The 118,887-nt window shown below is 37.3% G+C and overlaps 9 protein-coding genes and 1 long non-coding RNA gene across 24 annotated transcripts; 7 read left to right on the top strand and 3 right to left on the bottom strand.

Annotated features, from left to right (window-relative positions):
- The first annotated feature begins 2,740 nt into the window (after positions 1-2,740).
- inavab (innate immunity activator b) lies at positions 2,741-18,304 on the top strand. Of its 6 annotated transcripts, none has more exons than XM_067505339.1 (11): positions 2,741-2,858; positions 9,500-9,593; positions 10,272-10,367; positions 11,549-11,682; positions 12,883-13,005; positions 13,107-13,332; positions 13,715-13,768; positions 14,053-14,359; positions 15,163-15,318; positions 15,496-16,201; positions 16,784-18,304. In XM_067505339.1, the coding sequence occupies exons 1-11, from the start codon at positions 2,823-2,825 to the stop codon at positions 16,874-16,876; spliced, it is 2,025 nt and encodes a 674-aa protein (XP_067361440.1). In that variant the 5' UTR covers positions 2,741-2,822; the 3' UTR covers positions 16,877-18,304. The 6 variants fall into 6 exon arrangements, with proteins under 6 accessions (XP_067361440.1, XP_067361443.1, XP_067361442.1 ...); XM_067505341.1 differs by lacking the exon at positions 2,741-2,858 and adding an exon at positions 2,866-3,029; XM_067505340.1 differs by lacking the exon at positions 2,741-2,858 and adding an exon at positions 7,709-8,016.
- A 1,147-nt stretch (positions 18,305-19,451) lies between these two features.
- adipor1a (adiponectin receptor 1a) lies at positions 19,452-26,812 on the top strand. The gene is made up of 8 exons (XM_067504994.1): positions 19,452-19,547; positions 21,529-21,744; positions 21,826-21,942; positions 22,772-22,943; positions 23,132-23,318; positions 24,014-24,201; positions 24,357-24,550; positions 24,962-26,812. The coding sequence occupies exons 1-8, from the start codon at positions 19,533-19,535 to the stop codon at positions 25,088-25,090; spliced, it is 1,218 nt and encodes a 405-aa protein (XP_067361095.1). The 5' UTR covers positions 19,452-19,532; the 3' UTR covers positions 25,091-26,812.
- Positions 26,813-27,549: 737 nt separating this feature from the next.
- Positions 27,550-31,216, top strand: rabif (RAB interacting factor). Its single transcript, XM_067504738.1, has 3 exons — positions 27,550-27,682; positions 28,135-28,286; positions 28,918-31,216. Exons 1-3 carry the CDS (start codon positions 27,562-27,564, stop codon positions 29,164-29,166), a joined length of 522 nt encoding a protein of 173 aa, XP_067360839.1. The 5' UTR covers positions 27,550-27,561; the 3' UTR covers positions 29,167-31,216.
- kdm5ba (lysine demethylase 5Ba) lies at positions 28,916-51,134 on the top strand. 4 transcript variants are annotated; one of them, XM_067504730.1, is made up of 27 exons: positions 28,916-29,000; positions 35,942-36,019; positions 36,296-36,418; positions 36,546-36,716; positions 37,207-37,332; positions 37,660-37,747; positions 37,844-37,950; positions 38,080-38,238; positions 38,357-38,476; positions 40,985-41,143; positions 41,439-41,620; positions 41,882-42,044; positions 42,405-42,524; positions 42,854-43,048; positions 43,315-43,496; positions 44,910-45,034; positions 45,178-45,328; positions 45,610-45,730; positions 45,957-46,312; positions 47,275-47,413; positions 47,529-47,708; positions 47,794-47,952; positions 48,190-48,609; positions 48,758-48,848; positions 48,937-49,124; positions 49,237-49,497; positions 50,031-51,134. In XM_067504730.1, the coding sequence occupies exons 4-27, from the start codon at positions 36,615-36,617 to the stop codon at positions 50,193-50,195; spliced, it is 4,059 nt and encodes a 1,352-aa protein (XP_067360831.1). In that variant the 5' UTR covers positions 28,916-29,000; positions 35,942-36,019; positions 36,296-36,418; positions 36,546-36,614; the 3' UTR covers positions 50,196-51,134. The 4 variants fall into 4 exon arrangements, with proteins under 4 accessions (XP_067360831.1, XP_067360832.1, XP_067360829.1 ...); XM_067504728.1 differs by lacking the exon at positions 28,916-29,000 and adding an exon at positions 32,403-32,708; XM_067504729.1 differs by lacking the exons at positions 28,916-29,000; positions 37,660-37,747; positions 37,844-37,950 and adding an exon at positions 32,403-32,708.
- A 750-nt stretch (positions 51,135-51,884) lies between these two features.
- On the top strand, positions 51,885-59,609 carry nelfcd (negative elongation factor complex member C/D). Its single transcript, XM_067504736.1, has 15 exons — positions 51,885-52,128; positions 52,778-52,890; positions 53,019-53,128; positions 53,283-53,392; positions 54,606-54,713; positions 55,215-55,367; positions 55,713-55,843; positions 56,109-56,274; positions 56,367-56,501; positions 56,770-56,909; positions 57,651-57,765; positions 57,852-57,947; positions 58,071-58,211; positions 58,773-58,902; positions 59,285-59,609. The coding sequence occupies exons 1-15, from the start codon at positions 52,069-52,071 to the stop codon at positions 59,317-59,319; spliced, it is 1,743 nt and encodes a 580-aa protein (XP_067360837.1). The 5' UTR covers positions 51,885-52,068; the 3' UTR covers positions 59,320-59,609.
- Positions 59,610-59,848: 239 nt separating this feature from the next.
- On the bottom strand, positions 59,849-63,917 carry ctsz (cathepsin Z). The gene is made up of 6 exons (XM_067504737.1): positions 63,689-63,917; positions 62,373-62,536; positions 62,068-62,247; positions 61,815-61,965; positions 61,134-61,296; positions 59,849-60,534 (listed from the first exon to the last, which is right to left on the bottom strand). The coding sequence occupies exons 1-6, from the start codon at positions 63,811-63,813 to the stop codon at positions 60,409-60,411; spliced, it is 909 nt and encodes a 302-aa protein (XP_067360838.1). The 5' UTR covers positions 63,814-63,917; the 3' UTR covers positions 59,849-60,408.
- Positions 63,918-64,775: 858 nt separating this feature from the next.
- LOC137127580 (probable aminopeptidase NPEPL1) lies at positions 64,776-88,965 on the bottom strand. Of its 3 annotated transcripts, XM_067504732.1 has the most exons (28): positions 88,801-88,964; positions 88,085-88,168; positions 87,632-87,710; positions 87,393-87,463; positions 87,084-87,284; positions 86,270-86,357; positions 85,891-86,033; positions 85,393-85,605; positions 85,134-85,212; positions 84,874-84,988; positions 84,563-84,645; positions 84,349-84,454; positions 83,994-84,062; positions 83,765-83,905; positions 83,582-83,638; positions 82,037-82,148; positions 81,876-81,947; positions 81,578-81,779; positions 81,374-81,461; positions 80,921-81,038; positions 80,598-80,817; positions 80,372-80,459; positions 80,197-80,280; positions 79,554-79,699; positions 79,248-79,330; positions 78,944-79,026; positions 77,204-77,295; positions 74,790-77,124 (listed from the first exon to the last, which is right to left on the bottom strand). In XM_067504732.1, exons 1-28 carry the CDS (start codon positions 88,825-88,827, stop codon positions 76,934-76,936), a joined length of 3,135 nt encoding a protein of 1,044 aa, XP_067360833.1. In that variant the 5' UTR covers positions 88,828-88,964; the 3' UTR covers positions 74,790-76,933. The 3 variants fall into 3 exon arrangements, with proteins under 3 accessions (XP_067360836.1, XP_067360834.1, XP_067360833.1); XM_067504733.1 differs by lacking the exons at positions 74,790-77,124; positions 77,204-77,295 and adding an exon at positions 73,108-73,274 and having other exon boundaries at positions 88,801-88,965; XM_067504735.1 differs by lacking the exons at positions 74,790-77,124; positions 77,204-77,295; positions 79,554-79,699; ... (21 more) ...; positions 88,085-88,168; positions 88,801-88,964 and adding exons at positions 64,776-65,796; positions 67,702-67,812; positions 67,940-68,116; ... (7 more) ...; positions 72,115-72,300; positions 73,045-73,274.
- A 425-nt stretch (positions 88,966-89,390) lies between these two features.
- Positions 89,391-106,650, top strand: LOC137128101 (natural resistance-associated macrophage protein 2-like). Of its 3 annotated transcripts, none has more exons than XM_067505803.1 (17): positions 89,391-89,555; positions 93,225-93,309; positions 94,345-94,481; positions 94,724-94,843; positions 96,677-96,796; positions 97,046-97,152; positions 97,235-97,305; positions 97,411-97,478; positions 97,583-97,738; positions 97,885-98,043; positions 98,175-98,261; positions 98,744-98,863; positions 98,953-99,102; positions 99,245-99,318; positions 99,857-100,010; positions 100,225-100,278; positions 104,409-106,650. In XM_067505803.1, exons 2-17 carry the CDS (start codon positions 93,276-93,278, stop codon positions 104,484-104,486), a joined length of 1,689 nt encoding a protein of 562 aa, XP_067361904.1. In that variant the 5' UTR covers positions 89,391-89,555; positions 93,225-93,275; the 3' UTR covers positions 104,487-106,650. The 3 variants fall into 3 exon arrangements, with proteins under 3 accessions (XP_067361904.1, XP_067361905.1, XP_067361906.1); XM_067505804.1 differs by lacking the exon at positions 89,391-89,555 and adding an exon at positions 90,502-93,107; XM_067505805.1 differs by lacking the exons at positions 89,391-89,555; positions 93,225-93,309 and adding an exon at positions 93,346-93,651.
- A 933-nt stretch (positions 106,651-107,583) lies between these two features.
- cnpy2 (canopy FGF signaling regulator 2) lies at positions 107,584-111,914 on the top strand. Of its 3 annotated transcripts, none has more exons than XM_067505812.1 (6): positions 107,584-107,707; positions 107,879-108,013; positions 108,102-108,217; positions 109,379-109,576; positions 109,740-109,836; positions 109,939-111,914. In XM_067505812.1, the coding sequence occupies exons 2-6, from the start codon at positions 107,887-107,889 to the stop codon at positions 109,980-109,982; spliced, it is 582 nt and encodes a 193-aa protein (XP_067361913.1). In that variant the 5' UTR covers positions 107,584-107,707; positions 107,879-107,886; the 3' UTR covers positions 109,983-111,914. The 3 variants fall into 3 exon arrangements, with proteins under 3 accessions (XP_067361913.1, XP_067361915.1, XP_067361914.1); XM_067505814.1 differs by having other exon boundaries at positions 107,628-107,707; positions 107,907-108,013; XM_067505813.1 differs by lacking the exon at positions 107,584-107,707 and adding an exon at positions 107,714-107,825 and having other exon boundaries at positions 107,907-108,013.
- A 4,997-nt stretch (positions 111,915-116,911) lies between these two features.
- LOC137128105 (uncharacterized) lies at positions 116,912-117,671 on the bottom strand. Its single transcript, XR_010914512.1, has 3 exons — positions 117,558-117,671; positions 117,252-117,355; positions 116,912-117,025 (listed from the first exon to the last, which is right to left on the bottom strand). It is a non-coding gene; the product is annotated as an uncharacterized lncRNA (long non-coding RNA).
- Between the last annotated feature and the right edge of the window lie 1,216 nt (positions 117,672-118,887).

Raw genomic sequence — 118,887 nt, 5'->3', positions numbered from 1 at the left:
TTAGAAGTTCTTTTTAGAGTCGAATTACTTGGCCGTTTTAGTGCCAGTCAGTCACATTCAGAATGAAAGGTCAGACCTTGTGCTCAGCTGTATCAGACTTTTCCTACATGATTTGTCAGACAGTTTCTGTACTGTGTTGAGACAAAAGGCATGTGATGTTCTCACAGCACTTGTGTGGTTGCCAGCCTCTCATTACAAAACTCAGATTTTGGGAACTAAATTATTCACGCTCCTCCAAATGTGAACTTGCCATGAACTTGTAAAATGTATTACTATTATGCTACTATGTATTACTATACTACTATTATTACTACTATTACTATGTAACTATTTTGGCTGCAAATCTAACACATTGACTTAAGCATTCCGATAGGGGTGGAAAATATCCCACATTTTTGTTATATTGATAAACAGACATAGAATTTGTAGGTCTATATTTATAAATGATTATTATTATGATAATTATTTTATTTGTGTTAGAAAGACATGTTGCAACCTGATTGGTCTTTTTTTCTCATTAATCTACACTCTGTACCATGTTAAAAGTAAAAGAGAATTTAAGAAATGTCTGTAAGTTATTAAAAAATCTAAATATCATATCTACACAAGTATTCAGACCCTTTCTCAGTACTTTCTTCAAGCACCTATGGCAGTCATTACAGCCTTGAGTCGTTTTAGGTATGATATGAAAAGCTTTGTAAACCTGTTTCGGGGGTTTTCTGCCATTCTTCTTTGGAAATCCTCTAAAGCTCAATCTGGTTGGATGGACACTGTTCGTGGACAGGTCTCAGGTTTCAGGTCTCGCTGGAGATTTTCAATATAGTTCAAATAATAGCTCTGACTGGGCCATTATAGGACATTTAAAGTTATCCCTAAACAACTCCTGTCTTTTTGGCTGTGGGCTTAGGATTGTTGTCATGTTGGAAGGTGAACCTTCAGCCCAGTCTGTGATCCTGCAGACTGTGGAACATGTCTTCATTGAGGATGCTTCTGTACTTTACTCCATTCTGCTTTTCCTCAACCCTGACTTGTTTCCCAATCCTTGCTGAAAAACACCCCCCCCCCCCGCAGGATGCTGCCAGTTGGGGCAGGTGACCAGCTCCTGGTGTCCTGGTTGTGCCACACTTCATCCATTTGATAATTATGGGAATCTGCAATACAGCAGCATGTTTGTGTAGCCTACCCCAGGTCTGCCTTGCAATAATCTAATCTCTGCAGGCAGATCCTTTGACTTCATGGCTTTGACAATAAATAAATAAATTCTTCTTCTTCTTCTTCTATAGAGAGTTGTGTGCATTTCCAAATCATGTTAAAATTAATTTAATTTACCACAGGTGGACTCCAGTCAAGGTTTACTCAAACATGTCAGTAAAGATCAATACAAATAGGAGGCACCTGAGTTAAATTTCAAGTGTTGTTGTAAACCATTGGGAGATACCATGTGTTTAACTGGTTTAAAACACAATGTAACCCTCTGCTGACCTCTATTGACCGCAACGAAAATGTTACTAAAGTTATGTTGGGGCTAATGCAACTGCAAGGAAGCGGAGGAAGTTTGAAAAGAGTATGAGACAGGTTGATGAGTCTGAAGCTGGAAATTCAAGGCATGATGTTTAATGTTGTTAGATGTTATGCCCCACAAGTAGGATGTGAGTTAGAAGAGAAAGAGCAATTCTGGAGCGAGCTAGATGAAGTGATGCAGACCATCCCCAGAGGTGAGAGAGGGGATTGGTGCATTTTTCTATGGGCATTTAGGTGAAGGGAACAGAAGTGATGAGAATGTGATGGGCAGGTTTGGTCTTCACGACAGGAACGCAGAAGGACAGATGGTGGTAGACTTAGCAAAAAAGATGGAAATGGCTGCAGTGAACACTTTCTTCCAGATGAGCAAGGAACATAGGGTGACATATAAGAGCAGACATAGAAGCACTCAGGTGGACTACATCTACATAATCGTTCATGTTGTAATCTGAAAGAGATTAGTAGGGGAGCCTGTAGCCAGCCAACACAGGATGGTGGTGTGTAAAAGGCTAAGGTGAGAACTGGATGTAGTGAGAGAGGACGTGAAGTTAGTTGGTGTGAGAGAAGAGGATGCAGAGGACAGGGTTAGATGGAGGCAGATGATTCGCTGTCGCGATCCCTGAAAGGGAACAGCCGAAAGGAAAAGAAGAGTAAGAAGAAGAAAATTATGACTGGGCTACTTGTTGTTCAGTCATAAAAATACTTTGGCAATGGCAAATAAATATTTCTGTGGTTTGACGTCAAATACCTCTTAACAATCAGTAAACTTGATCGAACTCGATGGACCTGACTCATCTCTGCCCGTAAACCGCACGCCCAGAGGTGGATGGACGATGCTGCATTCACAAGTCCATTTTAAGATCGTAATTTCCCCAATTATAAATATAAAGAAAAGCGCTTGTCAATCCCATTGGAGCCCACCAATTGCAAATTAACTCCGTGGACGGTTTATTAAATATTGTTAATTGCTATTATTTAAGAAATCTTACGGGACATTGTCACTCTATCCGGCAGCAGGAGTACACGGAGGATAAATTAACAATTAAAATAAAAACCTTAACGAAGTGATTGAATAACTGTATAAAGCAGTTTCACTATGACGTTGTTGAATGTGATTACTTAATAAGAATAGTTTCCGCAGTTTTAAGTTATTTGTCGGAAACGTGGTTACCATGGTGAATACTTGATGCTGTTATCTCGCCCATATATTCGACAGTACGTGAAGGTAACGCAGCATTGCTTTATTGAGCTCAGGTAGCTTCTGGAAAAAGTTTCGCTTGGGTTGTAAAACTCGATATTTAATGGTTATTCTTCGGTATAATTACTCATGCAGACACGTAAGTAATCGACAGTGTCATAACGCAGGGGTTTAGTGTTGCCATTTTCAGCTCTTTTGTCGTTGTAAGAAAACTTCCAGCTGTAATCTGGGACACTGTGAACCAGTGGAGCTTATTGTATGGGTAGAGAAGAGGCACGATGCTAGCTAACTTAGCTAACTGGCTATCAAGGTAAGAGTAAAACCAACGGGCACTATGAGATACATTTATCTCAGGTGATATTCTGACTTCACTTTATAAGTTTTTAACTTACTTATCCCTCTGAACATACGTAAATTCAACTTCAGAGTGAATAGTTTGGGTGCAAGCAGACCACCAAAGCGAGACTTAAACTTTGCTAAACTTTTCGTAGCTGAGGCCCAGCAGTGTTCTGTTGATTAAAGGGATGAATGATAAACCACTACACTGTGTGAAGTTGCTCCAGATTCTGGTCAAGCCTGTTGTGCCATTTGTCTTTCTTGTGTGAATTGTGTTGCATTAGCATGGCTGCAGTACTCCCACTAACATTGTCATTTCCATTAAATGCGTCAGCTGTTTGTAAATCCGAACCAACTTTTAATGGCGTATAATGCCATTGGAGAAGTAATGAGCATCTAACATCCTCTTTCAACAGAAAAGTACAACTCGCTAAAGAACACACATCTAAGAGGAACCAATATGTTAAAATGTAATTTCTTGATTTTTACATTCACTTTTGTTATATGATGGATAATTGTGATAGTTGAGTAGTGTTACCTGCTTTATACACATACGTACACACATTATTCTTAAGATGTTTAATTGCAAAAATGTTAGCCACTTAATTAAGTTATTTTGTGTTAGACTCTTTACCTTCCTTAAGCACAATAGACCCATTAGGTAGTATGTAATCCTTTGCATTGAAAATATCCTGCTGCTTCCACATTCCTGAGCTTTGACCTGGGGCAGGAGGACAGAGTTGGTGCAACCCATGAAACCTCACTGACCTAGCAGTGAGCAAACTCATGCTGTGCAGTAAAGCATTGTTTAAACCTGCAGAAGTTCATTTAAATCTTTCATGGTGTTTCTTACATTTTTAGAGAAGCCAGAACTATAAAGCTGAGTTTTAGATCATTTTGTATAAAATGATGTACAAGACATCTAGAATATTTCCATTTAGTGGACTGATGCAGACTTTTTAGTGGATTGCTAAAACTAATGCAGCCTTATATAAATAATCCTGCATTTTTAAGGTGACAATCTTTTGTTCTTCTAATTTGCATAACTTTTGATTTTTACTACATTATACTGATAGATGTTTATGTGATTTTTGTCTAAGCCATTTATATCGGCGAGCCTCAGTTCAATATCAGTAAGTCTTCTCTGTTTAATACTGTGAATTTCAACTCTAGTACTCCCTAGTGGCACTCGCTAGTACACGATGGACATGTCACAAGTCTGTTGCAGGGACAACCATCCACACTAAATCAACTACATCTCCCAAAAGGATCATACATTTAAACACCCCTTTTAAAAAGTTTAAACTAAACCTGAATACTGTCAGCTTTATAAAGCGAGGATTTACTGCAGGACTTGTTTTAGTTGTATCTAGAAGTACCTCATAAACTGCCAACTGAGTGTATATACAGTATAGAATTGTTATAGTGTTGGACAACTAGATTTTAAAGCTACTTGAAGGAGACATAAATGTCCTCCCTGTGACATGATGTTGATGTATTTAAGCTTGTTCACTCAGCCACAGTTTTGGGCTTGGTCACAGTTTAGAATAGGCTTTCATTTACTTGGTGGAGCACAAACATATAGTTCAGTAATCCACATCAAACACAAATTTCTCCACACTTGCTTATTTGAGATGCATACAGTATTATTTCACATCTTTATTATAATCATTTAGAGCCTTTAGGGAACAAAAAGCCTAAAGTTGGCTGCAGGCAGAGAGAGGTGGGAGGGAGCTCAGCACCTCCAAGCATTGCTTTTGTTTGCCTTTTAAAGCCTCTGGCTTTGCAGTACATTAGTTCAACTTTATAGCACTTTTTATTGACACCACCTTGATGTAAGCATCATAACAGCAAATGAATCTATTAGCCCCCGGTGGAAGAAGCAAGCAGGGAATATACTCAGGGAAAATGTGCGATCCAGTGGCAGCTGATGGCTCCACATGCTTGCAGAGTAGTCTAGCTGTACACTAATAAAAGGACTTAAGAATTTGTTATGCCAGCTGCTGTGTTGCCAGGACAGAGCCCACCCTCTGTCTCTCAGGGACTTCTGGATTGTACACACTAGGGATGACATACTGTAACACTGGTTGCCTGTGTTGTTCAGGAGTGTAAGTGGGAAGTTGACAAACTACTCTTCACTTCAGTCACGATGGACTTTGCTGTACAGTCACTGATGTTACATATTTGTTAACGACTAAATGTGTTCTAACTGGTTTCCTATCCACTCAGAGGGATCACACTATAAACTCTAATGTCTAATGATTTTTTAACTTCTTATTCTCTTTTTTCTAAGCACAGTTAAGCACAAACATTAAATTACTGTTCGCATAAGAAACAATCCTGTAGTGTCTCACTATTTCCCACAGCCAGAGAAAGACTGTTATTCATTTGCATGACTGCGTTTCCCTTATATCTGGTTTAAGGTAATGAGATTGTTTGTCACAAAACATGTTTCCAAAGGGCTCTTCTGTTGCTTTTTTATTCTGTTACCATGCAGGCGCTGGTCAGTGGTAGGCATTATCCCTCTCTTCAGAGTTCACTTAGTTGCCACTTTACAGACTAATATCAGTAATAAATCCTCACGTCATGAAGGTTGTGATCTTTTAGTTTTTGTTCTCCTTGTTCGGCAGTGGCAGTAGTTTGTGTCGCAGTGTGTTTTTGTTGTTAACTTTAACCCTGTTGATTGAAATGGGATAGACATCAACAGTACCCAAAACTACATCCTCCAAATGATACTACAACTAATGGGCCTGTTGTGTTAACTCCTTTTTGTAGCTCTGTGTACATAATACATTGTATTATGTATTTTTTATTAACTGATTCTGTTCATTTTAGTGAAGGTGGTGTTAGAGTAGACAGTTAAAGGCAACCCATGTGGCTCATTTTGTGGTCTTGATCCAAATAATACACTTTCTGTAGGTTTAACATGCAGATGCGCATGTGTGTTCAAACCTTCAGTTTTTGTTAGTGTTCACAAAGACAGAGCAGTTAATTTTGGGATCAATCAAATGGCAGCTGATATTCAGGAAGAGACTGAAGGAACATGCAGCCTCCCACTGGTTGAAGCACCCTGCAGTGCACCTGCAGCGTATAATCTATGATTTTGGAAACCTAGTGAAACATTTTATTTATAAATATGCAGGTGCTGTGATAAATTGTATGCTCATTGATCTGTTGAAAAGCCAATATTGATGAGTAATATGAGTCAGCTATTATTTCTATGTGGTTTTAGTTGTGGCTTCAGCTCATTGTCAAACTAATAAACAGCTTAAACAACATGCTAAAAATGAGAGATGATTTTTAACATGCAATGTTTAACTTAAAAACATGAATCTAAGACTGCAAATAATGAAGAGTTTTCATTTTATGGTCTAAAAAAGAAAATAGTGCTTGTCTCCATAGTTTAAGGTGACATCCTAAAATGTCTATTGTGTAGGGGATATTCTGTTTACTACCAGTGAAAACTAACAGAACAAATTGTTCATATTTTATGAGTTAAAACCTTTTCATTTTCTGCAATTTTTGCTTGAAAACCGCCACCAGGCCCCCAATCAAAATTGTTGAATCATAATGTTTATATTTGCTGCTGCAGCGTTTCAGCAGCCTACATTGCTGTTATCTCTAAAATGTTTCCTGTAGCTTTCCCACTGTGAAGCCTAAGTGTTGAAGTTACTGAACTAGATACATTATCTGCTGCTTTCTAATGTAGCTGCTGGTTTCTTGGTGCCATGTCATCTGAGATGTGATTCTTGAGCGTCTGGGAATTGCTGGACCTTTTGTCCGTGTGTTTGAGCACCAACATTCCTGGAAAGCCAAAATGAATATTGAGATTCAGAATGAATGTGAGCCATGCAGTTACAGAGCAGGTGCTGCCTCTGGGTGTCTGTAAATCTTGCGGACTGACCTGTCACCATGTTTCACTCTTTTTAGTGGAAACAAAAATGGCCTCTGCACTGGTAGTCTGTGAACAGATGGAGAGGTGGGGGAACGTCTGATACTGAGAAAATCATACAATGGTAAATTAGTGATTCATTTTATGAAGCTTTTCAGCAACCAGGAGATGGCAGCAGACATCATGCAGTCAACAGATATCAGCCCCTTGAAACTATAACAGTACGGCACCACTGATTTATTATGACCATTGTGAGAAAACACGTCATTGATAGTGAGATGCACCAGCAGTTATCAAGACATATCGATTCATCTGTAACCAATCACCTGTTCTTTGAACCTGCTCCCTAATTGATTAATTGCTAAAGCATTACACACATTAATCAGTTTAATCATGTGGTCAAAAAATTGTGTCAGAATAGCGTTAGAAAATGTCAACTACAGCTATTCAGATTGAAATGGATTGTCTTTAGATTGCTTGTTTGGTACAAAAGAAAGTGCTCACAGACCAAAGATGATAAGTTTCCCATCTTATTAGATTAAACAAAATCAGGGTTTATTTATATGTTGGTGATTAAAAAAAAAAAAAAAACTTGCACAATTAATCTGTCACCAAAACTTATTGCTTTTGACAATGAACTACTAAGATTCATAGAATAAAACTGAACTTATATATGCATGCTGTTGGTCATGCTTCTCCAGGGTTCTCTCATTTTGTTTTATTTATGTTCTAGTGTTTTTGTATTGGGGCTGATGCTTTTGCAAGGCTGTCACCACCCATGTGTGGTAAACTGATATGAGCCTAAAGTGAAGCGGTAATTTCTGACTGTATTGGCCATTGTTGTTGACACAGTTTCACACTCAGACGGGAGCACCGAGTTACATGATCTTGACTCAAAACGTTCAGCACTCGATGTATAAGGCCACTCCTCTTCAGCAGGCAGCGCTTTCTTAGTGGGCGAGTCGTAATTCCTGTTCAGACTCCACACAGTTCTGTGTTTGTCCATTTCACTTTAAGTTGGGATAGTTTCAGTCTTTGGATTTCCACAGTTTTTCCAATTTCTCATTAAGTAAGTAAATTGTTCACGTCTTCTTCATATGATAGTTTTATGTGCTGTACCCTTTTTTTTAAATTCATCCAGTGTCCTCAGTAGATTAATTTGGATTACTGTGATATAACTTTGGTATATTTTGTTAAAAGTATTTTTTAAATTAAAATTTTAAAGTGGCATTCTTTGGCATGAACTTTGTCTGTTTTGAGATTGTTGTGTCTGTCGCGCTAACAGCTGACTTAAAATAATGAGAGAATAGTTTTTTTTTAGTTTTTCTTAGCACTTTCAATATTGGAACAACTTTTAGCTTTTTGTTTGGTAGTGTTATATATATATATATATATGTGTGTGTGTGTGTGTATATATTAGGGTTTAATAAAAACAAGTATGATAGTGAAACTAACACATACTGTAGGAAGTGTTTTTACACAGATAAAATATCAAGTGAATCATCAAAAATTAATAGCCGGCTTAGTGTTTCAATGTTTCATAGTGTTTGTTTTTAAGGCAACGTAATGCACATCTATAGTACATGATATGACTTTTTTTAGTTTCTTCCCTTTAAAATGGGACATTTTTAAACTTGCTGATTTTGACATTTCAGTTTTTTGCTGTATAATCTTGTTTCTGTTTTCTGTACATAAATTGTTTTATCTTAACCAGCTGCTGTTTTTGCAAGTTTATCCGTGATCTGGAGGAGTGAAGAGTTGAGTCACAGTCATAAGAGCCTTGTGGACAGTGTGTCATGTTCACATCATGTTGGCAGCAATAATGGCATTTTACGGATCCCTGTATGTTGCTAAATTTCAGCCAGACATTATGGTGGAAACATAATGTGTATGTTAGGGCTCATGACTTGCGTTGTTCCTCAATACAATGCTAGAGAAGCATCTTGCCACTGACTGAGTCTAAACTTGCTGTGTGTTGGAATGCAGCCTCCACTACAGTCCAGTATTCCCTTGGTTAATAATCTAACCAACACACCTCGAAGTTGTTATTTGACACTGCATGTGGATATGGCTCATATGTCGTGAGCTGCTTATCAAAAAGAATGAGATGACAGCGATTTCATGATCTCACAGGAAACACTTCAGACTTGGTAGCATGTACATGTACTCATGCTGTGACTAGACCTGACAGATATAGGAAGGCAAGTTACACCTGAATCCTTAAAGCAATTGGTCACAATATTGTGTAATGGGGTGTCCTAATTCAGTTTTGCTTGAGGCTTGGCTTCAGTCTGTGGATTTAGACTATTATAATAGTCTAATTCTAATCATATATTTTTTATATATATATATATATATATATATATATATATATATATATATATATATATATATATATATATATATATATATATATATATATATATATATATATATATATATATATATATATATACACACACACACACACACACACACACACACACACACACACACACACACACACATTTGATATAGTGATTTGCGTCTAAAACTGCAATCATACTTCACAGAATTCTCCATTGAAGAACAGCAGTGGGAAGTCAATCTACATGGAAGGCAACGGAGAGATCAGTGACTCTGACAGTGGCATCATCCTTCACTCTGGTAAAATATTTTTAATGTCGAAGTTACAGGCATGAATATGTCATCACACAAATGTCTACATCTCTGACTTGTTTGTGTGAAACAACTAAACTCAGTATACTTTTGCTGGAGGTTTTTAAATCTTACAATTAGCCACACACTTTAGCCCATTCCAGCCCATAGTAGTCTTACCAGCACCAGCTGTCAAACTACTGCAAACAGAGCACAAATAAGAAATCTTCCTAACATAGATTTATTAGCATTTGTATAATAAAGAGCCAATCGGCCTGTGTGCAAATAAAATGTAGTACTTTATTTGCCCAGTCAACCAGAATTTGTGTATTTATACTGTTGTTTCTGTCCCAAAAACTAACCATGACTTCCGTCCCATTTGTGGATTTGCCAGTACTATGCACCCATCAATTTTGATCTTTCTGACATGGTTTGCTCATTAGTTGAGGCATGCGATGTCTGCTCTTTACAATGAAAAGTGTTGATCTGCAGAGAATGGGGGCATTGTCACTGTAGGAAGAGGAATTTTTTCCCCCATTGTAGTGTTGTCACACTTTTTTCCTGTTGCACCTCAGATGTTTGTTAGTACCTGCAGGGATTCTGTTAATAATCTCTGAAGGTATGTGGCACTGTTTGCATTTTACCAGAAGCCACTCCCAGCTCTAACACTAATCTTAATGTCATTAGTCACAGAGGCCGACAAACACTCACACGTTGTTTATAGTAACAAGGATTCTGACACAGTTTCAGTGTCACTAAGGAAAACGACAATAAAAGTAAAAGGTACGTCTTCTGTCATATTATTCATTGTGTTTGTCTGTAATCTGATTATAATGAAAGTGTACTTTCTATTAGAAATAATTTGATTTAGAAGAGATCAAATGGCAAAGCAAGCATTGCCAGCATTAGGAACACGTCTTAAGAGTATTTTTAAGCAGTTTAATCAACAATGCAGCTTATTCTCTGTACCATGATAGTAATTAGTCAGGTCAATTAGTGTTTGAATTTGAATTATACATTAGGATGTTTTTTTAATCATGCCCTGTTTATTTTGTATATTTAATTGTATTGCTGAGTCATGAAATTGGGTTCATATATGATAAATGGTTAAATGCTGTTGTTATATTCTTTAAAAACACATTAATTTAGGGAAATTTCAGCCAGCAGTTCCCCTGAAGCATTTGAGGATTAAGGGCTTTGCTCAAGGGCACCTCAGGGTGGGAATAATGGGAAAACTAAGGGCTGAGTTTTTTCTCTCACTTTCCCAATTGTATCTGTTTTGCGATTGAACCCAAGACCTTTTGACCTAAAATTATGTATATGACACAAAACGATTTATAGCAAACTTAAACATGTTGGTAAATTTTTTGTTTGTTTTGTGTGTTTGTTTTTTTAAACTTCATGTATATTGTTCACGTTGCACATGTGCACCCAGCTTCAAGTTAAGACTAAAATAACTATCCATGTGGCGTAAAAGCTCTTTGTAAGTGTCACAGAACACAATAAGCTTTGCTGGCATTTATTGACTGTAGTAAGGGATTGCACAGTTTTACATGTGTGTATTGTGAATGTTTATATTTTTTTTATTGTCAAAACATCTTATGGATCGTCTGTTATTTTTATCACTGTAAATCAATTACTGCTTTGCCTTTCTGAGTGCTTATAAGGCTAAGGAGGCTATTTTTCTTTTGACTGTAATTAATTCATCTAATCTTATAAATTCAACATTTATAGGTTAACTAAAATACAATAATGGATGTCAAAAGGCATAAGTTAAACCTTAACTTACTTTTTGATTTCATTTATTTTCTTTTAATATATGTACTGCTGAGTCTTTTTATTTTATGTGTTTTGTTTAGTTTCTCTCTTCTCTCTTGACGTATTAATTTTTTTTACTATAAATTCCAATGTCACACTTCAGTCACATATTCCCAGATGAGTTTAATTGTTTTTCTTCTATACAGGTTCCGACAGCCCAACAACACGTATGAAGGATGTAACCACACACACACGGGCCATGAAGCTCAAACACCAGGCTCTTCAAGATCGCCTGGAGCTCTGCATACTAGAGCTAAAGAAGCTCTGCATCCGAGAAGCTGTAAGTAATAGTGATCGACAAAACAACAGGCCAACAGTCAAAAGAATAACGAGACTGCACAAAAAGACATTAAATACTTGTCATTGAGCAAATTCTGGCAAACAATCATAATAATCCAAGTTCATTAAAACGTTAATAAAGTACACAGACAAAACAAAAATTACAACATTTGTAACGTCTTTAGGCACACTGTTACACAGTATACTCTCCATATTGCAGATGACTAAGCACCTTTTCATAAATCATGAAATAGGTGGGGTACTTTTGTACAAGATATTTGATGACTCGTATAAGTTGGACATTTCAGATATATGTTCAGCCATGTTGAAGATGTAGAGGGAAAAAAAAGGAAAGGGAGGGAAATTCAAAATACATAAATTCATTAATAACCACTAAGCAGGAAACAGACATCATCCCTTTTCATTTTAAATATACTGTGTAGATAAAATTTAATTTAAATGTTCCCATAGAACCCTGAGTTTAAATCCAGTCTGAGAGTTGACTCTGACACAATTTTTCTTACTGTCAAATAGAGGTTCATTGCGAAACTGGACACAAACTTGCAGTTTCTCAGCTGTGCATAGTTGCTCCAAGGTAAAATCCCAGGTTTGATCATTCTTTCCTGTTGACACTTGGGCTGGGCACTCTTGTTGGGACATGCTCAGGTGAACTAATGAGAGGCATGATGCCTCTCCCTTCTCTCAATGACAAAAGAACAAATAAGTTTACTGACTGAGCTTACCTTTCTGTCTGTCTATTGGAGGTGACTGGCAGAAAGTGACTAAATGTAACAGTCTTTTATCACCATTGTTGAATTAAATCCATTAGTGTTGCCATGCTCTAAAGTGGGTTTGTGCCCAGATAGAGTGAGAAAGTGAAGCCTAAAGAATGTGCAGTGGAAGGAAATCTCTGCAAACACAGAATTATGCAACAGGTTTCCTGAACGCATATGCCTTAACATGTAAGAAGAGCAGATTACTTGCAGATTATAAGTTACTTGTACGTAATTTTAAAACTACTGAATATACCATTGAATAAACTCTCTGAAAGGTTTTGCAAGTCTTTATTTGAACAACTAACCTGAAAGGTTTTTTTTGTGTTTTACTTGTAAGATGTCTTTATTTTAATTTCATCAATCCTGTATCTGTTTTGATATTTTTTGTGGCCAATTGGGTTTAAATTATTGTCTGTGTTGTTTAGGAGTTGACGGGATGCCTTTCAGATGATTACCCTCTGCTGCCTGGAGAGAAGCCTCCACACATTCGCAGACGCATTGGAGCGGCTTTTAAACTGGATGCACAAACCATTCCTCAAGGAAAAGAGGTAGAATCACCAAGATTGAATAATGCCATTTTAAAATAATGTCAACTTTAGTGAGATTCTGAATGGTGTCACATGAATCATAAAAAATATCTTTTTCACAGTCTTACACTTTAGTGGATGCTGAGTTGGCACTTCAAATGAAAATATATGAGGCGGCTCGGAAGCTCTGTGAGGAGGATCACCTGAGTAAGGCTGTTAAAAAGAGTCGTCAGCAGCAGTGCAAGAGAGAGGAGAAGAAACTCAAACTGCTTCAAGAGAGGGCCTTTCAGCTGCGCCTGGAGCATGGCCGATCATCACCACTCCCTGCTTTTAATATTACACAACAAGGTGAGATATGCCAAGTAAGGCAACTACAACAATGTACAACAATCATGTAATATTTAATAAGTACCCTTTAGTACTAGAATATACTGACGCTATAGGTATTTTTCTTATTCTCATCTTGTTACCCAATTTGCTTATTGTTATAAAGTAACAACAAATAGGTACTGTGCAGGTACACCGTTGTTACTAATAAGTACACAATAAGTTCACTGTACTTACCCTGTAAGTCGCTGGCTGTAATCTATGCATTACCAATTTCTTTCCTAATTTATTTTTCTCCCCTAATGACCTGATACTTCTTGACAATTACTTGGCTCTTCATATGTTTGTAGAAATGTGTCATTTGATACTTTACATAAAAATCAAGTCTGTTTCTGTTTACCAGATCTTGGCACATCTGATGACAGTTCTCTCTCGGATTCTGCAGTTCAAGACGAAGGTAGGATTTACCTCAGACAGTGAAAGCGACCGTTCATTTGAGGTCAAATGTTAATGGACCAAATGTATGTCGTTTAAAAGCTGGATAGTGTTTCTTGAAGGACTAATTAACCATAAAACACAGAGCAGTATAACCAGAGTCCAGCAAGTACTCTTTAAATCAAGTACTCACTGTTTCTTTTAATAAAACAATACATTCGAAAAGCATTTTCATAAACGCCCCGTGGAGGAGATGTGTGGGAAATCTACCTTAATAGTTATCAGTGTTATTTCTGTTATTTATAGAAGTTACAAGCCAGTCATCACAGCCGTCCTCAGGACACTCCTATCCTGTAGAGACTGATCCTCCTCAGCCTCCGCCTGTGTCCTTACCGTGCTCTGAAGACGGCTCCTATATGTCTTCATCTGTGGTGCCACAGCCCCTGCCACTGACCCCATGTCAGTCTCCTCATCCAGAACTCGAAACTTCACTGTGTTTAAGGTCAAGCCCCATGTACGAGTCTCCTCCCATCCAGCACTCCCCATGGACCGAGTCTAGTCTTGACCAACCATATGAGAAGAGCAAGAAGACGCGCTCATCCAGCAAGACGAGGTGACACGCCATCCATCATAACTCCATTCCTGTTCAACAAGTTTGAAGTTTTAGAAAAGCAAAGTATAGTTTGTAGAAATGCGGATATAATAAGGTGCAGATTTTAACAAGTTTGTGAATAAAGGCGGCTGGCAAAACTTTGTAGGGAAAGCTTAATAAAAAAACAAGATAATGCAAATGAAAAAGTAATGCTCTACTAATGCCCTAGCAAAAAATTGATTCAACTGAATGGACATGACTTGTACATATTTGTATCCTTGTTCATGTTTCCAATGCTTCTAGAATTTGTGAATAATGAACATGTAGTAAACTCAAGAAAGTATTTTTTTTTTTTCCTTTCTTTTTATTGCTGCTGGACAAAATAGTCATAGTCACAATGCAGATGTCAGTGTGCAACACTGCCATCTGCTGTGGGGTTGAGCCAACACTGAACAACTTAATCATTCATGACACATTGATACAGGTTTATGATTCAGGTTTATTGTTCAGTAGCGAATTGCCACAATAAAAAATTAAAACGGTGATCATCCATAATTTGACTTTGAAAATGTAATAGTTCAATAAACTTTAATAGTATGTGGTTATTACTAAAGAGATCAGGCAATATAACAATCATTTTTTTCAATATATTAAATTCCTTCATATTATACTACATTTTTTGACTAGCCTTCACATTTATTTATTTTTCCACTGTTGATGTCTGCCATAAAGAGCACAATTTGTTTTCAGATTTTATGATCTGTGAAAGCATGAACTGAAAAAAGAAAATTAACAGATTTCTGTGCTGCCTGTTTCTTATTCAGCACTCCAGCCAAGACTGAACTGTTGCCACCTCTGGATGCTTGCTTAGCACAATCTCCTCTTCCACTGCAATTTTCTCATCTGAAGCTGAACTGCGCTCAGTCAAACAGCACGCCGTCCACACCAGAGATGCGTGTGCATAGACAGCTCTCTCTCAGGTAGCTGCACCTCACACTCATCCATACTACTGTCTATCTGAATGTAATTAGTGCAAATCACTGTGTTGTACTTTTTATTTTTTTTTATCAGACTGAAAGATGTAAATATTTAACAAGTTCTTTGCTCAGTAGCCTCAATAATATACTTGCTATATTAAATTATTGTGATTTGTACAGGTTGTCCAACCCTGATTCCTCATTTGAAAAGGACCGTGGGCGCACCAGAGGACCGCGGAGGAGACTGACCGAATATGGTATAACTTTACCAGAGACTCCATCCCCTACAGTCAGTTATGGAAGCCATGCAAGCTCTGAGGATAGCAACTCTGAACACTCATTTACATCTTACAACAGCTCCCCGTGTCAGGAGCTGCCCTGTGATTTTCCGAAAAAGTATCAGTCTGCATTGCCGCACTGTAGCCCAGTTGGCAGCTATGGACCTCAAGCCTACTCACGTACTGGCTTTTACCATAGTCCTAGGCACCAGTACAACCCTACTACTCACAGATCCTATTACAATGAAGAAATGATCTACTCATCTGATATGGACATGGCACAGAACTATTATGCCCAGCAGGCTCCCTGTCCTTCTGCCAGATATGACTATTGGTATAAAGAAGGTGCTCTGTCCCAGCAGAGAGGACAGAGGCCTTTGGTTCCTGATATCAGACTCTCTCCCAACCTCGCTCAATGGGAGCCTCCACACTACAACTCCAGCGGTCTCCAACGACAAGTGGTAAATGAACAGCTCATGTCATGGCACAGACGCAATCAGCTGAAATCCCCCAGGTCCCGTTCTCTTGACAGACAAGGAGCAGTCAGAATGAAAAACATGTCTTTTCGGGAGTCTCCAAGCTTCCAAAGTCCAAAGTACACTGAAACGGTAAGCAGACTGAGGTATCTTTATTAACAGTTGGTCAGACAAAAATACGAAATGCAACAAATAGGCTGAATAATTGTCTTATTTGATTACAAAACAGGATTTAAATTTTAATTTTTTACTGACTACTTGACAAATTATCATCAAATCTTACAACCATAGTGTCCAAAGGGACATTTTTAAGAAATGTAATAGTATGTGGAAATAAAGATTAGGATATGCCCACTCTGAAAGACTAAATTAAAAACTTAAAGCAATTAAGAAGAACATATTAGAAATGAGTAGTGTTTTATAAATTTGCCTATTTGACCAGAAAGAAGTTAGTTTATTAATTTACAAGCATATTTCCAGATGCTTTAGACAAAAGCATCTGCCAAATACAGCAGAAATTTTAGTTTTTACAACAATGAAAAATCAATGAATGAGATATAATCTATCAACGGTTCTTTATGTGAATACAAATAAAAGCTACAGATACATTTGCATATTAAGTGAACTCTTCTTAACTGTTTTGTAACTAATGTTTGCTTATTGATGTAATTATGATTCTAAAAAGTTTTATTTTTTTCTGTTGCTGATTTTTAGGTTCTCCAAAGAATGGGTCTTCAAAGACCTGCAGATGACACTCAAGGACACTGGGTTGGAGATGATGGGTCTCACTTTGCTAGTCAAGTTTAAAGTGATGAAAGTCTGACACCAAACTGAACATGTTTGCTCAAAGGCTGTAGGTGGATTTATTCACTGTAAACCAAAGCTAACTTATTTCAGTTATTGATTACATTTTTTCAAACACGGTAAAAGTGAAACTTTCAGGAAACTGGTTTAGGTATTTGATCATATCACATGGTGCTGTATTAGATTTAGGAATTGGCTAGTAGTACACGCGAACACACTGCCAAATAATTCAGATTTGTTGGAGGTATGTCCAAGACAGACATGTTGACTTTTAAAAAGGCCATTTTCAACTAGCTATATGAAGGAAATAAATAAATTGTTATATAATGTAAATGAGCAACACATCCCTTTTTTTTCATACAGATTTTGTTTGTAATATTACCTGCTTTGAGTCACCATGTTTAAGAACTTGAGCTGCTTCAAAATGTCAAAAGTTTTTTATCTTTATTATGTACATTTTGGAATCAAATGTGTCTTGTATTAACACACATCTATGGCTATGCCAGTTTTTTAGTAATTTGAAATACTGACTTTATCAACTAGTTGAAACTAGATAATAACCTACTCACATGAGATAAAAAGTAGATAATTATGCTCAATCTTAATGTTTGCCAGCTATTATTGTTGTTATTATTATTATTATTATTATTATTATTATTATTATTATTATTATTATTATTATTATTATTACAAAATCAAATGTAAAGAACTTTGCCAGCATCTTTATTCGTGTCTGATTAGGTTTGAGACCACTAGACACTAACTTCTTGTTAGCACCGACACAAATTTAACTCTTAGGTGAACAGTATTAAATTGTATTGAGAAAACACTGCCACTCAATGATCTACAAGAAGATCCTGAAACAGATTTTAAAGTAAATCATGTAAGATTATTAAATGGATTACCACAAATCCAACTCCAGGTACACGCTGACTGGTTTCTCAAGGTAAACTATTTATGTGTTAATTTATTGTGATTTGCACCATTGTGTCCATGTAAAGTCAGACTTGAAATAAAAGAAGACATGGACCTGAGGTTGCAAAATCAAGCAGCAGTAAATACTGTCTTGTCCAATGTCCTATAGGGGGAAAAACAGACCACAATCATGTTACCTTGTGTGCCTCTTTTTTAAACAGTTTTCTATTCATCAGTTACAGTAGTTTAAGTTGCCCTAATGATGTGTTTTCAATCTGTGAAAATGTTTTCCCTGTGGAAGTCAATAAACGGTAATGTTTCACTTGCATCATGAGCCATTTTGACAGCCTTAAACCACTTTTTCTGCCGCAAACACATTGCAAAAATCCTCCTAAATGAATGGCAGGCAGCTAATAAGACAGATTTTAATCAGCTGATGACTTCAGAAAGGTGGTGATAGAGGTCCTTGTGTCCGAATTTCTGGTTTTGAGTTGCATAAAAGAATAAATATTTTTTTAATAAATTTTGACAAAGAGCACTAGGCCATTCACCATTTCACGTTTGACAATATATTGTTGTTTTATTACAAACTAATTTGACACAATGATCAATAAATGTGCCGGTCCATTTCGGGAAGCGTCAGGTGATCATTTTAAATGGAACAGAAACCACGCACATCCAGCACAGACAGGTGTGGTGCCAAAAGTTATTTTCTATGCCAATGTCACCCTATCTACTAACCATCACCACTTCTGGGTTTTGTAGTGAACCTAGTTTGAAGTGTCACAGCATGAAAAGCACAGGTAAAACAATACACTTATTTCTGGCTGAATTCTGTTTAGCTTCTGATATTTTTCATGCTGACTTGCTGTTACTGGGACACTTACAGAGCCATCATTGGTGTTATTAGTAACACCGGTGCAGGTCATGACAAATCAAAAACTGTGGATGACTGAGAAATGTGTCCTTAATGAATTGGGGTTTTATGTAAATAATTTGTTTTTGGAAAGCCTGTTGGGTGACTTTGTCAGGCAAGAACTTGTTTGATGTTTTGGCACTGTAATTTTCTAATCTATTCAGTAAGATGAGGTTAAGGCTTTTTAAAAAAAGCAATATGGAGAAGCAATATAAAATAAAATAAGCAAGCCTCTGTGATTTTACCCACTGAACAGTAGGACTAAGTGATCAGACCTTACTTCAGAAAATCATCAGTGTCTGAAAAGATGTTTTTTTATTAATTTTATCAGAGTAGGGGGCCACCTGCCATGACCTGTCACAAATACAGACCTTAGTGTTGTTTATAATATTTTATATATTTAGATTTTGCATTTAAAAAAAAAAAATTATATATATAAAAAAAATTATATATATAATTTTTTTTTTTTTTTAAATATGATATTAGGTTAATAGGTGACCCTAGGTGTAATTGTGAGCGTGAACCGTTAATTCACGCATGTCCCTGTGCATGTCTCTTCGTTAGCCCTAACATAGACTGGCGACCTGTCCAGCGTGCACCTCTCGCCGTTTGACAGCTGACATAGACTCCAGCCCCCTGCATCCCTAAAAACAATAAGCGGTTACAGATTAGATGAATGATTACCAGAGTAAGGCGGACAAATGAGTAAGTTTATTGCTGCTTTTATTTTGAAAATTAGAAAGGATTAGGTTTACGGAAGAGATCTCAACTTCCGGAAAGGATCTCGTTTCGCATAACGATAAAAAAAAAACTACCTTCCTGCTTTGAATGCTACCTTGTCAGGTAACATATGTACATTTTATTAAAAGTAGCAAAGCATATGTCAGTAGAGTAGGCTATCTTGCGAACGTTTTCGGGTTGTGTCGTCGTATAGACTTTTGTGTTTCTGCCAGCAAGTTAATTCACAGCAGTGTCGTCGCCTGGGCTGCTCAACGACAGCTCAGCGCTAGCTAAAAGGTAACGTTAGCAAACTGATATATGAGCCAATCGTGACAAGTTAGCTTTTAAACGTGACGGTAGTTGTTAAATTAATGCGGCTCTGGTTTGTGTAAAATCTACCTAACTATATGAGACGGTGAATTTATGTAAAGTTGTCGGTATATGTGCATGTTTACATTTTGTACTGCGTGTTCCGTCTACGCTGCGCTATTAGTGTTCAACATCCGTCCAGCAGGTTTTTGTTTTTCTTAACAGTAACTTGCTAAACGTTTTGTTTGTGCCGTCAGCTCTTTGCCATATTTCAATATTTTGTCTTATATCAGGACTATTGTCCGACTGTAACCGCTGACCGATATTGTGTGTGACATAGGCCTAAATAAGTCAAGCCTTTTTGTTCTTTTGTAGTTAGTAAATGGGATTTCATATGGGGACCAGTTAAATCACCAGCCATCGTACATCAGGAGTTGGATAAACAAGGAGGCTATCACTTTCTGACACCATCCATAATAAGGGGTTGGAAGCTGTTATTAAATATTACTACTGTTAGACTAATGATTTAATAATAAGAAGCTATTATTACAACCTTTAGGCTGCCAAGTTGTGGAAAATCCTCCTACAGTACTTAGTAAACTTAAGAGACATAATAGCTGGCCTGTTTTACACCTAACCTTAAGGCCATAGCATATCTGGACTAAAATTGACATAAAGCTTATATATACTTAGCTTTATAAATATTAACATTCATTGGTGACAAAAAATTAAATTTTGATGAGGGCCTTTTTAATGAGAAACTTACCACCCTTTTTAATTACTTTTTAATGTTTGTAATGGCAGACTTCTATGACTCCGGGTAATAATTTTAAGTCTTGTGCAGTAGGAGAATTATCCACAACCTGGGAATGATTACTCTTATACGAGCTGCTTAAGTGTTGTAAATGCCTCTAAAACTATACTGGTACACATCAAACAAATTATTGAGTAAAAGTTAATTGTTCAACTGTGAACACAACTCTTTCCAGTAATTTGCTGATAAAGGAAGGTTTTTAGTTTGGCTTTAGTTAGTACTCACACACTGATCTATATTCTTATTTTTATGTAAGGACAAATAAGAGTACAATTGAGGGAGGTATGGGAATCCCCACTAAGCACCTAACATTATCAATATTTAAGATATCTTGTTTAAGTTAACGAAAAACAGATTTGATAATAATTTCTTAGGAAGGGAGTCAAAGTGGACTAGCAAAACATCAGTAATTGAATTGTATCATGGTGCATTAAGGGCAGCTAGAAGGTCCCCATTTTGAATCTACCTGCCAGCTGCAGCCTTTCTGTGTGGAGTTTGTAAATTATCCCCGTCCTCTCATGGGTTTCCTCCAGGTACTCTGGTTTCCTCCCGCACTCCAAAGACATGCATGTTAGGTTAATTTGCGACTCTAAATTGCCTGTAGGTATAAATGTGAGTATGTGTGTCTCTCTGTGTTGACCCTGCAATACACTACCAGACTGTCCACAATGTACCCTGCTTTTCACCCTATGACAGGTGGGATAGGCTTCAGCCCCCTGCAACCCTGAACAGGATAAGCGGTTAAAGAAGATGGATGAATTGTTCATTTATATACGTTGCTTATTAAGCTATTTATATAGGATTTATTCCAGCTGTTCTTGCATTGTCCTGCGCTATAGTATACAATCAGTATACAAAAGTCAGACCTGTATGTTGATACTGTTTCCCACCTTATGTCACTATTTTGTGAGTATGTTTGTTTGTTTTTCTCTATTGTAACATACTTGGCCAGTCACGCTGACTGTAATTGTGGTTTCTCAGGAGGAAATTGAAGTATACCATCTAAAGCAGAATCCAAAGATTGTGTGTAGGTCATCAGGCAGTCTCCCTATGTCAGGCCGAAACGGGTCTGCAAGTGATGCAGACTGCCGGATCTCTGAGGACTGCAATGTCCCAGATGTTGAGCTGATGGAGCTTGGGCCACTACTGGAGGAGGATGGGGGGCAACAGGCAGCCTCTAAAAATGTCCATTCAGAGGTAGGACTGTTTAAGGAAATGTCCAGAGAAATGTTGTTTCTGCTCAGTATCGTAAATAAATCTTTTGTGATCTATTTAAAGGGAGCTGCAATGCTTGGGGGTGATGAAGAAGAGGAGGAGGATGAGGTGGGAGAGGTCCTGACCTTACCACTTCAAGCTCACCATGCCATGGAGAAGATGGAGGAATTTGTACACAAGGTAAATTGTGTACAATTTTCAGTATTATTATTTTAAGTATTAAACTTTAAGTAATAATAATTAGTATTACAACGCCAATCCAGCATTTGCTGCAGTTTTACAAGTTTATACTTTCACACTGATACAGTGACTTGGGAATAACCCACATTGTGAACTGGTCAGCACATGGTATCCAATTTGGCTTCCCTGTTCCCAACATGGGCTTTTAAACAAATCAGTGCTCAGCTTTACTACTTTCTGAAGAACGATACATAGATGGATGGATGAAAAGACAATTCGGCTTGTTAAAAACTAGACATTAGGAGATTATTTGTTCTCAATCTCAGAAACATGGTTATGAGAATTCCTAATGAGAAAAAATTAGGGAAAACAGCAGGGATCCTATGACATTACACAACTGTGCTCTCATTCCTGTGCTGAACCAACATAAATATTGCAGCAGACACGTCAAATGAAGTGAAACTCGACACTTTGTTCAGCATATAGGTTACAACGGGTTTTGTACGTATCCGTGGTTAAGTGGTGAGGTTAATAGACATTGAGTTGCCAGCCTGGATGTACAACAGAAACTAGGGAGCAACCTGTGGCTGCTTTATCAGTTGACTCATATGTGGGTAAGCATGTTTTTATAATTCCATGTCAGACAAAGGATTTATGTAGATCCTCACGAGCCACCATGGAAGCCAATTGGCAGCTTATACTTAGCTGACAAAAAGTTTTAGCTGATTACTATCATGAATTGTTTCCCAGAAAAAAAGATACTTAAACAAGTGTAAATCTAGTTAACATGTACAAATTTGAAAGAAAACTAAAAGGTTTGAATTTTCAGGTCTGGGAGGGGCGCTGGAGGGTAATACCTTTTCATGTCCTGCCTGAGTGGTTAAAGGACAATGATTACCTCCTCCATGGACACAGACCCCCTATGCCCTCTTTCCGGGCCTGTTTTGGAAGCATCTTCAGAATTCACACTGAGACAGGAAACATCTGGACTCACCTTTTAGGTAAGAATGAAAAAGCCCTACAAAACATTCTTAAAATGTTAAGTGTTGAGTTATAGCAGTAGATTGTTTAAAAATCTTTGTTTAGGACAAAGCATGTTAGATGATGCATTTTTAAATAAATAGCTACATATAGTTTTTATCTCTTCACTTGTTGGCTCTTAGTAAAAACTACACCTCTTCTTCTTTAGGGCTAATCTTATTCCTGTGTCTGGGCACTTTAACCATGCTTCGACCCAACATGTATTTTATGGCCCCGCTTCAAGAGAAAGTGGTGTTTGGGATGTTTTTTCTGGGGGCTGTGCTCTGCCTGAGCTTCTCCTGGCTTTTTCATACGGTCTACTGCCACTCTGAAAAAGTGTCTCGCACCTTCTCCAAGTAAGTCCTTGTATTGTCAAAAAGCATTTCTCATGTAGTTTTTTTATGTATTAAAGGAATAATTAGCCAAATAACACAATGCTGCAGTAATCTCTCTTAGCTAATACAATTTATTTTAATACATACATAAATGCTTGATCTGTTAAGGTGACCTTGTTCCTGAAGTATAGTGTGAGACATTTACTTTTAAAATGAGACAATTTCTTAAAAAAAAGTTTTTGCTCCAAATTGTAATTGCAAAAAGACAAATGACCATAGGGGAGAACAGTGTCTTGATTAATCACATGACTGTATGTCTAATGTCTTTGAGCTAGAAACTGAACCCTGAACTTATCCTGCTGAGCCTGCCGGCAATGCCAGCATTTGCATTACTGCCATTGTAGTGCAGGTGTGAGTGAAGGGCGGCAATGCAAAGTACTGTATTCTGATATGGTGGTTAAAGCTGCAGGATAAAGTAATTTATTATGTCAGACTATAATGGCATCCAGCTAATTTTTTAAAATAAAACCCCCAAACTACAGCCTCACAAATACTTGGTTACTCTGTGTGATTGTGTCTATGTACAGTATATCCCACATGAACAGGGAGTTTAAATTAAGATAAGTTACGTTTACTTGATTATTTAGGCTTTTTGCCCTCTGCAGATATTTCATTCAGGCCCCAAAGCGCTTTTGTCTCTTTCACCTTCTCTTCAGACTTGACTATTCAGGCATTGCCCTCCTCATCATGGGCTCCTTCGTGCCGTGGCTGTACTACTCGTTCTATTGCTCCCCTCAGCCTCGACTTATCTACCTCACCATTGTATGTGTCCTCGGCATTGCCGCCATCATAGTGGCCCAGTGGGACAGATTCTCTACACCTCGTCACAGACCTACAAGAGCAGGTATTCACCAGTTGTCAACATAAAACGTTAGATATGTTTTTCCCTTTAATTTTATCCAGCTACATCTGAAATGAAAATATTATTTTGTCTTGTAATACAAAGAAATGTTAATGAAGATGTATGTGCCAAGTAACTCAAGTTCATGCCTTTCTTAGGTGTGTTCATGGGTCTTGGACTAAGTGGCATTGTCCCCACCATGCACTTCACTATTGAGGAGGGCTTTGTTAAGGCCACCACAGTCGGCCAGATGGGTTGGTTCTACTTGATGGGTGCCATGTATATCACTGGTGCTGGTCTATATGCAGCTAGGATCCCTGAACGCTATTTCCCTGGAAAGTGTGACATCTGGGTAAGTATATAGCATAGACTTGCAAGAGACAGAATAAAAAGAAAAAGTTGAAATTGACATTCACAAACATTGATCCTACGCTTACCATAATCTAACTCACGTGATTTGCTGACTGTGTGAGAGGAAAACACTGGAGGTTGCACACAGTAACCACAGTGTTTCAAATGCATCAATTAAAAAAAAAACAAAAACAGTACCTTGACTTCATTCACCATAGTGAAGTTGGAAAATCTGTCACATTTTTCTTAATGGTTGAGAGAACACCTGGCTATTTGGCATTAAATATAAATAAAATAAGGACTAAAATTAAAAAAATAATAATATTTCTATATTATAATTAAATTATTTGATGTAGCAGGCATGTGTTGATTAACATTACTAATGCACATAACTTTCTTTCAATCTTTCCAGTTCCATTCTCATCAGATTTTTCACGTTCTGGTTGTGGCAGCAGCTTTCATCCATTTCTACGGTGTTTCCAATCTGCAGGAGTTCCGCTATGGCCTCGAGGGAGGGTGCACAGATGACACTCTACTCTGAGAGCCCTAACTGTGACTTAGTCATACTTGCATTTATAGGCCCACATACACACAGACACCACATGCACACAGTAACTCACACACTCTTAAAATGCTGCTGGAATTCAATATAGTCACTTACTTTTTGTTATTAGCTAACATCCTGTTTGGGTTTTATGGTCTTTCTGCTTTGGCTTTTTCTTGCTCCAATAAAGTAGCATTAACTAGCCAATCAACAATGGAGAGTTTTCAAAGGCACTACTTTTATAATTTTAAAGCTTGAAGTCTGTGTTTTCAAGTTACAGTATATCCTGTTTTGACCTAAATCATATATTCCTGATTCTGATGGTCACTAGTGGTTCATGGTTTGTCTGCTTTACTTCCTACACACTCATTTGTTTTAAGGGGGATGAAAATATACTTGGTATGTGTGAAAGTCATCAGATATATATATATATATATATATATTATTTTTTTTTTACTATTTTTACTCTGACACTGAATATAGAGCTGTCTGGTAAATCTCAGAGGACCAACACAAACTTTCTTATCCTCTCACTGCAAGAAAAATATCAACTGTACCCTGAAAGCCCATTGAAGCAAAATAAAATGCTCTATTGAAGTTAGACAAAAATTACGAACAACAGATTTGTCTGAATAATAGAACAGTAAATCAGATTTTTTTTTAATCGGCATCAGTTAGGAGTTGGATAATTCTCAGTTTCTTAAAAATTTATGCTGAAATGTATACTTTTTTTTTTTTTTGCCTTTTATGCATTACTTTAATTGACCAAAGTCCCAAGCAAATGATATTGAACAAGTTCATGGCATAGAAAAGCTGTAAAAATTTGTAGCTGCTGTGGAAACCTCATTATTGTGTTTAGCTTAGACTAAGATGCATAAAATGTTGAAGTGAAAAGAGCTTCCCTGTCGTAATTCTGGAGTCAGACAAAACATAATTTATTAATTTTAAGTTCCTGGGTTACGCACAATGTACAGCTTTGGATCAGTCAAATTGTGTTTGTCAGCTAGAGATCTATCTTTTGTGCTAGATTTTACATGCAATGAGAGGTGTAAATATCAAATACACCTTAGAATATAGTATAAAAGAAAAAACTTTAACACCGTATGGAGTTTAAAATGTGTTATGTATGATACAAACTTATAGTATTCCTGTGCCTTAGGCCATTGGAAATGTTTTTAAATAAAATGGCCTATCTTCAAAGTCAAGGGAGCTTCAAGGATTTCCAGATGTTGATTTATCTTGTTTCCTTGCCATATATACAATCAAATCATTATTGAACTTACAACTCCACTGGTTGTATCAACTGCTGTTTAAGACTCCTTTTTCTAGATCAACTTATTCAAGCTTTATTACAAAGACTAAAACAATGTGTATTCTTAAGTTTGTGTTTTGTCCTGTGTAGAAAGTGATAAATCATACATTTCACTGAAATGTAAATAAATATTTATTAATGGTAATCTTAGAAAATTATTGTAATAAATTTTTTTTTCCACATGTATAAACATGGTCTCTTGTTGTCTCCAGTCTAGGCAATACAAGCAGGATTAAGGACGACTGGAAATGTTATATTAGCAGTTATCACCTGTGAAGATAATAGTGTTGCCTACTGTTCATCCTTGTCCATAATACAAAATGCAAAACAGTGTTATAAATAAATATTCTGTTTTCATGAATTCTATAAATCAATGTTTTGAATATATAAACCTTGTCTAAAAAGCATCTCATCATGTCTCTATTATGGCTATTTCAGATGTTGGTTGGAGCTTAGTGGGAGTGAGAGCAAAAATAGTGGCAGAAATATATCTGAGATATGTTCACAGCAGTTACAACTACAATATATACCATAATTTAATTATGGGTTTCCTTCGGATACCCCAGTTTCCTTCAACAGTCCAAAGACATGCATGTTAGGTTACTTGATGACTCTCAATTGCACTGACTGTAGGTGTAAATGTGAGTGTGAATGATTGTTTGTCTGTGCATGCCTCTCTGTATTGACTCTGAGATAGACTGGTGACCTATCCAGGGTGTAACCTGAATCTCACCCTATAACAATGACAGGATAAATGGTTAAGATAAGGGATCACAAGCTTCCTTCAATACTTCACAATAACAATTGTATGTTTTACATTTATTTAAATCTGCATCTAACTTAAGATCCGCATTAAAATGCACATAATAAACAATGAATGTGTCATACCCAATTTTTCAAATTATTTGTTTTTCTTTTTTTATCATAGCATATACTGAACAAATCCCCAAAATTGTTCATTTTGGTTCACTACCTCACTAACTCACTAACTATCCAAAACAATATTCATCCTTATTTAAATACGTTATCTAATACCGTGACACACAACTCCTTTCACACTTATTGGACGATAAGAAAGATACTGACGAAAAGGTCTCTCTTAATACAGTATTACTCAGGGAGCCTGTTTAATGAGGAACAAAATTCTCAAGGCCATATGTTTCTGTACGAGACCATTTTGGTAGCTGGTACTTCAAGAGACCAGCTAGTATCTTTAGCATCACATCTTTCTTACGATTATACTGCCATATCCAACGTTGTTTTGAATCCAACATTTGGTACGCCTTATTTGACTTTTTCAAATGTTTGCAACTATTTTTATGGATATGTAATGTATTAGTGTGTTGTATTACAGTCAGTTGGATGGAGAGTTACCATAAGGTTAGCATACATGTTAGCATAAATGTAAGAGGCGGGGCTTACATTTAGGGCGACTTTGTCAGTATATTAAAATTATCTTATTGTTGTTTGTTTTAGAGTAAATATCTCCGTGTTAATCGTTAAGATTGGCATAATGTGTATTCTGGGTATAGTTAAAAATGCCATCATTAGTACATTTATTCGTCGCTGACTTCCGCACCACAAAGAGCGTGATTGACCCATTTCTTAATTCTCCTTAAGATATCGCTAAATTCAAAGAAATTAGTAATAAGTTGCAAGTAATTAGGTTAAAGTAGCTTGTCCGAAGCCTTTTAAGTATCACCATCATAGTAAATGTGTCGTTGGTCAGGGTTTCAGATGGACAACATTCAACAGAACAAAGACAGTACGAACCGGTCCGACCTGGTTTCTGAGGAGGGCAAGAACAGAAAATCTGTTTTGTGTCAACGGTGCGGATCTAAGGTGCTCTGTCCAGGAATGGCAGCGTTTGCGGAGAAAGAGGTATGAAGTGTGTCAAAAGGCAATAACCTGGGCTGGCTGACACACCTGCCGTCTGATACACCGCTATTTTGGTATTTTATATATCATAATCAATACATAATCAGTGATCCACATATCTAGGTGTATCTAGGTAGGTGTATCTTTGATGTTTTTTCTACAAAAACATCAAAGCAAAGTCCTATCAAAAAAGTGTTTACGTTTCATGAGATGCAAGTGCAAGAAAGAGGAAGCCAAGCCGAATGGATTTTGTTTTTCGTTTAACTAAATTTAAGTGTATCGGTAGACGCTGAAGAGTTCTGTTTTCATCAGTTTTTGAATATTGGATGTGAGTTTGCTGAGCGTGCAGAGTTTGGTAGCTCGTTCCTCCATCGTGGGATCTCTGAGCTGAAGAGTTTTGCTTGGTGTCTTCTGTACGGTGCTGCAGTCTGCTGATTTCATTGGTTTCTGTTCTGTTTTTGTTGCTTTGTAATACTCCAGCTTTAGGTTCTACAAGATAAACATCTGTAATAGATATGACTAATGTTTTATGTACTGTACATGTCAGGTCAAAAAACCCTGTTGCACTTTTGAGTTTTTATTTTTGAGATTTGAGGTTTTCTTTGTCATCTAACATTTTGTTTTCTCTGACCAGCTGTTCCTGCCATCCATGCGGAAAAAGAGTAGCCTCAGCACCACAGAGGGCACAGTGGATGGGGACACTCTGACTTCCCACTGGTTAGTGGACGACATGTACACTTTTGAGAACGTGGGCTTCACTAACGATGTGGGGAGAATCAAGTATCTTATTTGCGCAGATTGTGAGATTGGACCAATTGGCTGGCATTGTTTGGATGATAAGAAAAGTTTCTATGTCGCATTGGAAAGGGTGAATCATGCATAGTGTAAGTGCATGTAAGACCACCAGAACTTTTAAAAAATGTGTTGCAAGGCTGTTCATCTTTTTATGGCTTTATTCTCAGAGTTTAGGTTCAACCAAGATGACCTATCAGACACACACATAGATTTACACACATTTCTGGTTGATATGTATACAGAATTAGTCCCTATAACAGTACTATGTCCATTCTCCCCAGTCAAACTGAGAACACAGTGACCATTATGTTGTAATAAAAAATGTGTTTGAGAAGCTGTTGAATGTTATTAAGCAGCTGTTTCCTGAGTAGTAATTTATGAGGACTGAGAGGTTTAATAGATCAACAATAATCTTGTCAGCAATTCATCATTTAAAATTAGTAATATGCAAAAATATTAAACTTTTATTGGCTTCTAAAACAAACCGGGTTTGCCTGTTTACATTATTGTGAACTTATGCCCTTTTTCTGACTCTAGGTCTAACAAAACCTATTGCCTATTTAGTAGAGTGGATGTAATTTAAAGCGACAGGCTGACAAGGTATTTATTCAGTAACTAAACTAGTTTGTTCAACATTTTCAGTTGTGATTGCTATTAAAGCATTTGCATGGTCTCAAAACTCTCAAGTGCCCAGTGAGGCATCTGTAAATCTTCCTACAAAATGCTCTGTGTACGAGAGCTAAGGTGGTCTGTTTGTCATATGCTGAGGAAAATGAATTCAAGTTCATTGACATGTTGGGGCTCTTTAACCATTTTTAACCATGTTTAAGTAAAATGTATGCACTTTGCGTAGTGCATACATACTAGGTAATCGAGACATGACGTAAACTGGATAAATTCAGACTTCACTGTTTCCTGCACATAAATATTACTGAAGAAAGTTTGATGTGGATTGGTGTTGGTTGTGGTATTTGGTTGAACCAATTGAACCAAAAACCTCCACATAAATTTTAAGATGTAGATCTACTGTTCACCACTAGAGGTCCTGATATCTTTATTTAACATACTAGCTCTGTTGGTGAATTTGCTGGGGGTCCTTTTGTAATTTTGGGTGTGATGTATGACTGTCAGTAATACCTCCCTGCCTCAACCCAGTGAATTCGGCCACCTAAAGTGGGGGCAGTAATGCTAATCATTGAATGCTCTTTCAGGTATGGTAGTGGTGCAGCAGTTTGCTCACTATTTAAAGTATATTTTAAGAATAGGTATGCACAGATCTGGCCATTTGTGATCGTAATAAACATAGGTACAGGACATATGTGAAGAGTGTCTAGAATGCTATCCAGATTTATAGAAACAGGGGCTCTATACACAATCACCACCGGACACTTACAGTTAATCAATGGTTTTTTGTTTGTTCAACTTTAAACATTGCCAGTAATTCTCTCTCTTTTCTTCTAAAAGTGAAAGACACCTGGTATGTGTGGTCTGCTGTCTAAAATCCACTGACAGGAAGTTCAAATGAAACACAGAACAGGGATATTCAAATCACTGTTGTTTACCAAGTGAAATACATGCAGCGGTTAACATGTTCTCAGTGAGGCTGTGCCCAAAATGTCTACACTCTGTAAACTAATTTAAGTTAATGTGTAGTTTTCAGCTTATATGGGCTAAATTGTTTTTATATGCGATCCCATTTTATTGATTGATACAACTGTGCTCATAAAAACATATTCGACAATGCTAAAGTTTTATTTAACAGGACAATAGCATTAAACACAGCATATTTCACTGGATTTGATAGATAACAAAGACAATAACAGACATCACCAATTTAATTTCCAAAAATCTTAACAATTACTTCCTGTGATTGTGGGTTATCTGGAGATGTTGTTAACCTTACTTATAAGTTCAGTTAGCATCAGCTGTGACTGCCTGCAAACTATAGTAGCTAGGAAGCACATTGTCTCATATAGTACAGGCGTGTGGAAAAACACTTGAATGACATTGTTTTTTATTGGTTTTAAATTGAGACTAATAAGCGTATGAAATTGGTTTTTAAATTAAGTGAAACCTGGCTGCCTTTCAACTTGGATGCATAAATAGTGCACAATTAAAATATTTTGATTGCAAATGGCTACATATCAATGTTTATTGATGAAAATTCACAGCCATGGGGGTTTGGTTATCTGTACATTAGGACAATTTGGAGTTAATTTTAGTGCATCAACGTCTACATAATAATGTATAAATGTATAAATCTCTTTAAATTAACACATTATTAAGCAAGTTACCCTTAGTGCATTGGCAGAAGTGAGAAAACATTTGCAGCAATATTTGCTATATTTTACTAGCTTTAATTAAAAAAATAGAATACATTTCTTGTTTAATAAAAATTCTTATTACTAAAACGAACAATCACTATATTGGTGGTGTAAGACCAAAATTAGTTTTCCATTCATGTGAAATGGGGAGAGATCTGACACAGTTCCTCTGTCTCTCTCCACTTTGGCTAAACACTGAATCTTGAGATTCCCCGATGTTCAGGCCGTTTGAGAGAAAGTATCGTGACCTATTTTAGAAATAGTGTTTGTTTAACGTTATATTTGTAGTTTAGAAGCTTAGCTTGCAACCCGATGCTAGCTCCCACTGGTTTTATTTACAACAGTACCAAGCCTATTTCGTGCCCCCACGCCGTTTTTAGCCACACCGCGGAGAACCACGTCGCCTGGTGGAGCCAACTGTGAATGTCGTCTCCGCCAATCAACCTGCTCCTCTAGACCATTTAAAAACGAAGTGCCGGTCATCGCGCAATGATCTGCTGGGTGTGTTCGATTAGAGTTTGTAATGTAGCGTCGGACACGAGTCTATTATTTCACACAGCCGGGCGGGGTGAGTAAGGGCCATTCCTTTGTTTGTAACCCGATTTCGTCCGTCCCAAACGGGTACATGAATCAAACTCATGTTTGATTACCGAACAAATAAACTAACAATCCTTAGCTAAAGTATGTTACCCACATTGTTACGGGGTAAGTTCAAATGTTTTATATATATATATATATATATATATATGAATTTATTTTGTACGGAATTGGATTGCAATGATGTTAAAGGCGTATATCCCAACAGCCCTGCAGGCATTTAACTTTAGAAAAATGCTTCTCTTGAAGCCTGTTTGTTTCATAAAATAATTATATACATGTTCGGTTTTGGAACATGAAATACTTACTAAAGCGTATGTTTACTTGGAATTGAGTTTAACAATTACCGTACCTAAATCATTTCTGGGTGTCTACTTTTCAAAGCGGATGAGTACTATCTCTGGCTGTCACCCTGTAGTCTCACTAGATAATTCGTCTTTGAGTTCAATGAGTGGAGAGTGGACATGAACTGAAACATCCAAATTCACAGTGAGTATTATCAGTCTGAGGACCCCCGCTCCTGCAAAGTATTTACAGTCATAACGAAGATGCAACGATGACTCAATCGCAGCTGAATGAGTTCATTCCTCCTCCCGAGTGCCCTGTTTTTGAGCCCAGCTGGGAGGAATTTGCCGACCCTTTTGCGTACATCAACAAAATACGACCCATCGCAGAGAAAACTGGCATCTGCAAGATCCGACCTCCGCCAGTGAGTAATTCTTTATTTTCACAGTTAATCGGGGTTTTGGGGTTCGGTTGTACTGGCCGCTGCTGCATTTGAAAATGTAGCAGGCAAAGTTGTGTTTTTAGAGAGCTTTCAACATGGCGGATTGCGGCTGCGAGTTGAATTGTCAGCTAGCCTGAGCTCGGACTGTGTGCGTTTGCAACAACGACACAGTAAATCTCTCAAAGACGTGCCATTCAGGAGAAATTATAAGTCCCTCTTTAAGTTTTTTTATCCATCAAACAGTCGGCCATGTATTTATTGTAACAGTCAGCTTCAGAGGTATGATTTCTAAAAATAATTCAAACGTTAAAGTTTGCCTGCATGCAAATATAATGGAAATTGTTTACGTTGGCGCAGACTGAAATGGTTCCTGGACTCGACGTACGGAAAGTGCCCAAGATTTAACGTTAAACTAATAAAGTGAGCACTGCTTTTTATCACTCGTTCAAATGTAAACTTAGAACTTCCCACCGACGTTTGTCGTGTTTAGTTTGTTATCTGAGGCTTGTTTAAAGCTGCAGTTGTGTGACACGAACGTTGGCTAACGTTGCTACGTGCTCGGTGACCAACTGTTTATGGAGAGATGGGGTCGTTCCAACACGGGGGTTCATGGACAATTTCTCCGTCCGTTTTCATCATATTTACCGAGAACATACGTGAATAAGATTATTCTGGATTTCGGTTAGTTCCAAAAGTATTTCAGACGTTAAGTTGTATTATTCGAATTATGAAAACATCTCTTGAATGATTGGCTATCTTTATAACACTCATTAACTAGTTGGCGGATCAGCTATGCTAAAACTACACACCTCGCTAACATGAAAGGAGAAGAATAATACTTCCTTTAAGCCACAATAACAAGTTAAGACATTTACATCTAAAAGAACCAAAATGTAAATTAATCTTACATTGACTTTATCTTTGATACATATGCGTTAGGAGAGGGCAGATACCCTATTCAGGGTGTGTCCATGCATCCATGCAAATTAGATTAAAGGCAACAATTAGCTGAAATTAATATTACCATAACTCATAACGTAATACTTTGGCAGTAACAAAAGTAACAGTTTTCTTTGATATATGTGACATCAGATCATTGGAGATTCATCTTTATTAGAAATTAGGAAGCAGTAAAGGGTCATTTTGCATGTTTAAGTGTATGGGTTTGGGTACAAGAGACCGAAGAAAAAGAGAGGGTGGGTGGGGCACTGCCTTTAGTGTTTGGTCTTGGGGTTGAAAATGCACTCCTGGTGTAAACAAAAGAAGTGGAAAAAGGTTTGAGCGAATATTGACTGCTCACAGTCTGGCCTACTACACCTGAACCGCTTTAAAATTTCTTCAAGATGTTAGTCACAAAGATGCCTATATATATTTATATATACATATATTGGTATCTTTATGGTCAGCATAACTGTTTTTAAAAATTCAGAGTATGTATTTTAATTGCATACCAAATGGTGAGAAGCAGCAGGTCAACAAAGTACCATTGCCATGCATCTTCACTAAGGATGGCAGCACTGGGCATCCTGGAGGCTTGTATAGTGAAGTGACATCCGGTGATTTTAAGATAGGATCTGGCCTGAGATCTTCGTTTAGTTTGTTTTCTGTTGCTACCTTGTCTCTAAATTAATGGTTCAAAAAGAGAAGAAGTGATTTCTGGGTTTGTGGTCAGCATTTCCTCCATGGTTTTACACAGGTCACATGTTGACTGCAGATCTTAGTAGCATATATGCAAATTATTATGGCACGATGTTTGTGGTTACCTTTTTACCTTGTGCTTGTCATTTTGTAGGGGGGGGAGGACAGTTATATTTAGACCAGAATTGCACTTGTAATCTGAATGGTTTGATTAGATGTGTAAGGTATGGTTAGAATGCCCAGTGCACTTCCATATGTTTCAAAGAATTATTTTCCTTTTGTAGCCGGACATCTGTTGGTTTAGTCCACCTTTGTCTGCAGATGGTATGGTTGCATTAATGTAGCTATTGTTGTCCCAATAATGTATGTTCATCCTAGGAAAGGAGGGGGGGGGGGTCAAAATTCGCATGTAAAAAGTCTCGTGTAGTGCTAATCCCATAGTACCATTACACATAGCAGGTGCTAAAAACAAAGCGAATTCAGTCTGATTTAACAAATTACCTATACTTTCTGTGCTGTTAAAGAATAAAGTTTGAATTGGATCCAGAGCTGTAGCTATAGTAGATTCCAGGCCCAGCTCAGTTGAGTTAATTTGTTTTACATTGATATTTATAACTCCCCCAAAGAAATGGAAAAAAAAAAAGAAAATTAAATCTAAATACAATTTGCATTGTGAGACATTACATGTTAAGATTAACAATTGATAAATTACCTGGTGCTGTGTGTGGGTAGGTGTGGGGTTTACACACATTCAGTCCATGAATTTGTTTTAGAGCCTTTAGATTGTCTTTTAAGAGCAATATCAGTGTATAAACTGTCTCTGTCTGAGAATGGCAATAGCTCAACCTTATTAAAAGACAAACATGAAATCTGAAATTATTCTCAGAGAAAAGTGATTGTTGCACAGTTAGAAATGAGGAGGCTTTTTAGAAAACACCTTCATTATTTCAACTCTGCAAGTAAAAGCTTTGTTCATACTGATAACAGTTACAATATAGTAATCACCATTCTTGGTATAAGTTTATAGTTGTCGACTTCAAGGTGGCCAGGATAACACAATTACTGTCACTCAAGGACACAGTTTCATACATCTTTTCTCATTTTTAAATAGCCTAGCTAGTGACAGATGTTTGGTATCACATCTTGATGTACAAAACTTATCTTGCAGGAAGTTGTGTTGTCTACCTTTATGCAGGTTTGTTTTAACAATGTATATTGGCAACTTCTTTTAAGTACACCTGTTCAATCTAATGGAAAAGATTTTTGCTCCCTGTTGACTCAAACCTTGCTAGTATGAAGCATTAGATGTGAGGTTTTTTTTTGTTGTTTTTTTAGAACAAAATTGTGTGTGTTTTTTTTTTTTTTTTATTCTTTTGATTTTGCAGTTTAGGCTTATTTACCTAGCAGGTTTGTTTTTTATATGGGGCCTTTAGTACACCATGAACCGCTGTCTAAATACTGACAAATCGTGGAACAATATTAGGTTTCAGAGGCTTTTGTTTCACTGTGACAAAGGTTCGGTGTTATTTTGCCTTACAAGATGTGTTTTTTTTTTCTTTCCCTTTTTATTCTCACAGGAATGGCAGCCACCATTTGCCTGTGATGTTGACAGACTGAAGTTCACACCACGTATACAAAGGCTAAATGAATTGGAGGTACCCTCATTTATTATTTTTATTGTTTGTCTTTGTAATAATTGGGTAAATGGAATAGTTTCATCAGATTTGTTGGGAGATCCTTCCTTTCCTTACTGAAAATATTATAGGTTTCCCTTTGATTATAACATTGTGAGCAGACTTGTCTAATTGCTATGGTCAGTTAACTTGGCTTCATTTCCAAAAAATATTATCTCATTTGTCAGGAGAAAGGATTTTTGGAAGAATAGTCCTGTCAAAGAATAAAATGCTTAACCCTGTTTTGCCCTGTTTTAGGCTCAGACCAGAGTTAAGCTCAACTTCCTGGATCAAATAGCAAAATTCTGGGAGCTCCAAGGATGTACTCTGAAAATTCCTCATGTGGAGAGAAAGATTTTGGATCTTTACCAGCTAAATAAGGTATGTGCAAATTCTAGTGTAAACATAAAACTCTATGAATTCGGCAATCAGTCTGCTTTCTACACATACATGGAAACACAACTTATGCAATACTGAATACATGGTTTCTCTCTCTCCCACTCTGAAGCTGGTAAATGAAGAGGGAGGTTTTGATGCTGTCTGCAGAGAGCGACGATGGACTAGGATATCTGTCAAAATGGGCTTTGCTCCAGGGAAAGCCATTGGCTCTCATCTGCGAGCACACTATGAGAGGATCCTCTACCCATTTAACCTGTTTCAGACTGGGGCCAATTTGCCTGTACGTTGTATCACTCATGCCTTTTATTTATTTAATTTTTTTTTTCCCACCCAGTAGAGCTGCAGTAGATGTACTCATTCACAGTTCATGGTTATTCTAAATGTGTGAACACTGACTGGAAGATTTTTCTAGTAGTTTCATGAACATAGATATTGTATTATAATTCTAATAAAGACATGTGGACCTAGTCCTATAGTAATTCTGAGAATGTGATTCAAAAGAACAGTGTAATGTGCTAGGTATTGAACAGTTTAATTTCAGTTTAGTACTTTCACATTCACATTTATTTGAAATGATGTAAAACAAAGGGTTTACAGAGACAACAACTAGGTCATTTGTACAACCTGTGTGAAATTTGTGAAATCTCACAAGCATAAAATCACACTACCATATGCCTTTTTTTTTATAATGGAATTTCTTTTTTTTGCCTTTTTTTTTTTTTTAAGCAGACTAGTTTATTATGTAATGACAGAAGGTTTTCTTTATGCAGAGGGCCACCTTGACCAATGACACTAAAGATAAAGAGTACACCCCTCATGACCTGCCGCAGCGCCAGTCTGTCCAGCCCCAGGAGACCTGCAGCATCGCTCGCCGAGCTAAACGAATGAGATCTGAAGTGAGTTTGATTTGTCTCTTTCTCACTGTTCTGTGATAGTGTCATATTTAATGGACATTCATGTCAGTGCACTGTTTACAAACATTGAGCACGTGATTACTGTAGAGCAATCAAAGTAAGGGAGAAATGTCTTGTGAACCCGTCTTATTTTGTGTTTCCATTATGACAGAAAGGCAGCTGAGCTTAACTCAAACACTGACTGTTGGCAGTCTGAATTTCAAGGGTCATGCCACATTTCCCACACCATTTCTCTAATATCTCCTCAAGAGCAAGTAAAATGTAAAAGTCTTGTCTCTTTCTTTCTCTCTGACTCACTGTAACTGACAGAGAATTAAAACTGAACCTGGGGAAGTGTGTGAGAATCGTCCCAATCTTAGGAGGAGAATGGGAACATATGTTACTAAACCTGAGCCTGGTAAGAACAAAGAGTGCCGATTAAGACAATGGGAATGTGTTGGTTACAATTATTAGAGAATTGTCCTTCACTGAGCCTCCATTTTTGTCTTTTTAGTAAGAATGGTAGTTGCCGAAGTGAAAAAGGAGCCCATTGAACATGAGAATCCAATAAAATATGAAGAAACTGTATTAAATGAGATATATAAACCTCCCATGAACAAAGTAAGTTTGTGTGGTTTCTATTAACATTTGGTTTATTTTACTGTGATTCAAAAATTGTACAATAAAAAGAACAAAAACACTTATCTATTCTTTATTATGTTCACACTCTCACAATTGTTGTCTATTCAGGTGGACCAGTACATGTGTCTTGTGTGTGGCAGAGGAAATGCTGAGGACCGCTTGCTGTTGTGCGATGGCTGTGACGACAGTTACCACATTTTCTGTCTGATCCCGCCTCTTCACGATGTTCCCAAGGGTGACTGGAGGTGTCCCAAGTGCCTGGCTCAGGTGAGCTGCAGACCCCCAGCCTGCAGAGAGCTAAATGAAGACAGAAAAGCTCTTGATGGGGATGTGTTTTAAATTAACTTTAAATATCGTCTTTTTTGTTTCTTTTCTTTTCTCCCAGGAGTGTGGAAAACCACCTGTCGCATTTGGCTTTGAGCAAGCCAGCAGGAGCTACACCCTCCAGGCTTTTGGAGACATGGCTGACTCCTTTAAGTCGGACTATTTCAACATGCCAGTTCATGTGAGTTCTCAATTGTTACTATGTTTTTTTGTTTGTTTGTTTTGTTTCATTTTACTTTCTCTTTCTTTCTTATAATTTATGTTGCTCACTGATGCACTGATTGTGTTTATTAATCTACTGATGTTAAAAGATTCCGCATTGGAAATGAATAAACTTAAATAGCTCATCTTGTTATTGGACAATGTAATTTCTCTGAATTAAAAAAAATACTAATATTAACCCTCCTGTTATGTTCATTTCTGAGGAACAGCCACACTTAATTATACAAAAGTGTCAGAAACCAAAAAGTCCCAAAAAAGATTGTTTATATGTCATCATTACCTCCATTAATAACCATTTCAATCAATAATTAGTTCAGTGATGTTCTTTACTGTTCACAGATCATGGCTCAATAAGGATAAGTCTGTCGTTTATTACAAAAAATCATGTTAAAACTTTTGTAATGTACACTGAAAAGACCTACATATAAATTACAATAATTTTATATGCAATTTTATTTTTAAAAATTTTATTTTATGTTTTGAATTTTTTTTTGTTTATGGAGTGCACTGGTGGGCTTGATTGATAAAGTCTGGATATTGTCGTTACTGTCTCATTTGGATGTTTGTGTTCACGTGTGTGTGTGAGACGGGTGTATTACGTCTCATAGTTGCAAAGAAACAATTAGTATTTGATCTTTCTGACTCTCTTTAGCTTCCATTTTGTCTGCCGGATCAAATTGACCCGAACAGTACCCTTTGTAATTAAAAACATGTAGGGGGGGTTACAAATATGTAAACTGAACCATTTTTATTTTAAATGTTGAATACCCTAAATAAGCCAAGTAGGAGAAGTTTCAAAGTGAAACTTTTTTTTTTTAGATTGTTAACTTTAAAATTGGTCAATTTGACCCTGAACATAACAGGAGGGTTAACACATGGTTTACAACAGACTGTCATATATATATATACAAACTGTCTATAAACACATTAAGTGATTAATGTCTGCAGCTAAATGGGTGGATGAAAAAGATTCAGTGAAAGAAGATAACATTAAATTTAATCGCAACCTCCGTGTCAGTGAGGGGTTTCTTCTAAATACATAGATGAGAGTCAGATTACTTGCAGTAAGAAGACCTTCAAGAGCCCCCAGGAATTGACTCTGTGTGTGTGGGGGGGGTTGTTTTTTTTTTGTTTTTTTTTGTTAGCTTTTAGTATAGTGTTTTTTTTTTTTCAGTTGAGAACAGAAAATCAGGGAAAAAGCAGCTGGCTCTATATAGACACGCTCACTAACATTACCTGGACTTTGTGCTACGTGGCTTGCAGTATAAAGCCCAGGCACTGTCTAGGCCATCTGACTTAGACATTTGCATTCTCACATGCAGCTCCTCCTGAGAAGTTCAGGTTTTTAGCACGTGTAAAAGGGGAAAAAAAACAAAGACAAGGGTTCAGGGAAGAAGCATTTAGGGTTAAAGGGGTAGAGGTGAGAGGATTTGGTTTAGGTTTATCCTGACTTTTTTATGAAGGGCTGTATTTGTGAACACAAATGTCCAAGTGAGACACTAACGACAATATCCAGACTTTATCAATCAAGCCCACCAGTGCAATGTCCGTATTATGTGCGTGACCTCGTTCGTGTAGCATGTTTCACTGTCTTTAGTCATTGGGAGGTTTAAAAGTGAGTGAGTAGGCATGTTGATGACATTTCTATCACTCCACTGCTGTTGTAGACGAGTGATGGATGGCTTAGATGTGCTGTAAATAAAACACTGTTTCCCACAACATAAGTTTTATGGCATGTTCTGCCTCCTGTATGCGCTGATCGTGCACAGAACGCAGGCAGATTTTCTCACACGTAGATACTTCTCCTAACATTGTCTGGAGTTCATATGTTAAACAGGCTTTAGTTGTCCTAAAAAAATTATTTTTCTCCAATGTATAACAAAAAACATGGCGTGTCAAACACAGTAGTAATAACTTTTGTTGTGGAAATAAACATCTTACTGAGTAGTCATTACTGTTGTTTTCACCAACTCCTAGTAAAATTGGCATGCAAAAAATATTCTAAGGCATAACTGTTCTATTTTCATCACAAAAATGTTTTGGGATCCTTGGAGCACATTTTTAAAAAGAAACAGTCTTGTATTCTATTTCTTAGTTTTATGACTTTGTCTCCAACAAAGGAATGCTTTGATAAACAGGACTCTCTCTGGAATTGTGTTATCAGATGATATTTGACCCTGGTGCATGTACTCAGTCTGGGGGGTACACTTAATGCACAAAGTGGGAGGTGAAGCGGTCAGGGGTTTGGCATGGAGGCATAGCGGAGAATGCAGTTCTTGTGTACCAGGTTTGAGAAAGAAAATGCTGTGCTGTGGTGGATTTTTTTTATCTTTGTTTTGTTTTTGTTTTCTTTTTTTTAAGCAGTCCCAAAAAGTTTAAAAGAAAGGGACGTATGCAAAAGGTGTTTATTAGGCTAAGGTGTGTTTTCTAGATTTGTGGAAGACTCAAGTTTTTTTGTATATTTTAGATGGTTCCTACTGAGCTGGTGGAAAAGGAGTTTTGGCGCCTAGTCAGCACCATTGAGGAGGATGTCACTGTAGAGTATGGAGCAGACATTGCCTCCAAGGAGTTTGGGAGTGGTTTTCCTGTGAGAAACGGGCATTTTGAAGTCTCTCCAGAGGATGAGGTACAGGCTGTCATTTGGTATAGTGATGCTCTATTGCACTTGTCTTTAAGTTAATTCATTAAATGAAAACATTTTAACTTCCATTTCTTTTAAAACCCTTTTGAAAAATCCAATTGATCATACATTAATTAAAGCAAAAATATCACATAACATATACAGATGATATTGTAAGAAATGTCCTTTAAGTAATGAACAATAATGATATTATGTTTTTGTGTTGAGATGTGGTCAGTTTTCACCCACCTTGTTAGACTAAGGGTTAAGTAGAGCGTTGAGACCTGTCTCTGACCTGCAGCATTACCTGAGCAGCGGGTGGAACCTGAACAACATGCCAGTGCTGGATGCCTCTGTGCTGACCCATGTTACAGCTGACATCTGTGGGATGAAGTTACCCTGGCTTTATGTGGGCATGTGCTTTTCTTCCTTCTGCTGGCATATTGAGGACCACTGGAGCTATTCCATAAACTATCTCCACTGGTAATGTTCAGTATCCAAACTCTGTTTTGCATCTTTAATAGGGTTTTTAATGTAGGTTTTCAGCTTCCTTACACATCCAGATATTTTCACGGTTTCTCAGAAGGTAATAAGATTTTAAAAATATTATTCCTTTCTGAAGACTATTACAATAGTTTTAGCATTTCATCATGTATCATTCATTAAACATGTACAATATATTATTTCAGTAATATACATATGTATATGGACAGACTGTGAGGTTTTGTTTGATCATACCACCAGGGGGGAGCCAAAAACATGGTACGGGGCTCCTGGTTATGCTGCAGAGCACCTTGAGTCAGTTATGAAAAAACTGGCCCCTGAACTGTTTGAGTCCCAGCCAGACCTCCTTCACCAGTTGGTCACCATTATGAATCCTAATACGCTGATGAACAACGGTGTCCCGGTAACAAGCTCCGCCTTCTACAATCATTTATTAATCATTGTATTTTTGTTTGTCTGCTATTGCAAAAATATTAAAATATATTAAAATCTTGTTTCTTTGTTATTGACAGCAACAGTAAAATGTGTGATACATACAAAATTGCCTCTAGTAACAAAGCAGTTTAAAATGTTACTAATTTTAAATGATACCACTTTCTGATAAGATCATACGATTCATTTAAAATACACAATAAGAACCTACTCTTAGTTTTTTAACAAACCAAATATAAATTAAGTTGCTGTACGCAACTTAAACGAAAGACTGTCAAAATATGTACAACATGTAATTTTCCTGTCGTTTCTTACCCTTAAATTATTCTAGATCTACCGCACCAACCAGTGCGCAGGCGAGTTTGTCATCACTTTTCCAAGAGCTTACCACAGTGGCTTCAATCAGGGTTTCAACTTTGCTGAAGCTGTCAACTTCTGTACAATGGACTGGGTAAGAAATTGGTTCATACATGTTTTTATACAAAACAAAATTTTAATTATTTTAATTGGCCCAAATGAGGTGCTTTACATTATCCTCCAGAAAATGTTTTCTGTATTCGGAGAGCAGAGAAAAACTTGGTTAGAATTATTATTAACGACTGCAATAATGAAAAAGTGGCAAAGCCTTTTGATATAGCACGTGTGGTACACAACAGTAGAACTGAAATAAAATAATAGATTTATTAGGGGAATTTTTATTTTTATTTTTTGCAGGAACAGATATTTGTCTATTTTCTTTGTTAATTTAGCACTAGTGACTTATTTCTATGTTTCTGGTAGTTGCCCGTTGGCCGTAACTGTGTGCAACACTACCGTGAGCTGAGCAGGTACTGTGTCTTCTCTCATGATGAGATGATTTATAACATGGCCTGTAAAGCGAACACAATGGATGTCGAGCTGGCATCAGCATTGCAGAATGACTTGACCATCATGATCCACGAAGAAGAAGAACTAAGGCAAAGGATTAAGAAAATGGTGAGCAGCTCTTAAGGATCCCTCTATTTTTTTTTTTTCTTAGTATATCTGATTAGCGTTAAAATGACAACAGCATATAGTCTGTTTTTAGTGCACATGTCTAATTTACTGTAAGTGCATGTAAGTTCCTGATCTTGTTAATTATCCATAGCAGAGCTAGTATATGAGAACATTTAAATAAGGAGACTTTCTTTAGATGCACAGCTGAAACAATTGGCTCCTATGTCTCCTCTACAGTGCTAACAACTGTTAATTTGTATCCCCAGGGTGTGGAGCAGTCACAACAAGTTGATTATGAGGTGCTCCCAGACGAGGATCGGCAGTGCTGCAAGTGTCGGACCACCTGCTACTTGTCTGGGATCACTTGTGCCTGCAGCCCTGACAAGGTGGTTTGTCTGTACCACACCCAGGACCTCTGTTCCTGTCCTCATAGCAACCTCATACTCAAGTGAGTCTTCAAAACCAAAACAACTCAACAATTGCACTGAATTTAGTTTTTAACTATGATAATGAAACAGCTGTTTTATTTAAGCTGCATACTAACAGCTGCTTGCACCAGTTTTTTTTTTTTTTTTTTTTTTTAAAAGAAGTTATTTCTCAAAATTTAACAATTATTTTAGGAAAAAGTAAATGGACAGAAAATCATATACTTCATGTATTAAAACTGCTTTATGTTGTGTATGTTGGTCATAATATAATAGTTAAGAAATCCTCCAACACATTTGAGAATCAAACACGCAATAATGTGCGCTATACTGTGAAATAAGCAAATAATATTCAAATATTCATAGTAGTATAGTTTGATCACTCAGGAAACTGATTGCTCCAATCCAATGTGACTGTCTGTCTTAAAAATCGCACACTTACTTTTTTGGCCAAATCATATTTTTAGGCCAATAATGTTGTTTTCCTGTTTTAGGTTTGGATTGACCACTTTTTTTTGTTTTAAAACTGAGTTTTCCCATTCCCTGATTACTGGAGAACAGTCAGATTCCTGAACTGCTGACCTAGCACTTTACTATACTCTGTTTCATTGTGTCTTTAATCCATTGGGTGTCACTTATCTGTCTTTCTTTCTTTTCTTTTTTATTAATTTATTTAAGGAAGGGAGAAATGCAATTTAAATCTGTCTGCACTACTGATGTATGCATGACAAAATTACAGTAAAGTTGATTGGTTAATGTTGAAATCAACAACTGTTCACACTCACATTCACACCAACAGGCAATTTAGACACCCCAATTAATCTTTATATCTTAGGACTTTAGAGGGAAACCCAGACAAGCACAGATGAATGCTAGCTCCAAACACAAATGGCCCTGTCAGCTGTTGGATTCTAACCTTGTGTTGACTTTTACAGCTACAGTGTATTTGCCTGTAGCTGGCCTCTGGTGAGGCTGCAGGTTTGGGGGTGTGGTGTGCTGAGCATGTTATTTACCAACAAGTTATTGTCGCATGCACTTCATTCACCAGGAAATCGCAAAATTTAACATTTACCTCTGTGTAGTTTATAGTTTATCCACTTCTGCTAGTAAATGGACTTTCTGCTGCTGGTTTCCTATAACTTTGAAAGGACAGCTGCAGCTGGCCAAGACTTGTGTTGCATTTGTGAATGCTCCTTAATCCATGACCTTCTAGCAGTCAGGATTGAGTGCTTACCACAAAAAATCCTAATGATGGGAGGTCATGAATTCAACTGATATATGAACATTTAACAAACATTTATTACTTGTAGATTAATCCTTAATCCCATAACAAGCAGTTTTAATTTGTAAGAATACAATTAGCCACAAATGCTTGAAAAATTATGTCATTGTCATCATAGTGTATCCGTGGTATGGTTTTTGTCTTGTATCTGCAGTTACAAGTTGACACTGGATGAGCTGTACCCCTTGATGGCCTCAGTGAAGCTGCGTGCAGAGTCTTATAAAGAGTGGTTGTCTAATGTTCAGGAAATCATTGAGAACAAGGGAAACAAGAAAAGAGGTTAGAAATGTTAATTCTTTTATTAAAATTTTTTTATATGTATTTTATAAAACAACCTTTTATGACAATTGTGTCCTAATTCTCTGCGTTGTTTAATGATGTAACGATGTTACATTGTAATAACTTGTACCATTTCTGTCCAGGTTTAGAAGAGCTTCACAACCTTTTGGAACAAGCAGAAACAAAGGCCTTTCCGAAAACAAGACTCCTGGATCAGCTACAAACAGTTACCTCGGAGGCTGATAAAGTTGCTGTGGTGGCACAACAGCTTCTTAATGGGAAGAGGCAGACAAGGTAGTACAAAAAATGGGTGTCCAGTTGATTTCTAGCGTGATTTGTGGATCTAGTTGTTTAACAGTAAATCAAAATCGGACGATTGCCCATAAGACCAACCTTGTGATGCTGATCCACAACAGACATTGTGTCATGTTTTTGCCTGTTGTGTTTTCTAGAAAATAAATTGTATCTATATGTTGAGGTGTGAGGTGACTCGTGTTATTTGTTAGTCTCCCCGTTGAATATCAGATATTCATTCTTTATTGGTCTGGTAAATGGTTTTCATTTGTATTTTATAGGTATCGTTCTGGAGGAGGAAAGTCTCAAAACCAGAATGAACTGACTGCAGAGGAGCTCAGATGTTTTGTCCGACAGTTAGACAGCCTGCCGTGTAACATCCGACAGGCTCCTTTACTGAAGGTTGGTATGCTTGGATTAGACTTGTTTATGTGTATTTATAACCAAATTTTTAATATCAGAAAGTAAATAGATTCATTTAGATGATTTCTATTCATCACCTTTTAAACACATTTGGCATTGAAGTAGCTGTTTTTTTTTTTGTTTTTTTTGTTTTGTTTTTTTTAAACAAACTGGATTATGTTTAGTTGAATGTTAGACCCTAATGTAAGTTTTATACCACCTTCAGGATCTGTTAACCCGGGTTGACAACTTCCAGCAGTGCAGTGAACGTCTACTCTCTGATGAGTCACCCAGTGCTTTGGAGCTGCAGGACCTCTTAGATGTGAGTCTAGGCCTGGATGTGGAGCTGCCACAGCTACCTTTGCTGAGGGAGAGGCTGGAGCAGGCTCGCTGGCTGGAGGCTGTTCAGCAAGCCAGCAGCCGACCGGACAGCCTGTGTCTGGACACGATGAGGAGGTTGATAGACCAGGGTGTGGGATTGGCACCACACAGCTCTGTAGAAAGAGCAATGGCTCGTCTGCAGGAGCTGCTGACAGTGTCAGAGCAGTGGGAGGAGAAAGTGCTCAGCCTTATGGAGGCTAGGTGAGGCTGTGCTGAACCTTATGTTTTATTTGCATCATCCCAACCAGACCCAACACCAGACTGCTTCTACTGTGGATTACATTTTAATGCAGATAGTAATTTTCAATTGAGTATTTTTTTTTTTTTTGTGCTTTGTGTCTATATGACATTACTAATAGGCCATACAAACAAATTATTAATGTTATTAGCAGGGCTTGACATGAACTGTCTTGCTCTCCAGCCACTGTGGCTGATGGTTTTACAAAGTTACCACCACCTCAGCATTTTCACTCAACATGCAGTCTAATAAGACAAAGAGTAGCTTCTTATTACACACAGTAAAAATTGGTGAAGAGGTGTAGACGATAATTAAAAAAATGTAAACTTAAGAAAATATCAGGCGAAACAGTGTTTAAATATTTATTACAAACAGCAATATATACTGTTAAACAGTATAGAAGGAAATTTCTGCACTGACTTTTTTTTTTGTCTAATTGGTTTAAAATAGACCAAATTTCCAACTTTACTTTATATGTTCTGTGTGTATGTATGAAATTTGAATGTAAGATTAAAGGAAAGAAGTAGATTATTGCCAAGCTGCTTTCTGAACTTCTCTTCCTCCTTCTCAATTCCTTCTGCTTTTTTAAAATGTATTTTTAACATTTCTTTAGTCTTAGCTGTGTTTGTGTCGCTGCAGTGACAGTGTAGATGGAGAGCGGAAAAGAGGGAGTGATATACAATTGATGGCACAGCTGTCTGAAATTAAAATGAAATGCAGCAAAATTGACAGGGACTTCTTTGTTTACGTCGTGTGGCATCAGTCACTAGTGCAGTAGTACTTTGCAAACTGACCAGTGAGCAAACACTGTACGGGTAGAGCCCATGGCTCCATCCTCTGTGGGTATTTACCTGCTTCATTTGAAATCTTATTTGATATTATTTTATGAAGAATTTAACATTTAATAAAACTCATTACTTCACAGGCCCTGTCACAGCTTAGAAACACTTGACGCTGCTCTGCAAGAGGTTGAAAACATCCCTGCTTATCTGCCCAATTGTCTGCAGCTGAAGGACATCGTCACAAAGGCCAAAAAATGGCTACACGAAGCCGAAGCACTCCAGGTAAAATATACTCCTGCTGAGGCCATTTTGACTGTGTTCAGTAACTGACACTTGGTGAAGTATGGACTGTAAAGTGTGTGTGTGTGTGTGTGTGTGTGTGTGTGTGTGTGTGTAGCTTGGTGGACGTATTCCTGTCCTGGACAGCCTCTCTGAGCTGGTTCTCAGAGCAGAGGGAATCCCAGTGAGGCTGAACCCCCTGAGCCGACTGGAGGCCCTTGTCAGTGATGTTCAGGCCTGGAAGGAGAGCGCGGCAAAGACCTTCCTACTGAAAAACTCCTCCTTCTCTCTTCTTGAGGTAAATGAAGAGGTTATACTTGTTTTTAATCACAAATGTGCTTTTATGGGCTGATAAAGTGTGCGTTTTGCTGTTATATTTTTAGGTCCTTTGCCCGAGATGTGACATTGGGGCAGGGTATCAGAAGTCCCGATTTAAAAAGGCAAAAGAGACTCCACAGATAAGTAGAAAAGCTTCCACAAAACTGGAGTCTCTATGCGATGTGGAGAGAACGCTTTCTGAGAGCAAGGACTCTGCCTCTGCTGTGAGTATCACAGTTCTCAAAATGGTACCTTCACTTTCACTTTGGGTCAACTACTACCTTTGACTATTATTTAAGGGTTCAAGTTAAATTGTGTACTATGGTACACAATCGAAGTGAACTGGAAAAGATGATTCATCTGTTACTAATCAGCATGTAACTGCTTTAAAACACTGATGTTACATCAAGACTTTTAAATTAGTTTCCAGATTTGTTTATTACATTTTTCTCATCTCACAGATGACCACTCTTGCTGAAGTTTGCCAGAGGGAGATGGAGATCTTGTTGGCTTTGCGTACTTCAAATGAGTCTAAGTTTCTTCCTGCTGAAAACTGTTGTCCCCTTAGTGTTTGTGTTTGCCAAAAGGCTCCTTCAGGAACCATGGTACAGTGTGAGCTGTGTCGTGAAGTTTTCCACTGTGGCTGTGTGGAAATGACCACAGAACTTGAGTACGGGCAAGCCTGGCTGTGCCCTCTTTGTCAACGGTCGAGAAAACCACCCCTGGACAAGGTCCTGCCCCTGCTGGCTTCCCTGCAGAGGATTCGGGTTCGACTGCCAGAAGGAGATGCTCTGCGCTTCCTCATCGAGCGAACAGTGCGGTGGCAGCACAGAGTTCAGCAGGCCTGCACAGAAGGAGTTCTGGAGACCGTGTCAAAGATGGTCAGTATATAGATCTGTCACAGCTATGTTTGAATTTAGTTCAAAAAGGCTTCTTGGCTTTTGTTTTGTTATAATTTACCCTTGGGGGGGGTCTGACACACTGGTCATTGTAAAGCAAACAGATGTTTATTGTTGGATGTTGTTACAGGTAAAAGCTGGACCCAGAATATCGTCACATCTGACTCAGGAAATTAATGGATCATCATTTTATACAGAGCACCACTCTATTCCACTCCAGGGTTGGTGGAAACTCCTCAGACACTTTGTGCAATGTATGTTACATTTTATTCCTCCTCTTATTTCTGTTTCCATTCATATTTCTTACAGGACTTGGGTCTGAGCTGGAAGAGCTGATGGTGGAAGGATTTTTGCTGCAGGTCACTTTGCCTGAGACTGAGCAGCTGTACAGATATCTACTGTATAAACTGGCCCCCCTGCCCTCACTTAGTCCTCCTTCTGGGAACAACACAGAACAGGACCAACAGTCTCCAACAGGGAGCCCCCACCATAACAAGGTAGTGTCACAGCAGTGTTTAAGTAAATGGTCAACAAGCAATAATCTTATTTAATATGTATTCAGTACCAGATAATATTTTATTGTGATATTTATTGTATGTCTTTATAAAGAATGGCGTTTCCAGTCTTAAAAAGGATGCAGCAAACATTCAGAGCAAAAGGACCAAGCGACGCAAGGATAGCTCAGACTCTCAGCATAGTGACAAGGCCAAGAAGTGTCGCAAGAAGTCTAAGAAAAACAAAGAAAGGAGTGAAGAATCCAAGAGGACTTGTTCTCCTTCACACATAATGTCTGATCCTGCTCCATCAGATTCAGAAGAGGACTACTCTCTGTGTGCCGCACCATGGTGCAGAGAACCAGAGGGTGATGAGGTTTGTTTTTATATAACTTTACTATACACCAATCAGCCACAATAGTAACACTGGCGGTCTTAATGTCACGGACAACAAAGGTCAGTATGGCCACTCTGAACGATCTGCGGCTACACAGCTCCATGCACAGCAAAATGCATTACCCCGTGGTGGTAAAAGTACACAAACACAATTCTCATCATTACCAGTTAAAATCTTTTACACAGTTAACAGTAGTAAGAGAGTATCAACATTTTACTCAAAATACAAAATACTAATTATGGTAATAAAGGAAAAACTTGTAGAGTAATTAAAAAAGGAGGTTTAATCAAAAATAAGGGAGGAGGTGATTTTATCATTGTCAACTTGTTGACACATAATGATACATTGTCATTCATTAGCTCATAATATTTTTAGAAAAACTCAGTTATAAGTGTATATTAAAACTATTGTGGGAATGTTGTTGCTGATCGAAGTGTATATACTTGGTGGTAACTGAGTTATTTTCCTGTTCAACATTGTGGTTATTTATTTTTGTATTTCTCACTACTCAGGTAAACTGGGTCCAGTGTGATGGTAGCTGTAACCAGTGGTTCCATCAGATCTGTGTAGGACTGTCTGCTGAACGAGCAGAGAAGGAGGACTATATTTGCATAAGCTGTACACAGCCAGACTATGACGACTATGAGAGGAGAATGAAGACCAAAAAGTCACTTTGAAGGATCAGCAATTCTGTTGTAAGCTGCAGCACTCAAGTGCACACCTGAACTCTGTGTGCCCTGTGGCTCCCCCCTTTACCTTCTGGCTTGCCCTTAGTGAAGATGGTGCTATTTACCTTTTTTTTTCCCCCCAGAGTTACAGAAGACTTCTGTCACAGTTTTCATTATGTGGCTGGTTTTTCAGCTGATCAACTAATCCTTTCTGAAACGTTCCAAGACTTGATGCAGATGTACAAAATGGCTAAATATTTCAAGAACCAACAGGGCAGGGAATTTTTTCAACCAAAAAAAGTCTATTTGACAATACATTTTAGAACATTTTTTACATGCATTGGAACAATGTGAAACTTTCTCTTGCAGAGTACATATTGTTTATCTAAGCAATAACTGAACTGATTAATTGAAGTTCAGTTTCACCAGAGCTATATTTGTGCTTAGAAATTATTTGATAAAATGCCTTCTTGAAGCAAAAATCCTGAGAAACTCACTTCTGCAACATTACACTGTTAAGTTTTGGGGGAGGAGGGAGTGATGTCTGAGCTTGTTGATCCAAAATGGGCAAAAACTTGCACCTAAATATTTAGGTACCCATATCCCTTAAAAACATCACTGACTTTATTATGAAGTCGGTCTTTTTTATTTTATTTTTTTGCGCTGTCTCCAGATGGGGAGGAAAGCAAACGAGCCCTGGATCTGTTGTTCTTCGCATAGGATGAGACTTTATTTATGTTCACAACATAAAAATGAACTGTCCGACATCAATGGAATGTAGATTTTGTTTTTAGGGTGGTTTTTCCCTATATGGTTTAGAATGAACATAATGGTGTTTGGACTTAGATTTCTTTGCCACGGGTATATGACCTTTTTCTGCTCCTTTGGGTAAATAATATAATTCAAATGTTGGACTTTGCATTATAAAATAAAATGTTTGTTCCCACATGCCTCGACTTGTCAATCTTCTTAGTCCTAAATTCATCACTTGCATTATGAAATAAATAGTTGTTTCTTTGTTTTGAACAGTTACACACTTTTGGCTGTATATGCCACTATAATGGATTATGACTTTTTTTCATTGGACCCCCTAAAGTTGGGGTCTGTAAATAAAATTGTTCTACATCCAAGATTTATTTGAGTTCTATAAAGAGAATATGTCATAGGTATCAGAAACCATTCAAAATAGACTGCTAACTTGGATTGTATGTCCACCTTCTCATGAAAGCTAATATATAGGATATAATTACTTTTTTAAAAATTGCAAAATTGGAAGATTCCTTATTGTGTCACGCAAACATACAGTGTCAAAGAAATACTTAAAATAGTGATAAAAGTTGAACGATGAATATTAGTCATTCCCAACATTTTAGGCCATACACATCACTAATAGCGGTTATATTGCTGAATATTTGAAGCAAGCTGCAGTGGTTTGTCTCTAAAGTAAAATGTTCCACCTCACATCAAATGTGAAGTATTTTGGCATTAACAATGTTAAATGTATGTAATACATTTAAACATTGTTTAAGGGCCGTTCAGTAATCCATAAGACTATGTTCTTGTTCATGTGTTCGTCTGTGAGCGTAGCAGACTAAATGCGGAGTTGGTGTACCCTACAGTCCATGCGCAGGGATCAGCCATTACTCAAATATACCTGGCAGTCCAAACAAAGGGACAAATCCCTTCGTGCTTGCAGTGGGCGTGGTCTGTCGTTCAGCGTCTCGCCATTTTTAAGACATATGAAACGATTTTCATTCTGTTGTTGTTAGCTTGCAAGCTAAATTGGCTGTTTTCTTCGGGCGTCTTCACTGGTAAAATCAGTAAGGATTAGAAAACAGTCGAGTTGCTGTAGCGAGTTTAACGTAACTTCTTTCCCGTCATTATGGATGAGGAATACTACAGTGGTGGAGGAGACTGGGAAGGCGGGGAGGGGAACGCTAACGTGAGTACACGACTTGTTGCTTTTTGGATGTTCTGACAGTTGTTTAGCTAGCGGCTCTAGCTTAGATGCAACCGCACCAGCTGCTGATTTGTAGTGACAACTAACTTATATTTTAATGTTCAGCTACTGTGCAGTCAATGTGTAGAGGCAGATGTGTCTACACAGCTGTACCTTTTAGATGTCCTGCAAGGTTTAAACTAGGGGGCTCAATTAGCCAGCTACAGGCTAACTAATCTGGTACTTAGGAATTACCAATATACCTTCAGTTATATTTCTGTCATAGCATCTGTACTTTTAGTGCTGAACACAAAATTTTACTAAGTTACTGGTAAACACTGCAACATAAGCCAGGTGATTTCATAAAATTCCCGAGAGTCTAACGGACTTGCACTAATGCAGTTTATTGTTACTTATTTTATTCAAATTTTATTCAATATGTATATTTGGTCTAACCTGTTTCTATTATTATAAGATGCATCAAATCGGATCATGATATCAAAGTATTGTTTCTGCTTCAGCACTTCAATCACAGTAGCCCTCTGCCGTTTCTGTGTTGTTGCCACTTCCATAACTTGTTGGCGAGAGACAAGGAGAATATTAAGTTACTTCGGTCAAAAAAAAACAAATCAAAGAAGCATGTATCTTTCAGGAGGATGGTTATGTTGAAGGAGAAAATGATGGGAAAATTCAGGAGGATTGTCTGCAGAAATTCTCCAGCAGGGACTACATCATGGAGCCTGCAATCTTCAGCACGCTCAAAATGTAAGCATACAAACAGATCCTTCCTAGTGCTGGCACCAGAAGTATCACTGGTGGTTTTTAAACTACTGAAGAAGAGGGCACTTTAGATCTACTTGGAACTGTATGATTAAAAAACACTCTTCTTTCAGGTATTTCCAAGCGGGTGGCTCCCCAGAGCATGTGATTCAGCTTCTCTCTGAAAATTACTCTGCTGTGGCTCAGACTGTTAACCTGCTGGCAGAGTGGCTCATCCAGATGGGTAGGTTACAAACTGCAAGGATTTGGCATTTTCTAGGTTTGGATTCTTTATTGTTGTGACATAAAACACCTTACTTTCCTCCATTGACCAAATTTTGCATTGTGCCTTATTGATGATCTTTCATTAATCTGTAATTTCTTCATTTTTGTTGCAGGTGTAGAACCTGCTCAGGTCCAAGAGCGAGTAGAAAATCATCTCAAGAGTCTACTGATAAAGCACTTTGACCCCCAGAAAGCAGATTCTATTTTCACTGTTGAAGGAGAGGTACGATTTCTGAGCAGTCACTTTACAAATATCCAGTTGTCTCAAATTGTGAACATGTAGTGCTAGTGACATTGTAATCAATGTCAGTGGTGGAAAGTAATGAAGTATAAGTACTATGTTACTATACTTTTGTATATTTTTCATGTATCTGTACTTTAAGTAGATTTAGTTATAGCTACGTTGACTTTTACTCCACTAAATCTTGGCGCAAATATTTCTACTTTTTACTACATTTCTAATATTGTTGCGTTACATGTTGCAATCACTTTATTTTACACATTTCATAATTAACCACTTTTTCGTTTTGTTATGAAAACGAGTCACAAACAACAAGCTTGTTAAACTATGTGCAGGCAGGATGTTAGTCCCTCCATCTGTATCTTTAATTGAAAGACTTATTTGAGATATTAGCAGTACTTAAAGTGAGTTGTTATTCAGTAATTCTACTCTTTGGCCTGTCTACCGAGGTCTGGATTCACTATGCAGTGGCACACACAACTAAAGTAAAAACCCCTGGACTAATAGTCTGTTTTTACACGTAAAGCTGCTGAGTTCATTGTAAAATCTGCCTTCAAATGGGATCTTTGGATCCTGTGTCAGAGTGGATCAAACAATATAATGACCAGGGAGCCAAACGTTTTCTTACCCTAACATGCCCAAGTATTCCTCTCCATCTATGTGCTGAGAACTGGCACAGAGCTGGTCCCTACCCAATTACACATTAATATGATTGATGTACTGAGGACATGGTTTATTCTCCTTTCCTTCTGAAGGAAGCACCCACCTGCACTGGTGCTCAGTGGGGTTAGACCATCCTCTGTGTTTACTTGGATTAAATCAGGTGCAAAGAACAAACAAAAGCTCCAAGAGAAGATCAGACCTGCAAAAAAAAAAAAAAAAAAAAATTCCCTCCTTGTAAATGATTTTCTGTGGCTCTTTAATTCTGTACGTCCTCACCTTATTTCCAGGTGTCTGAACATTTTATCAGTGGATATACAGAGCTGTTAGTTAAACTTTTGCAGTCAGTATGCAATGTTACGGACATGTCTTTCTTTAGTAGTTTAGAAAGAAAACAACAAAAAAAGGATCAGATCATAGCTTCAACTCATCATTCGTGAATATTACCATTAATTAGTTTAAGGAAAAAACAATCAAGCACTTTTACTTCTAAAAGTTTAAGTTATGCTATCTTTTTTTTATGTTATGTTTTTAGACTCCTGCTTGGCTCGAGCAGATGATTGCACACACCACGTGGAGGGATCTCTTCTATAAGCTGGCAGAGGCTCACCCAGACTGCCTGATGCTCAACTTCACTGTAAAGGTACAATAACACAAATTGAAAATGTAGTATAGAATGTTGTTTTTATATTGTTTTTTTTAAGTTATGCTCAAATTGAATGTTTTGTGTTTCTAGCACCTACGATGGACTTTTGTCATTTCATTGTCACGCTATGAACTAAAAACAAATTCTAAATATATAAAGTGACCATATTAACAAAAACAATCAACATTGTACCTCATAGACAGACGATAAATACACATACTATGAAGATCAGGGTGTGTCTTACACTACATTTTAGTCCAGATGTCAGTGACTGCGTACACAAGGCAAGTTTTTAGTCTGACTTTTCTTTAGAAACGAGGTGGCATTGCTCCTTTTTAATGATCTCAACATAAAGACACTAAAAGTCATCGACATTTTTGTTTTCACTGTGTTGAACAGTTGTTTGCTTTACAGAAGTTCACATACTCACGTGTGTGTGTGTGTGTGTGTGTGTGTGTGTGTGTGTGTGTGTGTGTGTGTGTGTTTGTGTGTGTTAAGCTCATTTCAGATGCAGGTTACCAGGGTGAGATCACCAGTGTGTCTACAGCGTGTCAACAGCTGGAAGTTTTCTCTCGAGTACTCAGGACTTCTCTGGCCACACTGCTAGATGGAGGAGAAGAAAACCTTGAGAAAAACCTACCAGAATTTGCTGTGAGGCTTACATACTCTTTTTGTAATTCAGGATCATATGAAACAAACTCTGTTGTCTGTATTTACCAAATGCTGCCATCACTTTACACTGAGGATTTAGTTAATTTGTTTTGTAAAATCTAATGTCAGCTTGTTTATCTTAGTGCCTTACAGTTTTTCTAATTTATGATTGACTTTTTTTTTAACTGCCGCTCTGTAATTAAGGTTCCTGTCAAAAAAATTTCAAGAATATTGATGTGATTTTTAAGTCAAAAACTGGCATTCTGGATCGGCTTCACCTCTTCATATGATTGAAAATCAATTAATTGAATTGATTGAAAATTAATTTGTTTCTCTCTCCTGTAGAAGATGGTGTGTCACGGAGAGCACACCTACCTCTTTGCCCAGTCAATGATGTCAATCCTTGCTCAGGAGGAACAAGGCGGTTCAGCTGTGCGCCGGATCGGCCAGGAGGTGCAGAAGTCTGCACACGAGCGGTATAACTGTTTTCCTATCAGCTGACCTCTACCACAGTTTGACGTGGTCTGTTTGCTGAAGTGTGATTGCATTAAACTCTTCAAGAGAAAATAAATAAATTAAACTAGATATACATTTAAACATCTATAAAAATATCTTCTTTATTGCTTTACTGCAGAATTGTCAATATATGGAAGTGTGATGAGCAGCCACACAGGATGGTTATTAATTGTGAATTGAATTGTTATGTTAAAAGAAATCATTTACTTGTGGTTTATATCACAGAGGACATGATGCCAGTCAGATAACTCTTGCGCTTGGTACGGCAGCAGCATACCCCCGAGCCTGTCAGGCACTGGGTGCCATGTTGTCTAAAGGAGCCCTGAATCCTGCAGATATCACAGTGCTGTTCAAGATGTTCAGCAGTATGGATCCTCCTCCTGTGGAGCTGGTGAGAACATAGCATTTTTGACCCCTTTTATGCCACTGCATGCTTTTTGGGCTTTTTGGGGTCTATTAACACTTACAATTTTAACTCCTCAGATTAGAGTTCCCGCCTTTCTGGACTTGTTTATGCAATCACTGTTTAAGCCCGGATCCAGGATCAACCAAGACCATAAACACAAATACATTCACATCCTGGCCTATGCTGCCAGCGTGGTTGAAACGTGGAAGAAGGTACAGACCACTTTAACTACTTATAGCTAACTAAAAAGTTAGCAGCTGAAAAGCTGGTTTGGAGTTGTTTGTAAGTTCAGCTAAACTAAGGATCATGGTATTTTTTTCACTTACCATTTGATTTTAAATGCATTTAGTTAATTGTAATAATATATGTTTCATCATTGAATTCTTAGCCTATGACGTTTAAATTTTTCCCCCATCATCCACCAGAGCAGCTACTTCCTTAACATGTTCCCCCTCAAACTTATGTTCTATTCAATCTCAGAACAAGCGAGTTAACATCAATAAAGATGAGCTGAAATCTACTTCCAAGGCCATAGAGACCGTGCACAACCTGTGCTGCAATGAGAACAAAGGAGCTACAGAGTTGGTGGCTGAACTTGGCACTTTGTACCAGTGCATCAGGTAAATGGACAAACAAAATGTCATACTTCTAAATATTACAAGTGTAATTAAAGGAATGAGGTCAGCTGTGCAGTGCCGGTCCCAAGCCCAGTAGAAATTTGGGGAGGGTTGCATCAGGAAGGGCATCCAGCGTAAAAACTGTGCCAGATCAGCATGCGGACAAATGATCCACTGTGGCGACCCTGAACTCACGGGATAAGGTGAAAGGAAAAAAAATCATTTTAATTTAGAGAATGAACTATTCAACTTGTAAGAAATTGAGTTTTGTTTATTTCATTGCGGTCACTATAAAATGCTAAAAAAACGGATGCAATTACATTTCAATTAAGATTAAACATGTTGATGGGATGTATGTATTCTGTCTATTTTGTTTTAACTCACACCAAAGCCTGAGGAAAAATTGAATAAAATGTTCTAGCTTATAATGAACCCATAAATTTACATCATCCATTGTAACAGGTCCTCAAAAAGTCTGAAAATGTCTTTAGTAAACTTTTAATTAGAAAGCCTTATAAAATATTATGTTTGCCTGAATTCTGATTATTTGGGTCATAAATGTTTTGTAGTCATGTTGCTGCTGAATTATTATTTTTTGTGTACATCACATTATTAAACTAAGGCACTGCATGTATGCCTGCTACTGTACCTTGTTATTTTCTGGAAATGGGAAAAGACAGGCAGTTTAAGATGCAGCAGTTTTTTTATCTTAACTGACCCTTCTGACTTGACATTTGTATTCAGGTTTCCAGTTGTTGCTATGGGGGTTTTAAAGTGGGTGGACTGGACTGTTTCTGAGCCACGGTACTTCCAGCTCCAGACCGACCACACACCAGTTCATTTAGCTCTGCTGGATGAGGTACAAAGTTAGAACAAGGTTAAAGTTTGAATTTCATTCTTGAAGACAGAAGTTCAGTTTAAACATGAAGCCTTTTCTCCACTCAGATCTGCACGTGTCACCAACTGCTGCATCCACAGGTCCTGCAGCTGCTCATCAAACTTTTTGAGACTGAACACTCTCAGCTGGACGTCATGGAGCAGGTCTGTTTTATTATTATTATTTTTTTTTTTAATCAATCATTTTTATTTAACACTAGTGTGTTCATTGTGACTCTGCAACGTTCAGCTTTAAGTGTGCTGTTTTTTTTTAAATTTCCTCCTCAGCTGGAGCTGAAGAAGACTCTGCTTGACCGAATGGTTCATCTGCTCAGTCGTGGCTATGTACTACCTGTAGTCGGTTACATACGAAAGTGTCTGGAGAAACTCAACACAGACATCTCCCTCATTAGATATTTTGTCACTGAGGTAACAGCTGCTTATAATCTTGATTAGTGGTAGAGATACAGTATGGGAAGGGAATTATCTCAGCTTTTCGTAAATATATCTTAGTTTCTTAGTCGCAGGGTGTCTGCAGATAAGACAAGTCTTAAACTGTAATGTGTATATTGAAAGCTGAAAATGGTCCTAAATATACTTATACATCTGAAATTCCTTTTGTTTAAAAATAAAATGCGGCTCTTTTTTTTTTTTTTTTTATGAAGCACCTCAAAAGGGTTCCCAATAGATTATAATATTAAACATTAAATATTGTAAATAATATCCCAAGATTGCAAATGTACAATCTGTAAAATCCTGTGGTCTGGTATATTTAATAAGAAATTTCCTTGACTGTCAAATAAAAGTGAAAATTTTGTGGATAGTACATAATGCCCAGCCCGACTTCCCTTTGGATTGCATACATTGAAGATAGATTAACCTACATATGTTTTAGCTTTGCTATTGGTTAAGGTTTGAAGCAGGCCTGTTTACTACATCACCACACATTGAATACCATCAGAAATACTCATAGGTTTTTTTTTTTCAAAGGTGCTGGATGTGATCGCGCCTCCCTACACATCAGATTTTGTTCAGCTCTTCCTACCGATTCTGGAGAATGACAGCATTGCAGGAACAATCCGCACGGAGGGAGAACATGACCCCGTTGCTGAGTTCATTGGTAAGTGATGTGCTAACATTCTGAGCTCCAACTCTAATTAATTCATTCCTCACACAAGCAAGAGAGGGTTTTTGGGCATAGTGAAGGAATTTAAAACTCAAATGGCCTAGTGGCTCAATGGGTAGAGCAGCAGGTTGGGATGCAGAAGTCTGTTCAAATCCCAGCTCACGCACCTTTTACACGCTCAACGCTTGCTCTCCAGGTGCCCCACTGCTTCCCTTGAGAAGATGGGTCAAATTCAGAGAAATAATTTAATTAGAACATGCATATATGCTTAATGACAATAAAGTCATCAACACTACAATAATGACTTAATATTTGAAAACGTCTTTATCATCCTCTTACAGTACTCACAACATAGTTTTTTCCCCCCGTTTTTCAGCTCATTGCAAGTCAAACTTCATCATGATTAACTGATGTGGAAAAGGAGTGTCAAGATCTGTGATAATATCTACTTGGAGACTTTTCAATTTGACCATGTGAATGAGGCTTAAGTTTCTACGGAGGCATCAGAAAGGGCAAAGGTTGGATAGAATTATGGACAACTGTAACATTATGACAGACTGGTGGATGGAGACACGACCGAAGATGCAGCTAAATGTTTTTTTTTTTCCCCACTTGTATATTGGATTTTCTATATTATGTTTAAAGCTGTTTTAAGAACATTTAGGGTTTTTTTGTATTAAATTTCATGTAATGAAGTGTGACTTGAAGTTTCACTTGCCATTTGATTTAACATAGAAATTGAGTTGTCCTACAAACTTAATTTCATTTCAGTTATTTGTTGCATCTTAAAGTGCATGAGTTAGACAGATCTTTTGCAGATGTAAACGTCATTTTTTTTTCTTTGTGTTGAACCACATTGATAATGGATTCCAGTGGCACTGATTTGGATTTAGTTATTGAACAAAAGACTCCTCTGTTAAAACAGGAATGTGACTGAAACTCAGATTTTAAATGTATTTATTGGTATAGTTTGAATCAAAACAATAGCAGCTGTGTATATTGTTCGGCTCGTAAACAAATGGCATAAATCTTGATGGTAAAAGCAGGTAAGGCACACTTAAGTTCTTCCCCCGTGTACAAATACTACATAAAGGTGCAGTGCAACAATGTGTACACATTACCCCACAAACTGAAATGAAGTGGCCTTCAAGCAGTGCAGGACAAATTATACACTCCGTGTTCTTTGGCTGAGTCAGTTTGTATTTAAAAATCAAAACCTATCTGTGCCTCTAAATGTTTGCACTGAGTCTTGTCAGGCCAGAGATTGGGCAATGTTTGCTGGCTGTTTAACTAAGACATCAGTGTAAAAACTAAATTATTCAAGTAGGCCTGATATAATTCTGGCACAGAAATTTGATACAATTATAAAAACATCATTGCAAAAGTTACTATAAAAGCAAATTTAAAATTCATTCCCTTTCAAAATTTCCTCTGCTTCAGACAGAGACATTTAGAGTGTGTGCAGTGACAACCTCTGACCCTCAAGAGTGGTGGTCTCCTCTAGAGGTAGGTTTTAGGGACAATTGGGTCTCCATACATGCAGTCCTCCTCAACTGCTAAGTTGTATGTGCTGCCACTTCCTCCCTTGTAAGAGCTGGTCACAATCCTGAGCCAGCCCTTCTCACCCTGAGAAGCGGACAAAATTATTAGGCAACATGTTTGACACAAGTATTGCAACCAAGGAACATTTCACTCTAAATCAGAAAAATATTAAGTAAAAGTAAATTAACTGCCCAAAGTGAATTTAACTTGCTTGTTCAGAACATTTTTTGCTCGAAAACGACCACAATAATCAATAGTGGCTGATACATTTTCTGGTATCTCAATCAACTCACCGTTTCAACTCTACACTGATCAACTTTTAAGCCAAGATGAACATTCTCCACTTCTTAACTCCTATTAATTTAACGATCTAACAAAGACTTTTCTTTCACCTGTGCTCATGAGGAAAAGAGGATAGTGACACACAGCTGATAAAAATCCACGTAAAGAGCCTTCTATGAATGTGACTTCATCTTATCTTATCCTAAGTTAAAAAAGAAAAAGAAAAGAAAAACAGCTTTCTCACCTGATGAGGGAGATTATGTTAGAATTTTACTGTTGAAGTAAACATGGGGTTTTCACGGGGTTTAGATTACATTTTTATGTGCAGAATTAAAATTGGCACAAAATTAAATAATTTTGCCAACTTCCACTGTGATGCTTTATGCTTAGCGAGAACTCACCCATGGTTCTCCCCAGGAGTTGCGTACAATCCAGTATTCAGTGCCATTCTCCACTCCCCATCCTGCCACGGAAACAATGTGGTTGATAAAAGGGTTGTCCTGGTATTCATAATAGAGACCCCCGGTGTAGGCATCCAGCTTTTCTGTGGCCATGATCCCACAGCTGGAGAAAAAGCAAATGCCACAGATTACTTCCTCGCTTCGGAGCACTGGTGAAACTGAATTCAGTTTATTAAACTCCAGACCAATATAATATTTTGTCCATTTGCTTCCAAAAAAAAAAAAAGAGGAAAAAAAAAGGAACCGGTTGGATAAAGCTAATGCTGCTAGTATAACTTTCTACACTGACTTTCAATTTGCATTTTTAGCCACCGTGCAACTACCAGAATGTTGGCACATGATAAACCACAGACACATGATTCATATCACATGGTATGGTTATTTTTATCAGCAGTTTATGCTAATTTTGTTGAGCTGCATGGTTGTGCCGCTTTGATGTCTTTAACAATACGCTCTACTTTGAGATGATTTTGCACACCGATCTCAGTGTAAAGAGTAAAGTAATATACAATAGGTTTAATCAAATATTCAGTTTAAGAGTGGCTTGCTTTTCCTAAACAAATGAAAATAAAATGAAGCAGAATGGATGATTCTTAAACAGAAAAGCATAAAGAAGTAAACCTGATAGGTCCTCTAGCATAGATCTCTGCCATCATCTTCTCTCTTCCACTGACAGATCCATAATCTCCCACTTTCCACAAAGTGTAGTTCTTCACTATATTGCACACTCCAAAAGTGGTGCAGGTGCCACATTCATTGAAGGGCTTGCACGCTATAGAAAAAAAAAAACAGCACATGCAAAGCTCAGACTTTTGGTAGCCTATAACTTTAGGTTAACAATATGTAGTCGGTTTGTGCACTGGGGGGCACTCACGTTGGTCTTTAGCCTGGTAGTTGTTGCAAGTCTCATCTGGGATACCATGTTTGTTTGCATACTCCCAAACCCCACTGTGATCTCCTCCATGGCAACTGCCAGCATCGCCACAGTCAATCACATGCTGGACAGAGAGATAGGCAGATGGCCATGCTCCTTTTCTCTTAATATTGATGCGATCTAGAGAGAAAAAATAAAGTTTGTTTCTGTTTCTGATTATTTCTGTGAAAAGAAGTGGAACTACCATTCATATTTTAAAATACGGGTCATGTGAGCACCTGCAAATGAAAAAAAAAAAATCATACCTGCCATGGCACTAGTGCTGCCATGAGCCCAACAGGAGCCACAGTACTGGGGAATGTGCTGGTTACGGGTTGTGCTGACGTAGTTGACATCATTGATGTTCCTCCAGTCCCACGTCTTGGGCAGATCAGAAATTTTTAAATATTCATGAGGGCTGGGAGTGGTCCTGTAGGTTAAAAAGTCATTAGATGCAAAAGGTCTGCAGTAGGAACACATTCAATGAGCACATGAGCGTACCCAGTTTTTTCATTGTCATTTCAAGTCATTAAGAAAAAAAAAAGTAACATTCTAAGTATTTTAGTTTCACAACTGTGAAAATCTGGCAGGGCCATAGCTACAGTTCACATGAGGGAGTGTTTGTTTATTCTAAAGCATTAATATGGTCTGTGTATTATGAGAACAGTTAAAACCCACAAACAACAAAACAACAATAGTAATTAGAATCACAAATACTGTATACTGTGTCAATCAATCAGCTTGATCCAATTCAAGTGTATGCCGTAGTATTATGGGGTATTATGAAGGTCTGGCATTGCATTTTGGCAACGATTAAAGATTAAAATTAAAGCACAACAAATGTTTTATCCATTTAGTTTTTTCTCTGATATGCTCTGGCGGCCAGTTAGCCCATTGAAGACAAACAGGTAGGTTCATGTTTATTAGAGCTCATATGTGTAACGTGCTGTTAACTTCCTCAACATGTGACTGACTAAACTCGTGACATGCCTTATTAAGAACTGCACTACCTCACCTTTACTGCCTTATTGCTCTTATTTTTTTATTTTATTTGTAGTTTATTTTATTTCTATTTTCATTTTACTTACTGTATGACATTTAGAGTGGACGGCAAAGTAAGAATTTCATTGTGCAAGAAAACATATGACAATAAACACTTAGAATCTTGAATGTGGAAGGTGATGACAACAAAATAATCTGGTTCATCCATCACTACCCTAATTTACCTAAGATTTTTTTGTTTTACTGTTAAAGCACAACAAATGGATTACTAATTAAATGGATTACTGCATCAACTTCCAACCAATTGTTAGATTGTTCTCTTCTAACATTATACCAAAATTAGCTATATTTTATGCCAGGTCATACTTGTTAGATTTGACTGGAAATTAACTTGTGTTGCTAAGCTAACCTAGCCAACGTTATCTCAGCCTGACAGTTTTCTTTTGTTAAACACACGATCGGCCTTCTTAGGCTGGCGTCACTTATGCTATTTCGCTAGATATAATTTCTATGTCACTGGCAAATACTTTTCGTAATTGATCAACTACTTTTGAGAAGCGCACAAATCTGGTCCACTCACTTCACTCCGAAGTCGCCTCTCCTCGGAGTGCGGACGTAGCAGGGCTGCTTCTTGTTAAAAAACACTCCCGCAGATACACCGCAGAGCACGACCGAAAACAGAAGAAGCTGGGCTGCCTGGGCCATCGGTACAACCGGTGAGTTTTTAACTTATTGAAGAGGAGACGCTGACACACAGCCCGACCCTGCTCGCTCTGGCTCGCTCTCGGTAAACACCGGTTTTCACTACAGCCATCACGTGACCAAGGAAAGACGTTACAAAGACGCTCACGTGATTTACAGGAAAGTCACAAGTGATGGTTAAACAAATCGGCACCGACAAGAGAATAAATATACAATTTAATAACGATGTATTTTTCTTCTTTGGATTAGTTTATGTTCTTTGTATCCACCGATGCTACTTCAGCCTTGAAAAATCCAACGTTGTTTTACGATAACATGACTCAGGTTGATTTGCAGTGGTCTTCACTAAAAATACTTTAACAAACTAAAACTAATGCAAAATATACCAAGTGCAATGCGCTGTCTCGCTGTTGGTGGCAAGCCTGCATACACAGTTCAGAGATTTCGATCTTTTTATGCCAAATTCGCCATTTGTGTTACTCTTTACAACAACCCTGCAAGGCAAAACAAAAAAATTACTGTATGAAAGTTTTTTCAAAATACTTTGTGATTATTTGTAAAGGCCCTTGTGTCTTATACTTTTACATAGACACCTGACTATTGTACTAAGACAGACTTGAATTGTGAAACTGTCCTTTAAGAAATGTAAAGCAGCAGCTCAGACTTTAGACTTTTATTGAATTTGTCACTGATATCTACTAAAAGTAAAACCCTGTTCGTGATTACACACATTTTCACTAAACTTTAAAACAATAAACCATCCCAAAAACCCAATGATGGTCACCATTGCTCCTGTATTAAAAATCTTAGAACCTAATTATGTTAGTATTATTTAACATCTCAACAGATACAGAAGGAACAACTCATTTTTTCTTTTTCATAAATATGTAGTGTGAAATACCTTGTAAACAGGCAAACGCAGTCAAAACAAAAAATGTTCTTTGCAGCAGATAGAATCTGCTGTTTTTTTTGTTTTTTAAATTAGGAGCATTTAATTACACGATGAGGTCTGAGGGCACCACCTTTTATTGAAGGACAAAATGATTGTCAACCAGCTGCAAAAACATAGTATTTGAGCTGAAATCTGTAAAATACTTGAACTTACAGTTAATATGTTGTATATTTTGGGTCGTCAAATGGTGCCATAACTAGTTTACCACCACTCTGAAACCTAAATCTGCAGCAAGTAAGTACTTACTCCTCAATTTGGTCCAGAGAAAACACACACTGAATACAAAGTGCAGTGGTTGTTGAAAAAGAAGAAACTATCTAATTTCACTTATCCTGATCTAATATTTCTATATCCTGACAACATAGCATAATCCTTGATCTGCATAAAGTATCAAAGTACAACAAGGTCTGCTGACAAGGTGGATGTTTGAAAACAAGGCTTGTGTTTTATGAGGTAAAAGTACAACTCTCATTAATTAGAAAATATGAACAATTCCAAACAATTACTGTTGGTAAAACAAAGACTGGCTGGCAAGTTAAAACCTGAACAATTTTGACATGAATATAAACAATCTGTTGTTTTAAAGTTCATGATAATACATCATGAAAACCAACTGAGCAATATTTAGGCTATGGAGATGATTGATGCAGCAAGTGCTAAATCATAAAGACAAGGAAGATCTTGTGATTTATCATAATCAAGTACAACACATCTGATTTACTGATGATTATGTTTTATTCTGAAAGTAAAATTTAACCAAACTCCGAAGGCAAATCACTGTTTTAAATGTTTTAACAACTAACTGCATGAGCACTTGCAATGATGGTAGTGTGGTGGTGGTGGAAGTGGAGCGGATAAGGAGTAAACCATTCTGTGTTCTACACCAGCCTTCGTCTTTTGGAGTCACGCTCCATCTGGTCCTCACATAAGTTGGCTGCACCCAGAGGAGACACTTGCTTCAGCATGCAGTCCTCTGATGCCTGACCAAACAGGGCCATTAGAAAGGCAACACCAAAACCTGTGGCACGCTCTCCCTATGCAGACATAAAACACAAAAAGAAGAGTCACATTACAGCATAATTACTGCAAAGTGACCCTGTTTGTTTCTTTTTCATTAAATGTCAATGTGACTAAAATCTAAGATCTTGTTAGTTCTAAAATCCATTAATCTTAACAAATGCAACTATAGAGAGACATTTTATAAGAAAACATTGTACACTGGTGAGAAGATCAAAGATATAATGCAGGGCTGTCGTGTAGTAAAAGTGATCAGGACAGAGGATATGATCTTTTTTTTTTTTTTTTTTTTTTTTACAACTCTGTAAAAACAGATCAGCTTTAAAAAAAACTGTTCAGATACAGATCTCTTGCTTTGCTCCCTTTAAAAGGTAGTACAGACCTTCACAAGAACAACTTCACCAAAGAAGAAGTAAGTCTATCTACAGATAAGGCTGTTCTTTAGTTGTTCAAATGAAATTTATATTGAATTGCATTCCTGAACTCCTGTGGTGTATTAGTAGCACATCATATTAAGTATGACAAAAGTACTGCAGGTTTAAATCCTATGCGTCTTAACAATGGTTTCTTGGCTAATGTTATAGGACATAACCACAGAGTTAAAAGCAGCCATATGTTGAAAAATAGCCAGACCACCAGCTACATTTTCACCCCTAAGCAAAGCAGCTTCAGTCAGTTGCTGTTTATTATCAGAGCTCACTTTTTGAAAGGCATGAGAAAAAACAAACAAACCAAAAAGTGGAAATTTCAACATAAATTGGTCAGAAATTACGTTTGTTTTCACCTATTTGGTTTGCAGAGGGGGCTGGAGCCTATCGTAGCTTTCAAGTCCCACACACACTAATGTCACTACAAGTAAGGAGTAAATCTGGAGTCCAATCAATGAAACAACAGTGAAGGTGTGGTTTAGAGCAACTCTGATATATAAAAATGTAAGCTGCATCAACTGATATATGTAATCCATACCTCGCAAGAAGGAGGACCTAAAATCAAGACTTATTGATTTGCATGTAGCTGGAAAGGGTTACAGAGTTATCATAATAAAAGACTTAGATATTAGATATTCACCAGTCCACAGACATATCGCCAATCAATAGACACTATTGGCTCTTACATTGGTGAAGATCAGGTCAAATTTAATTACCAATTTTGCAGAAAAACAGGAATTTGCAAAAAGCAGTAATGACAATAATTGGATTAAAACTAATTGAAATTTTTACTAAAAGGACTAAATCTAAACTATTGGTCAAAAATTAACACTGCAATTCTGACAATAATTTGGTAAAGAAAAAATAATTCTTTATTGTCGGTAATATTAAGTTACTGCTCATTGTAGAGCCACCCATTGGGCGACATATGAATTCAATTTGGTCAATTTGGTAAATTTACTCTTATCCGATACTGAATTTCTGATGAGATAATTAAATAAACTTGTGTTTAGCCCTACATTACCATCACACTCTCTGTGTACTATGTTTAGCTGTGTTTCCACAGAAAAAGTCATACACTCAGTCAAAGGTCACTTTTAATGTCATATTTAGTCAAATCAAGAAGGCATGTCAGGGTTTTTAACATTGTTGTTGCCAACTTACTTAAATGTTCAGCTGACACTCTTGTTTCAGGTCTTGCGGTGTTTAGTAGAGCTTTAGCCTCTTTTCAAATCATGCACCAGACCTTTTCTCACATTTAAATAAGAACATGCTTAAGTCCATATTTATATACAAATAACTTTTTACTATTATGTACTTTACAAATGACTTGTGAAAATTATTATTATTTTAGGGGTTAATGGTTTTATTCAGAAATGTGGGTTTATGTGATCCTGTAAAAGTATTGTATATGTGTGAACCTTGCCTAGATTTGCTCACACACAAAACCAGAATGCACAGTTTCTGTTAGCACACAAAGTGCCAGGTACTTACAGCATGGACTGGAGAGGCAATGTCAACATGGACCCAGATACCAGGCCAATCAAAGCCCAAGTGGGAACCAATAAAGAGGCCAGCACAAGAGCTCTGGGCATTCTCACGATCCTGTTAAAACAAAAAACATGTGAAACCTCAGCAACAAGTCCCTATAATATTTTACTTGAAATACACAGACACATTTACACATTTGGTTTTGATGAATTGGTACTTTTTTGGGTAAACTGTCACTTACTGCCACAGAGTTTTTCATGTCGGCAATCGCAGAGGTGAACTCGCTGAAGTGCAGCTCAGGACAGAAAACCAGAGGATGAGCAAGATCTCCACTGCTGCGTCCAGCACGCACACAAGCTACCTCCCACTGCTCGTTGTTAGTCATCACAGCTGCATGGTACTTTCCCGTGGAGATTCCCTGGACATAAGAAATAAAGTCTATAATAATAACTGCTATTATTACAACTGTTATTACTGATTTTTGGAACTGCTTGCTCTGAGGGGTTTTACAACTGACAGTGAGAGGTTGTCACCTACCTGTGCTCCTGTAAGTGTGGCCATGTCCAGAATAATATCAGCTGACAGATCTTTGCTGGCATAAAACACTCCATCAGCCAGCACTAGTCTGCCTTCTGCATCAGTGTTGTTGATCTCCACTGTCCTTGAGAATAAACCCACAAAAAACATTCATTTTACACCACTGGGCCTGTCCCATTCCAGTTAGTTCAGTTCATATAATCAGTTTGTGCACAAACAAACCAAAAAAACAAAAGGAAAGGCACACAGACATCAACTCAGCTAGACTGATACGCTCCCTTCAAATACAACACAAAAAAGTGGCACATTATTACTAAAAACTGGAGTCTCACTTTCCAGAGTAGAGAGTGTGTATGTCATCAGGCCGTGTGGCTATGGGTCCAACCGCGTTCTCAGCAAGGCAAAATACTGCATGGAGATTATCCTTAAAGCCCTGAAACAAACCAAGGATATAGTGTGTTTTTAAAAAAAATTAACTCTGAGCTGCAGAGAAACAGAAAAAGCTGTGATACTAGCTGCTGTGTGACAATTTGGAAGCTGGCCTCACCTGTTTAATAGTAGCTCTGAAAGCTCCCAAAATTGCAGCAGCTCCTCCACAGTCTCTCTTCATTCCTGGCATTGTGGTCTAGAACCACCCCCCCCCCCCAAATATATATTGGTGAGAAGTATGCAATGACTAAAATTGATTTCTAAGTAAAACAAAAAATGACAAAAAAGTGTTGTATAGTAAATAATACAATTAATTATTCTAGTGTTGAAATGCTTCAATACAGTGATCCACTTATGTGTACAAACAACCACAAGTCACTGTACTTAATTTGTTTGAAGGTCCAAAGGTTCTTTTTTACTTTGTTAGTCAATGTATGTATATATGTATTTATAATCCAGAAAGCATGTTTTTAAACCACGTTAATGCAAAATAACTCAGGGCTAACTTTCTGTTTGACACTATGATTATATATAAACTGTTGGACGTAACTGGAACTGCACATTAAGGGATCACTCAGAACACACTGAACAGCAAGATAGAGTTGGGTAGTTGGGGATTTACAAACTGACTAGCAGGTCACAATAAAACATGAATATGTGTAATTCAAAATACAATTTCAAAAAACTGTAAGACAGTACTTTGAGAATGTTTCCGAATGGCTTTTGATTGAAAAATACTGTTCATCACCATTGATTTAGCAAGGCATTATGCCAATCTTAAATTCTTACAACTGCATATATAATTTAGGACAAAAATAATGAGGACGTCTTACATATTACCAGTCAAAATCAGTTTTGATAATAAAAAACTGAATGACTGACTTTTATCATGATAAGTACTACCGCATTTCCAGTGGGAAAAAAATAGGGCTACCTTTCCCTTGATGCTTAGTCCTCCCGTGTCATAAACAATGCCTTTGCCCACCCATGCAATAGTCTGGGTTGCACCCTCAGGTGTATGGCTCAAAACTGCTAATGCAGGAGGATGCTCTGCTGCCTTTCCCACTCCATAGATACCTGACAAAAGTAATAGAAAAAGAGAGACAAAATCTGTTGAAGTGGACCACAAACCATTACAGATGCTTGGGGATGACTTCAAATAATCATTCACACCAGACATCCTAAGAATATTGCTCATCTAAAGAACGTCTATAAAGAATAGATTAAAACTCCTCCTGAATGTTGTCCAGGCCTAACACACAGCTACCTGAAGTGCTTGCTTTAGTTTTTTGCTGCCAATGGTGGTTCAACCATTTATTAAATTACTGTTGCCATATACTATATCACTTTGTGTGTTTAACAGTTGTGTTCAATAAAGACATAAAAAACCAGCTTAGAAATCTTGTTTGTTCGTATTTGTGACATTGGTGTAAATTAGGTCTCATTTCACATTTTTAACACTTTATGAAAAATAAAGGAAATTGCAAACAGTGCCATTCCCTTTCTCTTGACTATACAGTTGTGCTCGAGTATGCATACGCTTGCAGAATTTGTTAAATATTGTCAATTTTCAGAAAATATGATTGATTGAAGATTTGGCCTGAGAATACAATGTACATGTACACACAAGCTGACACATGCAGGTTTAAATGGCTAATAAGGGTAATTGTCCACATCTGTGACCTGTTTGCTTGTAATTATGGTCTGTGTATAAAAGGTCAGTTAGTCTCTGGGGTCTTGACAGAGACCTGCACATTTCATCCAGTGCTGCACTAACTTTGGTGAATTCTAAGCAATAGGGAAAGCAACAGAGCTGTTAAAGTACCTGCAAGGACCTGCAATGACCTGTAATGGGTCTGGAAAAAAAAAACATTTGGAGTGATGAGACCAACATTGAATTTTATGGTCAAAACTATAAATGCAACATCACAAGGCTTATGATGAAAAGTACACCATCCTTCCTTTGAAGCATGGAGGTGGATGTCTGGTGTTTTAGGGGGGTAAGCTACAATGGCACAGGGAAGTTTATAAAAAATGATGGCAAGATGAATGCAGCATGTAACCATAAAATACTGAATACCAAAAGCTGCACATTGGATGTTCTTGAACATTCCAACATGACAACATTCCAAAACACAAGGCCAACTTGACCTGCCATTGGCTACAGGAGAAAAAGTGAGGGTGCTGGAGTGGCCTTCACAGTCTGCTGGACTCAACATCCACTTAGTGGACACCTCAGACGTGCAGTTTGTGCAAGACAGACCAAGAATATTTTGAACCTGAAGGCTTTTTGCAAGAAAGAATGAGCAGCTTTACCATCTGAGAAAATAAAGTACCTCATCCACAACTAAGGAGGCAATAAACACAGTATTTAAAACTTAGTATGCAAACTTCTGCCTCATATTTTAATTTGAATGCCATTTAAAATCATTTTGCCTGATTGCTCCTGTTTTCTTTAAAGAATGGTACACATTTTAAAATTACTGCAAGGGTATGTAAACTTATACGCACAATTGTACATAAAAAAAAACATTAAAATTTCTATTAAATACACCATCCTCTTGTTTTCAATGAATGCTAACATTTGAAAAAATAAATGTAACTGACACGTAAATTAATTGACTTGTCATAACACAGCTTCATCAGAGACATACCTCCAAACCCTCTTTGCTTTAGTTCTTCTCCACAAATGATTACTGGAGTGATTCCAAGTTCAGTTCCCACAGCTTTAATCTCCTAAAACAAGGTTTAAAATCTGTGACAGAGTTCTGCAGATTACAAGTAATGTAGTAATTATAAGTAATCTATAATAATAGAGAAATTGTTTCACTTACATCTAAGAAGTGATCTGTACTCATCTCATTGCAAGGTGTGTCCACGATGCGAGCTGCCAGCCGCACTCCATCAGCAGCATTGGAGAGACACTGGACAAAAACATCCGTGAGCTGTAGCAGACTGATCAAGGTCTTAAAGTGCTGTGTAAAACTGAAAGACAAATAAATAGAAAAATGTACACTACCTCAAGTTCTGCAACATCCAGGGAGCTGTTTTCTTGTCCGACAATTACAAATTCTACAGTGACGTGCTTTTTCTCAACCCGGCGTGAAGACATAGAGCGGCGAGAGAAAATGGGGAAGGCCCTGGCGATGGCACAGGAGGAGGCAAACACATCAGAACGTTCACACACCATCTGGAGAAGAAAGAAATACTCATATCAGCCACAAGGTCATATTAAATGTCCTTTGCAGGATTAAACACATTGAAGCCTTGCACTTATGCAATAGGGAGTCACAGATAGTAAGTGACACATCAGAAGCTCTTTTCTGTAACTAAAAGTGCTTTCTGACCTCCCTGAAGGAGGCAAGACTTAGCAAAAGTAAATTCCCTCAGTTTAATGAACTTTTACATGAAAAGCTTTAGCAAATAAATGTCTAATGATTATATACTAACGATTATGCAGCGGTTGTTCCCTCCAGGCAGACAGGAACGGACCAGACGAGACAAAAAGTGGGCAGAAGATGGGCTGTTGTGCCTGCTGACCCGTGAAGGAAGGGCAGCCACCGTAGCATGGTTAAGATACAGAGGGCAGCTGTCCGTAGGGTTTGGGTTCAAAGTATTGAGAGCTGCCTGCCAAATCTGAGAAAAAATATGAGACAAACAGACATTAATTACAAAGGCAACTACAGAGCTGTGCATAGTTTGTATTTCCTTGACCTCGCAGACATGCTCACTGAGTCCTGTCTGTTATTGTTAGACAAGCATCTCTTAGGACTTTGCACCACAGACTAGAGCACAATGCATCTCCACAGGTACAAAGAGTGCGGAGAAACGTTGTCTGGGTCTGACCAGGTGATCTGTCAGTGCCCAATACCTTTAAATCCTGAGCATTTTGCACTACCGACATATACAGGATAGAAATAACAATATTATGATAGTCACATAAATCCTGAAGGACGTAAAGAGATTATTAAAGACAACCTGCCCTTTTCGTGACAAAACCAGTAAATGATTACTGCAGACTTTAGCCTCAAAAGTCATGTACTGGTTTGTCAGTTGTGAAAGTCAGGCAACACTATGGAAAATGTGACAATATCGGTTTGATTTGCGTTCAACTAATCCAATTAAATTAATGGAAACAAAATCTACCGCTAATAGGACTAAAATTACATTTCCTGATAGCGTCAATTGTTACAGTTAGAGCTAATGAATTATGCTAGCTAACTAGATGGCTAATTACAGTCTGGTGTCCTTTGGCTATTTGCGTTAGTACATTATTATAAAATATTAGCTATGTTAGCTGAGCTAGCTCGCGATTAACTTCTGGTAGCTTAGCGCCGACATTAGCTGACACCCAAGTATCATTATTTTTCCTAGCGTTACCTCTTTGCTGACGACTGGCTGCAGATTTCCTTTTATTTGGCTCCAGCTGACTTGCTGTAGGTTGGCCTGCTGTCCGATAATCAGAACAGGGCGACTCTGTGGGTCGGAGTCACCAGCAGAAGACCTGAACTCCAGCACCACGTTCGCCATCTTTGTGAGTTGCTGACGGTGAAGCGGACCAAAGACGAGCTGCTGCCTCTCACCGGTGCAGCCTGGACCGACGACGGCAGCTGGGAAGAGACCAAAATGGATGAATGTTGTCAGACAACAATGCAAAACATTAGATTAAAGGGAGGTGAAAAAACGCTTTTTTCTAGCTGAGTTTTGATAGAAATCACCTGAAGTGGTTACAGATTCCATAAATTCTTTAAATAATCGTTATGTACTGTATACGTATGCCGTTTTTAAAATGATCATTTATAGTTGAAGTAATACAATAACAAGGTTTATATTATCTAGATATAGACCACTGTTTTATAGCTCTTTCCCAAGGCATCATTCTGTACCAGTGTCTCTGAATATCAAAAAAAAATTTTTTCGCAGCACTCCTCCGCAAAGCACACACTTTCAGTTTTCATTCAATTTATTATTGGGCATTGCCCAGCTTGACACAAATGTCATTGAATTTTTTGTTTGAAACTAAACTACTAACAACACAAAAATAACCTCTCCCCACGAATCTCCTAATTATATTTGTGATGTCTCCTTCTGTGTCTGAGATTGTCATACACAGATCCTCAAAAGGCAACAAGGAAAATTAGGTAAGTTTCTCTTATAAATAACAATGATAATAAAAAAAATATTACTTTATAAAGTTAAAACATTTAAGTGGAAAGATGCCATAAGAAACTACAAATTGTCACCAAACTGATGGCATGTTTTATGATAGTTAAGGGTCTTATTGGTCATACTGTGCAAATTATTTGTATCATTTATGTTTTTTTTTTTAAATTTTTTTATTGAGATTTCATTTATAAATACTGAACCCTTTGGGATTCAACTGACTATATTATACACAGGTCAATTAGGAAATTTTTACACTGCCAGTTATTCGAGAGCTTTTGTTAATTTGCAGATACATATTTTTTAAAAGAAAAACATGATCAACAAGTAAAATATGTTACAGTGTTATAGATTAATCCACAAAATAGAATACAAATAAGTAATTTACACATCAGTACATTAGTAACTGTCTGATATAATCTGTTTAGTTAGTTATGGTTTTAATTAAACATTTCTTGTATATTTGTGCATATTATGGACCTGCAGACTTGGAACACTATTCAGCCTTTCACCTCAAGAAGTGCCTCTCAGCTCAAATGTGCACTGCCACAGACAAGCTCTTTCAGCTGAAGACGACAATTATCCGGACTGTAATGGACAGCAGTAAACCTTCCAAACCCCACTCAACAAGCCCCTTAAAATAAAGTGCCTCATCCACTATTGGAAAAGACTACAAGCTAATGGTAAAGGAGACAACACACAGCACCTATAACCCCTTCCTCCCCATGTCCTATCCGTCTCATCAATTCCATACGTTCCTTTCTTATTGTTGTAAATTGTAAAAATATACAACATTGTAAATAAAAACATTCTTTCAGGTTACTCCGCTTTGACACTAAGTGAGGGATAAATGAAGGGTGAACTGAAGGTGCCTTGCAGTCAGGATGACCAATGGGGACATAGAAGAGGGAGTTTTGTAGGCCCAAATACAGCTTCAATGTAATGGAAAGGGAAAAAAAAACTCAAGTGGTAGTGATTTGTTTATTTCCTCACCCATGAATGCCACCCACAACAAAACACAAAGTTGTTGCACTTTAAAAACTTTGTGAGATGTAGGAAAACACACAATTTGTTGACATGAAAAGCTGCAATTGAACAATTTGTAAAGGCAAACATTGAAAACATTTACTGCTATTTGGTTTAGAAATGATAAACCATCTTTTCTCACAAGTGTAACCGAAACCGAGACACAAGATTAATTTCAACAATCGAATTGTTAAATACACTGTCAACATGCTATAGTACTTGCATCATCCAATGAAGTAAACCCTACTGTGAAATGTGCACTTTCACATCAGAGTGCATAGTTTAAAGCCATGTTGCAATAAAACAGCAGGTACAGGGAAATGCTTTTCAGGGCATTACAACATTAGGGAAATTAAAATATCACCTGCTGTCTGATTATGAAGCTTGCAAATAATAAAAGGGCTTTACACACTCTATCTTCGTTCATAAAATACTTGATTCCTAAAAAGAAAGAGGCAGTGACATTTTTGGAACTGTACAAAAAACAAACAAACAGTGGAACTGTGCTAATTTATTAAAAATCCTTCGTTTTTCAGTTTTTCCATCATAAATGTCATATTGAAATATTGTTTGCCACATGCATGTAGCAATGTACTGCTTCTGGATGAGGAAAGTGTACGCTACTGTGTCTTTTCTCCTAGAGTAGGAAACAGCTTGTTTTAAAAACTGATAAGTTTTTAGTGTGTCACAGAGAATACTAGTGCCATCAAAAGAAACACAAAGGTTCTCAAACAAGGTTTTAAGATTAAAATTAACTGACAATTAAACATTCATTTTTAACAATAGAGCTTTGGCCATTCTTCATTAAAAAATACATTTTTAACAATAGAGCTATGGCCATTCTTCATTAAAAAATACAAACACTTATTGTTTCCCATATCTCAAACTTGAGGGAGTTTCTTGTTTTCTTGGTCTTGCATCAGAGTAAATTAAATATCTTGGATTTTAAACTTCTGAACAGCAAAAAACGACGTTTGGTGGCAGACACCACCTAAGACTTTTAGACCTTACAATATACACTTTACTATTAATTAAACAAACAAGAACCAATTAGACAAAGTGAAATGTCTATGAGAACACAAGATATTTATGCTCAAAACCTGAAAGATGCCCGCCCCCCCCACATTAAAACACATTAAGTTTATTTCTCTGATATTTAATTTGGTTGGTTTATTCTCTGGCTTATTTAATTGAATAATACTTTTATCACACTTCAAATATGTAATGTCACATCCAGCTCAAAATGTACTTTTTATTGCACCTGCAGTACAGTACAGTTTACTCTGACCTGAGGTTAATTCTCCATATTCTGGGATTTTCAAGATAATACCACTAAAAGGTAGACTTAATTTTAGGAACTTTACACATACACACACTAGATTCAGTAAACTATATCTAACTGGAAACTAATCACATGCTTGTAAATGTTATTTTTACTAACCTTGAATGTAAACCATGATAATAGAATAATACTCATTTAAATTAATGTTGTGTCATACATCTTGAACAGCATACAAAAATAGTATCTTATTAATTGCATAAAAGGTTTAAAGCACCTGTTAGATATTTTAAAATAACAATTTTAAGAAGAAATGTATTAAGCGCGCATGCTCTCACACACGTGTACCTACACACACACACACACACACACACGCCAAGTGAAGAAAAACATGGAAGACCTTATGCTTTAGAAGTTAAAGAGCCCAGACATGAAACCAAAGCTGACAGCAGACAGGTTTCAAGTAGAGAGGACCGTATAGTGTGCTTGTATTAAAACTTCAATCTGTTCTTATAATTTGTAAATCATGTGAGAAGAGGATAATCTGAGAGGTCTGAATAGGTTAGTAATGTGTAAGACTACATGTTAAAGAAGCTACTAGTACATTAGCGCACAGTGTACGTGCATGTGACACTTATAAACACTTATATAAATGTCATCACACACAAAATAAAAAGCTATGCATCACCACACATGTTCATGTGGATGTGCATGTGCGTGGGAGACTTTGGGCTACACTAGGATAATGTTTTCACTCCATAAACACTAATGCAGGCCTATAGTGCCTTCACGGTCCTTAACTCAAGCATGACACAGGTTTCCACTAGACCCACAGGTGGCAGTAATGGTGCAGTTCTTCAGGATGGGGTTAAAGTGGGAGGTAGTGCTACCACCGGCTTCTCTTGGTGGGAAAGGCTTCATGGTGGAGAGGATCAAGGCCAGACAGTCTGCCACATTTTTGTTCGGGGCACAGGCCAGAGCTGGTGTATGGCCTGCAGAAGGTCAAGGTTGAATGAGGTCAAAGGGGACTATTTTGGTATTGTAAGATAAAAAAATTATTCCTGCTTTTACCTTCCTCATCTACAGCCATTACTGCTGCTCCTCTGCTCAGTAACACCTGTACTACAGTCGCCAGGCCTTTCCTTGCTGCAATGTGAAGTGGCCTACACAAGAAAGTAAGATAACTGGAGCAATAATCTAAATCTTCTCGATTATCTATAGTCATGAGAAAAGTAATGGCACAGTTTGCTTTTTTTAAATTTGGTCTTGAAATGTGATTTTATCTTATCCAAAGTCACAAAAATCAGCAAACACAATATCTCTAAGATGATAAAACAAAAACAATCATGATCTTTCATGTCTTTATTCAACACAGCCATTAAGCATACAAAGTGATGGACGAAGTAATAGCAACACCACTAAGTATCTGATGTCACTAAATGCCAACTTGAGTCAGGTGTTAAGAAACCTGGCATCCAATCAATAAAACAAGAATGGAGGTGTGTTTGAGATACCTTGACTAATAAAAACACTCAAACAGTGTTAGTGTGCTATTCACCAGAAGCAGCTGTTAGCAGACAGCTGCAGATGTTAGCAAAGTCTCACAGAAGATCTACGATCAAAAGCTGTTGAATTTCATGTAGCTGGAAACAGAGTAATCTTTTTTTTTTCTAATGCAGCTTCAGGAGATTTCCTTTAACTGTCTAGAGGAGGTTGAAAGTAATATTCCAGTCAGTCCTCTGCACTTGGCTGTGAGTAAGACTTCAGATATTCATCAGTCCACAGTTAGACATACTGTTTACGACGTAAGACAATTTGGTACTGTGGCTACTCTCCATAGAAGTGGGTGCCCAGCCAAGACCACGTCAAAAGCCCAAAGCAGAATTCTTTGGAGTTGGTTAACATCTCTGTTTATGTGTCAACCATACACAAAACATTGAACAGACATGATTTTCATGACAGGACACCATGCAGGAAGCCTGTACTCTCCAAAATAACAACACTGTGGCATGCAAGATGTTTGTCCACCTTAATACTCCAAAACACTACTGGGAAGATGTCTTGTGGACAAAATAGAGATAAAATAAACTAAAATAAAAAAAAACACACAGCATTATATATGCTGCAAAAGGCAGCTGCATTCCAACATACTAACTTTAAAATATTGAGGAGGAAGCATCGTAATTTGCTGCCTCTGGACCTGGACCACTTGCAATTGTGGAGTGGAAAATAAATTCCAAAGTTTATCAAGGTATCCTACAAGATCCTATCAGGATGACTGTCAGCAAGCTGAACCTTAGAAGAGGCTGGGTGATAAAGAAGGACATTGACTCTAAACACTAAAGTAGATGTACTACGAAATGGCTTCAGAGACAAGTCCACATTTTGATATGGCCCAGTCAGACCCCAGACCTTATTCTGACAGAGATGCTGTGGGATGACCTCAACAGAGCAGTTTACACCAGACCTTCTAACAATATGGCTGATATGAAGCTGTTCTGTAAGGAAGAATGGTTCAAAAGTTCTCCTGGACATTGTGCAAGTGTATTCCACAGATGCAGTAAGCACTTGCATGAAGTTATTGTTGCCAAAGTTCATTCAACCAGTAACTGAATTACTGTTGCCATTACTTTGTACAGTTTGTATGTTGAATAGTTTTATTCTATAAAGATACTGCTTAGAAATCTTTCTTCGTGTTTGTGACTTTGATGAAGATCAGGTCACATTTCACAACCAATTTAATTTGAATATTTTGATAACTTTTATTTAACAGCATACATGTATAGTAGGTAGGACTTGAGGGATACTCACATTTGGAGTGCGCCGTTTGTTGCATTTATGAGGGAAGAGTCACTGATCTCTCCCAGAATCAAAAGGGCACACATCTCATGGCCCTAAAGAATTAAACAAACTGAAATAAATGACAGTTTGCATGCCTAAAAATATAAGAGGTTAAAAAAAAGTAATACAAATCATCAGTCTGAAAATGTAACCCAATATAATTATAGCACCTTAACTGGCAACTGTAAAAATTATGTGTTGCTACAAACATGCACAAGTTACAGTGTCACTGCATGCCTATTTTAGAGTATATGGGTGTGTATGTGTGTGTGACCTTGCTGCAGGCTAAGTGAAGGGCTGTGTTATTATTGAGATCCACCAGGGTCAGGTCTGGCTTCGCTTTGTGCAACAAGAACTCTGAAATGCAGAAAACAAGGCATCCTTCACAACCAACACAGACCGTTACATTGTTATGTGGAGTGACATACCATCAGTGCAACAGGGGAAAAAATATTAAAAAAAAGAAAAATGGTCAATTACAAGATATTATTAGTGAGGAATGTGAGGTCTTGATGAGACAGTATGACCTTTTTTTTTTTTTTTTTTTTTTAAAACACACCGACCTAAGATATTCACATACCAACAGCCATTGTCTGTCCACAATCCGCAGCAAACATCAGAGCAGAGAATCCACAGTGGTCAACAGTATTGACCTCTGCTCCTTGGGTAAGGACCATCTGAAGCCCAGCAACATTTCCTGAATAAGCAGCAGCATGCAATGGGGTCCTGCACAAATCACACGCAAATACTGGATGAACAGACAGATTAATTGCTTCAGAATATACAATTAGTGGAACCACCTTCAATATGTTTATGATTTAAGGAAGGAAAATACCAGCTAATAGTGCACTTTTATGAACGCAACATGTCGTGCCTACCCTGTTTCTTGTGCCTTTCCAGATAAAAAATTTGCTGGTTAAAAAATATTCCACATCATTAATTCACATTTGCAATTAAAATGTTTTAATTAATAAATCATACAAAAGATGTAAGATTTTTTTTGCACCTGGGAATTCTTTGGGATACCATGGACAACAATGCTCTCAAATAGGTAATATTTAAGCACTAAGTTAAGTTTTACATAACACACACACACACACACACACACACACACAAACATACACACTTTTGTTTGTATTCATCATAGACTGTGTAAGGGCTACAGTGCTTCTTAAATGGGAGCTCTTATCAAGAATGAGTGCTTAGCTGAGAGCAGAACCCACCTTCCTTTGGCATCACTGACAATTACAATTTGAGGGCCAAGAGACTTTACTAAAAGTTCAGCAGCAACATCATGTCCGTTAACCCTACAGAGGAGGACAGAGTTATTTAATTTCAGAGAATGTATTGTCTAACAAAAACTGTATGATTTGCATTTAGATTAAACATGGTTCTTACAGAGCACAGTGCAGTGGGGTGAACAGGTTTCCTTCCTGGTTGCTAAGAAGTTTGTTTTCAAGTAAAATTTGTAAACATCCCTCATGCCCTATAGAGGACATGAAACAAATGGACAAAAAATTATTACAATTTGTGTTCAGATTTTTTCTATTTAATACTGAACCAAACTCTCTTCATGTATTTTATTTAAATACAGTTGACATGAATTCTTGTTCTGATGTTTTACCATGGTAGGCAGCCCAGTGGGTGGGCGTGTAGCCTCTGTGGTCCAACATGGAGTCCAGGGCATCAACTTTTAATGCAGCCTTTAGCAAAGTGCGGAGGAGCTCTCTGTGGCCACAGGAGGCAGCAAGGTGAAGTGGGGTTCTTCCCTGAGAGTCTCTACACAGAGCAGTCGCCCCATGTTCCAAGAGAGCAGATACACAGTCATCATTGCCCATCATGGCCTGACAAGAGAGAGAACAAAAGATGTAATGGGAGAAAAATATTCCTTATTTCATTAGTACGACTTAAAGACTGACACACAGTGAACATAGTAATCACACCCACAGCTCTGTGTAATGCGGTAAAGCCCTTTTTGTCTGCCGCATCAGGTGTTGCTCCTTTCTCCAACAGGATGTGGACGCAGTCAGTGTGTTGTCCCAAAGCTGCCAACATGAGAGCCGTCCTGCATACAACAAACAAACTCTAGTTTGATGCAGTCAAGTTATTCAATTTATCATAGCAGACCAACTTGATTGCTTTGAATAGACTAATTTGCTTGTTTTATCATGTAACTACTCACATGGTGTGATACATCTTTAATTATCCTTTCTCAGTAAACACACTGTCATCAGACTTTGAGTGCATATTTGCAATAATTTTAAATGTTATTGTTATAATATCCACTAAAGACCATTTGCTATAACACTATAGTACAATAAAGCTAAACATAGTTCAAACGTGCAAACGTAGTGATATTCAATAATAACAATTCATAGCACTAAATAATAAGTGACTCACTGCCCCCGTTTGTCTGGACTGTCAATAATGTCGGCACTGTGCTCCTTGTTGACTAGTAATAGCAGACAGTCCATTTGGCCTTCAGCAGCTGCACAAAGAGAGTAAAATGAAAATGCATACTACTATAATTTTGAATGTGCATTTAAGAATCAGTGAATACACACACACAAAAATAAATTGTACAAAAAAAGTGCACATACACACCTGCAACATGAAGAGCTGTCCACTTATGCTTTTGTTCTTTCAGTGTGTAGGAGGCTTGATGTTTCAGAAGAACCTCCAAACATGAGACAAAACCCTTCTGAGCTGCCAGGTGCAGGGCAGTTCGGCCTTCAATGTCCCGCACATCCAAACTCACTAGTGTTTCACACAGCAAATGCAGGGCCTCACAGTGACCGTAATAAGCCTATAGTGGCAGAAAATAAAAAAGCAGAGTCAAAGGTTGGTACATGTACATGATGGCACAAGCAAAAAGATGGATTGCGGTGCTTTTACTACTCACAGCCAAGTGCAGAGGACTAACTGGAATATTACTTTCAACCTCCTCTAGACAGTTAAAGGAAATCTCCAGAAGCTGCATTAGAAAAAAAATGTTTATTATAAACACAATTAAAAACATAACTTAAACATAACATAAGTCTTAAAATAAAAGATACCACGGACCAGTTCCAGGTGCTGTTTGTTCCCACATGCTGCTGCATAGTGGACGGCGCTGTAACCCTTACAGTTCTTAAGGGTTGGGTTTGCACCATTGTCAAGTAAGAAGTCTAAACACCTGTAGACATAGAATCCAAATGTTACAAATCGTCCTTTGGTTTTATACTCTGTGCATAAGAAGTAATTATGAGGAAGTCGGGAGAGGCAGATAAATACGTTTGAGTGGTGCAAAACATGTATGAGAGCTGTAAGCCTGTGGTGAGATGTGCTGTAAGTGTGACAGGAGTTCAAAGTGGAGGTGGCTCTGCATCAAGGATCTTGTTGGCTCTGGTGATGGGCAGGCTGACAGATGAGGTTAGACAGGAATAGCCATGGACTATGATGTTTGCAGATGACGGGTGAAGAAAAGTGTCAGGTGTGTTGTTTGATAAACGAGTATCAGCAAGAATGAAAGGAAAGGTGTTCAAGACAGTGGTGAGACCAGTGATGTTGTACAGAGACAGTGGAGCTGAAGAAGAGACAGGACGCAGAGCTGGAGGTAGCAGAGCTTAAGATGTTGAGGTTCTCTTTGGGAGTGACGACGATGGACAGGATCAGTCTTGTTGCTGCAATGAGGACATCAGAGGGACAGCTCATGTTAGATGTTTTGGAGATAAAATCAGAGAGGCCAGATTGAGGTGGTTAGGACATGTTCAGAGGAGACTGAAAATATTGGTAGAAGGATGCTGAGGTTGGAGTTGCCAGGCTGGAGGTCTAGGGCAAGACCAAAGAGGAGATTTATTGATGTAGTGAGGGAGGAAATGAAGTTAGTTGGTGTGAGAGAAGATGATGCAAAGGACAGGGTTAGATGGAGGCGCATGATTTGCTGTGACGACCCATGAAAGGGAACAGCCGAAAGGAAAAGAAGAAGCATAAGAAGTACTTAATGAAAAATATTATATAGTGTTTTGTAAAGAATTTTAGATTTATCTACCTAAGGACCACACTATCTGTCTAATCTGTAATAGAGTTTTCAATGTGTGGTAAACTAAAAATAAATTGTGGTGGTGGAGTGATTAGCTCTGCTGCCTCACAGCTAGAAGGTTGTGGGTTTGCTTCCCCAACCAACCCTGGCCCTTCTGTGTGAAGTAGTACTTCTCCCACAGTTGAAAGACATGCATGTTAGGTTAACTGGTGACTCTACAAAAAACTGCCCACAGGTGTGAATGGTTTTCTGTACCCCACCTCTCACGGTATGACAGCTGGGACAGGCCATACATGTTTGTACTGCTTGTACAAATAAATTTGGACTTTCATCCTCTCCTTTTTTTGCGGTAGGAACACACATCTGCTTGCGATTTGACTTTAGCTCCAGTACTCTAACTCAACATGGTTTTCAACAGACGACAATGAATAGTGACTTTACACTTAAAAAAAATAATGAGTTACCCTATTTAATTATTTCAAGATATTACTGTGGATTCTACACAGTAGAGCACATGTAATCTATTAGGATAAAGGTTTATGTACTTGTATTTAATAATAGAAACATGACAATAATATTTGACTTACAAAGAGGCCTCTTCTTCCTTGCCCACACTGTATTCAGACCCACAGTTTGTGTCTCCTCTGTGAAAAGAAAGACCAACACTACTTTAAAACTTACTTGAATGAAGTCAGGATTTTATTTTATTTTTTTCACACCCAGTTAATCATCTCTGAGTACGACATTCAGATGCTTGCGCTTTCCCGTACCCACAGACGGTGTATGAAGCAGCAGTGTAGTGAAGAGGGCTGCAGCCTGTCAGATCCAGCTCATTGACTTCAGCTCCAGCTCTCACCAGGGAGATGGTGCTTTGTCTATTCCCACTGGCTGCAGCATAGTGCAAAGGAGATCTAAGAGGTGCAACATGGGAGAGTTGTGACATCAGATTACACCAAAACACAGTTGCAATCTAAACTAAAGCGATTCAGCACTGTTTACCTTCCCAAAATATCCTTTATATTTGGTTCAGCGCCGCTATTTAAAAGCAGGTTGAGACAGTCCACATTTCTGTCACAAGAAAATAAATTGAGTCAGTCATAAACTTAAATTCACTAAGTTTATCATCTTATAATCTACACTTGTCTATATTATGAGACGTACAGATTATTTGTTTAACGGTAAAAAACACGCGCACACTTTTACTGAGTTAACATGACATGAGCAAAACTAACAACATAAAACAGGATAGAATCCAGAAACAACATTTATGGTACGGTATGCATTACAGGAGGCTAGGTGCTGGTAGGCACCCCCTCTGAACCGTGGATGGATAGATGGACTATACGCCACTAACCCTCCAGCTGCAGCTGCATGCAGGCAGGTCCTCCCATGGTCATCCAAGCTGTTTATGTCAAATCCTCGTGACAGCCTTTGAGATGACATAATATTGTAAAACTGGCCTAAATGATAGACGACAAACAATAGGGGAAAGATTTTCAGCTGTGCAAGTAAAATGTAACATGTTTAAGAAAAGAGAACCAAGTAGAGGTCTTGATGAAGATTCTTACCATTAAATAGTAACTTTCGACAACAGTCTGGAAATCCATAGAGCGCCGCCAAGTGAAGTGGAAGCATCCCATGAATCCCCCGTCTTAAGTGATCATAATAGAGATTATTACATCAATATGTGTGAAGTTAGGAAAAAAAAAGAATTAACTGATAAACTAATACTAGTTTATTCTGCTGCTTTGTTAGTAAGCAAAGCATTACTGTGCTAATGTACTAAGCATAGCATTGCAATGATTGCCTTCTGAAGGTGTTGCAGGGGAGACCACCATCAAACAATTCCAGATTTATTTAAATAAGAAATTTAGATTACCTGGACCTGTCTGCACCATTAGTCAGCAAAGTGCTGATCAGCAGCTCCTGTCCATGTCTGGCAGCAACATGAAGAGGGGCGTTTCCATACATGTCAACACAGTCAATCTCACCACCTGCGTAAGAAACCAGAAGCAAACATGGCAATATGACGACATGTTTCAGATGAGAAGATGCTCTGATATTCAGGAGTCAGCATGTTTGAAGAACACTCATTCAGTGTTTTTATATTCTTTAAATATTCACTGCAATTTTTGTTACCGTTTTGGATCAGAATCTGTGAACCTGTGAAGCGCCCATGCATTGCAGCCATATGCAAAGGGCTCTTTCCTTCTTTATTCTGTTAAACAGAAAAAAAACATGTTAAGTTAAAAATGACACAAATCCTTATAATTGTACTGTGCATTTAATTCTCTAACCAATGACTAATGCAGTAATATTGTTGTACAATTTTTATTACTGTTTTATTCTTTATCATAATCAAATCCAGAAAGAACAAACAAACCACAAATCTCCTTACCTGCATGTTAACATCAGCTCCATTGTTAATTAGCAGCTCTAGACAAAGCACACCGCTGGAAGAAGCAGCAGCAAGATGCAGTGGCGTGTTGCCATACAAGTTGGGCTGATTGATGTTGGCACCACAGTTCACCAGTTCAGAAGCCACGGTGTCCTGCCCCGTGTGACAGGCCATGTGGAGTGCTGTATTACCAAAAAAGTTGGGTTCATCAGTCTGTGAGACAGAGGTGGAGGAAATGTTTGTAAGTGCAATATGAAACATATCTAGTGATTGATCAGCAATAAACTTGCCAACTCAAGAGACTCTGCAAATTATAGTAATATAGTCGTCTTTATAAAAAAAAATTCTGCCATATTCTGAATTTATAATAAAACTAAAATGCTCTACACAGTCTCTGCAGCAATACTGTACACATTTTAAATATCCATTAAAGAAGTTACTGTGAATAAAATTAATTGCAGATATAATGGTTTAATACTTTTGACCAACTCATAGTACCTCCACACCCAGTCTCAAAAGATATTGGACCACTTCTAACTGTCCACTGGCAGCGGCAGCATGAAGTGGAGTGTAACCACGCTTGTCCTTGCACATCACATCTGCACTATGAGACACCAGCAGCTTAACCACCTCCACATGTCCTGAAAAAATAACTCAACATTTACCACAAGCATCTACCATACTGGCACATCACAGCACAACCAATTTACTCATAAGCCTGTAGCCTGTAAACTAAAGTTAGTCCACAGTTAGTGCACAGGTTATTTTAGTACAATAATATAATAATCTTATTTTGACCCTTATAAGACAAATACATTTTTGTCAGTAAATTGTCTAATTTAAAAGTGTGATGTTGTGTTAATTAGACACTGCTTACCAAGGTACGCAGCCCAGTGGATTGCCTGCCGTTCCTTCTTATCTTTTGCACTTACATTGGCACCTTTTCTCAACAGCAAGTTCACCATCTGCACAAACATAATAAATGGGTTAACAACTGTGTCTATCAACATATCTTAATTTACAGCAAATAAAAGCATAATTTAGTCCTGTCAACAGTTTTGCAAACATACATTAACATCTATTCTAACCTGGCTTTGGGTATGATTTGTCACCCAGAGGAAGAAAATTTGTATGAAGGAGATAAATACAGTTGAAGTTTACATACACATTTTGGAGGCATCTGTGAGCAAGGCGGCCTACAAACCTGACTCAGTTACACCTGTCTGTCAGGAGGAATGGGCAAAAATTCCAGCAAACTATTTTGATTCCCAAAAAAGTCATACAGTTTAAAGGCAATGCTACAAAATATAAAAGCAATGCATGTAAATGTCTGACTTTGAATAAAGTAATACAAAAATTCTCTCTCTCATTATTCTGCCATTTAGCAAATAAAAATAATTTGGGTAATCCTAACTGACCTTAAACAGGAAAGGTTTAGTCTGATTAAATGTCAGATGGTGAGAGAAAGGAAGGATGTGTCTTTTTATGTATATGTAAACTTCTGGTTTTCACTGTATATTATAAGACATGTAATTTCCTGAAACACCTTACAGAAACGAATCACCATTTATTCATTTACCTGAACTGACTCTTCTTTCCAGCCTTGGTAGGATTTGAAATTATAACTAAAAGCCATTAAGGAATACATGATTAAACTCAGGAAGAAGACTGCTTTCAACTTTAATGTTTACCTTTCCATGGCCACTGTGCGATGCATGATGTAGTGGTGTCCTTCCTGCCCTGTCAGTAACATCTAGGCTACAAACATGAGGTATAAGAGTTTCAGCACAACCTATGGCCCAGTTTGTAGCTGCCATGTGTAAAGGTGTGTGCCAGGATTTGTCCCGTGCATTAACTTCTGCCCCATGCATTAGTAGCAGCTCCACAGCCCTCTGAAAGAAAAACACAATGCTCAATGAACACAAAAGTTAAAACATTTGGCCCTGAGAACTGTCTCTGGTTTTAGAATCCCCAATTGTGTTTTAAAAGTAGGAACATACTTCATTTCGTGAGGCAGCTGCTCGATGTAAAGGAGTCAGCAACGCCTGGTCCTTAGCATTGACATTTGCATCTGTAACAGTCAAAAATCAAAGTTAGGCTTTACTGCTAATGTGCATTTCTTGTGGTATTCAGTTATTCAGCATGTATTTATTAAAGGAAAACCTGTTTCTATTATTTTTATATCAATAAAAATTCTAAATTCTTATTCAAGTAAACATTTCACAGAAAGTATTTATACCTAAATTAATAAGTAGCTCCATAATGCGGACGTCACCCAAGTAAGCAGCAGCATGAAGTGGAGTGCTTTGTTCTTGGTCCTGAGGGGAGGGAAACAAATATGCAAACATTGTCTACATTGTCAAGTCTACAGCACATACTTGTTCTATAAAATAGTATTCTGTATAATGTGTATTATATTTATATTAAGGTTCTGTTATATCCTTGTATTATTGCTTAATCATCTGTTCCATGTCATCTTTAGTCAGCTGTTGCTCTACATGTATTTATAGTATGAAATAGTATAAAAATTACGAAATGTTTCATTTAACCGATTTTTTCTAATAACTGTGATCTAACATGTAGTATAGCAGTATATATATGTAATATATTGATAACAGACTCCAAATAAAATCAAACTCAATTTGATTTGACTAAATGTAACTAAAAACAAACAATGATGCAGACATATTACCAGGGAATTGATGTCTTCATTATCGTTCAATAAAAATTTCACTTCATCTGCACTTCGGCTGAATATGGCTTGGACCAATGGAGACTGAAAAACAGATTTCACAGGCAAAACAGATAATGAGAAACATGAAAATATGTTATGGTATGATTAAAAAAGTAATTTAAATTCAAATTGAGCTTGTTCTTAATGCTTGCTATGATTATATCTTTTTACAGAAAGAAAAACCATACAAGCAGTAAGTACACACAACTTCAGCTGAACAGCTTTAATCAGGACATGTGGGCAAACTTTCTAGGATCAAAAATAGTTTTTCACTTGCTGAGATACCAATAAAAACAATTATAATTATATTAATTAAAAATAACTTACTAAATTGGGTAAGGTTAGGTAAGGTCAGAAAACATTAGACAAAGTGGATTACACAAAGGTGGAAACATTAAAAACTGGTGTTCAAATGTTTTATGACGGGATTTTGACTTGGTCTACCTGGGATCGCAGTGGCGATGGCGCATGAAGTTCCAAAAGAACCGAGTGTGCAAATTGGTAAAAAATTACGCTCACAATAATTTCGCCTCGTGAGGAATATGTGATATTTACTAGCGTTAGCTATGAAACGTTAGCAAACTTTGCTCGATATGCTACGTGGCTAGCCAGATGTTTTCAGTGTTTGTGTAAAATACTGTTAGACAATCAGCAAGCAAAATTCGCTAATGTACCTGATCCTTGATGTTCCTTAACTCCATGTCCCATTCACTGTGGAAGTTCCTTCATTAAGACTGAGTGTAAAGTTCACTGCATGTCACTCTGGAGCAGCTAGTTAGCCTAGCTTTAGCTCAGTTAGCTGCTGTGATAATGTGTCCAACTCAGTTGCCAGAATATCGCGATGAAAGTAAAAAACGTGATTTACAGGCGTTAGGATCGGTCGAAAACGATATTTCGTTAAACTTATTTTTTATACTTGTTTTTGTTTATTACTTATTATAAAAAGGAAACGTACTCTTTTGTTTAAAATTATGCATTTATATATATATATATATATATATATATATATATATATATATGTAATAAAATTAAATTTGCCTTATAGTTCACCTTGTCTACTTAAAAACATTATTATTTACTTTTTGTTTTAATTTTCAATGCACTTATTTTTTTGTATGTACATTACACAGACTAGGAAGATATTGCTATATACATTTTAATTAGTCTATGGTACAGGATGGTTCAAGTTCTCAGGGCTATTGTAAGCCTAATGTTTTAAGGTTTGTATTAAATAAAGTTAATTCAAAAACCTTGAGGACTTCTGCACATGCGCAGTGGATTTTGAACTTAACAGTTCACATGAATGACAGGACTTCAGTCTTATAACGTGCTGCGTAGTTATCTTCATATTTACACATGGCGTTAGTTTAGAAAGAGTTTAGACTTTTAAAACACAGTCTGTCTGTTACCCTTCCATAACGTATACGAGGTAAGGACGTTTTCATACCGTAACGTTAATACAAGTGATGTTGGCGGCAACAACAAGGCTGGTAACATCATGGATAAGTTGTTAGCTTGTTTGCACATAATGAGTTCAGTGACTCTGTTGGTGTTATTCATACCGGCTTCATATTATTGGGTTTGTTGAAAGGTTTTAAAAGGTGATTCAACAACGGATAAGCCCAATTTTAGAGATAAATACAAACAAGCGTTAAGGGTTCAAACGTGGCATTATGCCACCATAAACATTACAGGTGTAAAATCCACCATGCAAGTGGATGTGGATGCAATTTTAGGTAGAATTTAAAAGTTTTTTGCCAGCTTACAGTTTTACCAAACACCATTACTATTAATGTACTAACCTACATTATGTTGATGTACGTATCACAGTAGATATTGAAATAGGCCAAAATGAAGTCAGACGAGTTGGTGAGGTAAGTGCAGTGTTCTAGAATAAAGTTTTAAAGAGGGATTCTGATATATTCTACTTGCAAGGTGCTTTTAAAGGTAGCCTATATTCAAAACTCAAGCAATACATGTAACTTGAGCTGCAACAATTGTTATTTGTTATTTTGTAATATATATATATATATATATATATATATATATATATATATATATATATATATATATATATATATATATATATATATAATATATAATATATAATATATATATATATATATATTATTTATATATATATATATATATATATATATATATATATATAATATATATATATATATATATATATATATGCATGCTTGTACACAATCTTTTGTCTGATGGTGCTGTCTGAACCTTAAAGCCATTCACATACATCAGACTGGGAGACACACAAGACTCAGTGTGGTTGACATTACTGATTTGGTTTTTGTTTAGTTTTGGGCTTTTGTGTATGCGTTTTAGTCATTTGGCAGTTGCTCTTTATTAACCCACACTGAGGTTCATAGTTATATAGCAGCAGAGGAAACATTTTGTTTAACCTTCATGGCAGCTTTGTTGGTTCTGACCTTTTGAAGGTTGTTTTAAAAAAGTAACACATTCTGGTTCTGGTATTTAGATGTCCAAAAATGCAACTGATAGTGCAATTGTAATATAAATAATTATTGAGTCTAATAGGATTCTTTCTTAACATTCTGAATCTGTTATTCATTTATTTATTTTTTTAATTTACTTTGGCCTTACCCTGTTGAGATTCTTTTTTGCATGGGACATACCCCTATGAGGACCATGACTTAAGGGTGTAACATTTTAAAGCATTTAGCCGTTTGGGAGTTGTCATAGATGCACAGTATTGATTGTAAAATCGGTTCAGTGCTGACGAAGGGAAGTTGAATGGTTGACCAAGTGATGTGGTTTCTTTGTGGTCCTAGTTACTGTTAAACAACTTACTATATTAGATTCACCAACTTGAAGAGTCCAACATTACAACATTTTGTAAAGTCAAAAAGAATGACATAGTTGATGAATCAGTTAGTGTTTCCTATGTGAATGTAATACAGTCGGCACAATTTGACCTACGGTGGGGTTAAAAAGTTTGCATTCCCTATTTTGCACAAATGTAATTTTCATTATTATACTGTAACATTTTAGTTTTAACATTTAACCAGTTTTGTTACTAATGATGATGAAAGAACATCTATTAGGTGAATATGCATTATTACTATTTTAGGTTTATGGTTAAGTTTAAGGTAACATTTGTAGTAGCTTAAGGAACATTTGTGCTAGCTGAATGTACATTAAATATTAAGTTGATGGGGTAAAAAACATTTTGTTTAAGTAGTTTAACATTTTAAAATTAGGGGATGTGAACATTTTCACCCAAATGTAAATTTAAAGTAATGTGTTTCCTAGATGGCTAGATGGATAGATAGTAACTTTATTAATCCCTGAAGGGAAGTTTTTGAAATCACTGATGATATAGCTGCTGACGTTTGAAAATAAGGAAAGGACTGGATAATAGGGCACGATGGGAAAAATTAAATATTTCAGTAGGTCAGTTGTAGTGCAGATAATATTGTATTATTATACGGTTGAGGGGGATTGTTAAAATGAGGTAGTGTAGTAGTCAATTGTCGCACATGCTGTAAAGTGAACAGTGAACTTCAAAAGACCAATCTGAAAACAGTTTGAGACACTGGTTTTTCAGGGTTATAGATGTAGTCTTTTGTCCTAACCCATGGGCGTATAACTTCAGCCATGGGTTAGGACAAAGGAAGCCTGATTAAAAAAAATGGAAAATTCTGCATATTCTAAGTCAACCTTGTAGCCTTGCAGACGAGGGAGATGATGTTAGGCATTTTATTTCAAGTCTTACAGGGATTATGTTGGGGGCCTGGTGGCTCAGTGGTAGAGCATAGGGCTAGGATGCAGAAAGCAGGAGGTTCAAATCCCACCCCACCAGGCACGGCCCAACCCAGCCACCAAGGGTGGCTCTGGTGCCGGTCCCGAGCCCAGATAAAAATGGGAGGGTTGTGGCAGGAAGGGCAACCAGGGTAAAAATTCATGCCAACATTTGCTTTGGCGACCCCTGAAGGGATAAGCCGAAAGCTGTTGAATTTTTTGACTGGTATTATGTTATTCCCTGGACTCACAGTGCATGATGAAATGCAGTTTTAGCGTGGACAAGTTAGTAGCTTGACTAAGTAAACTTTTACAAAAGAAGGATATATTTACAAAGATGAGACAGTCATTCATTCACTGGGAGATTTGTTGACTAAGTTAGGTAATAATCAATGTATCTAAATTCAACTCCGTCATCATGTGTGCCAGCAGAAATGTCATTACTATGGTATTAAACTGTATTAAACATTTTGCGGGTTTAGCATCATAACTACATAACTGTACACACTCTTTCTACTGTTTAGTAACTAATTCTCAAGAGAATGAAGCACCTTGCCACCAGGTAATGATGTGCCAGGTCAGATGGGCTTAAAATTTACTGTTACATCTGGCCAATTAATTTCTATTTAAAAATCACAATCACAGTTGCTGGTAAATGATACCTGATTACCTAAATTCAAATGTTCATAAATGAATTGTTGCTACCTGAGGAACATGCCAAAGAGCCTGCCACTTTGATCGGTCTAATTACTTCAAGCACATGTTCACCCAGAGGAAGTGGCACTCATGGAAACCCTTGACTCTTGAGAAACCTGCTCTGTCTGCTGCCTCAGCTTGTACTTTGTCTCATGTGACCCCACAGTCACATGCTTTATGAATAGCCTTGGTGAATGTGTGAGAGATCCTGGTGTTATAAAATACACATATTTTGCTGGACTGAAATTGTGTAAGCTACCATTTAGTACAAGTCTTAATAGAGGAAGAGTGCATGTGGAAGTGAAACTATGAAGACAGTGGTCAACTCAAGGTTTCCGGTTAAGGGTTATCTGTTGCTTAGTCATTATTATTAGATTTACTTTTTAACGTTTTTTCTATAAAGATGAACTGGAGAACAACATATTGCACAGTCATTTAGTAGTTCCTTATTTCTGGTGTGAGAAGGCTTTGAAAGCAGCTTTTTGCCAATCCAACAAAGGTACAGACAACCAGTCTCTTTAGCTATGTCAGTTATGTAGCATGATAATTATTGTTTCGCTCTAAACAGGCATGTCTCTTTTGCACAGTCAGGATATTAAAATGTGTCTTATTGCAGGGAGGCTGATATTTATCCCTGAGGTTCCCAGGGATCCTTCAGCCTGCCCTGATGAAGACTGAGCAAGACGGAGAAGTCTTTGAAGGTAACTGCATAAGATAACAGACTATTTAACAATGTAAATGTTCTTAATTCTCTTATGTGAACCTAAATCCTGCTTGTGCTGTGTGACTCATTTAAGAGTAAATGGCAGGTCACTGCTTGTTATTTGTGTTTGAGGGTTATGCATAAATTTGGCATGTGGGCTGTCACTGTTCACGGGTCACTTTTAGAAATGTGATGCCAGTAGGTTGTTGTGACATCTATGACAAGTAAAGTGGGAGATGATAAAGTCAGAGTCATGTAAAGACACTCAGAGACACTTTGGACTTTGGGACCAGCAGTCAGTTGGAGATGAAGAGAGTAAAGAATGAAAAGTCCAAACTAAGTAAGTAGAACACAATGCTCAGAAATGTAAAACAATAATTAGAGGTCTTGGAACAGTTTTTATGTTGAATGTTTTCTGTTTTATCTGCTGGTCATTTGAATGTTTTCCCTTATCCAAGCAGTCACATTCTTAAAGCTCCTGGATCCTATACAAGTCTTTAGATTGTTTGGCTCAAGCATTTCCTAACTAAAGATTAATTAAAGCAGTGTTTGTGTTCTGTGAAGATGATTTAGGAAACCTGAAAATGTCCATTTGCAAAGGTAAAAAATCTGTAAACATAATCTCTACGTAAAGTTACTTTTTGATTGTTTTAACATAAAGAAGGATTTGAAAGTGTTTTCCCCTGCCATGCTGCAGTCAATTGGAAAGGGTGGTTTTAAAGTGACACAAATGCTTTTGCAAAAGTCTTAGATTAGCACAACAAATGATTACAAACAATTCTTTATTTACATGATAACAAAGCATGTTATGGAACAAAATATGTATTTTACATTTGACTTCAGGTTTGCTTGTTCGTCTTAGAATACATTAGGTGCATTAGTACAGTAAGATAAGACAATCTATCTTTAAGCACCAACTGGAATTGGATGTAAAAGCGTTAAAAAATGAGTCACTTAAAACAATGTAAGGCATAGACAGGCTGATTCTCTTAGTTTTACGCTCATCTCTTTTCCTTATGTGTGGGTTGATTAGAGGACTCCCCTGAGGAGAATGGAGTCCATACAAACCAGTACAGCTCCATCTCGCCCCCTGCTTCACCTGAAGCTCAAGAGAATGCCTTTTCCACGTACTTTGAAGATAAGGTGCCCATTCCTGAGAGTGTCAACCAGGTACTTATTACAGCTGTTTGATTTTTGTTTAGGAAACAAAACTAAAGCTTGTTCTTTTGGCTTATTGTCATTGTCAATATAGAAAGATTATACATTTTGTGAAATATGTTTCTTTGGCCCTATTGAACTGATTATCTGAATTTTGCTTTCTGTAGTTGTAGAAAGCAAAATTGTACTAAGCAATTTTATACAAATTGCAACATAAATATAAAAACATCAAGATTTCTTGTTCTTCTATGCAGAGTTTCAGTTTCCGTAAACTCTGGGCATTCACTGGACCAGGGTTTTTGATGAGCATTGCTTACTTGGATCCAGGAAACATTGAGTCTGACTTGCAGTCTGGAGCTAAAGCTGGCTTTAAGGTGATACACATACACACATACAAACAAAGTAACAAAAATGTTTGTAGAATAGCCAACACGCATATAATATAGGCAACAAAGAGTTCACTTGGAAAGTTTTAAGACCCCCCCTACACTTTTTCAATTTTATTGATTAGTCTCTTCATACTACAGTTTTTTTCTCATTAACCTACACTCAGTAGTTCAAAATAACAAAGTGAAAACAAAATTTTAGAAATGTCTGTTAATTATGTAAATTTATTACAAAATAAAAACTAAAATATCACACATACATCAGTATTCAGACCCTTTGCAACAACACTTGCAATTTAGCTCTGGTGCCTTGCATTTTTCTTGATCTTTGCTGAGATGTTTCTACACATTGACTGGAGTCCACCTGTGTTAAATAAGATTTATTGGACATGATCTGAAAAGGCACACACTTCTCTTTAGAAGGACTCACAGCTGATAATGCATACTGTATTAGAGCAAAAGCCATGAGGTCAGAGTAACTGCCTGCAGAGCAATGAGGATTATTGTAAACCATAGATCTAGGGAAGTCTACAAAACAGTTTTTGCTGCACTGAAGTTTCACAAGAGCACAATGGCCTCCAATAATTTTCAAACTGAAGAAGTTGAGCACAAACAGAACTCTTCCAAGTTCTGATCTCCTAGCCACATTGGAGATGCCAACAAAGCTCCTGAAAGACTCAGACTGTGAAAAACAAGATTCTCTGGTCTGATGATACATAGATTAAACTGTTTGGTTTCAATTGTAGATGTTATGTCTGGAGGAAACCAGGCTCATCACCTGCCCAATACTACACCATGCTTCACTACAATGAAGCATGGTGGTGGCAGCATCATGCTGTGGGGGTGTTTTTAGCAGCAAGGAATGAGAGAGTTGTCAGGGTTGAGGAAAAGCTGAATATAGTTAAGTACAGGGATATCCTCAATAAAAACAGTTCCACTTTGCTCAGGACCACAGATTGGGCCAAAGGTTGACCTTCCAACATGACAGAAATTCTAAGCACACAACCAAGGCAACACAAGAGTGGCTTATGGACAACTCCGTGAATGTCCTACAGTGGCCCAGCCAGACCCCTGACTTGAACCCTATGGAACATCTTTGGAGAGACCTGAAAATGGCTGTTCTCCAATGGTCCCCATCCAACCTGACTGAGCTAGAGAGTATTTGCAAAGAAGGATGGCAGAAAATGCCCCAATCCAGGTGTGCAAAGCTTGTCGTGTCATACCTAAAAAGACTCGAAACTGTAATTGCTGGCAAATGTGCCTCGAGAAAGCACTGAGCAAACAGTATAAATACTTATGTAGGCGTGAAGTTTCCATTTTTTTTATTTTAATAAATTTACAAAGATTTCTAAAATTCAGTTTTCACTTTGTTTTTATGTGGTACTGAGTGTAGATTAATGAGAAAATTAAGGAATTTAAACCACTGTAGTATCAGGCTGCAACATAACAAAATTGAAAATAGGGAAGAGGGTCTGAAAACTTTCTGAATGCACCATATGTCCTTGGAGTTGACTTTATAAGGTTTTTTAGATTTAGGAAAACCATTAACATTTATATTGTGTAACAACTATTTGTTACACAGTAAGTATTTTTGTAAACTGTGCATACATCTTGTTACTGATGCAATTTATAACGGATACTGGCATTTTGTATATTATTGTATTGTTTTATGATAAAGAAATACTAGTTTTGAATTCCAGCTTTAGTGCATTGCATTATCCACAATGAACATAATTTGTATTTGCAGCAGTTATTTAAATTTTTCAGTCTGTCACGAAGGAAGTTTAAGCAACAAGTAATGAGTTTGTGTTATTTGCTCAGCTGTTATGGGTGCTCCTTGTATCCACCATCATTGGACTGCTGTTGCAGAGGTTAGCTGCACGGCTTGGCGTTGTCACGGGGATGCACCTGGCTGAAGTCTGCAATCGCCAGTATCCCACTGTGAGCATTTCCTCCACTCTGATTTTATATCTGAACTTTCTCTTCCTTATTGTACAGTAACTTACTTGTTCCAGGGGTGTAATTGTATGAGTCAGTATACACGTGTCATTGACAGTGTCATTTTTTTAGATATTAGTTAGGTACTGAGAGGTCAAATATGCAAATCTCTTTTATAAGACATAATAAAAATTTGCTAACAAATATAATCTGTTTAGCTCTTATTTTCTATTTAATAATTTTCTTTGTCAGGTTCCACGAATCATCCTTTGGCTGATGGTTGAATTGGCGATTATTGGCTCAGACATGCAAGAGGTCATCGGTTGTGCAATAGCTCTCAATCTTCTCTCTGTGGGGAGGTAACAAACAGGACTTACAAACAGTAAATATCTGTAGTTGTGAGAAAATATTGAACAAAAATTAATTCTCTCTCTCTGCCAGGATCCCACTGTGGGCAGGAGTCCTCATTACCATTACAGATACATTTGTGTTCCTCTTTCTAGACAAATATGGTATATGATTTTCTTTTGTAAATATGCAGTCACTAGTTACTGATAAGTACTTGTAAAGCTGTGTATTATCCAGTGATTTTTTTTTTACTGTTTGTCTGTTTGCAGGGCTGAGGAAACTTGAAGCTTTCTTTGGCTTTCTCATAACTGTTATGGGTCTTAGCTTTGGTTACGAGGTAAAGCTCCTGAACCTTTTAAATATCATTAGCAGTTTTTACAAACATGTTCACGACACCTTTATTTCACTCTTATTGTTTTTTTTTGTTTGGCCTTTCTGTAGTATGTGCTAGTGAAGCCAGATCAAGGGGAGCTGCTAAAGGGAATGTTTTTACCCTACTGTGCTGGCTGTGGGCCTGTGCAGCTAGAGCAGGCTGTGGGAGTCGTAGGCGCTGTCATCATGCCCCACAACATTTACCTACACTCGGCGCTGGTCAAGGTTAGAAATATATTTGTTGTTACATGCAGATTCAGAGCTTATGTAAAAATATTCTTTTTGGCAAGCACGACTTACTGAAATATGCAGGTTTTTTTGTGTGTTTGATGAAGGTTAAGTTTTGTACCATTTCTTTTCTCATGTTCCAGTCTCGAGAAGTTGATCGCAAAAATAAAAAGGAAGTAAAGGAAGCCAACAAGTACTTCTTCATCGAATCCTCCATTGCTTTGTTTGTCTCCTTTCTCATCAACGTCTTTGTTGTAGCAGTCTTTGCTGAGGCGTTCTATGATAAAACCAACATTGAAGTGGTGGGTGTACAGTATTAAGAATATTTGCAGTGCTCTGAGTACTGCTGAAGCTCGTGTTGTTTTTTTCAGTTTTAGCACAAAGATGATGATGATAAAGTTGTTGCTTATTGTATGTGTATCCCCCATTGCAGAGTGAAAAGTGCAATGCAAGTGGCATCCCTCACACCAATGTCTTCCCTTACAACAATGACACGCTTGAGGTGGATATCTACAAAGGGGTATGTTGGGTCATCAATAAGACAGCAATAAATATCCATAAAATCTAATTCTTGCATTTTAAAGATTAGAAAAGACAATTTGGCGGGCAATATTATCTCAAAAATAAGGATTTATGTTATTTATTTTTGAAAAGATCTGCGTTGAATCTTTATGTGGCGTGAATTTGAGATTTGCTCAAGTTTTCTCTCGTTCTGCCCCTTAAAACCACTGCTTGGCTTAACAAGGAAAAAGACACAAAGCTTAAATTCAGGTTATTAATCTGAACTTTATTTTCTGGAAATCTTTATCTTTAGATAAATGTTTTATATAGGGAGATCATTTATAAGCAGTTTTAAAAGCATTTCAGTTTTTCTTTTCCCTCTCTGTTTGTTGATAGATAAACAGCCCTACATTATTAAATAACCACCTCTCTTTCTCTGAAGAGATGGTTGGGTAGGTGGAAAATTAGATTAGATTCATCTGTCTTGATCTCTCTGTTCAGGGAGTGGTCCTGGGCTGTGTGTTTGGGCCTGCAGCTCTCTACATTTGGGCTATAGGAATCCTGGCAGCTGGACAGAGCTCCACCATGACAGGCACTTACTCGGGACAGTTTGTCATGGAGGTGAGAACACCCATAGTTCACAAATCTCCTGTAGGTGTGTATGTATGGTTATTGTTTATACTCATGCTTGTGCTTCCCTGTTTGCTAAGGGTTTTCTGAACCTGCGGTGGTCTCGTTTCGCACGGGTGCTGCTGACACGCTCCATCGCTATCACACCTACACTTCTGGTAGCCATTTTCCAGGATGTTCGGCATCTTACAGGGATGAATGACTTCCTCAATGTCCTTCAAAGCATGCAGGTCTGGTCCAGTCATCAAGAAAAATTTGAAAATGTATTCTGTATAAAGTTTTACAAATCTTCTTACATAGGCTCATTTTACTTGTCTTGATTATTGGAACAATTCCTGTATATTCAGTGTAACTTCTCTGTACATTCAACAGCTACCATTTGCTTTGATCCCAATTCTGACCTTCACCAGTATGACTTCCATAATGAATGACTTTGCAAATGCATTGTAAGTAAATTTTTACAGTTCACATTCGCAATCCTCAAAACCCCAGCTTCTACTTCCACTGTGGTCTCTAGTCTGTATGATGTCTTACAATGTAGGGGACTAAGACCAAGGACATTTTAAATACATTTAATTTTGTTTTAAGCCAAGTATAAAAATGAGAGATTGAGTCCTGGCTGTTTTTTCCAGGGTATATAAACTGAGGATGTAAAAGTTGAAGTATTTTTTTTGGTTTGTTTGTTTTTCCACAGACTAACACAGCTTGACTGCTGGAGTTGTCCTGAGTGAATGTTTCCATTCAATCAGTTAGAAATTTTACACTTTACAATTTAGAGATTTTACAGCTGAAAATAAATCAAAAAAGAAAAACAGAAGTATAAAATCCAAGGCCACTGAAATGAATTTAGACAGGACAAAACACTATAATGTTATCAAGGATTTGAAATAGAAACTGTAGAACATCACAACATGGACTATTATTGGTCAATCTAAGAAAAAAAATTCTCAATAGTCCAGTGAACTGTCTTTCTCTTTTCTGTAGGTGGTGGAAGATTTCTGGAGGTGTCGTCATTCTGGTCGTTTGTGCAATCAACGTGTACTTTGTGGTGGTTTACGTGACATCACTGAACAGTGTACTGCTCTACGTGTTCGCTGCTCTTCTCTCCGTAGCTTACCTGTGCTTTGTAGGCTACCTGGTGAGTCAGATGGCTGCAACTTGACCATCACATCTAAGATAGTTTTTGGCTTTTTTAAAAATTTACATTTCACAAACTTAACTAATATAAACTACCTGTGTATTTAGGTTAATCGTTTATTTTCCAATGATCAGAATCCCAATTAGAAACGAATGTTTAAATTTGTCAAAGTATGTAAATTGAACCCTTTTATTTTATTTGTTGTTGTCCACAGGCATGGTACTGTCTGATTGCCTTGGGGGTTTCCTGTCTGGACTTTGGCAGCAGGGTAAGAAACCAACCTGCTGTGCTCATAGAGGAGAAGTCAGAGTACGACTCCTAGAGCTGAACAGGACAGTAAACACCAGCAATCCTCTTTCCTCGCAAAGAATCTGAGCCCTGTACAAAACCAGTACTTTTTGAGATCAAATAGAATCTTATAAGCATGTTTTGTCCTAATGTGACTTTATTTTATTTGGGGATGAGTGTCAACATTTGTTGATTTTATGAGCTTCATCAACCATATTGATGCAACACCAGTGCAGCATATTAGATGACAAAATATGACATTTAAATCAGCATCTAATGCAATACTTTCAAAATACCTATTATTTTTATCATCCTCAAAGTTTTTGTATGTTACCTTTGCCCATTAAGTGACATACACTGTGGCATGAATGGTTTACACAACAGCTCAACTGAAAATCAGCACTATTAACAGGACCTTGAAGTAACATTGTGTTTTGAGCTTGTTTTTCCTTGAAGTGGATCAAAGGATTTTAGTGTTCAACGAAGAAGAAAACTTTGTTGGTTTATGTGAAGTAGTTGCACTTAATGTTATGCCAATCATGCATAATGTAATGACAACCTGTGCAATTTAATGCAATCCAGTACAGTAGCTCTGCCATGAATTCTACTTTTATAAGGTTGTAATTTCTCAGTTTTTCTCAGTAGGTTGAAACTGTCAGAAAGGTGATAATTGCACTATCTGTTAATTATTGAGGTCAAAGTGGGTAGTGGAATCATACTGGAGTGCATTAAAAGATGATGTGAATTTAATGTTTTGGCCACCCTATTTAAAATGAGTGCAGTGGCACATGTGGTCATAATGTTATGCCTGATTGCTGTATATTCAACTCTATTTATGTTGAGAGTTAATTCATCAATCAGTCCCATTTTCCTTCTGACATTTATTAATATTACCTGCATGTGCTCTTTCTGTGTGAGTCCACTTTCCCTAATATTGTCGACCTGCCATTGCAATGTAAACGGAGGAGCAGCTCATTCTGATTTAATTTTCACTCAGTCTACCTCAGTGTCCTCCACTATGTCATCTAAGTGTCTCAGCCGTTTTGAAGCAGTCTGATTGGTGGCTGGAAGTATGCTTGTAATTATGTGCACCAAAAGTCTCCAAATGATATCAAGCCCTAATTATGTTAAACAATACATGGTAATTTCACTTGTGTGGAGTCCATGTTGTCTCTTTGTTCTCCACAAGTCAAAATAAGCTTTGTTTTTGGATGCCCTTTATTGTTTGATAATAATCGGAGAGAGTTGAATGGCACCTCTATTACTGAACTTATGAGTTAGGGATACAGGTATATACTGTAATGCTCATGCAAGTTGATTGGCACTGCTTCATTCAAACAAGCAAACCTCATAAGCTTGTAAAAAAAAAAAAAAAAAAACAAAGAAATTTAGTTCTTTTCAAAAATTCATGAGTCTTTCATGATGCCAATAATCTGGTAAGTTGGGTTCTGAGGGCTCTAAATCTAAAAGCTTTCTAGAGTCTAAAATTGTCATTGCTCTAAATACATTTTAGCCAAGTCAGATTTATTCAAGTATAGCGAATATTTTGTGATTATTCTGGTGCACTGCATCTGTAAATTAGTGTTTCCAGCACTTATGTTTTTACTAATATATAGTGTGTAATATTTATGTAGTGTATGTATGTATCTATCTATATATCTATATATATATATATATATATATATATATATATATATATATATAGAGAGAGAGAGAGAGAGAGAGAGAGAGAGAGAGAGAGGTAATAGTATAGTAGTATAGAATAGTGTTTTTGCCATTGGCTCTGGTCCTAATTAGTTTTCAGTAGCCACATTATAGCCAAAAAAAATGTCTGTACCTATGTATTCTCCGTTCTAAACATTGTTAGTTTTGTGTCAACAATGAAATTACTTTTACCATAAAAGATTATTTATAATTTGTTTTTCTAAAACAGTACACAGAAAAAAGTACATTTATAATTATATTTTAATACTAGCACTAAGTGCCATCATTTCCTCCCCGACTCTTAAGTAGCTTACAGCTAAGGCCAAGTTCAGGTTCACACATCCTTCTATCAATCTAATATAGATAAACACTTATTAATTTAAGGAACAGCAGTTTGGTGTTGACATGTTCTCCTGTGAGGTAGCATAACTAACATGTTAAAATCCTGAATACATTCAGGTATGTGGTGATAAATCTTGAACTGTGTTACGTTTACTTCCTAATTACACATCTTTTTTTGTTGTTACTAGTTTCCAATGTCTTCAGGATCTAACGTTGTCAACTTTGTACCAGCGTGTAATCAGCTGCTTTCAGCTTCCCTGTATAGCATGGAGGAAGAGAAAAACATCTAGTTTTTGTCAGTGTTACAGCCCAATAGTTTTCAATAAAAATTTTATATATATATATATATATATATATTATATATTAAAATTAGTATTATAGTTTGGCTTTCTAAAGCACCTAACTGAGCAGTATCCAAGTAAGATGTATACATCAAACAAGACGAATGCACAATGTGGCAAACAGGTCGTGGTGACAGCACAGGGTTAACTTAATGAGGGCCAGCCTGCTAGTGTTGAACCAATTTTTGTTGCCTAAGTAACCACTCTGTCTTTCAAATTAATTTTCATATTAAATGTTCCCTTTATTGTGATGGGTCAGGGCGAGGTGACAATCTCTGGTTCACAGTTCTCAAATGTTTTCGTAGATCTAAGAAACATGTGACTTGAATTTTTTTTTAAGCTGTGAATTGGTCAGTCAAAATAGTGTCCTATAATAAACTGGCATAAAATGCACATTTCTACATTTGTTACACATAAAACAGCATACATAAATTATTACACATTTCTGCTCTATATGTCTGCCTTTTGCTGCTGGATAAAATACAATATGTCCAAAATAAATGAGAACTAATGCATTAATGGATATGGACATTTGTTGGTGTCTTCTGTTTGTAAGTTTAAAGAAAGGCTTGTTAATTATGTTTAATTGTATACATATTGTAATAATAGCCTGAATATTTCCAAACCAATAAATTATGTTTGCCGGAAGTTTTCATGACAGCATGCACTGAAGATTCAGATTTAGTGGCATTTCTGGAGAAGATGCTAGTGTAGTAAATAAATACTACATTTGATAACTTGCTTCACTGTGCAATCTGCTAACTCTAGGAACAAGTAACTTCAAGTAATTACACTTTTGGCAATTTCCCCAATGTGACACAAATAAAGATTTATCTGATTTTAATTGTAGCCTAATCGTCAGGCTTTAAATTAACGTGTGAGATTAAAGTTATATTGAATTTTCTAAGGGGTTCTTCCACACCCTGCTTAGGAGATATAAGCGTACAATGCTCCTTAAACATTTGTGAACCCCTTAGAATTTTCACTCTCTAATAAGACAAATACATCCCATGATAATGTGGTCTCTACCCAAGACTTGAGTAGAATCTTAGATAAAGGGAACCCAATTAAACCAAGGAAAAAAACAAAACAAATATCTTTATTTGCCTAATATTTTGATACTGTTTAGAAATATTAAAGGGTTTCTTTCAGGCTTTCAGGCTGTAAATTGTCCTCTGCCTTGGATAAAGGGGTCAAAGGACGAAAGAATTATATATTTTTATTTATTTCATTAGGTTAGATGCTAAAACTGTATGTAGTACAAATGCTCTTTTACAGGATTTTCCAGGATTAAATGAGGAAAGTTGAATTTGGAAAGTAGAACTTTGACCCAAGGTGAGCGCGCTTGAATAATCTATAAGAATAAACAATCAAATTCAAATTGTGAACTAATTAGATAGGGTTTTTTTGTTTCAAAACATAGCATTGATCGATATATGTTTATAAAACTTGAAAAAAACATTTGTAGAGTGAGCTTGGAATGAGCTGCTGTAAGATAGGTCCTGGTATAGATAATAGTGAGCACAATATGTGTACTTAGAGTAGCTATGTAGGGGTTTTGCTATAGTACAAACTTGTGCAGGCAGAGGATTTTCTTAATTATGTTTTAATTTTGTAATTCAAGCTGTCAATTCCGAAGAATTAATTAAAGATAAGGTGCTTTCTGTAATAACTTTACAAGCTGTTTACAGTATCACTAATAATATCTTTCTTTTTCTTTCAGATGCAAACGGGCCTTTCACGTCCCATAGATATTTACTTATTGAACGACATGGACACGGATGCATTGGTTGAGAGATAGGACACACTGAGTGGATCTGGGGACGGAACATAGAATCGCTGAAACTTGGCCAGTATATGTTCATCTTCACCTCTCAATGCCTGACACGCTTTAAAGTGTCCTTATTGTGTACATGTTGAACACATAATCCAGTTTAGTGAAATGCTACTGCAACCTCAGCAAACACATTTCTGCAGGTCTGTAGATGAATAATGTTGAAAATAAAAATATGCAATATGCAATAAATGGTTAAATATCTGGGCCCCATAGGGATATAATGTGAACTATGTCATGTTTTGTCAAAACAATCTCAACAAGGCCCATGATATAAATACCATTTTAAAAACCTTATAGTAAGTAACAAAAACACAGTGATAGTTGACCATGATGACAAGACTATGATGAAATGGAAACATTCCAGGCAAAACATGCAAAATTAAATTTACTAATTTACACAGTTGGCTGCTTTGAGCCAGTGTTAGTTTCTGTTATACCTGATGATACTAAAATAAAATTAGATTTTTTTCCACTGACAAATATCCACAGAATAAGAACAAGAGGGTCAAAAAGCTGAAATCAGAATGCTGAACAATGTATGCATGATGTTGAACTTTTTTGTAACTTTGGTGGGACCAAACTGCCCGTCATTCTAATTTGTTACACTTGAAAAATCTAAAAGTATTTATAAGATATTACAATTTTCTGTGTGTTTTATACTAGTTGTAAGTGGCACTTTAATGTCACTCACTGTTATTGTTATGCAAAATAATTTCATAGACATAATAACATGTCTATGAAATTATAACATTTTAATCTTACAGATGTACACCTCTAAGTGTTTTTTCAAATTTGGTTGTCATTACCCTAAATCTAGTATGTATAGAATTTAATAGTGGCTTTAATAGTGCTGAATTCAGTGGTTTCAAAAAAGACACTGTGGCAGCACACACAAACTGAACATGATATTGCCATTGTGTTCAAAACACTTTTTTGTCAGACTTGGTAGAAGACTACTTTTAAAAGTTTGCTTGTGGGTATATGATGGATAGCATGATTTGCTAACTTCTATTACCCATTATGTCTATTCCTTTATTACATTTTTCTTTTTAAATGTTTTTCTTAGCTAACCTTAGGTCAGGTTACATTTTTTTTAATGTAGAGTTTATATTTTTTTATAAATACTCTTTAGGCTTGTGTGTGTGCAGTAAAATATTAGTTTTAAAATGTTTTCATTTTGTTTAGCTTTAGCATTTTGTGGAGTATAGCTGGGATTGGCTCCAGGATAAGTGGTGTAGATAATGGATTAATGGATACTGGGGCATTACAGCAGTAACTAAAGAGTTACTTTTTTACCTAGCCATAATTGCATAAAGGTGTGATGTGCACTCTGTTACAGTGCAGCATATAATGCTTGAAATGAATGTTGAGGAAAAAGTTTGCAGGTGACCATACTAAGCAATGTAAGGCGGATGTGCAAAATATGTATTTAGAAATGTAAGTGAGTTTCTAGTTGCACAAATCATGGACAGGTGTAATTGTTTCAAATGTCAGAGACAAGTGTTGGCTTCACATGTAATGTGCCAAAATTACACAAGAGACCAAAAGTATGAAAAACAACAGACAAGAGAATCCATCATAAAACTCTTGATTTGGGCTGGTTCCTGACATACATTTTCCTTTACCAAAAAAGCAAACTGCATGTGTCTTCTGATTGCTGTGCAAATGACCAAAGTGCCTTATTTCTGGTCTCTGAATCAAAATGATTAATAACTGATACGCAAAACTCTATTACTCCAATAAGAACTATTTTACAAATATACCTACAGGTTTATAAATTGCATGTAGAGACATTGGTAGAAAACGCCCAAAGTTAATATTTGTAGCTAATATTTAATAACCTAGTCAAAATAAAAATGTCAGAAACACTTGCCCACCAAATAAGAAATTATAAGAAGCTTCTCTGTATGTCAGTTAATTGTTTTATTTTTAAAGACTATATATATATTCTTTTGACATCATATTTCCTGGAAAGTAGATTTTATTTCTTCTTTGTATTTTATTGTTCAGTTGGGAAATACACTACTTACTTGCAAGGTTCCACCTTGCAAGTAAATTACATGACAAATAAAAGATGTAAATATAAAAGCCCTTGGACTTATTTCACTTCTACAAACAACACCTTCTTTAACAAATGAATGCTTATATAAATTAATTAGACAAAAATAAAAAGGTTGAGGTTTAGGTAATACACACAGTGAACTATGACATTGTAATTTGTATGATAAAACATACATTTTCAAACATTTTGAGGGTCTATTTATGCAAATACAGCGGAATAGTAAAACTTAGCAAAAAGGAAATTAACTAGGTTGGACTCATTTGCAGCAATCACTGAACATGTCTCCGTGCAGGGCAGATATATTTGGTTTTTCGGATGTTCCGTCTGTGTTATTAACTTACTTATGGTGGAATCTAATAAAAAATGGTAATTCCATATTTTTTTACCTTATTGTTTGACACATCTCAAAGTAATATAAAGAATACTGCCCGAGTTTGGAAACACCTGCATTAGGATTGTCATAGTCTGTTTTCTGGCTCCATGGCTAGAGAGGTTGTACTGTGCTGTATTCTAAGTAAGATTACATTTTTTATTTCTGATTTGATGATCGGTGGTTTTCTGTTTTGTTTTGTTTTTTCTCACTGTCTGTTTTTTCAAAATTATATGCCACCTCTTCTTTGAATGTGATTGTTTCTTGTTGAGTTCAAATGAAAAAAATGCCATGTCACTTATAAATTGTAATTCATTTTAGATATCTTAAATGTAGTTTCGACTAGTGAAATTGAAGTTGTACATATCTTACAATACCCCCGCTCCCTTGCAAGGTTAGCAGAATTAAATTTAACTTCCAACTAAATCAAATACATTGTACATGAGCAACTGTGTGTAAATGCTGAGTGATTTTCTTGTCACTTTATATGTTCAATTTCAGCTGAATTCAGTATAAACAACAATATTAACCCTTTTAGTTAAACCAGAGCCGTTGTTATGGTAACGACCGAGCAATTTGAACTGACACGTCATGATATTCCCGGACACGCGGGGGCGCTATCTCGAGATCGACTGCATCCTGTCCCTTAGCTCCGTTGGCTACGTCACCACATTTGACCGAATGCGATGGATCAACGTGGAAAAGCGTAAAGGTGGTCTCCAAAAAAAAAAAAAAAAACACTGCCGGAAACAAGTAAGTTGAATGAGAAGTTTGACAAACCGTGATTTTTTTGTACAACTTCCTCTGGAATAATAGTGGTCCGACAGAAAGATCACTGAACCCAGCACCAGCAGAGGCTCTGCGGTTACCGGTTAGCTGAACACTGAGTCGGTTAAACGTTTCTTTTCCCGTTTGATGTGTCAGATTGTGGGATGCTGAAATCTGTGTGTAGATGCAAAATGAGGGAAGCTGTTGCGCTGCTGACATCGTGTGTGGTCGTGTGTCTCCTCCTGAGCCTCAGCCAGGCGGCCAGACAAGGACAGGACATTAGATGTGGAGGTATGTGCTGTGTCTCCCCCTCTTTCGGTTCACCACACACACAATGTCATCCTCTTCAGATGTCATCCTCTCTCTTGTCTCCCCGCAGCCTGCAGGGCTCTGGTCGATGAGATGGAGTGGGCCATCTCCCAGATAGATCCAAAGAAAATGATTCAGACAGGATCCTTCAGGATCAACCCGGACGGCAGCCAGTCCATCAGAGAGGTGAGGTGGAGCAATTCAGGCGCACAGTAATCTGAGTCTAACCCAGTCTGTAGGCTGCATCTCTGCATTATTATTCTTGTAACATTACTCAATGCAGTCCTGCGGCTGTTGAACCTGTTTCATGACAATTTCAGATTATAAACTTTTTTAATTATTTAAATTAAAAAAAAAAAGTTTTACTTTATTGTTAAGTTGGACAAATAGCCTCCCAGATCAGTCAGTAGATGTATTTCTTTGTTTTCTTTGTATTATTATAGTACTTTTTTCTTTTAAAGTGAATTGGATATTGAAAAACCTGATGTAAAACCCAGCATTAGATGTTCATGGTGGCCACACATGCTAAGGCCAGTCCATCACAACATTTTTACAGATGCGTTACATTTTGAAAATATTTTGAAAGGCTCTCAATGTGTACTGTACAAATGAAACCACACCAGACAAACACATTTTTTGTTTTATTAATGACACAACCAGATGAAGTCTTTAGAAAGGAATATTATATATTACAAAAGACAAAATATCCCTTAAATCATAAACATGACAGACATGACAAGTTATGCAAGTGACTATAATGCACTAATGTCAGGCTGGTTGAGTTTGAAATGGTGTGTGCATTTATAGTTTGTATGTAAAATGAATAAAATATATTTTTCAGTGGTTGAGAAGTTGACTTATGAATATGGTCAGATTTGTGCTACCAAAGGGTCCTATTTGGAGTTGGATTTAATACTACTAGGAGAGACAAAGGTCAGTTCAGTGAAATGTTACAGCCACCTGACTGATAAAAATGGTACCCAAGGGTGTGTAGAACACAGGAACTTAAGTAAACACATGCAAATAGACTTAATAAAAGCAAATGAAGAAATCTTGAGCTTTTTTCTTAGACAGCACATATATCAGCTTTACAAGGAACATATGTGAAGTTAAATAAGGCCAACATTTTTGGTAATGTTGCACAAACAAGTGGAGAGTCATAACTAAAAATTAATTCAAGATGGGCATCATAAAAATGTGGTACCACTTATACAAGATATTTTTTAACAATTATAATTAGACATGTAAAACTGTGAATACACTCAATATACTATAGGGTTTAGTGTTTTAGTATGTACAGAAGCTCTTTCTCTATGCATGATACAAGGTTGAGTTTTATACCATCAGGTTCCTCTGGCTCGCTCAGAAGGAAACCTTCTGGAGCTAATGGAGAATGTGTGTGAGAGGATGGAGGACTATGCGGAGAAAACGGATTCTTCTACAAACAGAAAGTCCTACATTAGGATAAAATCTCGCAATGGTGGGGCTATGGACCTGTCAGAAGCAACTCTGGATTCACGAGTTACAGCCAGTTTAAAATTTGCAGTAAGTTTTCTGTTTATCTTTATTTAATAATTTACATTGAATAGGCTGGTCAATGTGTTGTCTGATTAAGAGTATTTATGTGCATCATGTTCCTTAAGTTTTGCCTTATACCCTTTATTGGGGCACAGTTTCTGACAGCTTATTTTGACTTATTTATCTCCAGTGTGAAACGATTGCAGAGCATCATGAAGATGAAATTATTGAATTCTTTGCCCATGAGACAGACAATGTAAAGGACAAACTCTGTAGCAAAAGGACAGGTATAATTTCATCTTTCTTTAGTTAAACACTAGACTGTTTTACTGTTGTAGCAACTGTTTAACTATTTTTTATTTTTTTTAAACATCCTGTGTGCTCTGCAGACCTCTGTGATCATGCTCTGAAAATTCCCCATGATGAACTTTGATATCATCTCACCATGGCTGCCATCTCTCCTCAGCTGAAATAGAGAATTTAGGTGCTGAATTTTTTTCATATTTCACTTATCACGGGTTCATGGCAATAGTATGGTAAGCAGTAAGATGTAAACAAATTCTTAAAATCTGTAAAATACCAGGATATTCACCTTAAAACAAAACCTCTTATTCCTGTGACAATGGAAATTTTAAGGCCCAATTTGCCATTTTTAGCCTTATAACTTTAGACTGTTTTGTTTCTTGTTTACATACTGTAACTTATTATACTTTTCAAGATTCTGTGTTTGTTGTTTTGCCTTCAAATGCTCCTCACCAGATGAAACAGAAACTGTGAAACTGCAAAAATGAAATCAGACTTCTCAGTAGATTTGGATTTTGCATAGGATTAATTGTGTGTTTAAAAAAAAAATACATTCAGTAAGTATTCTGTAAGACTAGTGTGTAAAGATCAGGTGGAGATTTGGTCAATTGCTTCTTCAGTCCATATTGTTAAAAAAATCTACCAGAGCTTAGTGGAAGTGCTTTGATCAAACTAGTTACAAGAAAATCCCACCTGGATGACTGAGAAGATTTGCTGTCATGAAGTGTTTGTGGAGTTTTTAATGTTCACCAATATTTATTTTCCAAGATCACTGGGATAACTGATGCCAGTTATGCAGTTTTTTGGTTGGGTAAAACAAAATCATTAACAATTACAATTTAAAGGTACATTATTTGAGATCATGAAAGGAGACTGTAAGATTTGAGTGAAATCAGTTTTACTGTAGTTCAAATGAGAAGATGTGTCTAAAATACAGAACAAATGGAATTACAAGCACTGTTAAACTTCATCTACACCCTTTTGCAAAATTATGAGTTTGAACTTCTTGTGTCCTGAACACACATTTATATACCCAACTTTTTAAATACACAATTCGACCACTGATAAATTAAACTATGTATGTAATGTAAGTATGGGTAACTGGTTACAGGAATTATGTTCTAAAGAGATCTACTTTCCCTCAGTGCTGCCCAGTGTCCCCCTGTATTAGGATAGGAGAAGGTTTTGGTTTCTTTAGTGTAGTAAAACTGAACTCTAAAGTAATCCCACTAGAGCATGCTGTAGTCCACAGTTTGGTTGTTGAGCGCTCAAATCCTCATGGTGTATGACTGGTGTAGAAAAGTCAGGTTCTTAAATATTGGGGCTCTTTTTTTTTTTGGCATTGGGCTTCTATACCCCACCACATTACATTTTAAATTAAACTGTAAAGATTTGAACAAAGTATAGACTTCCACCATTATTTTATGGGGTTTGACAATAGTGTGGCATTAACCATTCAGGAACCATACAGCAATTGACATACACACATCCCCATTTTTGGCTTTTAAATAGTGGAACAAATGGCTGAAAAGCATTTGCATAACCAGGTGTGGCCTGTTTACTCATACTCCATGACTAATGCAGATGATAAAAAGCCTGGAGCTGAACCAGAGGCCCGAGAGGTTTCTGCAAATGAAGGAAGCCATTATAACACAGAAAATACTAAAATATAAGATAGTAAAAACATAGGAACTGGCCAATACAACAGTAACATTTTAAAAAAATGAATTCACTGGCAAGCTCAGCAACAGCAAATATACTGGAAAAACACGAAAGACTGTCCATGATTAAGAAGAACCCTTCTACTACATCTAGCCAAGTCAAGAACACTCTTGAGGAGGTAGGGGTGTCAATTTCTACAGACAGAGAGGGATGTATGAATAAAATACAGAGTCTTCACAACCATGTGCAAACCAATAGTACAGAGAGACCAGATTAGACTTTGCCAAAAAACACCTTTTTCTTTTTTCTTTTAGCTTTTTAGAGAGAAAATGGCTACAGTAAATGATAATCCCACACTATTGTCAAACCTTTTAAAATAAAGCTGGAACTGTTGCTCACATGTTGAGTGTCTCATTTCAAATTCAATGTGGTGATGTAGAGAGGTCAAATACCCAAAAATGTATTCTTGTTTTAATATTTATGAAACTGACTACAGTTATTTGTTATCATTTGCTTTGAAAAAACAAATGCTGTGGACATTTTCCTGAAATTCCTTTTTTTATATATAAACTTTTAAAGTTTTCTGCATCTGTTCTTTCTTCAATCATTTGAAATCCTTAAACCTTTGAAATATATTTATGACATCAATATGCATATATAATATGTTTAATTTCTAAACTATGTCAAACAGCTTCAATTATGAATAACCTGATTTATGATCATACCACTACATTCTGATATTTGCTTGTAACTCCTATAATATGACATTTAATCATCCCAAGCCAATGACAGAGGACCTTGAAACATTTTTTTTAAATACAACACATAAAGTTAATGTGTTGTATCACAAATTTACTTTTATTATTAATTTAATGTGTATTTGGAAATTTTAAACTTTTTTTCAGCATTTCTGTGTTTTTTTTTTTTTGTCCTTTCGGGTTATCCCGTGAATTCAGGTGTTCACAGCGGATCATTGTCTGCATGTTGATTTGGCACAGTTTTTACGCCGGACGCCCTTCCTGACACAACCCTCCACTTTCTACCAGGCTTGGATCGGTACTGCACAGCTGGGGATGGGAATGGGCTGTTAGGGGTTCAGTGTCTTGCCCAAAGACACTTCACCATTTAGCCAGGACTATAATTTATTAACTACATAAGAATTCATGCAAATATTTTATCTTACCTAACAAATGTAGTTTCTGAGGAAATTGTTTCTGTCCATAGAAACTGACAATTCAATTTGAGATTATACACAGTTTTAGATGATTAAATATATGAGGCTAGTGAGTGTTGAGATTATTTAACAGACTCCCACAGTCACCTCTGCAGCTGTACTATCTCAACCTGTGACTTCATCTGAGAACACAGGAACATTTAACGAGGTGAAAATGTCCTCATTGTCTTTTTTGCTCTATTTCTGTTAGCTCCACATCCTCAGCTGTAGTATTCTCTACCTCCCCCTTAAACTCCTCACTCAGACAAGACTCTTCTTGCTCCTCGTCAGTCTCTGTTTTGCTGTCTGTTTCGCCATCAAGTGTTGTCACCTCAGCCTCACCCTCTTCTGCTACAATAACAGTTTCTCCAGAGCTGTGACTGCTGGTGCTGCTGCAGGACACTGTGTCATCTTCAGCGCATCCACTTGGCTCTTCGTGACATGTATTCTTTTGGATTTGCCCCATCTCTACTTCCCCAACTCTTACTTCGGTTAAAACTTCCCGTTGCCTTGCTTCGTCACAGACCATTTTCCTGGATTTAAAGTCTACTGCAACATCTGGGCAACCCAAGTCATGTCCTAAACTCTCTGGATCCCACAACTCACTCACCTCCTCCTCTTCATTGTCAGAGTCCGGTGCTGTATGTTTCCTAATGCGATATACTGCATCCCACAGGGACTTGGGATATTGGGACTCTTCTTTGTGAGGCAAGTCACTTTCACCTCTGTCTTGAGCGGGAGTAGTACAGTGTGAAACCAGATTTAAGGTTGATTGAGAGGGAAAGTAAGATGGAAATGGTAGAGATTCTTCAGTAGAGCTCAAATAAAGAGGAGGTGGGGTAGTTTCTGGAATTGCAGTGTCAGCAGTATCAGAATTCATTTCTGAGGGACAGACAAAGTCCATTTCCAAAATAAAAACTGGCTCTATGCTTGATTTGTGTGATATGTACGGTGGAGAAAGTGTCGTCGAGGGTGAGAGCACATCTAAAGTTGATGGAGACACCTCACACTTTAAGCCTAAAACTTCAGTCTCTGGTTTAGTGTCCTGTAACATTTTGATTTCTGTTTGAGCGTGACAGTCTGTAGTGTTTACTTGGGATATTGTTTGTTCCAAAAGACCTGCAGGATTATCATCAGCATCAATATGAGTTAATTCTTTAGTTAAGTAAGTCACCTTTAAATGAGAGATATCCTCGTCTTTACCATTCTCAAAACCTTTCTCCTTAATGTTGACCTCTAATTGTTTATGACTGTCAATCATGTTGTTTTGGGATACGGTTGTTTCCAAAACATCAGAAGGACTTCCTATCTCTCTTTGTGTTTCCTTGGCTTTGACATATTTTAGCTGTGGTTGCAATACATTGTCTATAGCAGTTTCTTTAGGTATTTCAAGAGTCTGCACCAAAAGGTCTGCGGGATGTGCTTGTTTCATTTGTTGCCCAGCAGTGAAATCTCTCTGTTCCACACGTGGAGGAATTTCTGACTGGTCATTTCCCGATTGTTGACCTGACATTGGCTTTTTTGTCACATCTTTGGCAAAGACTTCATTTTTTACCATCCTTGTTGTTCTTTCCTGGTCCATGCTGCATAAGGTAATGGTGGCTGTTGCTTTTGAAGTTGCATTTGTTACATTAAGAGGTGGAGGGTTTGGGGAAAGCTCTGTGTGGAGAGTAAATGTTGGGGAAGATTCAATAGATTTGGGAATTTGCTTTTGTGGTTTGTTAGGAAAAGGTGTTTCAGGCTGAGCAGCAAGGTTTTCTGGTGTATCAGACACAGGGTTTTGAGAAATAATACCATTTGTGTTAGGCTCTGAGATATATGGAAAAGTTGTAAGCTTGTAGGGGTCTTTTGCTGGATTGAACGGATGAGGGGAGGTATCATTTTCAGCAGGCTGATTGTCTCCCTGTCTGTCCACAGTCTTACCCTCTTCACTAGTGTTTTCAAATCCATCATCCTCAGTCAATTTCAATTCCTTTGAAATATTGATGTCTGTTTCAAGTTGCGAGTCACTGTTCTCCTTAGACATCACCTGCTCTTGAGTTCCTACAAAATCCTCACATTCTTCTTTGACATCATTGCAGTCTTTTAAACACAGAGAATCCTTGGTTTGTCCAACTTCTAACTGATTCCTTGACCATTTTTTATCTGCTTTGTCCCCAGTGATTTCTTTAACTGCATCATGAAAATTATTCTTTGGTACAAAGGGTTTAAATTCGTCTTCCCGTTCCTCAACATGCAATTCAGGAAATGATGTAGCACCTCCAGGTTGCCGCTCAGTGATGCCGTCATACAGAGGGATTCCTAGAATTCTTTGAGCACGTTCCTCTAAGGTTTCAGGAACAGAAGACGAGGGTATGCAAGGGGAAGAGACTTCACTTTCACATTTGGCCGACCTTTTCTCTATAAGAGCTGAGTGTGGGTCGTTTGCAGGATTTTCATTTATTTCCAAGGATTCAGTTTCTGTATTTTGGTCATTTGTCACATGCAGAATATTTGGTTCAGGGGTGCTTGTTTGAATTTCCTGCCCATTGTGTTCATTTTTTGCTGTATAGCTGAAAAATTGAATCTGTTCTTTCTTTGGCGATGGAATAAGCTCCATTTTGACTACAACGCAGCTTGTGTCAATAACCAAGAGCCCTTTATTGTCCTCAGATTCTGTGTCCTTCTTGATGTCCAGTCTCTGCACTTCATTGTTGATGGGATGAACTTTACACCCCTCTTGGCTATGTAGACCATCTGACTCTCTTTCTAATTTAAAACAGCAAGTCGATGAACTCCCAGTTTCAGGCCCGCTCGTAAAACTCGGCTCCTTCCACAAAGGATATTTGACTGACATATTTGTAGAGTTTACATCAGCTAAATTAGTTTTTCCTGGGGAAACATTGCCTGTCTCATCTCTGTTTGATGGATTATCTCCACCCATCTCACCCTCTATGAGGAGTGATGTCTCCTTCTCTTTGTCTTTGAGATTTGTCACATCAGAAGTGTCTGAGTGCTCTGTAAGTATTGGCACTCCAAAGTCTACTTCATCTGCAAAGCTCATTTGATTGTCATAAGTATCCAGTGAACCCTTAGAAACCCCTCCTAATCCTGTGTTTTCAATGTTTGACTGAGAAATGCAGAGCGGCAAGGATGGAATTTCTGTCGCACCAGCAATTCGGGACACCAGACAGAATATGGTCATCCTACCTGTCTTTTTATTTAATTTGAACTTCCTTCCTTCAATGATCTTTGCAGATGCTTGATTATTTGTCTTTGTATTCTTATCTGCTTGCGTTGTTTGGGGCTGTTCCAGTAGCAACGTAGTTGGATGCTCCGAGTGTGCATTCAGGACACTTACAGGACTACTTGCCTGTAAGTCACCTGTTTCCTCTCTTCTGAGCTTCATTTCTTCCACCTCTGCACAAGTTTTATTCTCATCTGTGCTTGTAAAGTTTTCTTTCTCTTCCTTACTATTATATTGCAGCTCTACAGAAACATTCTGCTTCTTCAGTGTGGGCTGTGACCAGTAAGTGTGTCTCTTACCTTGCTCTTCCCAGCTGCTGTCACGGTGATGTGCTACAGGTGAACATCTATGCTGGTTCTTATAGGGAGGAGGAGCAATATAGCCAGGAGGATGGCTAAACATCCTCCTTTGGTAGCCTGTCTTTCCTTTAATGTCCACAATGTTGCTTGTGTCGAGGGCTGGAGCTTGTAGAGGATAATACGTTGGAGTTTGCAGTTTGTTTCCTCTATCCCATACTCCCGATTCTCTGATGTTTGCAGATTGTCTGACTTGTTGTATTGCTGCTACCCGGGGATCTGTTCCAGTCCGGCCATGCCTCTCTGGAGTCCTGCAAGTCTCCAGCAGACCCTGAGAGGAACCTCTTAACTCTGCCTCTACACGTCTCCTCCTTGGAAGAGTATGGCTATACCGAGCTGCCCATGCTTCCAGCTCGCGATAGATGCTGTCGCTCCTCTTAGTAGAAACTTCTCTGTTGTATTGAACAGGACTGCAGGGCTCCCATCTACTCTGCCATCCCTCTCTTAGAAGCCCTCTTTCATATTCCCTTGTTGTTCGTTGAGATGCTGTCCACTCTCTGTTTCTGTCCTGGTGCTGCTGAGTTTGATGCTCCAGAATAAAAGGGAAATAAGAGGAAGGAGGGGCTGGTAAGTCTTGCTCTGTCCAGTTGGTGTACTCCTGTAGAGTCCCTCCTGTTCTAGATCCTGGTACTGTCCAGTAACATGACTCCCTGCCTTGATCCTGCTGCTCACCATAGTACAATGGATAATGGGTTGCTTGATGTCTGTTATGGTACCTTTAGGTATTAATAAGAGACAATGTGTACATTAAATAAAAAGGGAATATATTATTTTCAGCTATGATGACTATCCCTCAATACAGTATATGTTATGCTGTTTTTGAAGAAAAAAATTCCATGACATTTGATTCCATTTTTGAGCTCTGGTATGACTTTATGCTACCTGTATAGTGCAAAACTGATGAAATGATTTGATGTAATGTAATTGAAATACTGAACTCACTCAGGTGTGCAGTTTCTCCCTGGGACAGTACCAAATTTGGCATAAAGAGGCAAATGATCCTGACTCTCAGGCCAGAACTCCATTATTTGGTGTAATAGACAGATCTGAAACATGAAAAAAATATTATGCAATAAAAAAGTTCTTAAATTACATAGATTAAAATAACAGATTTAACTAGTTCTCTATTATTTTCATTTTAAATTAAATATATATTCTTTGGTTTTTAAGTTTTCAAGAGGCCCAGACTTGTAATACTTGTACTACTTGTAATAAATGTTACATATTGTTATACATGTTAACACATACCTTCAGTTGATTCTTTCAGATTATCGTCCTTGGTGTTCATGAGGTGCCATGAGGTCTAATGAAGTCCGAACTGGATGAGTTGTTTTAAAAGGCTGGTGGTTTTTTAGCAGCCCCCCTCCCACTTTACCACTACGCACACACATACACTCTCTCCCTCCACACTGTAAGCCTATCCTCCTCTTATCCAGTCAACATGCCCAGTTCAATTGCCACTGAGGAATGTTTTAATCATCTTTTTAGCAATACAATCTTCAACCTCATTCACTTCTAAAGTAAAAGCAAAAGAAGAAACTTTTACCACCACATGCATAACAGTAACATGAATTTGAAGACACAATTAAATTTAGGAAGGAGATAAAAATCGCATTGCCAATAACATTTTATAAAGACAATTGGTGTTAATGACAGAGGGTGTTTGATGTTGTCAGCTAATTCATTTGCTCATAAATTTTGCTAAAAATCTTTTTTGCTAAAGTTCCTGTTTCTCTTTTCTAACTAGATCCATCACCCGCTCTTGGCAGCACTCAGGTTTCATAACTTTGCCCAAATAATAATAAATATCAATGAAACCAATGATCTTTGCTTTGTACAACAGTCGCGTGAGAGGGGCTGGGCATGATGGTGAGCTGACTGCATGGAGATAGGGATCTGTTGTTTTGTCGGCTAAACTGAAGCAGAGGGAGGGATGGGCAGCGGACGTGTTGTCACTTTTTCTTTGAAACTCTCCAGCGTAACAAACAGGCTTTTCTTTTCTGAACAGAAAGCCTGTACGTCAGCAGAGAACAGGAGAGGGGGGATAAAGTAATCACGGACAGCAGGCTGCACGGATGGCAATCTGTTGATGTTGACAGAAAAGTTAGTTTGGGCTGGACTAAATTTTGTTATGGATTTTTATATTTTAGTTAAAAACAATAGTGTTGGATGTTATCAACACACACACAAATCAAATGTAATATCAAGACTATTGAGACTAGGATGGAAGAAAATAGAGTGACACTAAACAGTGTTGTTTGTTTAGTCAATGTTAAAAAAGAGTCAACCCAATTAAATGTATGATTGATATTATACTGAAAAGGTGCATATTTAAGAATCTGCAAAAAATAGTACAGTATTTGTATTTTAATATTTTGTGTTTTGTATGTCCTGCTATTTTTGATGACAGACTGCGTCCTATTTACTGAAACTGTTTAATTGTAAGTATGTATGTTTATGCAGGGCTTTTAATTTGAAATGCAACACCTACAGAGTTTCCGGGTTATATAATGAACTTGTGGCTTCTGCTGCCTTAAATCTGTGACAAAGCTACACAACTAATCCCCTCAAATGTTTG

The sequence above is a fragment of the Channa argus genome, chromosome 5 (genome assembly GCF_033026475.1).
Source record: "Channa argus isolate prfri chromosome 5, Channa argus male v1.0, whole genome shotgun sequence".
NCBI classification, from domain to species: domain Eukaryota; kingdom Metazoa; phylum Chordata; class Actinopteri; order Anabantiformes; family Channidae; genus Channa; species Channa argus.
Note: the sequence above shows the minus strand (reverse complement) of the source record. Positions and strands in the feature narration are given on the sequence as shown.

Bases quoted from the DNA above. Each gene is read 5' to 3' on its own strand.
- inavab (XM_067505339.1), top strand. From the start codon at position 2,823: ATGGTTATTCTTCGGTATAATTACTCATGCAGACAC. The intron at 9,594-10,271 runs GTAAAATATTTT...TAATGTCATTAG, and splicing joins TGGCATCATCCTTCACTCTG to TCACAGAGGCCGACAAACAC. The intron at 14,360-15,162 runs GTGACACGCCAT...TTTCTTATTCAG, and splicing joins CGCTCATCCAGCAAGACGAG to CACTCCAGCCAAGACTGAAC.
- adipor1a (XM_067504994.1), top strand. The intron at 23,319-24,013 runs GTAAGTCCTTGT...CCTTCTCTTCAG, and splicing joins GTGTCTCGCACCTTCTCCAA to ACTTGACTATTCAGGCATTG. The intron at 24,202-24,356 runs GTATTCACCAGT...TGCCTTTCTTAG, and splicing joins TCACAGACCTACAAGAGCAG to GTGTGTTCATGGGTCTTGGA.
- rabif (XM_067504738.1), top strand. From the start codon at position 27,562: ATGTTTCTGTACGAGACCATTTTGGTAGCTGGTACTTCAAGAGACCAG. The intron at 27,683-28,134 runs GTACGCCTTATT...GTCGTTGGTCAG, and splicing joins TGTTTTGAATCCAACATTTG to GGTTTCAGATGGACAACATT. The intron at 28,287-28,917 runs GTATGAAGTGTG...TTCTCTGACCAG, and splicing joins CAGCGTTTGCGGAGAAAGAG to CTGTTCCTGCCATCCATGCG.
- kdm5ba (XM_067504728.1), top strand. From the start codon at position 32,556: ATGACTCAATCGCAGCTGAATGAGTTCATTCCTCCTCCCGAGTGCCCT. The intron at 41,144-41,438 runs GTACAGGCTGTC...TCTGACCTGCAG, and splicing joins AAGTCTCTCCAGAGGATGAG to CATTACCTGAGCAGCGGGTG. The intron at 41,621-41,881 runs GTAATGTTCAGT...TCATACCACCAG, and splicing joins TCCATAAACTATCTCCACTG to GGGGGAGCCAAAAACATGGT.
- nelfcd (XM_067504736.1), top strand. From the start codon at position 52,069: ATGGATGAGGAATACTACAGTGGTGGAGGAGACTGGGAAGGCGGGGAG. The intron at 53,129-53,282 runs GTAGGTTACAAA...TTTTTGTTGCAG, and splicing joins AGAGTGGCTCATCCAGATGG to GTGTAGAACCTGCTCAGGTC. The intron at 56,910-57,650 runs GTAAATGGACAA...ATTTGTATTCAG, and splicing joins ACTTTGTACCAGTGCATCAG to GTTTCCAGTTGTTGCTATGG.
- ctsz (XM_067504737.1), bottom strand. From the start codon at position 63,813: ATGGCCCAGGCAGCCCAGCTTCTTCTGTTTTCGGTCGTGCTCTGCGGT. The intron at 61,966-62,067 runs GTGAGTGCCCCC...TTTTTTCTATAG, and splicing joins CTACCAGGCTAAAGACCAAC to CGTGCAAGCCCTTCAATGAA. The intron at 61,297-61,814 runs GTTTACTTCTTT...CTTTTTCTCCAG, and splicing joins TATGCTAGAGGACCTATCAG to CTGTGGGATCATGGCCACAG.
- LOC137127580 (XM_067504732.1), bottom strand. From the start codon at position 88,827: ATGGAGTTAAGGAACATCAAGGATCAG. The intron at 85,606-85,890 runs GTACTATGAGTT...TCTGTCTCACAG, and splicing joins TTTTGAGACTGGGTGTGGAG to ACTGATGAACCCAACTTTTT. The intron at 77,296-78,943 runs GTGAGTATCCCT...TTTCTTGTGTAG, and splicing joins ACAAACGGCGCACTCCAAAT to GCCACTTCACATTGCAGCAA.
- LOC137128101 (XM_067505803.1), top strand. From the start codon at position 93,276: ATGAAGACTGAGCAAGACGGAGAAGTCTTTGAAG. The intron at 96,797-97,045 runs GTGAGCATTTCC...TTTCTTTGTCAG, and splicing joins GCAATCGCCAGTATCCCACT to GTTCCACGAATCATCCTTTG. The intron at 97,479-97,582 runs GTAAAGCTCCTG...GCCTTTCTGTAG, and splicing joins GTCTTAGCTTTGGTTACGAG to TATGTGCTAGTGAAGCCAGA.
- cnpy2 (XM_067505812.1), top strand. From the start codon at position 107,887: ATGCTGAAATCTGTGTGTAGATGCAAAATGAGGGAAGCTGTTGCGCTG. The intron at 108,218-109,378 runs GTGAGGTGGAGC...TTATACCATCAG, and splicing joins GCAGCCAGTCCATCAGAGAG to GTTCCTCTGGCTCGCTCAGA. The intron at 109,837-109,938 runs GTATAATTTCAT...TGTGCTCTGCAG, and splicing joins ACTCTGTAGCAAAAGGACAG to ACCTCTGTGATCATGCTCTG.